The sequence below is a fragment of the Typopeltis vanoorti genome, chromosome 4 (genome assembly GCF_054136105.1).
Source record: "Typopeltis vanoorti isolate ZY-2024b chromosome 4, IOZ_Tvanoo_1.0, whole genome shotgun sequence".
Classification (NCBI taxonomy): Eukaryota; Metazoa; Arthropoda; class Arachnida; order Uropygi; family Thelyphonidae; genus Typopeltis; species Typopeltis vanoorti.
In genome coordinates this window covers 102,587,693-102,731,019 of record NC_143552.1, presented here as the reverse complement: position 1 = coordinate 102,731,019, position 143,327 = coordinate 102,587,693, and the positions used below count along the sequence as shown (strand labels likewise).

Genomic DNA, 143,327 nt, shown 5'->3' with positions numbered 1-143,327 from the left:
CTGGAGATTGTATTCTTGTAAGTTCTCAGGTCAAATATTACGAAAAGTTTCTACAAACATTCGCCTTCGAAATAATGTTCGATCTTTAATATCCACTTTTCCTATGTAAGTATAAACGTATATTTAAGCAAATATATATCCGCTAACGCCTTATATTATCTCATAGAAAGTAAGTGAGTTCGTTTTAGTCCCAACTAACTTTTGGAGATAGATGAATAGCTTCATTAAGCTGGAGTTACTTACAAAAGAAAGGTTTTTGAGGGATCATAAAAAAAAGGTGATAATCATACCCATGAGTAGTACAAGGCACAGGCAAGAAGAGTGACTTGTATGGAAAGGACGATCAAAGCTAATAAGAGAAAGCTAGCTGATGCAACCAACAGAAATCCTAATGAGTTCTTTCACTAACTGCAAGTAAAAGGAGGAATGACAGTTGAAGAATGGCTTTCAAAATGCCAATAATGAGATGGTAACAGAACCAAATCAAACAGTTGATTTGGTTCTGTTGAATTGCTGAGTGAGCGTTTTGTCAAATTGCAATATCAGATGCGATACGTACCTCAATACGAACACAGCCATGGGATCAGATGGCACATCGACCCGATTATTACGAGAATGGGCAAGAAAAAAAACAGCTTCTCTGACCAAGTTGTTTAATATAAGCGTCAGTACTGGGAATGTGACAAATAAATGGAAAGAGGGCAGGTTAACAATCAGTGATACCATATTTAAATGGTAGCACTTGTAATTGAGTCAACTACAAGTGCTACCAGCAATGGACGATCCACCACACTTACCAAATATGACCGTAGAGCTACGAAGGATAATATGTAAAATCGCTATACTCGGCCGACACGTTAATTGCGAAGTTCTCGAAATGACCGCCACACGATCTTCACAAAAACATTCATAACCGAGGCTCACAATGTGGATGTCCACGATAGACCGCAATCTGCAAATATTATCCAAACCAACATATGCAGTGATTTCAGTGATGTAATGAGTGAGTACAGTGGAAGGACATGAAACCTTGGAAAGCTCTGTTATATAGCAAAGAATCATGCTACATCCTCTATCGAACAGATAGATGGGTGTGGTGCATGCTGGTTGAATGTCTCTTACCACAGCACATAACCCAGTCTATGAAATTTGGAGGTGACGGTGTGATAGTATGGTCGTGGATTTCCTCATTTGGCTCGGACCTGTGTTTGTGGTGCCGCGAATATCGAACTCCGAGAGGTATCTGGGTCTTTCTGTACAATGCAATGCAATGCTTCCTACTTTACAGCGTTTCTATGAAATTGACCATTGTTTCTTTCAATGGTTCAGCAAGACAATGCACGTTATCATAAGGCTGCTGCTATAACTTCGTGGGTTTTTGTACATGAACCTCATCACATTGACTGGCCTCCACAAAGCGCTATATTAAACATCTGTGGGATGAACTGGGGGCTTTGGGTGAGGTCAAGAGATGTCCACCCCACAACAGTTCAGGAACTCATTTCATGCCTATAAGAAAAATGGTCGAAATTTCTCATTGATCGCTATTGTACTCTTGTGAAAAGTAGTTGCTGGCCATCGCAGCTAAAGCAGTTCCTACATCCTACATTGTATATAAGTTTAGAAAGTTATACACTGCCCCAGTATACACATTGATTAAAAATTAATGAAAAATGTTGGGATCTTCAACAGAGTAGGGTTTTCCTCTAGGAAGTTAAGTTTTTAAACCCTTGTCCCCAATAAAATTGATCATGGTTTAACATAATTACAGACATCAATAATAATATTAAGGTTTAGGGCCACGAGACTGCGGCAGTTGGCTGCTGTACTCTCTCTCTCTCTCTCTCTCCAGAAAAACCTTGAGGCATTGAAAATTTGGGCTAAATCTATTAAGTCTTCAGTGAAGACTTGATGAATTGTGTTTGTTTGTGTATATTTCAGCTTCATCCATCTTATTTTGACTAGAAATATAGTACTGTATTGTGCGGTACTGTAGTGCTCTATTGTAAATTAATTCCATTATTTCCCCACGGCAAATAATTAGACAATCAACAGTGCATTCCTTATTTTCCCTCTTACATATGCAGATGACCATTACACTGACTGCCAATAATACAATGATGCAATTTTAGAACATAGATGCTGAAGATTTGCAACATTTATTTATGTAAATATTCTAAGAGATATATTATGGACTGATATTTCATTTATAAACAGTAATAAACCAGTAACACAATTCCTCTGCATCCTTTTAACTTAATCCCATTTTACGTCTTCAGAAAACAAGGTTTTCTTTGACAGATATTCTACAGTGTGGCAAGCGACTACTGATACTTACTGTTACCAATTAGAGATCCAGTTGGGAAGCGTTCAGGTGGCAACCTCGCACCCTCAAAGTAGGCTGCGTATGAGAGGAACACTCGAATGGTTTCTCTTTCTGCAGTAACAGAACAGAAGAAATCGAACCATCACTCTGAAAAATGGCTTGAACCGCTCAACAAATATAAGCAGGACAAAAAAAAGAAAAACAATGTAGATAAATAAGAAAATCTGGGATGTTGATACTTGAAATATCAGAAGTATTCATCATAAATACCAATATCTAAATAAAATAAATATCTAAATAAAATGCTTCTTATTCATAAATTTGAGAGAAATATCACACAATATAAATATTAACGCAGGAAAATTTCAGAATTGTGATTATAAATAAGACGAACTTCCGAATTGTTGGTGTGTATTATTATTATTATTATTACTATTTTAACGGTGTCTCCATGGAGTCAAAAGACTCATCGCGGGAGACCTGACATTGACACACTAACCATTATTTACACAATACCTGTCATACCTCTCCTTAAATTCATTCACAGTTGAAGCATTCACAACCACCTCTGGAAAGCATTCCACCCATTCATAACCCTCCAAGTAAAAAATCTAGTCCTAACACCCTTGTTAACCACACTCTTACACAATTTCCAGGGATGGCCCCTCGTTCTCTCACATCCTTCACTGGTCTTAAAAATATCATCAGTATCAATCCTGTAAAATCCCTTTAACAATTTAAATACCTCTATCATATCTCCTCTCCTACTCTATCAGCTAGTTTTTGGAGCCCACAGATCATCAATCTATCCTCATAGAGAACATCCCACACACCTGCAACAATCTTTGTAACCCGCCTCTGAATCCTCTCCACCACTTCCGCATCACCAAGAAATCCTGGCGCCCAGATCTGTGCACAATAGTCCAAATGCGGCCTTATTAATGCCTTATAGAGTGGAACAATAACTTCCCTATCCCTGCTTGTTAGTATGTTCCTCAACAACCATGTAATTTGATGTGATGTTTTGGCAATCTTTGCAATATGCCTTTTAAACTTAAGTTCTCTGTCCACAATAACTCCCAAGTCTCTTGTCTCATTAACTTCCTGCAGTTCAGTTCCATTAATATAGTAAACAGCATGCGATGTCATCCTCCCGAAGTGCATCACCTTACACTTAGCCACGTTGAACTGACAGCCATTTACCTCAGTCCATACCGTCAGCCTATTTAAGTCATCCTGTAAAATATCCACATCATTTGAATTGATTATCGCTCTTCCCAATTTTGCATCATCAGCAAACAATTGGATATTTCCATTCAAGGTATTTCCAATATCATTGATGTACAAATTAAACAACAGAGGACAAAGAACTGAGCCCTGAGGTACACCACTAGTCACTTGCCTTTTCCTGGACTCAGCTCCTCCGTAAACCACTCTTTGATATCTGTCCACCAGCCATCCTTTAATCCAAATCACCATCTTCGGATCCATATCCATTTGCTCTAATTTATGTAACAGAATTCCATGTGGAATCCTGTCAAAAGCTTTTGCAAAGTCAAGCAGTATCACTGAGTAAGGATTTCCTTTATCCAACTCCACTGTTACTTTATAATAGAAAGTAAGCAAATTACTTAGGCCAGACCTACCCTTCACAAAACCATACTGCCCCTTATAAAGTATCATATTGCTGTCCACCCAGTCCTGAATTCTAATTTTAACCAATTTCTCCAAAATCTTAACCACCATTCTAAATATATTGATTGGTCTATAATTTGCAACCTCAGTCTTAGAGCCTCCCTTGTGCAATGAAACTATTTTCCAATCTTTCCACTCTATTGGCACTTTACCAGAACTGAGGCTTAAATTAAACATTCTGGTTAGAGGAGTTGCTAATTCTCTTGCACATTCTCGTGACACATGGGCCGATATGCCATCTAACCCAATGGCAGTGTTAGCATTAAGGTTCTTTAATATATTAAGTACCTCAATTTCATCTATCTCTATACTCTCATCAGTCAATGGCACATCTGACACTGTACTATCACTACAAAGATGGTACACTTTTGCGAAATGATCACTAAGAAACTTAACTATTTGATTAGCTTCAGTAATTTCCCTACCATCAACACTTTTTAAAGTAATCTTTCCATGAATATTCTTCCTTTTACTAGCCACATAGTGAAAGAACTCTTTACGGTTTCTTTTGGATTCATCAGCTAGCTTCCTCTCATAATTAGCTTTGGCTTTCCTTACCATACAGGTTACTCTCTCTGCCTGTACCTCATATTGCTCATTGGAACGTTCATCACCTTTTTCTTTATACGTCCTCCACAACATTTTCTTTATCTGCAACACCTGTTTAATAGTATTATTCATCCATTTTACTCCTACTTGATTTCTCCTTCTGACTCTGGGAATACAGTCTGATACAGCTTTCTTCAAATATTCCTTGAGAATCTCCCACGCACCATCAACATCTCTCCTCTTGAATTTCTCATGCCATAGTGCAGCTGAAAGCTGACTTCTCGTCTTGCCATAATCACCAGCCTTGTAATTCCACATATACCCATTCTTAATAGAATATTCAGCACATCTTACAATCTCCCAGGTCAAGACCACATGATCGCTTCTCCCAAGTGGAGACATTGTAACTAAATTACTTATTGATATGTTCTCCGATGTTATGACCAGATGTAACACTTTAGAATCTCTTGTCCCTTCCATCACATGCTGTCTCAGGTAATTATCTCTTAACAACTGTATAAACTCCATTTCCTTTGTTTCTTGTGACCATTCCTCCCCCCAATCTATGTCCCCAAAGTTAAAATCCCCCATAATAATTACTCGACCTTCACACATCGTGCTAGTTTGCCAATACATGCTATCTACATTCTCCCTTATTCCCCTTTGATTATAGCAACAACCAATTACATATTTCGCCTTGTTAATCTCTATCTCACACCAAACAGCCTCTAATGGACTGCCCTCTACATACCTATCACAGTGAGGTACTTCTATCTTTTTTGGCTTTAATGTTTCGTCTATCATTAATAAAACTCCTCCCCCAATTCTGTCATCTCTGTCCTGACTGAAAATACTGTACCCCTTACATTCAATCCCAATAACTATATCATTCTTGGTTAACCAAGTTTCGCTAATTCCTATAATTTTTGGCCATGTTGTACTAAGTAATGACAAAAATTCTTCACACTTATTCCTAATACTTCGAGCATTAGTATACATAAACTGCAATACTCCCTTCCTCCCATAATCTCCCTGTGTGCGAATTACCCCGCTCTGCATACTGTTAACATTCTGTGAACAATAATCCCAAATTCACAGCGATTAATGACCTTAGTACTATTTACAGCTGACTCTATCACCTGCCTCCCTAGCAAATCCCATTTCCCTGTTTATGACTCTTTACTCTGTCCTTTATCAATAAATGTTCTAAATGCAAAGCTCCTAATCCATTTAAGTGCAAACCATCTATCTTAAAATACTCCTTCCTTTTATCAAACTCATCCCAGACATTCATAAAATAAATATTCAGTTTCATTTCTTTGCAAAACCTTTTACACAATCTTGACACCATTCCATTTACTATAATTGCTCTTCTGTTCATTTCATCACTATCAAATCATGGTAGCACACTCATAATCTTTCCACTCTCACTCTTTGCATTCATTGCTATCATTAAATCCTTCAAATCCCATCTCAGAAAATCATTCACTATGTAGATCATTCGTACCTATGACTGCAATAATCTCACTCACTCTATCTTTCTGCAATTTCACAGCCCCAGTTATATCCTTAACCTTTGACCCTGGATAACACGCTTTAATTACTCTACCATCCTTCACACCCTTAATTATAAAATTCCCATACAGCACAACATCTTTTTGCTTCTTCTTAACTTGACATCGTTTACTCCTACTGATGCTTGTTTTTGTCCCTGAACCTCTCTCACATTCTTTAGTATATCACTCAGCAATATGTGTGTGTATCTATTTCTACACTATTTATTCCATGCACATATTCACTTCTGTCATTCTCATACTTTGTCATTCTTAATCCCCCCATACTTCCTATTCCATAAAAAACATTAGAACATATTGGAATTCTAAAAGATAGTTTATACAATTTGGTCTGATCAAAATTATAAAATATATTACAGTCATTTAAAAATGTCCGTTCATTTGTTTCAGGAGAACTTGCACAACACAGTCTACTCCACATGCTTCTATCAGATACATTGGGACATGGCTGTATAAATCATGTATGTTCCCTATTTTACTGATGGTAGCTAACTGTGAAGTCTTGATGATCACTTAAACTTGGGATATTAGTCAAACCAGATGTATCATCATATATTACATTAAAACTTCTGCGATCATACGAGTCAATTAATACAGGCAAAACATTTGATATATTAGAAGATGTGAAATAGGCTGCACAATCTTTTGTTTCTACCTTGACATCAGATTCAAGAGGGGATACCATAGAAACACAAGATGATAAAGATGTTAAGTAATCTGGATTGACATCCCTAGCAACTACAGAAGAAATGGTTGACTCAGATGACATACCCAAGATTGTGACTGGCACGTGACAATTAACTGTAGCATCAGAAACTGAGAATACACTGTTATGCACACATTCACCTGAATTGATGAAAGGATTGTTGCCATCACTATCCATGATCGTGACTGGTAGGTGAGAATTAACTGTAGCATCAGATACCGAATAAGACAATACACTTGTATGTACACCATACACTTGTATGTACACTATACACTTGTATGTCACAGAGTAAGGAAGAGAGGACGATAGCAATGCCTCCTATTCAGATTTACAAAGTAATATACTAAATTCGTATGACTATCACTTAATATTGAGCAATTCAACTGATGTAATTAGGAGCATTTCACTTGGTGGAAATATACTGGGTAATTCTAAATTATAGTAAGTGGAGGTTCTGTGGTTTAGAAGTTCACATGGTATATTCCGGTAATTGGACCACCTTTTTTTTAATAAGCTATATAAAATACAATAAATTAATAAAAGACCTGACAAGTTTCGTAAGTCATTTGACTCACATCTTCAGGGATAAAAGGTAATTGAAAGTTAAAACAACAAAAAAGAGATTAATAGTTCATACAATATAGTTGTAGATGTCTGACTATTCATAAAATTAAAAATCAGAATGCAGATTCAAAGCAGTGCTGGGTTTAAACAATGCTGGATGATGCCACATTCTGTTGTACAAATTCATCATGCCCGAGGTATGACTGAGGTATAGTTTTTATTAAAGCTGACCTAACTTGGTGGAGAATTAATCCTTGATTTTTATTACATTGTGGTGATATTTTATGCAAATTTACAACTTCTTTGAATTTCCTTATGTAACAGTTTTTTTTCTATGTACGACATGTTTGTACTCTGCCATAGTACATTGTGGCCGGTGGAAGTGGTATGGAAAGCTAGACCTGATTTTTGTTCTCTTCTGTTTTGTGCATCCCTTTGGTATTCGTTCATGCGAATTTCCCGATCTTCCTGTCTGTCCTACGTAGCAGATGCAGCAAGAACAATAAATTTTGTAAACACCTGGTTTTTTTAAAGGATGATGTGGAGGTTTTGAGGGATGTAGAAATCTCGAAATTTTTTCCAGCAGCAGAACAGCTACTTATGTTATATTTGTTAAGTAATTTAGCCATCTTGTCTGTAACATTTTTGATATATGGATGCATGATAGCGTTTTTGAAATCTTGTTTCTGAGAGATGCTTGCAGGGGGTGTGTGGAGGATTTTTTTCATAGTCTTAGTTTCATCACCATTCTTTTGAAAGATCTGTGTTAGAAATGCTAATTCTTCATTTCTCTGTTTTTCTGTGCTGGAAATGTTATACGCTCTGTCTCCCTTAGAGTTTTTATTAGACCTATTTTTTGCAAAGGGTGGTTGTGTGAGGCCACATTAAGAAATCTTCCTGTGTTGGTGGGTTTTCTGGGAACAAAATTTTGGGAACAAAAAGAAGGACTGGCTATATACTCTTCTCTCTCTCCACTTTAGCTAACCTATTTAAGGAAAACGTTGAAAATAATGCTTTAAACAATTATCATCAAAAACCAAAAAATATGGCTAAGCTATGTCGATGATATATTCATGATATGGCCAGGATCAACAAATGAACTAATTGCTTTCAAAGATTACCTAAATAATTTGAATAACAATATATAAAATTTACTTTAGAACAAGCAGAACTTAGAAAACTGCCTTTTCTAGACATTCTATTAGAAGTCAATGAAAAGGATAATAAACTTTGTTTCTCAATATATTGAAAACCCACCAACACAGGAAGATTTCTTAATGAGGCCTTACACCACCACCCTTCGCAAAAAATAGGTATAATAAAAACTTTAAGGGACAGAGCGTATAACATTTACAACACAGAAAAACAGAGAAACGAAGAATTAGAATATCTAACACAGATCTTTCAAAAGAATGGTGATGAAACTAAGACTATGAAAAAAATCCTCCACATACCTCCTATAAGCATTTCTTAGAAACAAGATTTCAAAAACGCTATCACGCTTCCATATATCAAAAATGTTACAGATAAGATGGCTAAATTATTTAACAAATATAATATCAAAGTAGCCTTTCTGCCACTGGAAAAAATTTCGAGATTTCTACATCCCTCAAAACCTCCACATCATCCTTTAAAAAACCAGGTGTTTACAAAATTTATTGTTCTTGTGGCATCTGCTACGTAGGACAGACAGGAAGATCTGGGGAAATTCACATGAACGAATACCAAAGGGATGTACAAAACAGAAGAGAACAAAAATCGGGTCTAGCTTTCCATGCCACTTCCACCGGCCACAATGTACTATGGCAGAATACAAACAAATAAAAAAAAACTGTTACATAAGGAAATTTAAAGAGCTGCAAACATGCTTAAAATATCAACACTATGCAATAAAAATCAAGGATCAATTCTCCACAAGTTTGGTCAGCTTTAATAAAAAATATACCTCAGTCAGACCTCGGACATTATGAACGTGAACAACAGAACATGGCACCATCCAGCATTGCTTAAACCCAGCACTGCTTTGAATCTGCATTCTGATTTTTAATTTTATGAATAGTTAGATGGCTGCAACTGCATAGTATGAACTGTTAATCTCTTTTCTGTTGTTTTAACGTTCAGTTACTTTTTACCCCTGAAGATGTAAGTCAAACAACTTATGAAACTTGTCGGGTCTTTAATTATAAAAAAAATGTGGTCCAATTACCGGAATATGCCACGCAAAATTCTAAATTATTGTTGGGGTTTCTGTTGCCTATAATTTTCAAACTGGAAACTCCAAAATAAAACTGCTTATAGAATATGAAAGTGTAACTAAAAAAGTTTTATTTAACAATGCCGTATATCATATTATATCCCAGACATCAATGTCTGGGAGATAATATGATGTCATTATTCAAAATGGTGACTGTTCAAGAGAAAGTAATGTACGTCCTTTGGTTTTATGAAACAAGGCTGTTACAGAACTCAGAATGGAAAAAATCTACCTGGATACTCGTATAATGCTATCTGAGGTTCGTTAAAGCAATTTCAAGGCTGGTAGTGTTCAGCACCAAAAAGGAGCGGATAGACCAAGCACTTCGATGGAAGATTGATCGATTCCAGGAAGCATTTTATCGAAGTCCACAAAAATCTACTAGACGAGCTTCTTTGCAGTTAGGTATATCACGAACGAATGTTTGGAGGGTTGTTCATAATCGCCTTCAACTTCGTGTCTACAAACTATAGATTGTACAAGCTTTACAGCCGAACGATAAACCCTGCCGTTTTCAATTTGCTGAAGACAGTTTTAAAAGTCAAAAAGGTGAAATTTACCTTCGAAGATAGATATTTAGTGCTAAAGCTACGTTTTTCGTATCAAGAAGGGCAAATCATAATAGCGGCAGAATATGAGCATCAGAAAATCCTCAAACCATTCAAGTATTCAAAAGCGAGTCTGATGGTGAATGTCTGGTGTGCTTTGTCGTGTTCTGTTTTGGGGCTGCTTTTTTTTGCTGACCTCAAAATACTGACAGTGGTGAACTATCTCAACTACAGCTCTATCGTTACCTCAGTAGAAAGATCATCAGCCAAATGTGGTGTTCCAGCAAGATGAAGCGCCACGACATTGGGCCCTTATTATCCAAGAATTTCTTGAAATTTCCTTGGGGCTGGGTTGGGTGTGGTGGACCGATTCCGTGGTTTTCACCCTCACTCGATATTACGCCACTTGAATTTTTCTTGTGGGGGGGATACCTGAAGGACATTGTTTATCAGACCCCCTGTGAACTCCCTGGATGAACTGAAGATCAGAATTGTTGGTGCGATAGAAACAACTAACGCCTTCAGCTAACCGATAAAGAATACTTGGAGGGGAAACTGATTATCGCTTGGAGATCTTACGTATCCCGAAAGGCATGCATATTATTTAGCATTCTGCAGTAATGATTCTGTAGGTAACAAAACGTTTTGAGTTACACATTTTTTGAGTTATATATATATATATAAAAAATCAGCTAACGCCTTTTATTCCCTTTATATCAGAGACCGAGTGGGCAGTTCAATCTCCATCGGTAGCCAATCAGAGATAACTAGCCCATATATATTTAATAAGGTTAAAACACCTTATGGCAACTTGTTCTGGTAAAATACTTATGAGCTCTGTATTACTAAATCTTGGTATTTCTAGCCTAGCTCCCACTGACGAGACCTCAATAAAGGTCGAAACCAGTCTGGGTAGTGGCCCCTTGCCTTTAATACAAAACATCATGCATCCCCTTCTTGGAGATGTGTTTTGGCATTAAGGGTAAATATTAAGATTAGTGATCAGAGCTTATCCACCTTTACCACGAGTTGCCTTGGTCTTGCACTACCTGTAGGATCAGCTAAACTTGCATCACTTGCAAGCGCAAACTTGACTTATTTGTCTGTTTGCTTACTTGGGAAATGGAGTAAAACCAGGTTTAAAATTGCTTGGTATTTTCAACACACACACACATATATATATATATATATATATATATATGTGTGTGTGTGTGTGTGTGTGTGTGTTGAATATATATATATATATATATATATATATATATATATATATTCAACTACTTTGAGGGTCAGCTAGACTTCCAATACGCGGAGGCGCGAACTTGACTTGTTTGTCTGTTTGCTTACTTGGGAAATGGAGTAAAACCAGGTTTAAAATAGCTTGGTATTTTTAACATTTATTATATCCAAGGTAAAATATCTTCTATATATAAGTTAAAGATACCAAGTTATATGTAAACGAATGATGAAACATACAATGGATACAGAGTTATCCGTGTATAACAACTTACAATTTTTGCTTTTTTTTTTTTGTTCTAAATATAACGATTGTCCACTTGGAGAATAAAAAGAACACATCTAACACAGTTCAAGTTCCTTCAGGGTGTAACTTTTTAGATGCTGAATTGATTCATCAGATGAAGAATATAATCTGTCGCTTAAAAGGTTCTCTTCAATACCAGTTATTGGCTTAAATCATCTTGGTTGAGAAATTGTATAACAACGGTAACGGAAGGGAATGACTGAAGATTGTATTTTGAGATTAGGGTATTTCTACTAAGAAAGTTTTATGCACTTATACCACACAATGCGGATGAGCTAAACGTTAGATAAACTGAGAACTGTGTTCTAAGCTTCCAAACACAATACTAGTCACATTTAGCCTTCAATAATCAAATTGAATTTCATACCAGGGATGAAAATCCACGATCACCTATACTTGGGAGTAGGTTCTATTGTTTTTTTTTTTTTTTTTCCCCAATCCGTTCAAATGAACTTTCCAAATATTATCATTTTTTCATTATTTTACCATCATAGAAGAATCAAGTAACTGTTTAATTTATCTGAGGAGTATCCATGGGCTCAGTATTCACACAAATGGCTACCAAAGTACTGAATAGTATATTCGTCTGTAATTATTACTGAGATGAAAAATATAATAAAAGAAAATACATAAATAAATAAAATGTTCTATCGTTTGCCGAAAGATGGCGACACGACTCATACGATTCCTTCTTTCACAGAAACGAACGACTTTCATACTGTTCGTTTCTGATAGACTTATACCGAATCAGCCAATTAAATAAATATTTAAATAATTTGAAAATTGACAGAATAGTATTGCGAATTATTATTATTAATTACTTTTTATTTCATTGTTAGTTTATTTATTTATTTTTATTTTTTATTTTTTTTTAAAGTAGTGAAATGCACGTTTAAAGTCGGAGTTTGAAATATTTAGTTAAAATCAGTGTTCATTATTCAGGGTATTTTCAAGTGAATTAAAAATAAAATAACTTCTCGGGAAAAACAAAAATATAAACTGATGAAAGCTACAGGCTATAAATTTTTCTTCCCAAAGTGTCGAGCGAACAGCAACAGTTAAATCCTGCTTATCGCATAGGGATAAAAGACAGCATTAGACGAGGGTTGTCTGAAAAGTTCTCGACCTCTGCCATAGATGGCAACACTATCGGCACGATTTTTTTCCCCTAAGTTGGTACATCTGTCATTAGCATTATCCATGCGAAATTGCAAATCATTCTATTAAGTAGTTTGTTTTATAAAGCTGTCTGAAGCAAAAGTGTTGTCTGTATCCCTTGAAATGGATGAAATTGAGTATCGTGCGGATATAAAATTCTTTGTAAAAGAAGGTTTAATGGCAAAAAAAAAATTCTTTCGAAGTTCATCAAAGTTTATAGGCACTCTTCTCCTTTGTTTTCGACAATTAAGAAATGGGCTGCCGAGTTTAAAAGTCACCGTACTCCTTGAAGATGATCCACGTGAAGGACGTCCAAAAACTGTAACAATACCAGAAATCATTGATCAAGTGCACGATATATTTTTTTTGGATGACCGGCGAGTCAAAGTGCGTGAAATTGCTGAGACTACAGACATTTCAAAAGAACGTGTAGGATATATTTTGCATGAAGAATTGCAAATGAAAAAATCTTTGCGCAAGATGGGTGCCATGCTTGCTCACAGAAGACCCAAAATACACTCGCATGAAAATCTCTGAACAGTGCTTGGAGCGTTTTAACAAGAATAAAACTGATTTTCTGCGTCGAGTGTTATTACTATGGATGAGATTTGGATTCACCATTACACACTAGAATCCAAACAGCAGTCAAAACAGTGGACAGAAGTCAGTTGCAAGTCATTCTATCAAGTGGTTTGTTTTATACAACTGTCTGAAGCAAAAGTGCTGTCTGTATCCCTTGAAATCGATAAAATTAAGTATTGTGCAGTTATAAAATTCTTTGTAAAAGAAGGTTTAACGTTGTTCAGGGCAAAGAAGACAAAGTCGGTTACATCAGCAGGAAAGTTCATGGCATCGGTATTTTTTGATGCTAAAGGCATTTTGTTTATTAATCATCTTGAAAAGGAGAAAACAATAACCGGAGAATATTATTCAGATCTTTTCATCAGACTACACGAAAAAATTCGTGAGAAAAGACCCGGCTTGCAGAAGAAAAAATCATCTTTCGTCAGGACAATGCTCCTGCCCACAAAGGTGTTTTGGGAATGGGAAAATTAAGGGATCTGCACTATGAATTATTGGAACATCCACCCTATTCCCCAAATTTGGCTCCTCTGACTTCTGTTCTCCCAAAACTAAATTTCCTCCTCGCTGGTCAGCGTTTATTCTTCGAATCAAGCAGCTGTAGAGGGGTATTTTGCAGATCTTACTGAGAACCACAACAGGGACGGGATAATGGCGCTGGAGCATCGCTGAAATAAATGTATTACTTTTAAGGGAGGATTATGTTGAAAAATAGAAATAATTTTGAAATTATAAATTCGTTTTTTCAATTTTTAGTCCAAGAACTTTTCAGGCCACCCTCGTAGCTTACAAGTGGTTGGAAATAAAATTTAATTAGTTCACACCGAAATTCAGGCTTGTATCTACGTTTACGTATGCGTTCTATCTACTGAGATCGCAAGTCATTCATTTAACCTGATTCCGATTTAAAAATCTATTCTACAGTTTCTCACTGTTATGCACATTGCTGTGTTGGTAAGTAGCTGCTAAAGAGAACTTATAATAATTTTGGAAACTGGTAACTGCCGCTTAAAGTACATTTAGTATATATGTTCAGCCCAAGAGATAAGTAACGGAGTATTCAAGTATTTTGAAATCCAATATTTTTCACTTTAAATACTTTACAGATTTATTTTTTCCTCTCTCTCTCTCTCTGTGTATATATGTGTGTGTGTGTGTGTGTGTGTGTGTGTGTGTGTGTGTGTGTGTGTGTGTGTGTGTGTGTGTGTGTGTGTGTGTGTGTGTGTGTGTGTGTTAAAGATACCAAGCTATTTCAAACCTGGTTTTACTTCATTTCCCAAGTAAGCAAACAGTCAAGTTTGCGCCTGCAAATATTGCAAGTCCAGGGGATCCCACACGTAGTGCAAGACCAAGGCAACTCATGGTAAAAGGTGGATAAGCTCTGATCACTATTCTTAATATTTACCCTTAATGCAAAGCACATTTCCTAGAGGAGATGTATGATGCTATGTATTAAAGGCAAGGGACCACTACCCAGATCGGTTTCGACCTTTATTGAGGTCTCATCAGTGGGAGCCAGGCTAAGAAATACTAAGTTTTAAGTAATACAGAGCTTATAAATATTTTACCAACACAAGTTACCATAAGGTGCTTTGACCTTATTAAATAAAAATCTCAGGATGAGAGATAGATGTAGAAAGTTTTTTACCTTGGGTATAATATATGCTAAAGATATAATATATGGGTATAATATATGTTAACTTGGTATCTTTAACATATATTATACCCAAGGTAAAAAACTTTCTAAATCTATCTCTCATCCTGAGAATTTTATTTAATAAGGTCAAAGCACCTTATCGTAACTTGTGTTGAAAAAAAAAAATTTATAAGTTCTGTATTACTTAAAACTTAGTATTTCTTAGCCTGGCTCCCACTGATGAGACCTCAATAAAGGTCGAAACCGGTCTGGGTAGTGGCCCCTTGCCTTTAATGCGTAGCATCATACATCTCCTCCAGGAGATGTGCTTTGCATTAAGGGTAAATATTAAGAATAGTGATCAGAGCTTATTCTACCTTTACCACGAGTTACCTTGGACTTGCACTACGTGCAGGGTCAGCTAGCCTTGTAACACTTGCAGGCGCAAACTTGACTGACTTGACTGTTTGCTTACTTGGAAAATGGAGTAAAAAACCAGATTTATTTATATTTAAAATAACTTGGTATCTTTAACATATATTATACCCAAGGTAAAAAACTTTTTACATATATATATATATATATATATATATGTAAATATATAAATAATATGTATATATATAAATATATATGTTTAATAAATACTTGTACCTACATTATTTACTCCAATTTTTTTATCAAAAGAAGTTATCAAGAGTCGTTTGAACCGTTTTAGTTTTTTTCTTATCGGCATAAATTCTACGATAACAAGCAAAATGACTCTCCAGACTTCGACAAACAAGCAGTAAAACATAAAGAAAAAACACTGCAAATATAATACATGATGGTACAAATTAAGTGGATTTTGAATCTAAAATTATTTCATAGCCGAATATAGAAAATACAAGAGTTTCGTGCCGAATATATAGAACTAAAAGTTTCGACGGATGTAAGCAAAAGCAACCTTATGGGCAACTCGTAGTAAAGGTGGAGTAAGCTCCAGATAACTTTCCTTTGTATTTTCAATAATGTAAAGCACATCTCCTAGAGGAGATGTATGATAAATAAGACTTTGGCTCTCTATTTCAGTAATACATGATGGTTTATTTATTTTCAGTTACAATCTAGAAATTATTGATGTACATACTGTATACATACACACACACACATATATATGTGTGTGTGTGTGTGTGTGTGTGTGTGTGTGTGTGTGTGCAGAAGGTTTTTTTCCTTGGGTATATATTATGTTAAAGATAACAAGCAATTTTATAAGCTAGGTTTTTTAATCCTTTTTCCCAGGTAAACAAACAGACAAGTAAGTCAAGTTTGCGGCTGCACGTAGTGCAACACTAGGCAACTCGTTGTAAAGGTGGAGTAAGCGCTGATCACTTTCCTTAGAATTTTCCTTAATGCAAAGCACATTTCCTTGCGGAGATGTATGATGTTATGCATTAAGGTAATGGTCACTACCCAGACCGGTTTCGACCTTTATTGAGGTCTCATCAGTGGGAGCCAGACCTAAAAAATGCCAAGGGTGAAGTAATACAGAGCTTATAAATTTACCTAAACAAGTTTCCATAAGGTGCTTTGACCTCATTAAATAAAAATCTCAGGATGAGAGTAAGATGTAGAAAAGAAAACTTGTTTAGGTAAATTTATCAGCTCTTGTATTACTTCACCATTGTCATTTTTTAGGTCTGGCTCCTACTGATGAGACCTCAATAAAGGTCGAAACCGGTATGGGTAGTGACCATTACCTTAATGCATAACATCATACATCTCCGCAAGGAAATGTGCTTTGCATTAGGGAAAATTCTAAGGAAAGTGATCAGCGCTTACTCCACCTTTACAACGAGTTGCCTAGTGTTGCACTACGTGCAGTCGCAAACTTGACTTACTTGTCTGTTTGCTTACCTGGGAAAAAGGATTAAAAAACCTAGCTTATAAAATTGCTTGGTATCTTTAACACACACACACATATATATATATATATATATATATATATATATATATTCACGTTTCCATTACAATAGAATCTAATTGACTTCACCACCAGCATTCTTTATTTTTAAAGGGGTAAGTGATAGTTTTGACTCCCACGAAGGCTACGATTTACGTAGTTGGAAAAATATGAAAAACCATGGTAAATGTAATCTACTAAAAACATGTGGCTACGAACAGTAAATTATCTCTGAAAAGCTATCTGTTCAAGTGGGTGAGATGGATAAAAGTTCTGACCGAATTAACTTTGAATTGGTGTTATGCTGGAAGGAGGTTGGTAAGAGTACCTCTGAAACTGCTGTCAGAAACGCCAAGTGCTCTAGTGTCTTAGATACACAAGAAAAGTGTCATAAATAGAAAACGTCGATCATGTAGTTATAGAAGAAGACGAAAGACCGAAAAAGATCATGAATTCTGATAGATATGTTTAGATTTGGAGAAATGACCAAGAGTAGAAAAAAAAATGACAACTGCAAGTGTAATCGGGTAAGATGTATGTGAGTTTATACCGGTATACCATAACAGACGCAAATAGCTAAGTGTCTTACTGACGGAAGGACATGAGTATAGTGAGAGCAACAAGAAGCCACACCCCTCATCATGCTTATTCAAAACAATGTAAAATGGAGGAATTTTTGTTTCGGAAATGTTTCCCTGGCACTCACTTTAGCCTTCTTTATAATAACAGACCAATGACTGAGTGATATGAACTGCCGAACTTTGTTGTCCATCAAGTACACTCATGTATAAGTTCACCTTTTGGCAAGCATGTCACAGGGCACATGCCATTTAGGAACGGTTAGAGTAACGTGATAATTTTAATTTCTTTCTTTGCTATTAGTGACTAGATCATAATTCGATTAAGTATACTGGAAATATGGGGATAATATATTATTGAAGAGAGGATTTTGACCAGTAAATCTGATGGAAGTGTGGGAATTCATCATGTCCGCAAGATGTAGAATACCTACTGAGTATTTCTGAACCTCAAGGCATCTATTCTCCGATGTATCGCACTTATTTTCGTAGGCTATGCTGGTTGAATGAGTATCTGTATTAAACTAACCATGTGTGTGCGTGTGTGCGCACTTGCAAACATTATCGAGTCCCTCCCATGCATTATGATCGCTGTAATGTTTCTGTTTCTGTAATCATAGTTCCATTAATTGTAATTTTCTTAATCATATTTATGGAATAGTGCGCATTAGCAACAAACAACGTGGCAGATAGATCCACCGAACTACAATATAGCCATATTAATCATCAACTTATATACATTTGCTAGTACAAGAATATCTAAGATTAAGGATGCCGCAATTTAATGATGAAAAACAGACGGCAAAAAGAAATTCGAAAAATAGAAAGTCAGATAACATTATTAACCGAAATGGATAGAAGAAACAACTGAAATGGGAAGTATTTTTCTCATGTCAGGCATGAGAGTTCACAGTGATTGGGCAGTATACTGTTGAAAAGAAGTAGCATACAGCAATAAATGACCAATGAGACTTCGTACAGTCTGGTGATGATGGTGTTGGGATGCATCTTCTGATTTGGACCAGGATCTAAATCCTAATCCAAATATTCAGGCAATTCTGTGTTGTCTAAATAATAGCAGTTTAATATCAACAAGATAATGCACATCATATCTCAAGAACTGTGGCAGTATAGCTTGACGAAATAGTAGTGCAAAGATTAGACAGAAAAAAACCACAAAGTCTCAATCTAAACTCTAGAGAGTCAAACGTACCGTGCTTTAGAACATTCTGCAGTTGTTAATTTACATTTGATAGGATTTGGGAAGTAATTGGTGTGCTTGTTTTCTGTAGAAAATATATTTTTGGACTTCAAGTACTGGGGGTTTATATTAGCTCCAGAAAGTATGCAATTTTTAAAAGATTGTGATCACAGGTTTTTTTTTTTTTTTTTTTCGGGGAGGGGTGGGTGGGAGGATTGCTTTTAGAATAATGCCAAAGAAATTTGAAAAATTCCAGAGATCAAAAAATAAAATAAAATAAAATAAATAACATGACATCATGTACTTCATAAAAATGTCTGAAAGGAGAAGATGAAATAAATTTATTTTGCTCTATTCTCAAAAAAAAAAAAAAAAAAAAAAAAAAAATCAGTAAAGCGCAAACTTATCGTTAACCTGTTCTAAACAATAATACAAAGCATAGCAAATCAGTATATTGCTTTATCGCTCGGTTTTCGAAGTTGTTATTCAGTTCAAGGTTCTTATAGAAAATAGGGTTAAAACATAGATGATCAGTAGTGATATCTTAGTTCAAGTAGAAAGTACAAAATTAATAGAGAGTTAATCGCAAAACAAAAGAGACAAATTTAAATTTACTAGAATATACGACTATAATACAGTCGTATTAAAGGCGCAAAAAACAAACAAAAAACAGTATTGCATAACTACAACGATATATGTTATGGAGAAAACAGGTTTATTAACAAATATGTATGTTTACATATGATGATATATATATATCTACAATTGTCGGTGGATCTTGGTCGAATAAAGCATTAACGACGGTAGATTACGTGCTCGAAATGGGCACCTTGTCTTTCAAAACAGGTTTCGTAACGCATGCGAAGGTTCTCTGTCATCTTTAAAAAAAAAAGGGGGTTGGGACATCTGCTAGACATATCGTGTAATTTTATCCCTTAGTTTATCAAGGTTGAAGGCGGATCATGGTGGTCACCTATTCCTTTTCGGAGACTGTAACACTTGCTCCAGCACACGCCCACGATTCTCATTTGTGTTAACAGTTCGTTCGTGATGTCCCTCGAATAACTTTTGCATTGCGGCAGAATACTTCCGCTACGTCGGAACCTCTCGATTAAGGCAATGATGGCACCATTACTTAGCCCAAACTTATGGAAGTGACGAACAAACTGCTCACAAACGTGTTGTAGGCTTGAACTATTTGCTCTACAAACTCTCCATGAACGAAAATAATGCTCAACAATAAACGTCTTTTCTTACAACGTCACCGCCATTGCTATATCTAAATGTAATGGTGTAGACTTTACACGTGCTCTTCGATTAATGTGCATGCACTCGAACGGCATATCTCACAGCGCGTGTAGGAGTCGAAATTCAGTACTGTTTTTTTTTTTTTTTTCCTTGAGCCATACCGTATGTTTGGGCTATTGTGAAATGAATTACACTCCCTAAAATCTTACAATATGAATAATCTCACATAGTGCATAACATTCAGCCATCAGCCGTTATCAAAGTACTGAACTGAAGTTCGTTGGCTATCATAAAGGTTAGTTTTGTCGTGCATTTTTTTTTACCATTCATAAATGTAATAATTATACGTTAAACAAAATATTAAAAATGCATGGATTAATAGATTATTGTCGACAGGACAAAGAGTGATTATCTTTCTCATTTTTCAGCAACTCCCCCCCCCTCCTCCCAAAAAAATCAACCGCAAAACTCACGATATTGAAACCATAATGCTACTTAGAATTAGGAACATCAAATGATGATAGTGGATGTTTTGTGTTAACTTTCGTCTATCCACATCAGCTAGAAACTCACTCATTGTGGTAATCAGAAATGGAGTAGGCATCACTCTTTTAGTCCTAACTTGAGGAAGTCAATGGTAGGAATACTTATTTATTTAATTTAACTTATTTTTTGAAGATTATATACTCTAAAAACATGCAGTATTTGACACAGTACTTTATTGATTATGTAGCAATCACGACCTGGTAAGTTACATAAAATCACAGCATGGGACTGCCTGGTGGTCAATTGCGTGAAACGAAAAATCGTCTATCCCCGGCAGAAGAACATAGGTTTCTATGAACGCACAGCCATGCACACAAGCCTAACATTAGCAAGGGCAACAGCAAACGGTCGAGTGGTGTAAAGCTTGCCGCCATTAGATTCTGGAGAAATAGAAACGCGTTCTCTGGAGTAATGAATCACACTTCGCCATCTGGAAGTCCGACAGACATGTCTGTGTTTGACGGAAGGCAAGAGGACGACGAACTATGTTATACCAACTGTGAAGTTTGGTGGAGGAGGCATCATGGCTGGGGCTATTTTTCGTGGTTCGGGCATGGCTCCCTACTTCCAGTTACGGATAATCTGAACGCTGCGGCCTATAATGATATTCAAGCACAGAATAATTTAGAATTGGGTACACAATTGTGGGCTTCCAAAGTTACAGCAACAGTTCGGCGAAGGCACTTTTCTGTATCAACACGACAAAGCACCCCCCCTTCCCGTCCACAAGCGAGGTATGTGCAGAAATAGTTTGATGATGTTGGTGTTGAAGAACTTGACTGGTTTACACAGAGTCCTGACTTTAATCTTATCGAACACCTGTGGGATGAAGTGCATTGAGCCGAAACGCTAGACATTCGTGGCTGCCTTCGTTAATGTTCTTTTGAACCAATGAAAGGGAATTACCAGAAACGTACCAAAATCTGGAGGAAAGCCTCAAAAGATTGAAGGCTGTTACAGCAGCAAAGGGTGGGCCAACACCATATTAATGTCTGAAATTAATGAAAGTTGAGATGAACAGGCATCCGGATATTTTCGATCAAATAGTGTATCTACAGACATAAACTATTCGCCCTTAGATGATGCAGCAGAGGAGTGTGGTAAACCGGCTGCATTAATTGCTTAAAACACCTAATAATGGGACTCAAACTGTCTCGACGGAGAATTCGATGGATGGATTTCTTGCCCACTTTTCTGCAAAAGTAAGTTTTGTTTAATGTTTGTATATTGATTATCAGATTTTAAAAACAATTGTATCATGTAATTGTTTAAATGGTAAGATGATTTTAGTTTTATTGATAGAATGCGTATTAGCATATTTTGTAGAGAAATTAGATATCAATGAGGAGCTAAAGGTTCCGCCACAACTTAGAGTACTGCATGAAACTTTGTATCCAGACGAATATAAACTTCTTAATAGTTACAGTTAACATTTTTTTAAAAAAGAAAACTATTGCATAAATCTTTCTACGTTGCATATTTTTAAGATGTTATTTCCAGCTGAGGCTGCTTGCAATTTTTATTCCAGAATACGTTATTGTGGCTCCGTACCTCAGTTGGTTTAGATGAACCCTTTGGTTGGAAAAACTAGAATTTGAATCCCGTCCATGGAGCGAGGAACCTTTATCAGGTGTTTTCGATCAGATGGTATGATAGCCGGTCTCATACAGAGGTAGAGGTTCCCCCCCCCTCCGAAAACTTGGGTTTTACGTCCCTCAAAACAAGCAGACTTGCCAGAAGAACACATGCAATATACAGACATAGAGCATTATAGGAATAAAGATTAACCTCCCTATTCCGTTGGATTTGGTTTCGAACGCTTAAACGGTAAATGTGGGTCTACGCCATAAATCAGGAAGGAAGGATATATGCTATAGCATCTCCAAGCAGTTGCAATTTAAGTTACTTTTACAACTCCAATTGTTTAGGAATATATGGATAAATAAATTGGTTTTACTAGTTGGATGTATTTCCAGGTTAAAAATATTACATATGGACACCAACATGGAGTCCGTAGTCTCACTAAGGTCCATTCCACGAACATTAATCCTCAATACCTATACAATACCTGTCGTACTTTGCCTTAAAATCATTCACCGACAAAGGCTACATAACTACTTTTTCAATCTATTCCACTTATTCACCACTCTCCAAGCAAAAAATACAGTTCACTCCCTTGCGACATTCTTACTCAATTTCCATGGATGACTTCTAGTTTTCCTCCTTTTATTCATGTACTGAAATATTTCCTCCACATCAGTCCTATAAACCCCCTAAGTAACTTGTATGTCTCTATCATATCTTCCCTTGCCCGCCGATCAGCCAGCCTCTGTAACCCGCAAACCTTCAATCTCTCCTCATATAGCATCGCAGAGATTTGCCACCAGGTCAGTCACTTGCCTCTGAATACGCTCCACTTTGTTCACACCTCCAAGAAAAACCATGGCGACCAGATCTGTGCGCAGTAATCCCTATATGAAGCCTTATAAATCCGATTATTTCTGCCAATAACCAGGTAATCCTAAGTGCTTTTTTTAGCCACTTTTGCAATATTCCCTATGAACTTCAACTTCTTATCCACCATTACCCCTAAATCCATGGCTTCATTAATTTCCTGGAGTGCAGTTTTCATAAATATGGTACACAGGTGATAATCATTTCATGGGATCTTTTCCAAAGCGCACGCATGACCTTACACTTTGCCACATTAAATTGAAACCCGTTTTCCTTTTGCCCATACTGAGTCTATTAAAATCATCCTGTAAAATGTCAACATCATTTTTATTGACTATTGCTCCACATAATTTTGCATCTTATGCAAACAACTGAATATTTCCTCTCAGAATCATGTGTTATATCATTAACGTACAAATTAAATAGCAGTGACTCAAGTGCAGAACCCTATGCCACGTCACTAGTCACAGGAATTCTACAGGACTCTGCTATTGAATAAACTACTATGTGGCATCTTTTTCAACAACCAATATCTTCTCATCACCAGGTTCATGTCCATACCCATTTGCTGTAATTTATGTATCAAAATTCCATGCGATATTCTGTCAACCCCTTTGAGAAGTCCAACAGTATTTACCGTGTAGCCATGACCTTTATCCAACTCAGTTGTCACTTCATTATAAAAAGTGAGTTCCTGAACCATGTCTCCTACACTTTACAAAACCCAACCCCCATACAGTATCCCATTCCTATCCACACATTCCTGAATTTTGTCTTTAACCAATTGTCTCCATATGTTCTTTAATTCTTAATATATTGTTTATCATTTATCCTTTATATGCGTTATGAATGAGCGTATTGTCACTTAAAATAAGTAAATCTTAAAATTTTGAAACTTAAAAGCTGTTGGTATTCTATTTCATTTATTATTCATAATGCAGGTTGTCCTTACCACTCTTTTGTGGTAAACAGAAATGATAACGTGCGAAAAATCACTGATCCATATAATTATCCGACAAAAATATCTATGAAAGGTGGAACAGAACAGGAGTGAATCCTGGAAGAGTGCCTTGAGTTTTCGTACAAGCATAATGCGATGATAATATCTGTTGAAATCATAGTTTATAAGCTAGAGACAAACAACAACAGAACTGCTTTCCAGTGGTTAGAAATTTCAGCGCTTCAAGAAATTTGTTAGCAGTCCGAATGCAGGGTAGTTCGATAGTTGATGTTTATATGTGTGTTCTCTGCACTACAATCAAAATTCATTCTATGAATATGCTGCTGATTTTATACTAGGAATCAATTCTATAGAGTGTTCCTTACTGCCATCTATTGAATATCAGATTATACAATTCAATCAACATGATTAATTATACAAACAGCTTTCGAACTATCAAAATAATAATGATAACTTAAATGCTTGATGAAAAGCCAAACGGCTATATTTTCTGACGAAGGTAGATTAATCTAAGTTAGTTAGATCCCCTTAATCTAACTTAAATGATTCTTAATGCGTAACATGGGAAGATTTAAATATTAGCTGGATGGGATTGGTTTACTTCTATTTAGTTATAATTACAGTACAGAGACTGTGTATGATATAATATACAGGTTAATTGTATGAATGTTCTCCTACAGTTTTGCCTACTATGCGACGAAGCATCCGAATTTCTATTCGTTGCTAATCTCATTTTAATCACTGATGAATAATCAATAGCTATTTGAAGTCTCGATTTCAGTCTTTTCTTCTTTTTTAAATTAATTAAACATTCGTTTTCATTGAACTGAGTGAATAGAAGTTTATTACTTAAGAGTGACACACGTCCAAACAACACAAAACCTTTGTCACGTGATTCATTTCTACTATTCAATTCTCCTTATATGACAGTTATAATATTAGCATATTTCAATATTCTCTTTTGTCATTCTAATAATTTCAGCTTTTTATCTGATAAGATTTTTAATTAAAGAATAATCAAGTTGGTGCAGTACTGTTTAAAACGATGGAAAATTAGATAATATGTTCACCAATTTATTATTCTTTCAGAGTATCAGACAGAAAGAATAAATTAGGACTAAAACTGAAATTGCTATTGGGAACATTAATTACGTTAACTTTGCCATTTAGCTGTTGTCTTCAGCTTTATTGATTATGAGCGCTAAGTCATCAATAAGGTTATTAAACAGGTCTATGAAGCAGCTTGAAGCGATGCTAAACAGGTCATGACTTATTTGCTTAAAGACACACTGTAATATTATTATATCCGCACATAGAAATACGAATACGAGGATTACGAAATAAAAATAGTCATGGAGGAATTAAAGGGTTCTTTTAAGGGGGAAAAATAAAAGGATTCGATTATCATAAAAGAAAAATCATCAAAACGAAGTTTTGATGATTTTTCTTTTATGATTATCTGTTTTTCCTTCTGAAAATTTAGTTCTACGCAAAATTGGCTTCGTAAGTAAGAAAAATGATCGTTTTTTCCTGTACTCCAACCAAAAGTTTTCATTTTCATAAATCATTACTAGCTTATGATGAAAAAATGATATTAAAATTCAGTCAAGTGGTATGCGAAAGATTAAACTACTGCATGTTTGTGAGTCGCTGTTGCATTAATCGTATTAAGAATTTTTTCATGCAATGAACACGTGCAAATACTTCCTCCATGAAATCTCGGAAAATTGCTAAACAGGTGCAATATGTACATAAAACACGACGCTCATGGGTGGGGGAATATTTTTGCGAGGTCTGTGATTCGTCCAAAGTTAAGTAATTGGCCTTGAAAAATTTCCACAGTTGCTCATTCTTAATCAGTGGCACAACTGCTACTTTATCGACCATTTATTATCTAGTAGACTTTTACTTTTTTATCTTATTCAATATCAATGCCTTCAATGCACACACCTCAACCTTCTGCGCACTTATATATGACACAACCGAAAGTTGGACTACGTCACTCTAATTACTGAAAATGGTTCCAAAATGTTCATTGTGTCATAGATACCAACAGAAGTTTCATTTATGGCTGCTTCCTAAATTTTACTTTAAGATGTAACAGAATTAGCAATCTTTTATAAATATCATCTAAGATCCTTATTTCACGATCGTTAAAAGAATAATTTACAATATGCAGCAAGAAGAGGCCATTGAAGCATTTATAGTTGCTAATAGTGTTTCCAAATTCCCGACATTTTGTAACCTTCGGGGATCGAGAACGGGAAATCGTATTTCCCGAGAATTCCCGAAATAATATTTTTTATTTAATTTTCGTTGATTATCTGTAATAATGGCTATAACATGTTAATAAACAGAAAAGCCGTAGAGAAGGTGGGGCAACCGGGGTTCGTGGCCCCAGCGCAGTCTTTCAGAGGTTTCGAGACACTCCTATATGTAAAAGGTTGAAGCAAAAAATGAGTAAATAAAATTTCCTAAATGGAGGGTGACCGGAATTTCATGACTAGTGCATCTCTTGCCCTGAGCGCTAAACAGGGGTCACTACGGTATCATTTTGGCTAGGTTTCTGTTATATTTCGGGTTTTCTCAAAATATAAACAATGTAATTAATGCAAACTTTATTTAACCAAACCTTATAGTATACAGTGAGTTTTTACATATATCACACAATGTATTAACATTCCCAATCTCATTTAAATATTTTATTTATTAAATTAAATTAATAGAAAACAAATGCAAATATTATTCGTTTGAAAATTAAAAAATACTTCAAATAGTTTTTATTCGAAATTTTTAAAATGAAACTTTAAGAAACACAGACCATTAATTGCCCGATCAGACAATCGTGATCTTCGCTTTGTAACAAATATACTTAATGTGGAAAAATTTCTTTCATTTTCTGTAGACGTTGGTCGAATTGTTAAGAGTGCGTCTAAAAGCATCTTCAAGTTGGGAGTGAGAAAATGCGTTGCTTCATATAAGCTCATTTCCTTCCTTAGAAGAGCAAATATTTTGTCTAGACTTTGATGTCGAAATTGATATTGCTTTAGTCAATTCACTCTTCAGATCAGATTCTGATTTAATGTCAGAACTCTCTGTAAGGATATCCTTTATTTCTTTTACTGGAACTTCTGCTGTAAATGTTCCTTTAAAAAGTCTTTCCATTAATGACTTCGCTAATCGTGCAATTTCATTCACATAAACAACTAACGTTGCTCAAGTACTTTGTGAGAGACACAAGATCTCTATTTCTACGTTTAACCAATTCAAATTTTATTTCCTTTAAAAGCATTTGGCTTATTGAAGAATTCTGTTTTTCTAAATTACTGAACAGGAACTTAAAAATTCCTTCACTTGTGAGAATATTACCTTCTGTATTGCTTAAGGCTTCAACTGCTAATCTTACAGGTTGTAAGAAATTCAACATACCTCTCAATATTTCACAATACTCTTCTTTCCATAAGTGATCGAGTTTCAGCTCTCGTAAAACAGTCTTAATCGGATTTACGATCTTTAGAAATCTCTCTATCATTCTATCCAGTGTGTTCCAGCGTGTTTTACAGTCCAAAATGACTTCTAGTTCCCTCGTTTCACTCTTGGTTATTTCTTGCTGCAAACGAGAATTTTTTACTGGAGAATATTTAAATATTTTCATAATTCTTCGTACGCTGCTAATTGTCGAAGATAGATCATCTCGCAAATCATACTGATCAGCTTGGGCCACACCATCTAACTCAGAATCACTGTTATTATCTTTATCGTATTCAAAATCTGTATTGAATTCATTATCACTGCTACAAGTCACTGATGCTTCACCTTTCAACTTTTTAACATAAAATACTTTTGTTGATGTAGTGCATGGTTGTAGCAGTACTGTTGAATAGTCGGTGATAATTTTCTGAATTTTTCCATAACAGCTGCACCGTCACTTGTAATTGCAACCACATCACTTTCAAGTTTTAACTGAAAGTTTTCTAACCTTTCCTGAAGCAAGGATAACACTTTTTCCGCAGGACAGTTCCCATGCATTCTTATTAAACCAAGGCTCATAGAGGTCTAATTGTAGTATACGTGAACATTCATGTATCTGCGATTCTTGCAACTGGTCCACTCGTCTATTGAAATACTCGGTTTTTTTATTATCACATTTGAATACGTCCAATTTCTGGATGTACAGTTGTTTCACTTTACTATAATAATTATGTATTATTGTCATAACTGAAGATGGACTTCTTGTCAACTGCATTCCTTTGCTTGTGAAACTTTCCGTAATAAACTCACTTTTTGTGATGGTGTTGACTGATATCCCATCCAAAGATGCTAATTTGCTTACGGTTTCTTCTAAATCCAGTCCCTTGATATAATGTAAAATTGTCGTTTGTCTCTTAGAAGATGAATGCATTGGCTCATCATTATTCAATTCGGACTGTTTTTCCCTTTTCATTCCATGAATGTATACTGGGTGCCTATGTAGACCGCTGGTTGATGATGCTTTGCATTGCAAAGTTTTGGAGCATATCTGGCAACGAGCTGATTCGTTATCTTTATCTTTTCTAAAATATTCCCAACACTCTTTATTCTCTTTACTCATTGTGACGGCAATCTATAAAAAATATTAAAATATGGTTTATGATTTAATAAAAAATAATTTATTAAACTTTTTCCCGACCAAATTTTCTCGGGATTCGGGAACGGGAAAACGAAAAAAATTCCTGAGAACGGGCGGGAAGGAATTCCCGCCCGGAAACCCTAGTTGCTAATAACCACAGCTGCCGTTCTTTCTCTCTCTCTCTCTCTCTCTCTCTCTCTCTCACATTAGCCTCTCATAGGTCCTAAGTGATGAAATTTAATGTCATTTTCGCCTTTCTTTAATTCTAAGCGTACGGCAGCACTAAAGACATAAAAGATAGAAGTAGATAGCGTTTCTCACATTCATAACAGAAGCAATGTTGAAAATGAAATATTATTAAACAAGGCGTAGTATTCTAACAACTAACTAATCAATCGGTTGAATATCATGAAAAAAGAAAATACGTGTCAAGATTAGATTTTTATTATTTTTTTATATATATTTGGTAAAGCAACATGTTATTGAATAAATTAGTGTTCCAACCTAATTTGATTGGATAAATTATAAATTGTATAGTGCTATATTTATAATTTGCTAGGCTGTCACAGCATGTCTAATCCACGTAATCACAGACCGGTTTGACTACTTTTAGAAGGGAGGGAAAATCAGAGTTTATGGTAGGATATTTGTGTTGTCTAAGTATATGACCGTCTCTCTAAGTATATGACAAACATCCATGTAAGATTCTAAACTCCCACCCAGGTGTAAACTGGATACACTAAAGGTACACTCAGTTAACTAGGAGTAATTGTAAACTTGTAATCTTTTAGAAAATATACATAAATTGTTCCAAAGTGTAAAAAGGATGAGTGAAGATGGGGAAAAATGTTAGTTCAGCAATACACCTTGAAATAAAGGAGATGGTGAAGTTACAGATGTAAGTTTAGTTATCAAATTGCCACCACAGATAGAGAGAGAGAAGATCATTGGATTACATAAATGTTTTCTTTAGAACAGAGGATTCTTATGAAGAATTTTTGAAATATCTATCATTATGGCAAGTAGTACTGTTTGTTTCATGCATTTATATTTCTACATGGTTAAGAGCTGTGGGTAAGACATAATATCAAGAACGAAAGATCAACTTAATTTTTTAGGACGATGATGAAGTGATAAATGTTTATAATGAAATTCCATCTGAAGTTATTTCAATTAGAACAGTTGTCCCAGAATTATCAATGCAAACATCGGTAAAAAGAAGTTTATTTATTTATTTATTTATTAATGAGAACTGAACTAAGATAACCGTTCACGTTGTCCTTCGTACTCTTCTTTGACGACTGGTGTGCTTTTCTTGAAATTTTGCGCATTTCTGTGTTAGGCTCACTAAATGAGATAGAGAATTTCAGTGTACTATCTTAGCAACATGATTAGGATTTACAATTAATGGAAATTGATGTTATACAACAGTCACAAAATAAATAAATAAATAAAATAAAATAAAATAAACCTGAAGTTTCAAAAAAGAAAAAAAAACTGAAGTTTCAAAACAGAGTAGTGTAAATGTTGATTTTACTCAAATAAATCACTGACATTTATTAGTGGAAATCGTTTATTTTATGAAAGATGAAAGAAAGCTAAAAGCAAAAGGATGACACTTAGATTTAAAAAAAGTTGTTACTTTTTTGCGATGCTGATGAATAATGATCCTAGAAGAGTTTAAGAACGACTAAAGAAATGCCATAATAAGCAGAAGACTACTAGCATTGACTAAGAATACCTGTACTCTTTCAGGATATACAGGAAATGGAAGACAATTGATCACATTTTCTTTAGCTAATGTCACTACTGAGTGACATTACAAATAGTGTTTGGTTCACATCACATCAGATTTAATCTTAAAACCTTTTTTGTTAAATCGTCGGAATAGTCATATTATAACTGCTCAGCAAAATGAACTGAAAAATGTGTTTCCATGAATATTTTACTTTTAACAGCTCCAAAGGCGAATATTGATATAATAGGCATTCTGGCATGCAAATTCCAAATATCCAATAGAAATTGATCTACCATTTAACATGTCCATATACAATGCAAATTACTCATACTTATAAAAACATGGATTGCCACGACATCAATTCATTCCCATTTTTTGGCTTGCTCAGAGGATAATTCACATTTCAGCACTTTCAAGATACAAGTCATTATCTTTTAGATGATTATTTGAGGTGGATTTGAAGACTGTTTGACACTGTTGGACAACTTGAAGCTGGCAGTCGCAGCTAAGGTATGTATCACGAAGTATCGTCCCACCACTGTCAGGCGATAGGAACCATTACAAGAAGAAATGGCAAAGGTACCCGAGGGCTACATCAACCAAAACAAACTGCTGTCTGGCTCTGGCAGCAAGATGGAATCTTACGTTCTTTTACAAACTGTCTGTTGAAATTGTTGCGGCCACAGGTGAAACATTTCCAAATGGACAATGAGACAGGTAAAAATTCTAGACATTGTTTGACCTGGAGAGAAAGAGGAATGCGATACCATCTCTCCAGTATTAGAGACAAGAACCAAGCAGTGTGCTTGTGTAGAGCGGGATAATGATCAACGGCCGTGTCCCTCTTCATATTTTTATAGGGATACAGTAACTGCACAGCAATACCAAGAACAGATCCTTGAACCCTATGTGCAATTCTGTAGGGTTGCAGTTGGTCCAGATTTTCTTTTCATACACGACAATGCTACTGTGTCTATAGAGCTCAAGTGGTGGAGATGTATCTTTGAACTAAAGATATCGAATTACTGCATTGGCGAATACGATCATCAGACTTAAATCCGACTGTACAAGTGTGAGTTAGTCTTGAGCCTCACATTGCACTGAGCGACCAAGGTTGCTTAGTGAGCTAAAGTCGATCTGGTTTAAGAATGAAATTTTTTGACAGAGAATCTTACAGACACCCTTATATCAATCATGGTCCCCCGTTAAGGGATAAAACGCCATACTGATGTTATGTGACCATATTTTCGAGCATATTGTGCCTACTTCTGTAATGTGATATTTTTTTTTTTTTAGTAATTGTTATATACCCGTATGTAGTTCCCCTTATACCTGGCGTTGCTCTCGGGATTTTTTTAAATAGTTTAATTGAACCAGTTTTGTGAGATTAATTCAGAAAGCTGGACGAAAGTCAGTGATAAGTTCAAGCCGACTTATATGAAGTGATGATAAGAGAGAATCTTGAATTACATATATTAGTTTTCTAAGACCACATTGGAGATAATATACGACTCAGTGGCTGCCGATATTTTTTCTTTTTCTCAAGAAGTGTGTGTACGAGTTAAATGGTCTAGAACTGTAGTCTTTAGGTTGCTTTTATCCATATTTTGAAACATAAGACTTGCTACAACATAGTTTTGGAGCATTAACTTAGGGAGACAGGGAAATGCGCAATTTCTAATACAACATACAACAGATGTTCTATTGTCTCCTGATAAAAAAAACGAAACAATAATAGTCTAATATTTAAACGTTTTAAAAATATAAAATGTTAAAATTGAAGTAAAACACATTTCTACTAATCTGTACTGGGAAGGAGACATTACTTTGTCATATAATTTAATTACTTTATAATAATTTAATATAATTTATACTTCAATTTTTTACAGGGTATGTGAAACTGATGGTAACACTTAAATGGAGGAAAAGATTTATTGCAAAATTTATTGTAATCAATAATGTCAAAATTATGTTTTAACACTTATATACAATGAATGTTTTACATTTTCTTTTCTTTTTTTTTTTACCCTCTAAATATTACAATAAATGTGTCTTCCATTTAAGTGTTAACATAATTTTGACATACTCTGTATTTGGAATGATATTTATCCAAACTTTATTATTAATGATTCAAAATTCTGAAGATACTATCTATAATTTGCTTCCTGTATATCTACACTTTTAATTTCCAAGTAATGCTTATGGATTTTATTATTAGCTAAAAAAAAGGTAGTATTCATTTTAAATTTATTTAAAACTTTAAACTGAAAAAGTAAAAATTTAAATTAAAAGCTCCTGTTATTTTTCTAGAAAAATGCGCACAATTAATGCAGCAACTGCGTGGCTTGTATCTTTTAATCTACTTTGTGGTTCACAAGGCAATGTGTCTGAGTGCCCTTGACATCAATTTCTTTAACCTTAAAAATATCAGCAGAGAATTAAAGGGAGAGTTCGATGGTGACATTGTGACGTGTCGCTTTTATTATGACATTTGCTATCAAAGCGACCAATAGCAGCGAGTAATGGACTTCGAACAAGACGTCATAGCGATAGTCAAATAGTAACTGTTACACCGCTCTGAGTCGAGAGTAGCTGGTCGTTGACATACATCATATATATAATCACTAAGTCCTCCTCAACATTGCTTCCTTGACAACGGGATGCTGGTAAGAAGACTGCTTAACTACAGGAGCTTAGGTAGAGACGTAATGGTAATTTGTCTTATCAGAAAGGTCAGAGCTTATAATAATAACGGACTTGGATCGTTTGAGATGTTGTGACCAGAAGAGTGTCTTTTTTATAATTTGTAATAATTCTGTCAGATATTCTAAGAGAAGAGGGAAAGAACTCGGCAGGCTTTGATCGGAAAGATTCTTTAATTTCAGAGAAAGAGGTAAGTTAAAAGATCGAAGTTTGGATTGTGGAAACTTCCTCTATTGTTAAATATGCTTACACGTCATCATACTTATATATATTTATATTTGAGAATATTACATACGCCCATTCTCTTGTTTTTAATATTGTTTATTTGCCATGATAAAATAGAATGAAAAAATTGAGCTACATAGTGTTCAAAATTCATACTGTAATAAAACAAAGATTGAAAAAAGAAGAGAGTATTATAACGTCTTGTTTCTTATATCGAAATTTCCATAGCTAGTAATTATAGTAAGGATTATACCAAATTTCATCAAAATCCATTATCCATTTACCAGAGGTGCAAGAACTATAAATGTAGGTAATACGAACATGCTTAAAAGGAACGAAAAGAGATGTTGTGAGGTCTGCTGAGATTTCTAAAAGCTTCTTTATTTTTGCTTGTTTGTTTAAAAATTTTCTCTTACAGTTTTTTGTTGCGTTAAATTTATTTTATACCTAGTATTTTTTTTAACCTATGTATATGAGATGGTTTCAAATAAAACAGGAAAAGGTTCATTTGACTATCGTCCCTTCTTAAAATTAATAGTGTTTACGTGGTAATGATATCTCTTTAGGTATATGAAGCCATTTGCTATAAATTCCAGATAATCAACGAAATCTCAAACACTGTGCAAAAATGGTAATTTAATATTACATAAAGTTCATGATGCATGCAACATAGAAATTGAAGCCTCTATCTCACTATTATCTGCAATATGGCCAAGTGGATTAAGTTTCTGGCATGAGTTTTATGAATACCTTTAAGTAGAAGGCAAATTACATCTTCTAGTGTGAAACCTTACTTATTGGAGACCGGAAGTGGTTTTTAAAAAATGTTTCATTATTGGTATCCAAAGAATAATTTTTAGATTATTTAGTCCTTAGCCTATTCATAGTACTAAGGCAATTCGTGCACATCCAATGCTTACAGTCTTTCTTATAGGATGCATATAAAATGAGTTCCATTTTCATTATTATTTAACTTTAAGGCTCAGATACATGCATATATGCGGAGAACATGACTCCAGAACGAAACAGAATATTAAAAAAATTTGTTCTAGTAAATGCACTAAGTATTTGCATTGAATTTTGCTTTTTATTTTATTTCTAAAGAAAGAAGAAAAATTAAAACCACAAAAAATGCCCCTGTAATGGATGCTTTACCACCATACAAATAGTTGACACACTAGCTACATAGCAAACATGTTCTTGTATTGCGTCAGCTAAAACAGGTGCTAGGATAGTACTGGTAATTAGAATACATCTTAATGATTTTCCTGTTTTTTTTTTTTTTTTTTTAATGGTGGATATCCTTGCTCATTTCGTAATCGACGTTTATGCTGACTGTTATTCAGTGTACGTTTAGGAAAATTATTTTGTACATGAAGTTTCCATACAAATTATAAACATTCTTTATTATTAGAGATTACGATACTTGGATTTAATAAATTCATTATATATATATATATATATATATATATATATATATTGGGAGATACACTCTCCATATTGGGAGAGTGTATCTATGCTTGGATGAATGAATGTATGAAGGTGGAAGACAATCACAAGCATCCATGCCTACGCGGGATTCGAACCTGCAGCCTCTTGGCTTGAGAGCGGATACGCTAACCACTCAGCGTAAACGAACCTGGCAAAAGAAAAACGAAAGTTGTTCCCATAATAATAGGTTCTTTAGGCGCCATCCCTAAAACATTGAAAAAACATCTAGAAGCACTCGAGTTAGATGGATTAAAAATTGGCAGCTGCAAAAGGCCGCTTTGTTCTGCACAGCTTTCATTTTCAGAAAGTATTTCCACAACTCATGGTCCCTTGGGTAAGGCTCGAATTAGTGGAATATAACCAGCCTTTTCTTAAGACCGAGGAAGCAAATCAAGCTTTGATTAATATTATATATATATATATATATATATATATATATATATATATATATATATATATATATATATATATATGTTGGTTATCCTAATATATATATATATATATATATTAGGTATATGTTGGTTATCCTAATATATATATATATATATATATATATATATATATATATATATATATATATATATATATATATATATATATATATATATATATATATATATATATATTAGGATAACCAACTTATTTTAACTCCTAATCCCAAGTATGCAAACAATTAAGTTTGCGCCTGAAACAAAGTTCAATCTAAAGATGATACAACACCAGGGAAACTCATTGTAAAGATGGGTAAAGCTCTGATCACTATTCTTAGTATTTTCCCATAATGTAAAGTTGATATAGGTTGATATATATATATATATATATATATATATATATATATATATATATATATATATATATATATATATATATATATATATATATATATATATATATATATATATATATATATATATATATATATATACTAGGGAGCTCTGCCCCCCCCCTAAAAATATATCTTTATATATATATATATATATATAGATATATATATAAAGTGAGCGAGATTAGGTAATGAGATAACATAGGTAATTAAAACACATAATCAAAATCTGAAAATATGTTATCAATTTCCAAATTGTCTTGTTAAAAATCTGATTCAAACTGAGAGTACAACATATCCAGTAACAAGACGAAGTCTCAATCAACGCAGACCTCTGTATGGATGGCGGAGTGATTTTCCACTTATCAAGAGTCTAGCAAAGAGAGTTGAGTATAAATCCTATTTGTAAGAAGAAATTAAGTTATTTTGCTAAAGAATGGGCTCAGTTTTAGAAAGTACGATTTTTCTTCCCTGAAAGAACTCCTCAGTTTTTTGCCTCTCCAAATATATAAACGCTTCGGCAAACATACACATCCAACAGACGTTGATAATCTGAGCTTAACAGTGACCGCCTTAAGATCAGATTCTAGGTCAAACAACTCCTCAACACCTGGAATAGGGTTACGTGGATTTGAAGAAGGAGATGACGACATCGCCCAATATATGACAGGCTATAGATATTTGTTCCCCTACAAAAAAAGTTCCAAATGTGTCAATAATTAGTGATACAAGATAGAGTATTCACTGCATAGGGCTGGATTTAATGTGCATTTTTTCTGCTGTTCCAAATAAGTTTTGCCAAGTTCAGATTTTCCCTCAATTAAATAACAGCTCTCAGGTTATGAAGCCAGTTTATCATGCCTGTTAACTGAGTGCGTTTTTCTGTTTCGTGGACTGTTAGAAACATCCTGTCACCTTCGTATGAGGTCATATAACTCCCATTCAGTTGAAAATCCTTTCAAAAGATTCTTTGCAACCTACACGGGATTGGACCAACTGAAGTCGGCTTAACCAAACGACATCATCGTTATCTACTGACTGAGTCTGATCACGATTTACAGATTAAGGATGTAAAAAAATTCCTTTTTGGGACTTATGACCAAGACATTTGATATTGTGTCCTAATTTTTCTTTGCATCAGTATTGAGAGTGATCATACCTTTATATATAATACGTATTATGTATAAAAGTTTGATTACTCCTAGTCAATGCTTTCGTTGCACCCTAGATCTTATAATAAAATAACATGGAAACGTTGGAGAGGCAGTGTTGACTTAATATATCTCTGTATTGATTCCTTAAGTAAAAAACTTTGTGTTAGAGCATTGAAAACGGCATTGCTTTTTATTTAGTAATAATCATTCTGGTCGTAAAAATGAGTGTTGAATATCTGAAAGGGAAAATCTTGTCTTATTTCAGTGAAAGTCGAGGAAAATATCTTCTAGAGAAATGCTCAGTTATATTTATGAAGTTGACATTAGGCTTCATGTTTATGAATGCGTGAACAACAAACTATTTATTTATTTATTTTTTAAACGAAGAGACGCTGTTGATGGTGATAAATAATTTGGATCCAGAACAATGATGTTGTTAAAAAAAAAGATTTCGTAAGAATGTTAAAAATGTTTCATGTGAGCGTTGATGACTACTAAAATAATGGCGGAAGTACCATATTTGGACAACAAAGTTTATGTAAAGAGGGCTACAAAAATTTCATTGAGAAATAATTTTCGCAATCACTAAAGCGTGATATATACCTCCCCCCCCCCCACACACACACAGACAAAAAAAAAAAAATCCTAGTCCTAGAAGACTACATATTCACAGTGTATGTTCGCGTAAGATTTCATTCTGTGTTCAAAATTAAAAAAAAAAAAAAAGCATCAAATATTTTCTGAGATGTGGAAAATAAACGATATAGAATATTCTCAATATAGTAATATCTGATTTATGTATAAATATCTGAATTTTCATTGCATATAAAAGAAGCAAAATTGAATCACGCAAGCCTAGAATAATGTCCTATAATAAAGAATGGCTATGAATTAGTTGATCTGAAAACATAGCGTATAAAACACCATTTAATAATTTATTATTTGAAGTATTATAATTATTATCAATTATAAATAAATACATTTCGAAGTATGACAGTTATTTTAGAAGTCAAATCCATATGGGAAGTTTATTTTGGACGTTCCAGAATTAGTTATATGTATATGCACGGAGTTTGTGTTCATTAAACTGCTCTAGAAACAGGTTAATGCAGACCTCAAACCAGTTCTTGCAAGAGTTTTACCTCTCATTGACCCTTTAGGCGAAGTACCTGCTGAAAAAAAACAAATAAAACGTTCGTAAACAGCGCTTTAAGTTGCATCATTCGACATGTTAGAATTTTTTTCTGTCAGAACGATAGTAGGAAGTTTCTAAGAAACATTTATAAAATTAATTGACTGTAGATGTTTAAAAATCTTATTAAAATGAAGAAATTCGAACTGAAACTATCCTTAACGTGTATGTGTACTATAAAAGTGAAGTACTATATTTTGGTATATTTTTGGTGACTCATATTTGCTTCAAATAATTTAAACTCCAGGGAGAAAGCAATATATATATTCTAATTCCGTGTGTTTCTATTTACACTCATGTTTCTGCTTACTCTGTTCCATGATTCATATAACCGTGAACTCTGTTAGATATCATGCAAACTTCAAACTTCGAGCGATGTTCTTCATAATGGTGTAAGATTCACTGTGCATCTCTTTCTTTGTTTTTTCTTTTCTTCTTCTTTTTTTGTGTGGGCGCAATAAATGATTTTAAATGTAATGATCATTTTTAACAACTCTGAAGATTGACCGCTTACACATTCTCATGTGTGATAATAACGATGTCAAATATTTTCATAATATCTCCATATCAATGTCGTTTTTAATATGGTTCTACTACTGACAGCATCTGCTCGATTTCCTAATTTTATTCAAACTCCTATATCCACGGTCTCCATTCTTTTATCAGCTGCTGTGGTTTTAACCTCACTCTCTTAGATCAATGAGTTGAGTTTGTTTTTCAAAATATTTTGTATTATGCCTTGTAGCCACTGTAAATAATGACTGTAAACTATCACTCCATATTTAAGTATTAGATAGAATATAATTTATTCTACTTGCTTTTTCATATTTCATGACAGTCTCTGAAGTTTTTTCTAGTTTCAGGTACTGAAATGTGCGCATGATTTTTGATGTCGATACGACTTACGAAAATTGTAAAATCTTGGTATCAAGAGCCCTAATCCTTGGACCCTTGATACTTTAATACTCTAGAAACGAAACATGGTGTTTTATCAGATCAATTCAGGCCATAAATAAGCATTATAGTGATTTTACATGGGCGATAATGTCCATATAAAATCCATGCTACAATGGAATTCCAGTCCAGAGCCAATAAATTGAAGAATAGAAATTTATTCAGATTGCATTTCTGCTGGATACTTTCTATGGTGATTCTTTCTCTGGCTACTTAATTTAATAACTTTTCAATTTAATTGTCCCATTTTGTATTCTCTTTATAATCTCTGATTCATTTTGTGATACTCATTCTACATTTAAAATTTTTCTTAGTAACTTCCAATATATTTTGTCAACTTCATCATATGTAATAATTTACGAAGCTGAGAAGAAAAAAAAAATCAGCTAACGCCTTTTTATTCCCGTATATACAGGGAGTAGGCGAGGCCGTTTTTAGCCCTATCTACGAAGCTGAGTTATAGGTAAAATTAGCCGCCGTGCTGATTGGGTAGATAGCAACGAGCTTTCTATATGATTTATTCTTCTTTCTTCCTTTCCCTTTTTTCTTTTGTTTTCCTTTCTTTTTCTTTAACTTTCTGTATTATTTATCACTCTGCCTATATTTATCTTTTCAGATAAGTTTACCAATATACTTCTTTGGAAAAGTCGATGAAATCAAATCAAAATTTTTTTTTAAATTGTTCATTCAATTTCAAAAGTTAAAAATAATGAAAAAGAAATTCTTCAACGCCTTTTGTTAACAAAGAGAGTAGGTGAGACTCTTTTAGCTTTACTTATATGTTAATATATGATGAAATTATATGATAATATAAAATAAATCATTATTCTACTGACTTCTAACTTCATTAATCTGAAGTTAGCAACTTGTCTCCATCCCTCACTGAAGTTCCAAGGTTATCAGTTATTCATAGATCAGAGAAGAGAGTATGGCAGATAGTAGCTGCCATCTTGTGATCTCTAAACACCACACTATATATTATTGTCTAAAATAGCGCGCGTTCTACAGGTAGATTTTTCTTGACTTAAGTACTGTAGTTAAAAACAGAATTTCTGGAAGAAATATCCTATTTGCCTTGTGCTAAAGATCTATAATTGAAGAACCTGTTGAAAAGAGGTCTAGAAAATGTCTTTATAGTCGACTATTAGACTTCAGCTTATAACGATCTTTCCTATATCGGTCTCCTATGTTATGAAAGCAAATTGCACAAGAAATACCCAGGAACGAAAGGTTTCATTTGGTTCTTGTTTTCAAAATCTTTTACCTAATTTCAAAACAATTTCGTATACACTTTTCCCTTAACTGTGCTATTCATTTTTTATCATACTCAACACTAAAGGGTGATCACTTACTATTTAGAGAAATCACTCGCTATTTATACGCAAAATATTTCATTTCTCTGTACATTTTTTTTTTACTTTGGAATAATGTGAAGATGATAATATGATGTGTTTTCATCATGTGAATTTGCAAATGTTTATGTTGGATTACAGCGTTAGCAATGACAAGTCCGAATTCTCGTTGGTACTTATTATTATTATTGCTACTTATTATTTTAAATATTTATTTATTAGGTACTTATTATTATTATTATTATGATTACTGCAGGAAAAACAGACGAATGAAGAAAGACAACTCCGCAGAGTAGCGGTGTTGAAAATACCTATGAAAAAGGCATGAGAGAGAGAGAGAGAATAGGGTGTGTGTGTGTGTGTGTGTGAAGAGAGGAAGAGGGAGAGAGAGGGGGGGACATGGGTTATCTATTATTTATTGTTTTCTGCATAGGTTTTAGGGAAATTTTGGCACAGCCACTATAAATCTAAAGAACGGTATTTTAAAGTTAAGAAAAATTGGATTTTTATGAGATTAGTTGTGGTAGACTAAGAGAACTATGGAAGTTATGTATTTGGGCCCTGAAAGGCTAGAGATGGAATACTGCCCACAAATATCACATTTTTCACCAAGAAGAAAATGTTATCATAGGTGGATATTATTGAATGTAAGAAGAGGAGAAGAGAGTTCTTATTTCTGAGATATAAGAACTCTGTTTTGGTAGTATTGAAGTTCAATAAGTTGTCCTTATCTCTGGTGAATGGCAGGGCTATAAATATTTAAGAAACTGATTATAGAACATTTTTGATCACTAGAAGATCATACTTAGTATTTAAAGCCATAATTACTTCTTTCTATTATCCTTACTGCCTGAGAAAATAACTTTATATGTACTCTTTAGAAGGAACTAGAAATACACTTAGGAGCCTCCATAGCTCAGTCGGTACCCTTAGTTTGGAAAGACCTGGGTTCGATTCCCGTCTAAGACGTGAGGAAACCTTATCTGGTCTCTTTTGATTAAGGTGAGTTAGCCGGTTTCATACGGATGTAGGGTTTTTATCACTAGGAAACTCTGATTTTTCGTCCCCCAGAACAGGCAAACCGGCCCAGTGAACACAGGCATCTATAGATATAGGACAACACACCGGGAGACATAGGGCTAACCACCTTATCCTCGAAACGGCCGCTGTTTCAAATCGTAGTAGGCCATGCTTAATACGAACGTAACGGACCACTAGGTCTAATATATGTAAGAGGAGGAGGAGAACTACATTTTACAAATCACTCTGTATCTCTAAATGCTTTTGTTTGAGTCAGATAGGATGTTATAGATACCTTATACGATTTGCCAATATAATTTATTTTATTTGTTGCTTATAACTCAATATCTTAAATTGTTTGAAATATTTTCTAAACTTCTAAAAAGTATCATAGATATTTGAATATCTCATACTATAGTATTAGATACTGATACTGATCTCTCACCATTGCCTCAAATATTAGCACTCTATACGTACCGAAAAGAATAGTCTATACATAAAACAAATAAAATAAAATAAAAATTAAATAAATAAGGCTTTGTTGTATAATGAAACCTGTAGAGCATTCATGACTAAAAATACACACTAAGAGAAGGTAACAAATTGTAAATCTGGTTGATCGGTTTTTAGGTAGCAGCAAATTTATATTTCTTTATAAGTTTTGAAAGAAGTTCGGAAATGCCTTGATATAAGGAACTACCTGGCGTGTACGAGGTCCCATGTTTCTGTAAATTGTCCTACTATGGACAGACAGGTAAATCCATTAGCAAACGCATTGCTGAACATCAGGATCATATCCGGCTTATCAAACCTCTGAAATCTGGCCTCGCACAACACGGAATTGAAAACCCAAACCATTCTACATAGATCTTTATATAAGCATGAACACTTATGTAAAGAAAGTGCTGAAGTCCTGCGTCACAGATCCAATTTGAACCGTAATGATTTTCTTACTATCCCTAAAGTCTGGGAAACTGTCATCCTAAATTGTAAAATAATTTTATATATGTTATATAATTTTAATGTAACTTTTTTTTTTCAGATATATTTTAATTTAATTCTATAATACGCTACTTCACGCGTAGAGGGATTCCATTGTAAGCATGCGCCCTAACTGTATGTGATTCCTAGTATTGTTGAATTAACTGTACTGAAGATGTCCTATGATAATTAGGACGAAATATTTATTTATTAAAAAGTCTTATTACTGTGGTTATGTGTGTAGTTTTAGTCATAAATAAATAAGAGGTTTTTAAAGGCGATACTCTCTAGTCTTGTTATGCAGATGGGCAGGAGACAACAGTAAATACTTTTATATTCTTCTTGTGTTTTTTTTTTTTTTTCTTGGTCTATGTACACAATGACGTTAGTTCCCAAACTTCTGTGAATATGTAAGTTGGTCATTCAGTTCATTGTACAACATAATGCAAATAGAACTCCAAAGAATCGTACATACTTTACGTAAAGATGTAGACAAAGAAGTTGATTTTATCTATCTACCTATCCAAAATACTCGCAGCAGTTACTCAATCATTTAACCCTTTGGAACAAAATAGATAGGAAAAGTGGAGTGGTCGATTTAAAATTTATGCCTTTTGATGATATCAGTGAGATGATACCATTGGTGTATATGCTAACATCACGTGAGATATTTGAGGCATGATGCTTGATGCATGTGTCGTTCACATGTCTACCTCAAATTCAATTGCTCTTCTCTTTGTTCTGTTTACAAAGATAACGGAACCTATCTGGAGTTCATGATAATTTCATGAAGGCGGTGAGTGTCCGCTATCTCTTTGGCACCAGAGTCTGACATATACAAACAACCTGTGTACATCCGTGAACATTGATTCAGTCCAGCATGGCCATGATCTTTACACTGTTTTTTTGATACTACTTTGGCTGTAGCTTATTGGTTAGTTCCGATTTGTTCTATTATGACACTGATCTGCCTTTGTGTCGTGTAACTATACATGGCACACATTCAGAGACATGATGTAAACAAAAACATGTTAGAATATTTTTTACTCCATTAAGTAGTTATGAAATATTTTATTTTTTTAAATTTTTATAGTGTTTTACTTTGATGCATCTCATAAAGTTAGTTTTCCAAATATCATGAGATATAATGAAAATATCTTCCTGAAAAATCAGCTAAGTGGAATGAACATTATGAAAATTACATTTAAAAAATTACATAATAATTAAAACTGGTGCATTTTTGAAATTTTCACTTTTGGTACTCAAAACCTTATTCCATCTTAGATTAATTACTCTGAACAAATATATTTAATACAATTCGTGTTATTTTTAGACTGTTTTCAACTAATGAGACGGATTATCGAAATACTTTCTTAGTATAATAAAATTCAGCCCAAGTGAGCTGTCTTCAAATCTCACCGCGGACATGAATGTTTGTGAATGTCTTTAAGAAGTAGATGTATAGTAGTATGTAAAGTAGTAGTCTGTGATAGTAGTAGATGTATTTTATTTCCGGCTTAAGACCGTCATCCCACTTACTAAACGTCTGAAGTAGAGTAGGCATGAAGTTTATGCCAGTTCAGACTTTAAAACCCATATTTTTTACTACCATTTTTTGCCTTGAAAATAAGGTGCATAAAACATAAATATTATTCTCGGTATATATTCAGTTCCAGATATGTCAGCGGAGAGAATCTCCGCTCTGGATACCCAGAATAAGTACAATGAATACTTAGAAGAATCACAACCAACCAATCAGTTGGTGGTGGTTCTTCACCAAGTGAGAAAGTCATCTAACCCCTAGATATCTAATTAGCATTTATACAGCTAGGAAAGGTACACCTTTAGAAAGACAATTCTTGTCAGTGTCTTGTAAATAAGTGGGAGAATGGCTTGACTGAAAAGATAATCATACATCATTACTATTCACCTATTATATAGTAGACAAGGAAGCTTAATTTTTCATTTATTTCCCACTGTTTTCAAAAATGCAAAAGTTCAAGTAATAAAATCTCGGTTTCATTAAAGTGATTTGTTTCTGTAGAAAGTTTTTTTCTCTTATTTAGAGAGTAAATTATACCTCAAAAGATATTTTATTCTTGTTTTTATCTTTTATCCCAGAGTGAGCAAACGTAAATTCGCACGTGAGTTATCTACATTATTAGGCTACATACATATGGAAGTAGGTCCGAAGGGAAGAGTATTCGGTATAGGATTATGGGATACTAAGGCAGTTTGATGTAAAGTCATCTGCCTTCATATAAAAGTGTTCTAGTTTTGTGAAGTGTGTGTTTGTTCGCGCATGGGGTGAAGGATTAAAATAAGAATATAATCTCTTGTCAACAATAATTTCGATTTATTTCTCTTCTTAGGAGTAAGTTAAATATGGATTAACTTCCAGTCTACAGGATAAATTCTTGTGAAACAGCAGAGTATGAAATAACAACACAATATAGCAGTTAAACTCTGCAGAACAAAAAACCGTTATGGGCGAGAGAGAGAGAGCGTCTATTCAGGTTGGTCAAGTTCTGCTCTTTCTGTCAAAGAAATCAAAGGAGGTGATAAATGTAATGTGTGCTTGGTAGCTATTCATGTGGTATTTGAAGCAAGATTTATTGATTTCTCTATTTATCATACCACTTCAAGCCTCCAATAAGCGCGTGGTGGTCTCACATCAGATTAAAAAAAGACCTTATAAAGGTTCGCTTACTACACGAGATTCGAAATGCGGTCTTTTGAAATAAAGACCATGTCGATACTGACAGAGTAATGAAGACTCCCAAGCAAAGAACCAGCAAGGACCACCACCAATTGGGAATTACACAAGTTTCTATTTTCACCATTATTTAAAAATTTCATACCTGTTTTAAAATAACTCTCAGTAGAACAGATTTTCTTTTCTTTAATTCCTTTTTTTTTTATTAATTCTCTTTTTTTCTTAGTGTTCTATATTATAAACCAAGTCTAATACGATACATTGACACATACCGTAATCATTTTGATAATAGCAAACAAAGCTTCTTCATTTTGTGAAAGCAATCATTAAAATTAGCAGAAGTTTCTATATATGTATATATATTGTTTGATTATTTTGATAATTAAAACTTTCAGTTATCTATTTAAGTACTGTATTCAAAACGGCAATGGTCTGATTATACAATAGATGGCGTTAAAGTGCTGACTGATTAAAATTTCTATGATTATTTTTTTTTTCTCCAAAGTAATAACACGGGTAGTTTTCACGTGCACAACGTCTGCTACGCAATGGAGCTGATAGAACAAGAGACAATTAAAATAGTAATCAGAGAGATCAAAGTTTTCTTTCTGTTTAGGCCTTCACGATTCAAAGAAATGTTGTCTGTTGCATAAGGTGACCGCAAAAATCATTCTTGAATGAAAAGGGCGGAGTGCACGGGATCACAGTGCAAATTATATTTACTTGACTCTCTAATGTTTCTATCAGAGTTTGATTGTTCATGACAATGTGCCATCAAGGTACAGGTAGGATGGCGCGTGTATTGGGAAGCAGTGGCCTTACAATATTCATCTGATAATGATAAAGACAACTTATTTTGAAACGTTCCACCATTGTAAACTTGACCTTTGAGATGAATCGATAAGAATTTTTGTCTTTCACAGGGTAATGTTCAAATACATTTAGATGGTTAAAAGTCTAAAAAAAAAATCATATTCATTTGCCATTTCTTTTATTTCTGCATGAAAAAGAGGATCAGGGTTGAGTGGTTATTCTGGTTAATTCCTCGTTTTTTGTATATATATGAAATCCAAGCTAACAACGGAAAAAAGTAGTTCTTGTTTATAAGGCTTGACACTATTTTCGGTATTGGTTTCATTATTTTTTTCAGATTCCACGCAATTTTTAGTATTCTTTTCATTAAGGTAAGGGTAATACATATAAATATTTAATAAGCCGAAAGGCTATTTTACCGGCGAACATGTTAATAGAAAGGGGAATGGAAAATCCCTTTATGTTTTTAATAGCCAGGTACGAAACTCGGATCGAAATCCATAGAGTTTCATGCCGAAAAAAAAACTATCTGCAAGCCCAAGTATAAATGATCACTTGGATAGTACAACACCAGGGCAACTCCATGCAAAGGTGGAGCAAGATCCCTCGAAACTTTATGGATTTCGATCCGAGTTTCGTACCTGGCTATTAAAAACATAAAGGGATTTTCCATCCCCCTTTCTATTAACATATAAATATAAATATTACTAATATTTATTTGCATGTAAAATAGACGGATGCATAAAAATATTAGTAATATTTATTTGTGCCCATCTGCTTTTATTTTTAAGGAACAGAAATCTCCATTTGTCCCAGCCAAAGATCGACTTAACAAAAGCCTAGATAAAACTGCATAAAGTTCCTATTTATTTAACTTAAGGATAGCAGAAGATACTTCAGTTTGCTTAGAAATATAGCAAGGAAGAAGTCATTCCTATTTTCTATGAGAGTTTCTCCCATGAAAGATTGAAAACTTGTAACACATTAATACCGTGGGTGGACTAAGGGGTTTATCCGGAATCCATCTCTAGAGACCTACTAAATTCGAATTATGAAACTCCTTGCATCCTACATTCGATTTGAAAACTTTTTTTCAACAGAAGGACATATGTCGCTCTTGCTACCGCGCTAAAGGTAGGATGGTTGTAATTTCTCATAAACATCTTTTGATTAATTTCATAAAAAATATGAAATGAATGAAAGTTACTCGAGCAACGGATTTTTTCGTAGTTTTTTTATTTGTTTCTCCATCTTCGACATTCAATAAAATATTAATGGCAGCTCCATGATCTTTGAATGATTTATCTTTAAAAAAAATTAATTTCTCTTTATTGATTATCATGTGCATCAGATATAATTATCTTAAATTAAATTTTTTGTGTGACTATCCATTATGTCTACTTTGGTAGCGGTTTTTCCCTTTCAGTCGTTTCCGACCGTAGGTGAAGTTGTAGCAGGGGCGACTCGTGCATTGGCACTGCGGAACTGCAGCACCCCCGATTTTTCTCAATATATAGATATATTTATTTATATTTGCTTGTAATATTTAATTTTATCATCAACAATCCTATACAATTCTCTTATTTTGCATAAAAAATAATAAAAATCCATCTTGTAGCACTTAGGAGGGCGAAGGACGCTAGCAGCACTGTGTTTACCACAGTATCATGTTGCTACGCGCGCAAGCATATGCATGTCATAGTGAGATGCGAGCTATTAGCGTAATGCGGCACTGTCCGTCGCGCAGTTCCACTGTTGTTTACATTCAGTTTGCGGCAGTAGTAGAGTGTTCGTAGTGCTTATCGTTTTACTCCGTCTCTTTAAATATTTGGACATTACAATTAAAGGATTTAATTGTAATGTCTAAAAATTGTAAATCCATTCCTTTAATAACAATTAAAGGGATGGATTTCATTTATAAGTAATTTTGAAGTATACTAAACTGTATAATTTTATCGATAATAAACAATATTTTTTCATGAAACAAAACAAGAAGAACATATTTTATTTTTACGTAATTTTGAATTATACCAAACAGTATAATTTTATCGATAATAAACAATATTTTTTCATGGTTAATTTTTAAAAAAATTTTTACCATAGTTTTGATATTTTATACACGTATACCTACAGCGTGTGTATGTCTATTTCGAAAGTTGCAATATCCCCACGATTTCAAGCCACGAGCCGCCACTGCTTTGTAGGGATTGCCCACAAAGTGTTCTTGGTGAGATTTTTTACAGGGTAGTTCATCATTGCTTTTCCTAACCCCCAAATTTATCCTGGCTGGGGACTGGCATATGGCTGAGTCATATTCATGGCTGTAATCCATGTGTGTTCAGGAGGCTGGTTTGCCTGTTCTGGGGAACGAAAAACTCGAGTTTCCGGGTGAAAAAAAAAACTCTAACACTGTATGAGACCGGCTATCTCACCTTTCGTCGAAAGAGACCAGAAAAAATTCGATTCCTCATGTCATAGATGGGAATCGAATCTAGATCTTTCCGACCAAAGAGGGCTTCGTCTGTATTGATGTATTGACTGAGCTACGGAAGCCACGTCTACTTTACGTCACTAAAAACAAACAATAAAGAGAAAACCGTACATTTTAATGAATGTACTATTTTCTCTTTTGGAAATATTTTAAATTAAACACTACACTGTGATATGATGAATTTGTATACTTAGATGCTTTGTATTCGTTTTAAAAAGTTTGTCTTCCTTTTTCTCCATCACGGAGCAAGGCTTTTTATTTATTTATTGGAAACTCGGTTTTTCGCTTCACAAAACACTCACGGCCGGCCAGAGTCCCAATTAACATGCGTAATACACTTGCCACAGAGACGTAGTTATTTCGGCTGGTATTCCCAAAACCTAACTCATCAGAGAACCAATCGAATTCTTCTAAGCATCACCAGTGTTGCGAACAAAAAAAAAAGGGTAAAGATTTTTTATTCTACCCAAGAAACCACATTTCTGTATGTAATTACTCTATAATAATCTCTATATTATTCTATAATTATAATTACTCTATAATAACCCCATCTATGGATAGCGCAGCGAATTCTCGTGCAAATAAAATAAGTACTATACATCATTCTAGACTAAAAATAAGCCACCTATGCACTTAAAAATCTCCCTATGTCTAAATATTAAACATTTTGAGCTATAATATGAAAAGGCAGAAAAGTACATGAAAAAAGGAGATGGGGGATCGCATAGTTAATGAACCTGGGTTGGAGAGTCAAGGGCAGAGTTTTCTGATTAAGATATTTTTAAAAATTATAAAAATAAATTTAATAAAATTATTTGGGAATTTAACATTAAGATAGTTTATTAATTCTCAAAATTCAGTCCCTGCAGAGTACTGTTGAGAGGATCGATTTAGTGCAATTTTCTCGGGAAAAAAACTTGGATACTATAGAAAACGTTTTGGTGCATGAAGTAGAATCAAGCCGTTAGCCTTGTTTTAGTTTTTATGACAACACTTGTTACTCAAATGTGCAATCTCTGTCACTTCAATCATGGTGAAAGCGACCTGTTGGGAAATCTAGAAAAAGTTTATTTCAGACCGAATTCTCTGATTTATCTTATTTTTTATTGACATTACCAAAAAAAGATAACGTGGTTTAATTTTGGCTCAAACATAGCATGTTATCACTTTTTGTGTGTGTGTATGTGTTGTTATCTTAGATTCTAACATTTAATGGAATATTTCCACTGCTCTTGAATGAACCTCATGAAGACAACAACAAGCTGCTGAAAAATTTTAAAAGAAGTTTTTATTAGCATTATATTTAGCTGCAACCTGTTTTTCTTTTGTATAAGTTTACCACCTTCTTTTGGATAAGAAAATTAAGCGCATCATATTTTTTCTTATAAACGAAATACCAGTGTTTCCGTGAGAAAAAAAACTTTACCTCCGTTTGTGAGTTGCTAATTCATCGTGTGATTGAAAAGACCGACTAAAGATTCTTCACTTCATAGACGTGAAGCTACGCAAACTGATTGTCTGGATCAGATCTTAGAGAGGTAGCTGGCTAGTAGGAATTACGGCTGAAGTAACTAAGGCTATGAGGCGAGTGTATTATACCTGTCAACTACCTGTGTTTTCATGGCCGGTTTGCCTGCTTTGCGGGACCTCAGAGGAGCCAATAAAATTGCATAATAACATATCCTCTTATATCTAGAGCAGTAGCGTCTTCACTATCATACTGCAACGGATGGGAGGGGTGGAGATCAAAATCATAACTCTGTCTGATATGTATAGTAATACACAAATATGGCCGAGATGAACAGAAACTAGAGTTGAACTCATAAAGAACTTAAAATTACAACTTATTTGTAATTTCAAATTATTCGCATATTCATTAGAAAATTCTGCGACTTTATTTCCGATTTTTATTTTTATACTATTTCTTATTTATTTATTTTTTGCGTGTGGTGGTAAACGAAGGGGTCCACAAAACTAATAATATATTTTCAGTTAATCCATGACATCATCATGAGTCTCCTTAGCTCAGTCGGTTCGACGATGTCCTTCGACTGGAAAGACTTGCGTTTCAATCCCTTAGAACTTTTATCAGAGCTTTTTAAGTGGAGGATGGTGGTGGCAGGATGTTTTCTTTCATAAATTCGAGCATTGTGCTAAAAACCTTATTCTAAAATCATGACTGCGAAATCCAAGGATGGGTATGAGAGCTTGGATGGGTATGAGCACTTAAGAACCCATTAAGAACTGTATGGGGGGAAAGAAGCATGGCTTCATCATCATACTTATGTAAAGCAGCCGTGGGGTGAGGTGGCATAAAAACGATGTTCAGTTAATCCCCTGTGGCATTAGCTTTCTTGCCTTTTGTATGAAGTTGACATCAAAATAATAATAATAATAACAATCCAATCTTTGAAAAGAGAATTTTCAGTTAAAGCAGAGCTAAATTAACTGGTTAAATTAAAGTAACTGAATTAATTAGCTTGAAATGGGGGTACAAGGGTAGTGAGCGTTAGTGGATAGAATAATAAAGTGAAAGAACAACTGCGTATACATCCATGTATACTAGAGTTTAATTTCAGGCATCTACTTAATGCACCCTTCTTAGAGATACCATTTAATAAAGTTCACTTCGTGTTCTGCCGAGCATCTCTAAATTCTATTTTTCCCTTGTGAATCACCCTCCTGAGAAAGCATAACCTTAAGTTAAACTTCTCCAAGTTTTACAGTTTTCGGCATGCATCTCTCCCTACTTTCTACACCCCCTTAATTTCCGGTGTGTTGAATGATAATCTCAGGACACAATGTTTACCACGTCATCGATGAACTGTTATCTTCACGTGGAAGAACTCCTCCCTTCAATATTTCCATTGAAAAACACGCGGAGTTTCCACTGACAATGCAAGAACCGTCAAAAATGTTTGTTTTCAGTTACCCCTACCCCCCAGGTAAACAGTATGCTCAGATTACTATCCCCCCCCCTCGCTTTCCAGTAATATTCCATTGGAAGGTTTCTGCAGCAAAACAATACGTGTTCAGCAATATAAAGAAAGAGAACGACGTCTATTTTATTTACACGTCGATGTAGTCGTTGTATGCATTATGCAAGTAGTGATTCTATGGTAGGATATTATGCTTGACTTTAATGTTATTAACTGTTAATAAGCTAATTAAGGATATGATTACTAATTGTTATTTTTAATATTAATTAATTAATATTAATAGTTGGAATGACTTCATGAGTAGTGGTATATGGATATTAAAACGATCGCGATATCTGATTCTTTTTCTGATCGTTACCGACAATTTGGTCTTATAATTATACTGTACATATATATTGTGCTATCGTGTTTATTACTGTTCGTTGATACAAAAATACAAAAATTTAATATAAAAAAAACTTTTTATTATATTAAATTTAATATAATAAAAAGTTTTGCTATAAATTAAAATTAATAATAAATTAAAAAGTTTAATTTAATTTTAATAAACTTAATAATAAATTAAAGATATTAAAACACCTTTAATTTTTTAATATATGATTATATGTACCATTACTTTCTGTAATATTTGTAATGTTTCTGAAATATTTGCCAAAATGTTTCGCCTATATTTGTAGAAAAAAAATATATCGCCTATATTTGTAGGGGAAAAAAAAAAAAAAAATATATATATATATATATATATATATATATATATATATATCGCCTATATTTGTAGAAAATAATTTCGGTTTACTTCACATGGGAAATTTGCTGCATTCACTGTAGTTTGGGTTTCACTTATCTCACAGATTTACTGAAGCACATCTACTTAATGATAATGAGTTTACATATAGATTTTTATGATCGAAGTTATTCAATAAACACCCAAATAATATATGTTTGACTATTAGTATGCAAATGAAGAGAAGAGGGGGGGCACTATTGTAATGTATTTTCATTACGTTCTTCACCCCTCACTGTGCAAACACCGGACTCTGATCGGTAACAGCACTCACTGAAATTTTCCATTCTCTTTCCTCTCTTTGCAGGTTATCGCCTGGGTCCTATTACTTTATCGGACAAAGTCCTTGCCACTCATCGCTGTTTGTTATTGTGCACTTGAACCACCATGCAGATGACTGGATCTGCCCTTCGTCTCGGAGAGACTTATCACAAATCTTTTCACTTGCTAAACTTGCAGCACGAGCTTCATCTGTCACGTTCTCAGACCACCGCTGCAACCGCAACCAGACGGAGCGTTTGGAGCCTTCTCAACAGTAAGAAAAACAGCCTGTCCTGTTGTCAGCGGACTACTATGGGATGGATCGGAGGAGTTGGACTTCGTTTTGTACAAAGTGGAAGGAAAGGACTTTCAGTTATTCGGGACAGTATCACCCGCGAATTGCAAACCACTGGAAAAAGAAAGATGGCCTATGCGTATAGAAACGAGCTTCGAGATGCAAGAAGAATTGTTGTGAAACTCGGATCAGCTGTAGTAACTCGCGAAGATGAATATGGTTTGGCTTTGGGACGACTCGCTTCCATTATTGAACAGGTAAGTAGCTAGACATATCATTAGATGATGCGCAGGCATACATGATTTATTTATTCGGATAAGCGGATCAATGAATACGTACAAGCCAGTGATAGTTCAATTTATTTAACTATCACTGGGCTGCAGAAAACCCGTAAATTATAGCAACCTTTGTCATTATTGTTCTGAAATTGTTCTAAATCTTGTGAAATAAATATGAATAAGTAAATTGAACTTATTAATTTTATCTAGGTATCCCAACTACAGAACGATGGCAAAGAAATGCTTATGGTAACCAGTGGTGCTGTGGCATTCGGTTTTCAGAAGTTACGTGCTGAAATGAGAATGTCTATGTCCATGAGGGAAACTTTGTCCCCAAAAGAATCAGTCCGACACGTAAGATAACTGCATTTCAATTATATCAGTTATTTATATCCAAAACATTAGCATATTTGGTTAATAACAAAATTAATAAGTTTGAGATAAAACATTCTATAAATTTATTCATCATCATAGTTTATTCAGACATGAGTGTATATACAGAAATTTTCGAATAATAACTCATGGAGATAAAATCTATTATTAAATGAAGGTGAGCTGATCTGTGTTATGCGCCAACTGATAAATGTTAAATGGCTCGTCAATCTCATGTTAAAAAGCATTTTACTTTGTATATTGACAAAACCGATTTCTTGGTCTGATCCCTTTGTCTCCATTACTTGGTCTGTAGAGAAGAACGGCACTGAACGTAAGTTAGGCTAGATATCCAAGTTGGTGTCCCAACCATCTCATTTAACTTTTCTAAATTGTTTCTAATAGGGATTTTTACTGGCTTTCTTACCATGGATATCCTAATATGCCTTTACTAGATGTTATATATAGACGAATTTTTATAGTGATGAGCTTGGATTTCCAGTAATTAGGCTTTTATGGAATTAAAGAACACTGTGCTTTATTTTTAAATAAATTTATTAGGTATATTTAATTTCATAGTGATTTTCATATTTAGGAATTATCTCAATATCTATGTAATTGTTTGTCTCATGCATGTGATATTATTCATATTGAGTTTGATTACAATATCTATTTCCGATTTTCATTAGAACTTTTAATGTAAATTATATTTTAATCCAAAATTTAAAATATATTTCTTATAGTTTTGAAATTTTTAAAAATATTTTAAATATTTAAAATACACCTTTTTAAATATTTCATGAAAAAATATTACAACCAAATTACATAAATAAAATTTTGTTTTACCTTTAACCTTTGCGGCTTGGATGGATATCAAGCCCTTGGACTTGTATTATAATATCTTCATCTCTATGAAAAATGGTTTAAATTAATGAGAATTTATCGAGCACTTGGCTCACCCGTTTTAGGGCAGTGTAGGAGCGTCTGTACCTATGAACAGAGCCGCTTTCGGACGCTTGTGTTTCCACCTATCGTTTTCATCGTAGTTAGATGACTCTCGAATGAGTTGATTGGGATGACTAGCTGCTTTGGTGAAATATGTAATGGCAGTATCACGGAGAAACATGTGAATATCAGGAATGTCAGCGTTTTATAAGGACTATCTTAAAGGGGCGAAGCAAGAAAGCTTTTCATCTTCCCCGTTATATGTAAAGGATAGTGTAGGGATAAGGTGTTATTGAGCTATTAAAGCTCTGATCATGGCAGGAGGGTAACAGCAATAGCCGAGCCTCAGTTAGAACTTCATTGGCTACAGCATTGCCATCCATTACCCTGCAAGGGTATTCATCAGTTGCTACTGCACTAATTTTCTCAGAGCAAGTTAATTTAGTTAACTAAGCTTCAAATAACCTAGCCAATCTTTCTGAAAAGAACCACCATTGCTATAGGATTATCGATAACAGTACATTACATACGTAATTTTAGATACCCATTGTAAAAATGTATGCGTCTCGTGCAGAACCCAATACCCTAGTTAAGGGACTTTTAGTTGAAATCGATTTCATGGAATACTGTTTTTTTTTTTTTTTTTTAAAGTGAAATATTTTGAGAGCTTTAGAGTAAGTTAGCTCTCCAATTAATAATAATAATGATTACCTTCCGAACAGATGATTACTATGAATACGATTCTGAATATTAATTGCATTTTTGAAACGCTAATCACTTGTTGTAATATTTGCAATATTAGAATGTATGTAACATATGTATGACACTGAACTCACATTTCTAGAAATCAAGTTCGGAACAGTTTATTTAACTGATAAGCTAATTTTGATAATATAGACGTGTTTTATTAAATAGTCTGTGGATATTAACGAATAGACCCATAATTTTCTTGTTGCTATTTGTTTTCGCAGGGGGAAATGTCAGGAAGATTACCAGAACCCCGAGCAGCTGCGGCCGTGGGCCAAAGTGGACTCATGTCTCTTTACGAAGCCATGTTTTCCCAGTACGGTGTTAATATAGCTCAGGTAAAAGTCATCTGAGTATCGATAACACAAACTGCATACTTTAATTTAGTAAACTACATTATCAGTTATCTAAACTAATTATATGGCTATTTAAGCTTTAACTAAACACATCATTATCGTTTTTATTAGATACGTTGATTACTATTATAATTATTAGTTTGTTTTTGAGATTGTTTCCTATATTGAGTGTTAATTATGTGGTCATTACAGGTTTTAGTAACTAAACCAGATTTCTACAATCCCGAAAGTAGATTCAATTTGAAAAGTACTGTACTGGAATTACTTGGTCTAAATATCATTCCAATTGTAAACACTAACGATACTGTAGTTCCTCCCATGTATCCAGACATCGAAAGATTAAACCGACAGTGTCAAGTAAGTAGGTCAAATTTCGCTGCTCTTTGAGATTATGCATAGATATTCAGAAAATGAAATAAATTAAGTAGAGTACAAGTTATATTATTATACCGTTCTCGTGAAAGAAACGGAAGTTTTCAATAGCGCCATCTGACGGAAAGTAACTGAATCACGATTTGACAATGTTACATAATGCAATTTGAATTTTACATAATTCAAATAAAGCCATAATTGTTTAATACATCACAGTATAATTTACCATTTATTATATAATAATTATCTAAAGAAGAAATGTGAATAATTTGTAAACAAATGTGATATAATACTGTTACTGAGAGCAGTTTGGATTACATCGTAGTGACCAATAACAGTGTTGAAACATGAAATACAAAACCCGTGAAACTTGGCTGGGTTTTAGTCGCATCTATTCAAAATGACAGGTCATTTGATTCATTTAATTTGCATTCTGTAGACATGTGTACATTTCATTGCTGTTAATTTTAATAGAACTTAAATTTTGAATTTTAAGTTCAAATTTTGAATGCGTTTTTCGAAGTGTTTTAGATTCCAATATCATCTTTTCAAGGTTATCACTATCAAAGACAATGATAGTCTGGCTGCCCACTTAGCTGTTGAAGTCGGTGCCGATCTCTTGATTCTGATGACCGATGTTGATGGCATCTACACCCTTCCACCAGGTCAAGATGGAGCAAGATTAATTCATTCTTACTGTCCTGCTCTGAATGGCAATGTCACTTTTGGAGAAAAGTCAAGAGTGGGACTTGGAGGAATGGAGTCAAAGGTTAAACCTTTTTTCTTTTTACCGTATTTTTTTTTTTTTTCAAATATAGGTTATCATATAATTAATATTTCATAAACAAAAACATGAAATATGATAAATGAAGAAATGAAACATTGTTAATTTTGAATAAAAGCAAGTTATAAATTTGTTAACTGTATTTTTAGAATAATTCTTTTTTTCAGTAAATTGATAGGACGGGAATTACTTTTAAAACTGAACGAAACTTTTTCAATCTCATTTTTATGTAAAAATATTAACCTGTCTAGAAGGATATTGAGATTGCCGAATCCAATTAAATTTCTCAACGGCTTGTCCTCGAGTATTTTACCGATTGATAAGCTGATTTTTTAAAACTAGAACAGCAGTGATTCTCTTAGGAAATAAACATTTGAAAATTGATTAAATTAATGATATGAGACTTAACATGAAAATATTTTACATCGCAGACTTAAATATAATCGCCGGAAGTACATCGAAAACACATTCTTCTGCCTCAGCAAAAAACAATAAAATAAAATAAACCGTTCTTGTCACTTTCTCAATTGGATAGGGTTCCATCATTTTATGTAGGACGGTATTTCATATTAGAGCTGTTTGTGTGACTTAAAAAGCAAATGAATTTTATGTAGATTCATTGACTTTAATTCGTTGATTCATTGGTTATCTTGCTTTTAATAAATCAAATATACTATAAATAAACTGCCGGAAAAAAAAGTTAATATTTTTTTTATTTGTTTATCCCACATTTATTTATGAAGATTCTATAGAATAATAAAAACTAGTAATATCGTAAAAAGTCTGACGATTTCATGGGGAAGGTGTACTTTGGAGTTAATACTACGGGACATTGTTAACCCCAAGCTTCTACTTTAATATGTGATATTTTTGACACAGTTAAGTATAACTATAATCCTTTAATTATCAGAAAATATGATAATGTATTGAAATGGAGAATAATGGATCCATTCATATTTTATAACAATTATAGAAAGAAATTTAAAATTCGAAATTCACCAGAGAACTTATAAGAATATAACTTTCGGTATCGGAGGTCCGTAGGTTATATTCTTAAAGAAATTTTTTATATATTTGGCTATGAAGTATATTTATATATTTGGCTATGGGTGGATACATAATATCCTCCATTTAAATATCTTATTTATGCCAAAATTGAAGCCTTTTGATTGTATACTTTAGTATTTGAAAATGTATTTTAGTGATTTTTTCCACACTAAGTGCAAAACCTGATTATAAAAAAAAAAAAAATTAGTGCAATAAACCTAGAATATTACTTTTTTTTTGTACATTTGAAAACTTTAAGTACAAAAACGATTACTTTACTAATTCACTTTTATTTTATTTTGTAAATAGGTGCGAGCAGCAAGTTGGGCATTGGAACGCGGAATTTCGGTTGTGATTTGTAATGGTAAATCGGAATTAGCTGTCACCAGAATTGTCCAGGGGAAACGTTTGGGCACCTTCTTCACTGATCATAAAAGCTTAGCCCTTCCAGTAGAGACTCTAGCGTCAAATGGTATGTGTGAAATATAGAAATGTCATATTTATTATTCAGAAACTATATTTCGAACCACACACACACACACACACACACACACACACACACACACACACACACACACACACACACACACACACACACACACACACACACACACACACACACACACACACACACACACACACACACAGAGAGAGAGAGAGTCACCTCAATATTAGATTACACTAAGTAATTTGAGAAGGCCTTCAAAATTTAGTGAGTGTCTGAAAACGTTGTTACATCATTAATATGGTAAACAAAGTCATATTTTACTCTAAATGTGGAGTATTTTACAATAATTTTCTTAATGTACTGTTAGATGGCGCCACTTCACACAGGACTTTTTTTGTAAGATTGTAGAAAAAAACAGTGTTCATATATCAGCATTTGTGCCCCTTCTGGGACAAGATCGGAGCTTTAGACATTTATTTTCTAACCCATGTCAGTTTTTGAAGGGTACATTCTGTTTTTCTTGGAGTAGATTAATGTCCAACAGGAGAGATTAATGACATGCTACCTCAGTCAGATAAACTCTACATACAAATCTCATGCTGTATAGTCTAAATCTTAAAAACAAAACCAAAAAAGACCATGTGTAGCTTTCATATTTAAAGCCAAGATTAAAATAAGGCTCAGCTCTTACTATTTTACAGTTTTTACTATTCGATTACAGAAATGAATGTTATTCCTGTTTGAAGGAAACCCAAGTAAATGCATCTTGTCCAAATGATTTTCATAATGCTAATAAATCTTTAATTTTTGACAGGTGATCAGATTTTTATGCAAATACTCCGAACAATAAATGTAGGAATGCAGTATCGTGTGTTTATTATAGATAAAGTATCACACACTATAATAATATCACATCATACAAACATTCTCACGTTTCTCTCCTCGGCTAATAATAATAATGCATTTTTTCTTTCTTTCTTGAGCATAATAGATACAAAAACAGAAAATATTTTCGATAACTTATCATTTACTTTTAAATATATTTCTATTACATAATTTAGTGAATAACCCTCTAACGCTTTTTATCTCCCAAAGGAAGAACATATTTGTCCTAATTTCAGAAATCATTTGATAGCCAGGATAGCCCTTAATTCGCAAAGCAAATTTTTTTAACAACTCATAACAATTAATTAATAACGTTTTACATTTATTATGTTCATTTATAAAGTACCTGCCTAAACCTTTCGGTAACTTCTATTATCTCTAGAAGAAAGATTGCTCGTTTCTAGACTGATCAGAGGAACTTTTTCAGCATGTTTAAGTTAGACAATCTTCGGTCACACAAGTAAAGCTTTACTTTCGAAAACTCAAAAAAAAAATAATAATAAAATAAAAAATTAATAGAACTCACATTATCTCGCACAACATTATAACATGTTTGGAACATTACATGGTAGCAGTTATCTTCCGCACTCTCTCCGAAGTTTTCTCATCCATAAATTCGGAAGCCATGATCGCAACTACAAGTTACGATTAAAGGTTACGATTACTGGCTCCTTACCGATTTCCAAAAGTTGGTTACAGATAAAGAGAATCACTATCCCCTTTAGGGTATAAAATATATTAAAAGATTTATTTATTTTTAGCATAAATAAAAGTAATAAAAATATACAACTAAAAAATTCCAATAACTGTACAAAATGGAATATATATATGCAGGATTTCGCTGCTGAACATTCTCAGATTGTTGGAATAACGGATATGTATATTGCGTATCTGTAATATTTGTACCATCAACAATTAAATAAGAAATGCTTATAGAATCACTAAACAGTAACTAAGCAATGCAGATTACTTTGACAGAAGCTGAAGGTTACATGTTGACGCAAGTCTAAACAATATTATAACTCCTTTAAAGACAACTTTGTCCTTAAAGTTAAAAAAGGTATTCTGTTTATTTTATAAACATCGCATACATAGTATATAAGCAACATTTAGTATAGCGATTTAACCAGAATTATAATTTTATGTAAATTATCATTGTACACATGTCCAATATCATAACTTCATTAAATTGTTATTGCACATATCTATATGCATGCGAGCATTGAGACATTGCTATATTTCCTATTTCCTATCAAAGTTTATGGTATTTTGAATGTCCTTTATTATAGCATAAATATTTTTTATAATTATTTCTGTTTTTAATTTTTGGAAAAATAATTTTATATAATTAAAATTATATACTTTTTTATTTTAAAATTATTATTATTATATATCCATTATTTTTATTAATTAAATATTAATATTATGGTAATATTAATATATATATATATATATATATATATATATATATATATATATATATATATATATATATATATATATATATATATATATATATATATACACACACACACGCATAGAAAGAAAACTTCCATTTCACTTTCTGTGCTTTACAAGTCCCTACAAAACTAAATCACAATTAATTTGAAATCATATCAAAAATTAAAATAATCAACGCAGAAAAATTGTTGGTTATTACAAACAAATCTAATAATAAATTACGCTAGGCTATCTTAAATATCTTTTTAAAATATCTGTAATTAATTTTCAGGGAGAGATTTGAAAAGCTGCGATTTTTGTGATTTTTAGTGCATTTATATTAACATTTATTATTTACGATGTTTTTCCTGGAAGATGTAAAATTTGCTCTGTAAACTGAGAAACGCTATAATGAAATTTTGCTATTGTTTTATTTTATAAGCATTCAAGGATTATGAAGCAAGTGTTTTTTATTATTGTTTTTTTATTGCAGCTATTAATTTGCCATTACTTCATGAGGAAATTAAAACTTTATTCTTCCTTATCTTTTTTCTCTTTTAATAATGTCAGGACAGGGTGTTGAAGAAGTTTTCTAATTCCTTTCTACCTGTTCAGCTTAGTTTAGTTTGAATTGATTGATTGGAAATACAATCAATTTAGTGTAAAATAAGTTCAAATTTTATTTTTGGAAAAACCGAAAACCTTAGAGAATTTATTCAATTATAATCATTATTTTTTAAATTTCTAATAGTTATTGTACTATAAAAGAATTTTGTTTTACATTTTTAAACCAATACTTTTCTATAAAGTACCATGTGATTTATTTCTTAGCTCGCAAAGGTAGCCGAGTATTGCAATCACTCACAGCAGACCAAAGAGCTGACATGATCTACAGCTTAGCTGAAGTACTAAGAAGTAGAAAGGAAGACATTTTACACTCAAACAGCCAAGATTTGAAGTGTGCGGAAGAATCCGGTAAGTTCATGAAAAATTAAAATACAATTGTCACTATTCTTAAAAATATACTTTTACCATTTTTATCAAATAATTTAAATTGATTTTTAATGTCTACTTTTTCTGTAAGATGGCAGCACAGGTATACTATTAGATTGTTTGGTGATTTATTTACTTATTTCTAAAGCGAATATTTAGTAATAAATTACTCCGGTTATATAATCACTCGAACCCGTTGACATTAATTAATGTTGAGTTATAAAGTAATGTAGTTATATTTCGTCGATGTGCAAACTTTACTCTTATTTATGATAAATAATGTGGTTAACATTCTGCTGGTGTTGTCATGCATGCATAATAAATGATTGCATTAGAAAAACCATTGTTGAACGCCAACACGTGAGTTGTCGGGGTTACAATATTAACACACTTAAATAGCGTGCAGGAATATTAAATATGAAGTAATTAAGTATAATTAATTTGCACATCATCGGGCTTATTCACAATTTATAAAATGAACTTTGATGTCTATATTTAGATGATAATTCATGTTTAATAATAATATTTGTCAAACTTCCTTTCTCTATATTATATTAGGCCTTTCCAAGCCCCTTCTTTCGCGATTATCGTTGACGCCCTCTAAACTGAACAGCTTATCGGATGGCTTAAGGCAGATTGCCGAAGGATCTCACAGCATTCTTGGCCAGGTGCTAAGGCGTACTCGAGTAGCTGATGGGATGGAGTTACAACAAATTACCGTGCCTATTGGAGTTTTGTTGGTGATATTCGAGTCTCGTCCAGACTGTCTGCCACAGGTAAGTTTATCACGTAGAAGATAGTTTTCTTACTTATTACCAAAAATATAAATAAATAAATAAAATAAAACAAAATATAAATAAAATATAATATAAATAAAGTAAAACAGAATATATATATAATAAAACAGAATGCAGTATATAAAACATTTTGTCTCTTGATAAGATCTCACTTGGACTCTTGTGCGCAGGTCTGGTTTCCGTTGTAATTCTCATATATTGGAGAGAGTGCAAAGAAGAGTGTTAAAGTGATATCAGGATTGTGGAATACTGATTATGAAGACAGATTGAGAATTTGTAGACTGCAGGCACTAGCAAACAGGAGAAAGATACTTACTACGTATGATTGAGACTTCTGAAAGGATCATACAGGATTTCAAATGATGTAATTTTTTAATTTATAGAGGGTGGGGAAAGGACAAGAGGGGCATCCTTGAAAGCTGAGAATGAAGGCCGCCAAGTAGGGTGTGAGGGCAAGATTTTTCTCTGAGAGGGTAGTGCGTGATTGGAGTGGATTGTCTTTGGATGTTGTGGATGCAAGCAGTGTGAATGAATTTAAGAATAAGTATGATAGCTGGTGTGTGTGTGTGTGTGTGTGTGTAGTAAGTGGCCTCCCTCGATGAGTCTCTGACTCCCTGGAGGTCTCTCTTAATAATAATAATAATAAAATAAAAAGAAAGAAATTGAGCATAATTGGATAATTAATTCAGAAGATAATTTTAAACATTATTAATTATTTCGTGATTGTGTCATTATATATTTAGTTGCGAGTTGTAGCATCAGATCTGAATCCTTCTTGGGTTATAAGTCATTCACTCAGACTTCCATTTTGAATCCTCTGAGGATTTCGACTAAATAGCTCTGAAAATAAATATTGCGGGAAATTTGTGTGTGTGGGTGGGTAAATAACGACGCTTTTTAATCGCGATAGACCGGCAAGTCACGAAGTTTTCTGGTATATTTCTTCGGAAGAATTCTTATTTCGTATTTTGATATCACTTAAATGGAGATTTAACGAAGAATAAAATAAACGTAAAGGCGAGAGAGAATTTGCTGTTAACCGGTTAACTGATAATAATTTAAAAGTTAAATTTATGGTAAGAAACAAGATCAAAACATTATTTCAGTAATGCTGCCGTTATTATCCGCATCACTGTCGAACGCAGGTTATCAATCGTCGGCTGAATTTAATTTTAGTGGATGTAATTATAGCATAACAATTTCGATAGAATCATTTGAAACTGAGTACTTAAAAAGTTTCCAAGTCTGGTCATTCATTGGTTATATGCTGAAAAATATTTATGACAAAAACATCTCTAATAATCTAATCTTAATTTAGAATAAACAAATTTTAAACTCGTTATGATTACTCAAAAGGTACTTCCTCTTTCTGGTATAGGTGGCGTCTTTGGCAATTAGTACAGGAAATGGGTTGCTACTCAAAGGTGGGAAGGAAGCTACTCATACTAATAATTACCTTTATGAGTTGGTGAAGGAAGTTTTAGCTGGCTATGGAGCTGAAGATGCAATTGCTCTGGTAAGAAAGATGTTTAATCATTAAAAACATTACCAAAGTTAACAGCGCTTAAAACAGACAACACACATGTAAGAGAAGTGATAATGTCGCACATTATAACTGTCTTTTCGTGCTTAAATTTTCTAACACGAACCAGATCAACTCGCGTTATGATCTGTAGGATAAATAATGCATTTTTAATCATCATTATTCATATTTTACTAATTTCAGGAAACAGAAATTCATAGAATACTGATCATCTTATGAATATTTGTAAACTTAATCAGTATGTAAAACTTTCCACATAATTAGATGAACTAAGTTGTATTGCTACGAATCAGTCTCATATAAGTTGTTGGAACACTCGCATGATTACCCCTGACTATTATTTTTGTTTTCTGTTGAATGGCCAGAGAAAATGTGCTTATAAATCTTCCGGTATTCCCTCATGCTTCCTCTAATAGTTTCACAATGTCTGATTTGTGGGATAATGACTTGATCACTTATTTATTTGTCTTTATTAGGTTTCTTTTGATTTATGATTCTTCTGAGACTCGAAATTATTTTCTCCTATACATTCTGAACTTACTATTAAACTGAAGTTTGTTATTTTTACTACTTTATTGAGATGTAGTTTATTAATTTAACCGATCTCCAACAAACAGGATTCGGGTTCGAATTCTGCCATGGGAATGGATGTTTGCGATTGTCTTTAGGTGGAGTTGAATTTCATCGGATGGCCTGAGACAAAGCCCCTTTTATTGAAGGTCTGAAGTGGCTTGAAAAAAAAGTTCCGCGTTTGTTTCTAGAGCAATGTTTCAGGACTAGGTAAAGATGAATAAAAATAAAAATAAAAAATAATGAATCCATCCTTATCTTATCTAAGTACTATAGGTTTACAAACTTTTGGGAATGGATTCACATAAAAATCATACGCTAATTCGAATTTAATAAATTATTGCTAATTGCAAAAAATAATTGCTATTATCATTATTAAATGTATCCGTTGTATTAAAGTAAGCATTATGCTACACAAAGAGGGTTTTATGTTTCTGAGGAGAAAATCGGAGGGCTCAAAGGAATATCACTGCTAGTGGTGGGACCCGGTGAACCGCATGCTAACTGTCATCGCTATGTTCTGACAAAACGGTATGTAATACGAAATCCTACTCTACTCTACTTTACATATGTTGGCTTGCATTTATTTTTAAGTTCAACCTAACCTCTTTTCTCTCATCCTTTATTTTATTTATTTTTTAAAATTCATCCCTTCGCACTTATTTTATTTTTTAAATTTAATTTCTTCTCCTTTTTTTTATTTTATGAATATTTGTATGATTCATTCAAAATAAGTATCTTCTTTAAGGTATTATTCTTTTCATTGTCTGTACCGATCCTCCCGTCTAGGAGGATGGTTCTAAAAAAAAAAAAAAAAACAGCCCACTTCATAATATGGCATTTGGGAAGAAGTTCCTAATAAACTAGCAAGTTTTCGTCAAAGATCAGCATCACTCTGACATTTTGTCCTAGCTTCGTTTTATAACGTTTTTGGTCGACTTACCGTTGTTCTCTGAATACTTGTAACGCTTATAGTTTTTTTTTTTTTTTTTTAAATTAGACAAATTGCTTCTTCAATACATATCTTTCACAATATGAGAGATGTTGCAATTCCCCCCCCCCTCTATCATACCGACATGGTTACCACTTCTATGATGAATTAATGCGTTTCCTTTAAATTTTTCTTTAGGTGAATAATCGAGAAGAGGTTGGAGAACTGCTGGAACTCGAAGACTATATAGATCTCGTAGTTCCTCGAGGATCTAGTCAATTGGTTCGTAGCATTCAGCAGCAGAGTAGAGGGATACCAGTTTTGGGTCATAGCGAAGGAGTTTGTCACGTTTATCTCGATGAAGATGCCGACCTTATTACAGCTATTAAGATAGGTAAGTAAAATAACCAATAAAAATTAATAAAATAAATATTTAATAAGAAATAGAACATTTGGAAATGAACTTCTAAGAAAAGAGTAGTTATATAAGGTGGAAATTCTAATTGACTGATAGCGCAAATCAATTTCGTATTAAACTGAATAAGAGATGAGAGACAAGACAAGCTAACAGATAAATAAGCAAATTTTCGCTTAAGCCAAAGATTGTGTAGTTCCGCTGGATAAGAATACCTAAAAATAATACATGGAATATACCGCGATAGACGTTATGTAAAATCTCGGTGCTTCCTGGGAATTTTTAGAATATCTTAGCTCTCTTCACCAGAAGGATAACGTATTCGTTGATCTAAGAAATTCTTCTCTCGAGATCAACAAATGGCTTCTACTACAAAGTTAATAATTATTTAAGAGCTTATGATTCAAATGTTTTTAGTCCTTGTATATTTTTCCGATGTTTAGAATATGTTCAACGTTTAAGACTTCAAAATGAAGCTTATTGTATGAATGACAATGAACAATACATTTGGTTTAAATTGACACAAAAAAAAAAGTGACAACGTTAGGACAATTAATTCGAAACGGTACTGTTATAAATGACAATGAATAAATTACCTACAGTTCATAAGCTAAATAGATTCAATTGCTGTTATACAAGTTAAGTACTATAATGCTACTGCGAAACTCACCTTTATATGATCGTTTGTCTGTAATTATTTCTATGCTTATTGGATACTGGAAACGCTTTATTGTATATTATCAATATGTAATGATTACCGACAAACGAATTACATATTAATAATAAGAAATAAAAGGAAACAAAAAAAATTATATATTATTTTTCAAAGCAATTTTTTTTATGAAACACTTCATTCACTGGTAAATATAATGTCAAAATATGATATAATACAATAGCAAAATAGTATAAACTCCTCAGTCCTTATAAGGACTGGCTTAAAGGGGCGAAACAAGAATGCTTTTCATCTTCCCCGTTATCTGTAGAAGACAGTATAGGGATAAGGTGTTATTGAGCTATTAAAGCTGTGATCATGGCAAGATGGTAACAGCAATAGCCGAGCCTCAGTGAGAACTTCATAGGCTACAGCATTGCCATCTATTACCCTCCAAGGGTATTGGATTGAATGAATCAATCACCGCATCTCACTTCATACCCAGTATAAACTCAACAAAATAACCTTTCTATTATATTTAATAGAAACAAAAAATATTTGGGTGTATAAGAATAAGCTTATGTTACTATAAAATATTCAGGTTTTTCACAACAGAAATGTAATTAGAAACATAAACATTTTACGTTTACTTAAGGGTTATAGCAATTTTCATTTTTCTTCTGGTTTGGTGAGGTCATTTCACTATTGAAATTACAAAGACAGTACTGTACTTCTTTCGCATATAAAAACGAATGGCTTGTCATAGAAAATAAAAACGACATTTTTTTGCAGTAGGGAAAAACAAGATGTAGTTGCTGATAGCGAGCTAAAAACATTCTTCCCGATTTTCTGCAGGAAATTTTAGAAAAAATCTTTTGCTTCGAGGAGACTGGCGTCTACTTTAGAGCTTTGTCTGACTACACAATGACTTTTAAAAATTCACCAGGGAGAATCTACAAAGACAAAGTCAATTTTAGTGGGTTGTAACGTGACAGAGTTATTAAAGAAGACTTTAGTGACCGAAAAAAAATTAATCCTTGCTGTTTTCATGGAATAAAGAATCTGACAGTTGACTACCGGAACAAAAGAATGTTCGGAGGGAAAGTTTATGTTTTTTTTATGGATTTTACTCCGAGAGTTTTCAGAATAAAAATTATGAGATCTCTCCCTCTTTTATCGGGAATCCTGGAAAGGCATGAGGTTAAAAAGTCAACACTGCCGCCGTCGATCAAGACGAAAATTCAGCTGAAGATATCGTTAATAAATCAATATCTTAAAGGCTCTTCGTGTGGCACATAATGCTGGATAAACCATAACATTCAATAGAATTGTTAGCATGAGCTTACTAACAATATGAAGAGCTCATGTTTGTATGCAAGCCATTATGGCTGAATATATTATTCAATGCTAATCCAGAAACTGAAATTTTTGAAGGTTGAAGATGAAGATGAACCACAGCAAATCAGGATCGCAGAATAAGTATTAAAATTCTGTTATTATTAATAATTTTTCTTGCATATTGCTACAAAATATTTTAAAATAGCCTGATAAAATGCTTTTATGGAATTCAACGTATGATTAACGATATAAACTGTTGTCTTTGTTTATCGAGCCTCAGTAGCTCACTCGCAAAGACCATGCGATATATTCGCTTCATGGAAAAATTTGGATTTGAATCCTGTTCGGAAGGACTGGAGGAAACATTTCAGAAATTAATAAGCCGTGTACTTGCAGCTCTTTGCTTCGGCCATAGTTCTAAGTAAACTAAATCCAACCAAACTTATCGCTTATTAATGATGAGCAATACCTCCTACTTTCTGGAGACATAAAAATCTCCAGCTTAACAAACAAACATAATGTAACTCAAAATTTGCTTACTCATGATGTTTACTCTCTTTTTATAGGTAATTATATATACAGTATATATTTTTAAATTATATCACTGGAGGATTTCATTTTCCATTTTTTTGCGAGAAGAATTTCAGTTGTCCTCTCCTTACACCATTAAAACATTCAATAATAGTAGGAAATATTCTTTTGTTAATAATGTAAATATTATATGCTAATTATTTCTTTCTCTTGTCTATCATAGTACGAGATTCGAAGTGTGATTATCCAGCTGCTTGCAACGCTATGGAAACCTTATTGTTACATCGAAGTTTAGTGGAGAAAGAATTTTTTGTGGAACTCTGCAATTCACTCAAAGAAGAAGGGGTAAAGTCAAAATTATCTATACGATACAGTATAGTCTGTAAGGTTTAAAATTTCTGATGATGATGATTATTATTATTATTGTGAACCATAATAATAATAACCATAATTACACCAGAATACATCAGCAACTGTACTTTGGACTCGTTTGATTTATTATTATTATCATTTTAAGTACACTTAAAATCATAAGGAAATAACTTCACTCAGTAAGTTTTAACAATCTAATTCCAAGCTGCAACTGTTAAACAGACGAAGATCAATTTATTATTTAGTTTATTGTAAATTATTATTTATTCAGTGATTGTTATTTGTTATTATTGATTATTTATGAGCTGATTATTTAAATTATTAGTGTTATTTAGTATTCTTTTTTTATAATATATTCCATATTTTATTTATCTAGTTTCTTAATATAATTAATTAAATAGATGAACTATTTTTATTTATTTAATTTATTTTTAGTTACTTTATATATATATATATATTTTATTTATTTTTGTTTGTTTTTATTTTTTTTTTTAAGTATCTACTTATTATTTATAATTATTTATGCATTTTGTTAAATTAATTTATTAGTTTAAATAATTATTTGTATTTCATTATTCGGATGTTCTATTCTACGCCGAATCAGATAGATATTCATTATTTTGTCTATCCTTTTATAGGTAACCATATACTCAGGTCCCCGGCTTTCCAAGTTGCTAACTTTCGGCCCTCCTCCAGCTAAGTCTATGAAGATTGAATACGGAGACGTCGAATGTGCCATTGAAGTAGTGGATGGTGTGGAATCAGCCGTGGACCACATTAACACATACGGTAGTGGTCATACGGACGTCATCGTAACAGAAAATGGTAAGATAACAAAGTGTGGATATAAATCTGATATTTTATTTTTTTAAATTAAAATCTCTCAAAATATTATGTTTTAGATAGTTTTTTTAAATTTAAAAAACGAAATTAGTAAGAATAACAAAAATTGAAATAAATATTTTGACGATTATGCATGTTACATGTTTTTTTTTTTTTTTTTTTTTTTCAAGACGATGCCGCCAAATATTTCTTACAAGCAGTGGATAGCGCATGCGTCTTCCATAATGCCAGTACTCGTTTCTCTGACGGTTATAGATTTGGCTTAGGTAAGTATTTCCTCGTTTTCATCCACCATATTGCTAAAAGAAAGTACACTATGTATGCATTAGAATGGGCTTCCAAGTCTCTAACGATTCTGGATAACTCGTTTGATGCGTTTCAGACAGGTGGTCCACCCAAGGGCGTGTCATTGTCAGAATTCTGTGTGTTTAAATATTCACATCTAATTTGTGCTGAGTTCTACAGTAACTTTTACAAAACAGTGGACGACCAAATTTTCCTTTTATCTTTATTGAATGCTGCAGTTTACCGGAATGTATTTCGTTTATGCATTTTTTATGATTATCGCATATTTTCCCTTGCTCATATAATAAACGGAAAAAAAAAACCCATCTTTGTTATCCGGTGTCGTCTTGGATAAATTCCTATTCCATGAATAGTCACAAATCATATGGGATAAGAATCTATTGTTTTCAACCGGCTTCAATATATTTTATGAACACAAACTCGTTTCTGAATATTTAAATAAAGCCTCTTGATCACATTTGTGCAATACTCCAAGAATATTGGTTGCAGTTCTTTACTTTTTATCTCCACGAGGCTCACAGTAACTTTAGAGTTCTTCTATCATAGTCTTGTTACCTACTGACTGATAAACTCTTCGTTTCTATATTACGAGAGTTTTCGGTGCACTATTTTATTTCGGTTTAACTGAAATTTAAGGTGCGTATCCTTTACATCTTTTATGTTTATTTTTTTAGTTTAATTTTAAATCATTTAAATTTTTTTGTTGTTTTATTTTATTAAAATTAATGTTTGTTTCAAAAATAGTGTCTCAAACTCATTACTTTTGTTCTTCCAAAATTACAATCAAAGACGAATATAATTAAATATGATTTTCATTTTTTGTGAGGAGGCATGCATTTTGTTAAGCGATATTGCCGACATGGTGTCAGCGGCGTAGATAGTATATCTTCTCTACGACCCATATACTCGTACTGTGAGTTCGAATCCAACTCTCGCATGGATAGAAATATCTTACGTGATCAAGGTCATCATCCCCCAGTGCGAAATCAAACCACCCTGCTTATTGTAGTCTGTCTTTTATCTGTGCATTGAATTTCTAATTAATTCTAATGCACCGTCGTGAAAGAGTTGCCACATACGTTCTTAATTTTTTATTTTATTTCACTTTCCTACACATTCCTTTTTTGTTGATCTTAATCTGTATAAGTAATTCAGTATATTATCTTCTCCTTAAAGATTTTCTCTTACTCGCGTATCTACATTATTCTAATTTCACCAGAGCACTTCATTGTTTATAATGTTTTTGTAATCCATACTTCATCTACTTATTTTTTTTTTTACTTCTCTCCATACTTTTGTAGGTGCTGAAGTTGGAATTAGTACTTCTAGAATACACGCTAGGGGGCCTGTTGGAGTTCAGGGTTTACTTACAACGAAGTGGATTCTGCATGGCTCAGGAAATGTGGTCACCGACTTCAGAGAAGGTGGACCAATGAAATATGCTCATGAACCCCTTCCCGTATGTGCTTCAGAATAAAATGTATCTTCCGATATATGATCTACACAATCCTTGACAGATTGTTTTTCCAGAAAATAACGAAAATTTGTTGAATTCATCAGTAAAAGACTGTTAAGTAATCTTTTACAGAGTCTGCAACTAACTGAGTATTGTATTTATTTGTATTCTAGTTCGATGTTTTGGTGTATTTTGTGTAATTTTTTTTTTCTCGGTCAACGTTTATGTGTTCTGAATAGCGTATTAATTTATGAAACTTTCTGTATATATTCCGTATGTACACTTAACAATTTAATAGCAAAAAATTGTTAAGTGTATATGCTGTTCTGTGTATCTGTGATATCTCTTTGTATAAAGTTAGTAATATGTATTTGGTGTAACAATGATAAGCAAAATTTTGATGAATTCAAATTGTGTATTTATTTTTTCATAATAAGAAATTGATTTAATAAAAGTAAGTTTTAATTCTTTATAAAAAGCAATCTTATTATATCATTCACACGTACGTCTATAACAAGTACAACAGTATTCGATAAAATAATATATATATATATATATATATATATATATATATATATTGATTCACCAACATACAACTTTTCAAAATATCTCGTAAAATACCTTAAATGTTTTTCTGGCAATCTTTGTCTTTTATTAACAACTCTGAAGATTTTGTATCATACATTAAGGATATTACTGTTCAAGAAAATGAAATCATGGCTAGCTTTGACATAATATCCCTGTTTACAAATGTTCCTACAGACGAAGTCCTGACACTATTCAAAGATAAGTTATCTAAAAACAAGTTACCTTATTTACACATTGCATCAAGTCTGGATACTTTAAATTTCAAGACACCATCTACAGTATAAGTAAAATCATGGTCTAGCAATGGATAATCCTTTATCTCCTGTACTTGCCAACAATTATCTGGAAGATTTTGAAGTTAAAGCTATCTCTTCCTATTCCTTAGCACCTAGAATTTGGAAACGATATGTGGACGACATTTTTCTCATTTGGAGCCATGGACATGATTCTCTCCTGGATTTCCTTGAACATCTCAATAGTAAACACCTGAATATCCAATTCACGGCTGAGTTTGAAACTAATGGTTCCCTGCCTTTCCTGGACGTGAAACTGACCCGTTCTTCTGAAAAACTTAAAATTTCGATGTACAGAAAACCTATACACACCAATAGGTATCTCCATAGTCAATCCCATCATTTTCCTCCTCAGAAACTTGGAATGATTTTTACTTTGGGACATAAAGCTCGCTCTCTTCTTGATGACCCAGATGAACTTTGTAAAGAAATCAATTTTCTTAGATCTACTTTCAGACTGAATGGTTATTCTCAAAATATTACTAAAAATACCTTTTTAATCCTCCTAATCGCTATACTGAAGAAATTAATAATGTTAAAGGCAATATATCTATACCATAAATAAGCTCAGTCTCTCAAAAATTAGCCAAGGTTCTCCAAAAATATAACAGAACTTTATTCACTCCGCTTCCTAAGATCCGCTCTCTAGTGAGCCGTCCAAAGCCTAGCCATCATAATCTATAATATCCCGGTGTGTACAAGATATGGTGTGACTACGACATTCCTTACTTTGGCCAAACAGATAAGTCTATTGAATTGCGGATGGAGGAGCACAGGAGGGACATAACTTACAAGAGAACACGTACCAGTGCTTTATCCAGCCATATCCTTTTTTTCGGCTGATTCTGATGATATTGCTTACAAGAAAACCAGAGCTACTGCCCTATCAGGCCATGTCCTGTTTTCAATAAACACGAACAACGAAAGCCGCCAACATGAAGTAAATTGGACAACAACTTCAACTCTACACATTTGCCACGATGAGGTAGAACGCCGCATTGTCGAGTCAAAAGAAATCACCTTGGACCCTCTTCATATGAACAATAATCTCAGCTATAATTTGCCTAACTCTTTCAGCTCTACTATCAGATACTGGAGATCGCGTGGTTCTACACACGCACAAGTGTACAACAATAGAACTTTAACACGGACTATGGCTCAAGTTCATAATAACTGTAATTTAGAGTCGAATATTATAGCTTTATAATTGTATAGCTTTAGAGTGTCTCAATGTTTTTTTTCAGTGTCTTTTAATATCTTTCTATGTTCTTAACGCCTGATGAAGTCAATCCCGACGAAACATGTTGCATTTTCAAATAAATCTCGATTTGTTATAATTCTCGGATTTTTAGTCAGTTTATATTAAAATGAACATATCCAACCTCCGAGTTAATAGTAGTAATAGTCATGTTAAAGATACCAAGTAATTTTATAACCTTGGTTTTAATCCTCTTTCCCCAAGTAAGTCAAGTTTTCGCCTGAACGTGGTTCAAGACTTATGGTGGAGGTGCAACACCAAGGCAACTCGTTGTAAAGATGGATTAAGTTCTGATCACTTTCCTTAGTATTTCCCATAAATGTAAAATACATCTCCTAGGAGATGTATGATGTTATACATTATGGGTGGGAGTCACTACCCAAACCGGTTTCAACCTTTATTGAGGTCTCATAATATATACATGTTAAAAAACTTTTCACACACACACACACATATATTAATTTATAAATATATTTCACGCGCAAAACATTGTTTTGCTTCCTCGGTAAAGGATTAAAACCAAGTATATAATTTCTTGATATCTTTAATATATACATATATTAAAGCATTATTAGTAAACAAATCGTCCGCCTGGTTGGCCGAGTGGTTAACATATCGGCTCTCCAGCCACAAAGCTGCGGGTTCGAATCCGCTGTGGACATTGATGTTTGTGATTGTCTGTGAAAATACTAGTGGTGGTGTTGGTCGGCGGTAGATGGCGTTGGTGTAGTTGCGTTTCGTTGTAGTTGGTGGATACACTAGAGTTTTAGACTAAGCCCTCCCTCGATGAGTCTTTAGACTTCCTGGAGGTCCAATAATAAGAATTATGTAATATCTTTGAAATGATGTAATATTCACTCAGCTTATTTTGAGCAATTTAATATATATATTGATACAATCGAATCAGCGACATCCGATTCTTCTCTAGGATGCGGAAAAAAACCCTGAAGGACCAGATTAAAGTTAATGGGTTACAAACAAAGGTGAAGACTTCTCTGAGTGTCCTCTCTTCTGGAGATTCCAACTTCTTATCCTTTAAACAAACAAAAACAGGCCTAGGAACTTACGCTGCTCGAATGTCCTCAGTTGTTCGAAACTAATCCCAAACAACAAACCAGAAAACTGCTTCAGCACAACACACATACAGCTGTGTCCTTTCTATTTTACTGATACCATTGTAATAGAAAACTAGCTCTAAGACAAAAAAACCTTCGTCTGCGAAAGTTACCAAGAAGGAAATAGATTTGAACTGAATTGCTATCGGCCTTTGTAGAAACTTGAATTGTTCCTTAGTTCTACACCTCCAAGGAATAGTTGTTATTACTTGCAGCTATAATTTAAGAATATAATTTTTTTCTTATTTTAAACGCAAAGCAAGTGTGGTACTAGGTAAAACGAAACCAACTACCCTACTTCGCCGAATTACTGCTAGATATTCAGTCTCTACTACTAAACCAATCATCAGGGTCTTGTTATGAATGAGGAAAGAGAGAGAGAAAAAGATCCAAGTTTTCTGAAAAGCAAAACTATTTTTGTAAGCAACACACGGTTGAAAATTCTCTGGAGTCATTCTCAATTTCTTCAAATAGCCGTAGGGACGTCTGCACATCTTTCATCTTATTTTATATACGTCACCTCGTGCTTGGGATTTTCCAGGAAAACTTCATTACTTTTTAAAGAATGACAAACGATTTCGAGTGCGTGCATATCACACTTTCAACACAACTTTTTCGAAATGATGGAGCATTAAATTTTTATCCTTGTTCCTACATTAAATAAAATAGTTCTTATTTGGTTCGCAAATATTTACTTTAGCAGATGGTAGGCGGAATATTTTTTTGACCCAGTTATAATAAAGGTGTTTACTGATGTTCAAATAATGTTGTGGAAAGTGGAGAATAGAAAGAATTACAGAAAATGGTTTCAGGTTTTTTTAAGACATTACGTTGGCTTTATTTTTAAACCCTTCTATTAATATATTGAATTGAAAAGTTGTATTAAATAAACATTTGCAGAAATAAAAATTACATCTTAATAAAACAATTTATTTTTACATTTTGACGTAATTTACATGTATATAGTTCATAGAAGCATGAAACACATATGTTAAGTTGATTTAGTTTAATACTGCATAGAAGTATAGTCAAATATCTGTTAGTCAACAAAGACCACTAATAAAAAACGCAACAAAAAATATCAAGGGAGGCAGTCGAGACACCAACTGAAACACCCATATTCACCTATGTCTAGTGTTCTTGCTCTCTCTACAAGCGAACTAAGATCTCAGTGCAACAGTTTATCTCCGTAACTCAATGAGTATCGACGTTGCATTTTAGTTAAAAAGATACCAGACGTGATGTTTAGCATCCGAAGAAACTTTATCAGGGCTTTTCAACTGAAAATGAGTCAGACAGTCTCATATTTGGGTGGAAGGGTTTTTCCTCGCGGAGACTCGAGTTTTTCATCCAGCAAAGTAAGCAAACCTTCACGATCACACACAGTTTACAGACATCGTTAACTGTCAACAGGCCATGGAGCCTAACAGTTTGTTAATCGATCACTTGTTGCACGCTAGCCAACAATACATAATACTTACATACACTAAATAAATATTATAAAATAAACGATCTTTAGAAACAAGTATGGAAATGATGCGAAGAATCATAAAAATGTGAGTTTCTGAGAAAGTAGAATTTCAATATCTGTTTTCTCAGACAAGAAACAGATTTTCTCAGGTGCAAAGTATTCCTTTTTATTATTCTCTCGAATAAGCTCCATACTTATTGGCCAATATTCTACGCTACCAGGTTATTATTGTTATTTGCGACACAAATTTATCACCTTTAATTGCTTAGCCTAATTTGGGAAATAAAATGCTAAAATTAATTCAAAGTTAAGGATGGCACAACTAATTTTATTAAAATTTTCAAACACCAAATTTCATCAAAATCTGTCCGGCTTTATCACAGTTGTTATTGAAGTGTTTACTAATTATTGCCAACGTACCGAAAAAGGAAGAAATATTTAAAAAAAAAAAAAGTGAAAATTATCTTAACAAGAAAAGCTTATTAAATCGTTAAGTAACTTAAATCAATGTGCAAGTAGGCTAACAACACTCTTTAAATAACTAAAGTTAATTACCTAAGGGTTCAGTTTTATAAAGAAAGTATACAAATTTCTATGTTATTTCGACGATGTACTTAGAATATTAAGAGAAATAAAGACAGCGAGAAAGATTCCAACCGCTTTGATGCCTTGTTTATTCATAATAAAAGGCTTTTGTTAACACTGCTTATCAACTGTTGTTCAGAAAAGTTTTAAAATTTTCAGTCTTTTCTTTCCATCGTGGAGTGTTTTCACACTTAAACTCCATAATGGAATAACTTCATGGCTCACCTTCTCCAAATAGCTACGAAAGTAATCTGCTAGCAACCTACTTCTTCCTCGCTTAGTTAACTCCAACTATCTGTTCAATCCACGTGCTTCTATCATTTTCATTCTTGATGCAAACACATTTTCAGGACTGTAGTCCACAAGACGATAAAGAAAACCCAAAATAAAAATAAAGTTCTCAAAGCTTAGCAGTAAATCCTATTTTTCCACCGTTGATTAATTAAACAATGATTATTCTACATCAATTTGGTTCGTTATCAGATATGTATTCTCTCCAAGAAAAAAAAACTTATTAAATCATTCAGCAGATGAGTAATCAAGTGAATTGCGCGCGTGAAAAACTGTAGATGTTTTTATAGAAGACCGATGCATAATTTACACATTTATCGATCAATGTTCGAGTTTAAAAAATTCAAACTTCTCGCATATTTCACTAGGGCTTAATGATATCTTTGATGTCAAGAAGGAACTCCTCCTAACACAAAGGAAGATAAAATAAAAACTGCAGTAAACTCTAGTAAAGTAATTATAATGAAGTTTAACTTTTTTTTTTTCATTAACGAGCTAAGTTATATTTTTAGACTGTTGCCCTTGGTTCCAACAAGGCACACTATTTCCAGTCTTTTTTAAAAACTATATTCTTTTTTAAGGAATAAAATTTCGGTAGCATTCAGGTTCTTTAAAAGCACATTAGAAATCATTTCGAAGAATCGTAATAATCAATCTAAGACTTGCACGTATTTATTGAAATGTTTTTCATTGCAGTTTCAGTTTTTTATTTAAATATTTTTATAAGAACATAGCACATAAGTCGATTACTCAGACACCTGTACTGGTTCACATTGAAAGAGAAAAAACACGGAAACCGCACGCCATTTATTAGTAAATTCACTATCAGGTGTCGTTCAATCTGTTATGTCGAAAGATGTGATTAGCTCATTAGCTGTGTGATGTCTTCATGAAGTGATGAAGAGCTCCTTCTCCGGGAGAATAAAAAAATACTGGCTATCTGAGCGGAGGCTTTATTACCGTGGAGAGAGAGAGAGAGAGAGAGAGTATGGGACATAAAGACTGACAGGAAAATAATAAATTAAAGAGTAAAGGGGAAAAAAAGAGTGAATATGAAAAAAAAGTGAAGGAAAAAATTGGCGATGCAAAGAATTATCAAGACATAGAACAAAGGGAGATATATAAAAATTAAGTTAGATAAAGGAATTTTATCGAAAAAATGGTATATACAGAGAGAGAGATATAGCTTTTACCAATTCATTTCCATCTAATCGCATTTACATAAAAGGAAATAAATTAGGTAACTGATTCAATAATAAGAGTCCAAAAGTATTATACAGCACAGCCTGAAGGGAAATGTAATGTTTAGTCTCTGCATTAGATAAAATAAGAGGAATATAAAGTTCTATCAAATAACAAAAATAATGAATATTAAGCATTTCAGTAAAGCTTTTCACCTGAATGTGAGTTTTTCGGTTTCGTTTGGAAGGGACATTGTTTTTCGTCCTGAAAAATAAAATTTTCCTTCCAGAGAACACGTGCTATTACAGACTTAGCAGATTATGGAGGAGATATTAATTTATTATCTTAAAAAAATTTTTATTATTAGAATATTAATTTTTTATTACAGATCACTAAGTTTATAGGCAGCCAGGTTATTTGGTCATGAAAAGCCACTGGATATGGGAAAATGAAGATAAATTGGAATCAGAGAGTTAAAAAGAGAAGAAAGGAAAATAACTGGCAAGATGTAATCTGTTTATACTTCTTTGTGGAATAAACAGGTATTAAAGGGTTTTTTTTTTATTAAAAATTAATCATAGGGTCGAAATATATTACACATCAATACAAAATTTTTTTCCTTGCAGAATAAAAAAAAAGTTAACGCTTTCGTTGTCTCATTAGCGACATCATATTGGTAATATAAACATCTTTCAAAACATGTTATCAGTTAAGGATAACATCAGATTTCTTTAATTATTATTTTTGTTTTTTTCTTAATCATGTATATTTGTGCGTTTATCAGGAAAAATAAACTGATCCTTAAGATTAGAATATCTTTAATTTTAAGAAATTCCAAGGTTAAAAAATATTGGACAACATCATTGAAAAACATGATTATTTAAAAATCTACGAAGTAAATCTGTTTCCCAATTTAATCAATAAAGGTGATGTATAACATGCTGTAAAGCATAAGAATTGAATCAACGTTTTTTTTTTTTTTTTTTTTTTTCTGGCAAATAATGTAAATCGCCGATTTTAACACTTGCTAACTGAAATATATAACAAACTATAGACAACTGCTTTTTTATATATAATATGAGCCTAAATCTATATGTAGCATGATAAATCACTCCATACAATCAGAGAAAAAAATTAAAATCTTAGGTTATATATTAAGGATGACTTATGGTGACTACACTAAGCATTTTTGTTAGTATTTAGCTTCTTTTGTAAATAATTCCTAAACTGTATACATTATTAGCGATCAATTAGCAGACTTTAATTTCCATACATTAAAAATAAATCTTCGATGTTAGGTTATACCAAAGTTATGACCGAAAATTCAGACTGCTGTTTGGTGATGAAAGAAAAAAAAAACGATGGTGGTTAGAAACATTTTATTTTAATAATAATTTTATTTTTATAAATAAAAATAAAAAAATGGGGGAAGCTGTTACCAAAGATTTATTTTAAATATTGGGCAAACTACAAGATCCTCACTTGCAGTTATATTAAAAACCCAAGTGAAATAATAGTCAAATAAGAAAGAAAGAGAGATATAAGAGGAAATCTAATACAAATATTGGATAAAAGGAACAAGACAAAGCTTAGTATATACAACAAACCACTCAGAGAGATAAGAAGATGAAATATTGCGTCAATGAGAAAAGATATTAGATAACATTACAAAAAAGCAAAAGTGAGAGATACCAGAAATGAATAAATGCATATCAATATGAAATTGAATAATCTTTTATAAGAACTAAATTTGAATATATCACAATAATAACTAGAATGTCATAAAATAATAATATATGCAAATTCAGAATACTTAATAACAAAAAGAAAAAAAAACATTTCAAACATTGACTTACATGAGAGTGAGTGCGATAAATAATCTAATGAAAAAAAATCTCTTTAAATAGGATTTCTTTAAATACACAACAGGTAAACATGAAAGAATATTATTGAAATTCTTTATTAAAGTTTAGAAAAAGCTTATTTACAGTTTCTCAGGCAGGAATGTTAAAAACACAACTGAATCATTCTATAATAGCAGTTATGCAATGAATGGATATGATATCATACATGCTCAACTAATCCTTGTGTTATTTGCTGAATCATGAGTTTTAAACTGACAACAGAAATATAGCAAGTCGTTAATTTCTGATGTTTCTGCCTCAGTATTCATAGCAGATTCAGCAACGAGGCCATATCCAACTGTGCCACGGAATTCACAAACATACATTAATCTAACTTATTTTGCTCAGCTGAAGACATTTCTAATTACATATACTGATAGAATTTATTAATAAACGTATAATGACGTAGATGTTGTAGACATGTAAAATACACAGGATATTAAAATAAGACCTCAATTTCTACCGTTCTCGAGGTCCTTCCACTCAGAAGGAAATTTGGTTTGGTTTGGACTGAATTGTCGGGAGCGTCTAAGAATGTGAGGCGATTTTATTAAGTGTATTAATTGCGCGTATTCTAATCTGTTGATCTTTTTTTTCGGGGGGGGGGGGATTAAAAATTCAAACTTTTGGAAAGTGATCTTTGTAATTATTTCAGAATTTTACCAGACTTCTTGGTCTTCTATAAGAAGATGTTTTCTCTCCCTTCTTCTTTCCTACAAATAGGAAGAAAATACATTTTAAATAACTACTTTTAAAATCACACGAAGGTAGTTTCATTGTGCTTTCTTTTAGTCGTTTATTACCTTTAAATGTCAGTTGCGCCTACGAAATGTTGCAAAACCAGCATATTAGTAATTTTGATTGTTAATTTTAGAAATTCTGAAATCCTGCTCTGGAGAAGAACTATAAATCTTTCCGAAGCTCATTATTAATACAACAATTATTACTTAATTTATTTATTCATACGGAGTTTCCTCCCTTTTCTCTCCCGTCCTTAATGGGGCGAGTTGAGCCTCCTCATGGGGGGTGGGGTTAAGTATTTTATGGCTGTAGATTCGTGTGTGTGTTCACGGGGCCGGTTTGCCTGCTTGCGGAGTGAAAAAACCCCAGATAAACTGGGGAGAAAAACCCTGCTGTCCACGTCCGGCTAACTTGGCTATGGCTGAGGAAGATCCTTAAGCTCCTCACGTCGGCGACGGGAATCGAACCCAGGACACTCCTTCCCCAGGCATACGGTTGCGAAGCGCAAAGCCACTAGGCTAACCGCGCGGACATTACTTAATGAAAGTGTGCGATACACTGTTCATTTTGAGTTGTTTATATAACAGCATGGGTAAAGGGATTTAATCCTACGGACATCGAAAAAGTCATGATTAAAGCGGACCAGTTGATGGGTAGCAGTATTAAGAAATTGGTAATATTGTAGGTTGCTCTCGAAGAGCTGCATTTAATATGTTTCAAGAGCAGAAGGAGATTGGGCAAACGAGCAGTCGTTTGCCCAATCCAGTGTTACATGCACTCACTTCACTGGTGCTTGTCGTGAACGCAGGTTGCCTCGCTTTGCTCAAGGCTATCGACGAAAACCTGTGCTACGAATGACCATGGAATTTAACCAGGAAGTTAAATCCTTACCTCAACTTACCTTTCTTCGTATGGATCTCCAAAGTCGGCGTCTGTGTAGTCATAGTAGCAATGCTTACGCCAAATCTTTCAAGACTACCATTAAGAGTGGAAAAAAGAGTTTCCCTTGCAGATGAATCTTCTTTCCAGCTGTGCCATGTGGTAATGGAGAATTAGACGAAAATCTGAGGAGGAGACTCATCCCGTTGTCCTGGTCCTCAGAAACAGCCAGCTGACTGAGCATTATGGGATAGGGATGTTTTCCTGGGAATTTCTTGAAACTCTGATACTTAGAATGTACTATGAATGCTCCAAAGTACCTATCCGTTCTATCTAATTAGGTTATACCATAACGAATGACTATCTTCTTTCCAGGCGGCACAGGTATGTGTTCTAGTAGGATAATTCACATTGACAAGATGGGGTATCATTCGAAAGTGATCCACTGAACACAACAACAATTTCCAGCTGTTGTGTTCAGTGGATCACTTTCCATAGCTGCTGAATTCTCCAGATTGATTAAATAGAAGAGCTACAGGAGATGAAGTTTTCCAGCGTTTGTATCTTTTGCCTAGAAAGCTCACAGATCTATACAGGAGGTAATCCGACGACATAGTACAGAATACCTCCTGCAACATTCAAATATTTTATACAGTCCATAAAAACTTACATAAGAAGAGGTTTTGAGAAGAGAGTACATAATTATCTCTAGTAGCCGGATTGGTGTTCCTTCACAGATGATATTTAACTGATGTGATGTCAATTTCCTAAACAATTGACACTTCAAGATCATTAGGGGAAAATCTATTCAAAAGCAAATTGTAATATACAAGAAAATGCATTTCGGTGTTATAGGATGACTACGATATGAAACAGAAATCAGAATTAAAATTTCATGCCTTCATTAAAGCAATGAAATGTCCCTATAAATAATTTGAATCATCGCTAATTTGAAAAATTAGAGAGAGAGAGAGAGAGAGAGAGAGAGAATAAATGAAATTAATTAAAAAATAGTCATATGTTTCTTAGAGAATTACACAATAAATTTTACAAATCATAAATGTTCAGCCAATGAATCACCAGATTCAGAGCCATAGACATAAAGAGACAGAACATTTAAATCAAATGAATGCCGAAAAATTTCAAATCGATGGGAAGAGAAAAGTAGGACGACCAGGGATAAGTTAAAATAAGACCCAAACAAATCATGCTACTTGTACGAAATACTGATGTTTATCAAAGAGAGTAAAGAATATATATATATATATATATATTATTTTTTAAAATTTCGACTTCGTTAAAATATTCATTCTGATTATGTATAACAACAAAATCTACATTTAAAATAAAACATATACACAAAAATACATACTGTATTTGTTTTATATATTACTTTTTAAATTACAGGTTTAATTACAACTTCCATTGGTTTAAAAGCACTTTCCATAAATAGTGTTTTCGTAGAAAACTGCTAAATTTTGCTGTTGTGCTAAGGTGGTGGAGAATTTTCACTGCTTTCGTCGCAAGGTTTGGAGTGACTTAGTAGCTAAGTGAGAATATTCATATCGTCTTCTTCGATGGCAAAAAAAAAGATACTGGCTGGATATGTTCTTTGGAAAATTGAGCAAATTCAGATAGCCTTCCTCGTTCTCTCTCTCTCTCTCTCTCTGATGATGATACTCAATGAAAAGTCTGTTGTACATGTGCTCCACTTACGAATTCCTTAGATTGAATAACTGAGGAGTAATCAGTTTCTTGATTAAGGGGAAAACTGCAGATGATGACTTTCAAGATGAAGAGGTAGTTACATATTTTGTGTCTTGCGATTCGTTTAGAGTAGATGCTAATAGTAATGTAGGCTATGTGTGAACGCGGGTAGTACAGGTAGCGTTTAGAGTGCAAATTTGCGCAGCTTTGTTGGCAAGATGTATTGCGAGAGAGTAGTCACTGGATGTCTATATTTGATTTGGTACTTTTGTTCTCATAGAGGATCTGGAAGTTGGATGGTATACATGCTGTAAATAAATGGATACAATGGCATCAGCGAGTGATTTATTTTTCTGTAGTTTGCGGTCAGTAGAGGTAAAGAGGTGTCTGGAAATATGGAATGGAAAGCAGGTGTTGATACTTGTGAATTTCTCGTCAGGATTTGGATGCCTTACATCGTTGCAAGGTTGGCTACTAATTTTTAATTACTTATTCTGTGCTTTTTTCTTTTTTACTTGCAGATCTTCTTTGGTGTTCCAGTTTAGGTTCGTAGTCAGTATACATGCAATGGCTCTGATTCCTGCCCAGTTCTATGTAAAGAAGATTAGATGTTGTCCATCTGCGGAAGTCTATCATGTGTTCTTTTGTGAACATGAACTCAATGACAGCACACCTATAAGGATGATCCTTTTGGCGTATAAAGCAGTTCTTGCCTTGCAACGCTGAATTGCATTTTGATAAAAGGATTGGCATATTGACCATTCTCCTGCTATCCGAGGACTGTAGATAGCAGGAGATCACAGGTAGCTTTTTTTAGGAATATTTATGGAGTAGGTGAAAATGTTTCCCCTACAGAGTCTTACGAAAGAAAAAAGGAATGATTCTGAAAGAATCTTCGTTTCAAGGGAGAGGAAGATAAACCCTGAACGTTTCTTCTACGTGGGTTGTAAAGTGCTGAGTAGGATTTCCGGTTTGTTTCGTTCTATAAGAAAAATGCAATTGCGGATTTCATGTGGTGGAGGAAGTCTTCCGATTGGATAGGTATTGGAAGTCTTCTCCAGTTACCAAGAAGTAATTTATCAAAATCCTATTAATTTATGTCGACATATTATTAAAGCGGGGGTCTTCTATTAACTATTAATGCCTGGTTTATTCAAAAAAGGTGAACATTTTTACATAACGAAAACTGAAGAAGAACAAAAAAAAATATAAAAACAGAAATCTAAACAGAATGTATGCATCCTCAGTTAAAAATACTGCATGGAGTTGCTATTTTATTTTTGTCATTTTGATCAATGCAAGTTCAAAATAAACTTTATTTGCACGAAAATATATATCGGAAATGTTTTCAATATCGGTGTTAGAAAATAAGGTGATCTTTCAGCAAAGCATTAAACAGAGAATATTACTTGAAAGTTTCTGATCTACAATAACGCTATTGTAAACCCCTAGAGGAAGAAGCAGAAGAAAGAGGACTTTCTGAATAACAGAGAACAGTGTGTGTGTGTGTGTGTGCTGGGGTGGGTGGGATATTGTTATTCTGGTGACAATAGAGAGAAAAGATTCTATTCTATTCTAATGTAATAACTTGATCGATATGAAATACTTTTCACACCTCCCAAAACTTATCGCTATTTCCTATCGAAATATCGAAACGGTTCTCTAAATATTCTAAGAAAAGAGGATCGGAGGGAACGTGATATTTATAAGATAATATCCCTGACGGCTGTTATGAAGTTGAATATCATCTCAGTATGCGGTCGGCTAACTACGATTTCATGCATGGGTAATTTCTGTAGTTTTATTTTATCTGTGAATTTTGATGTCGTCAGCAGTAGGATGTCTTTGTTTTGTTTTGTTTTCTACAGGCAGAACTCAATGAATCGAGGTTTACTTCGATTCATTGAGTGCTGCCTGTAAAAGTATTCGATGCAAAATAGTTACTTGGAGCGATGCGGAAATGTCTGAAAGGAATTTTAGTCTTAACAACAAGGATACAGATGCTCGAAATAATTTCGGATTGTCTTCCGAAATCAAAATCAGTAACAAATTTTATGCGGGTTTTCAGCCCTAAAAATGATATGCAATACGTCCTAGCATTAGGAATCTCCATATCACAAAAGTTATTTGGCTGCCGGAAATATGATACAAGAAATCTACTAGGAATCGGAGAATAACATTCATTTATTCATGATCATTGGAAATTTTTGTCAATTTATGTTGAACAAGAAAAAGTTTAGTATTTTTTATCCGTCACTTTAACATTGGAATAACTTTAACTTTAACTTTAACGTCACTTTAACTTTAAGCATTTGTATGCCTAATTCCAATATTACATTTGTATGCATCGAAATCAAATAAAGACAATGTTCGTATGAAAACCAAAAAAGCTTATTAGAACATACACGAGGTTATCGCACATACCGTATAGATAAAAACATCCAAATCTGTCTTCAAATTTACTTGTACAGCTCCTTGCGTCTGATACAGACTAGAGGATAAACATATGAGCTTCTTTATCCGATTAGTTCTTTAGTGACCAATGTACTATCGTCAAATTTTGGGGATCGCAAGGAGTCAAATCATTCAATATACAATATATAGAAGAACCTTATAATGTTGGAAGTCAAAGAAAAATGTAAGAATGGGTGGAAAGCAACTAATATTCAGATGCTTCCCTCCATTCGTACATAGAAGGCCACATAGAAAGAACATTTTAATCATATCGCAACTAAAGAGAATAATTCTAGTAATTAATTTCCTAGTATGCTGTTGAATAATTGCCACTCTTCTTGCTAATAATTTTTATGGTTGATTGTACGTTTTCAATACTAGTTCATTATTCAATTAGTAATGAACTAATAAGGAATGTGTTGTGGTTATTATTGTTTGTTTTTGTAATGCATTCTGAATGAGAGTTAAATACAGTAGGTGTAATTCATATGGACATTCAAGGAAGATAGTGATTGATAAAACATTTGTTTATAATTAGGCGTTTAAGCTTTTGCGATAATAAAGCAGATCCTACCAGGAGTCTTTCGCTTCATTCAATGAAATGTGTCCACATGACGAAATTGCGAGGAACTAAAAAAGAATCATATTTTGAGATGAAGACAACTCGGTCAACTGAGGCGATGCGTAAGACAATCACAGAGCGATACATCAAGAGACAAAATAACAACAAGATAATAACTTTTTATTTTCATTTTGTAATATTCATATTCTTATAAATTTAAGGTAGATTTATGTAATCAGAATTAATTAACCCAGTTAATTAGAAAATAGTATATGCTCAAGATTTTTGATTATATATTTTTATATAATTATAGATAACTAAATATATAATATTTAGTTTATATTTTAGTTTAGTTATCATATAAATATATGACATTTATACGATAACTAAAACGAATCCACTTTGCTGATGGCTGTCTTCACAGTCGACATTATTTCATAACATATGAGTTAAGTTTCTATGAATCCAAGTCATTTGGGCCTTGACAGGCCATTGAGCCCAACCCGTTAAACGAAGGTGAGAATCAAAATGTAGATTTATACTTCGTGTAAAAGCAGCGATCATAGCTTCCGCCACTTAGAGTTGCACGCAATATTTGCTAAATTTCAATTAATAATTCTTTCATGCAATGAAATAAGTTGTTAATATAAAACAACTTATTTTTTATATTAAATATAAAATATTTAAACAAAACGCACAAAACGTTGTTAATATAAACTATCCTTGAAAAACTATGACGTTAATGCTAATATCAAAATATATGCCGCAAAGAAGAGAAATTAATAATAAGTGCTTTTCAGTGTCAGGTATTCACCTTGATCGGAGAGCTTTCAGAGTTCGCTTAAAATTGCTTATTATCTCTTTCACTTCGACTGTGACCCCGATCTGTCAATGATATTCAAAGATTTACTTAAAAAAAAAACTAATGCATTTGAAAGTGAGGTTACGACAACCACTTTTTAAAAACATTTTAATTTTCATGAACTTCAACAAACTCTTCTGAATTATTCTTACAATCATGCAGTAAAAATTAATTAGATTTTGCTCTTAAACATAACAATTATTAACATTGTTCTAGGAGATCTATTCTGAATGCTTAAGACCAGCTATGGAATTTTAAGAATTCTTGTTTATTTATTATTATTTATTTATTGTTAGTTGTCCACAAGAGGGCGGTGTGGGCGGAAAACACCAATACGCCCTGAACAGAAAAGCGCTTATCACAAAAGAAAGCCGGGGATTCTCTGAGGAATGTCCCAGGAGTATCGGAAACTGCGGTCGTTAGCCTGTCCGCCAGTAAATAGATAATGGAGACACATTGCGTTGCCTCTAGATGTATTTCGTTCCTGTTCCGAAAAGTCAACGATCCGCCCAAGACAAAGAGGCAATATCATCGGCTGAGATTTTTGTTTTATCTTTCGTCATTCAATGAGACGATAAAAAAGGGCTGTCGACATCTCAGAGGAGAACAGGCAGTTTAAAAGTCATCTGTGTTTCGTTCCTTATTGCCATTGTACCATCTCTGTGTTTCCACAGGGAAAAATAATTACGCTAATTAATTAGGTTTATTGTATAGCTGGTGGCTTGACAAGGCTGCTCGACATAATCGTATAAGACTTTAAGGATGTTATCGGAGATTTGAACAGAAAAGTTCGGTTGAAAGATTTGTACAGCTTAACTTCATAAATAAATATTAGCGATTTTCTAACTTGTGCAACAAATTAGCGACAGAGGTCGTGCGTAAGAACAACAAAATAAATAAACATAAATTTTAAGGTTGTTTTTTATGTCATAAGGTGTTACTTACTCTTTCTGATATTAGATTTCGAAGCTTTTTTTTTCCCCTAACTTATTCAGTGAGGATGTTTAGAAGGCGAAACTCTGTGGTTGGATAAGATCAGGGTTCGAATCCTGTTTGTAATGCATAGATATTTTATATGGATTATTTTTTCTACCGAAGATGAGTTAACTGGTCTATTACTGAAGTGGAAAGTTTTTTTCCGGAAACCAGAGTTTTTCTTTCCTCAATCAAGAAGGCAAACCAATCCACATATCTACGCCCCATTACTTGAGGATTCAGAAGAGGAACAGCAAGCCAGCTGCTTTTAAAATGACTCTAAACCTCTAATCAGGTGACCCAACCCATCTTTGGATTGGAAAAAATGACATGACAGAGAGAGAAAGAGAGAGAGAGAGAGAGAGAGAGAGAGGACCCTTTGGCCAATTAGAGATAATGACCGAACAAATAAAGGATAAAATTTCTGAAAACTGAATCGCAGTTTTTCATTTTTTATACGAACTATTCGTTAGCGATATATCTCACATTTCAAAGAAATCAGACTCACTACCATTTATTAGTTTTTTTTTTTTTTGCAATTTCTCTTTCTATTTCTCTTTGCAAATTCTCTTTCTATCTCTCTGTCTGTCTGTCTAATTCACTTGCTCTTCTTATATCGTCTTGCTTCATTAAATAACAAACCACCCACATTTACCATATGTGACTTGTTAAAAAAGAGGTCTTAATATATAAGAAATATCGTATGTGTTTTTTATTAATACTACATACTACTCAGAAATTGGAACGGAAGCCTAAGAAATGCTAAATATGAAATAACAAACAAAATCTAGCATAACAGAAATCTGTTCATTATTTAGTACATTAGTACAGTTTGTGGGAGGTTAGATAATCAGGAAATCATGATCTAGAGCCCAAACATGAAAGTTTTTAAAGCCACTTGAGACCTCTATTAAGCAAGTTAGTGGTCGCACATCGAGTGATGAACTTCCTTTGTCGCCTAAAATAATTCTTCTACCACATAAAATTTGTTTAGTATCATCCCATAAGTATCTTATAGACGTGTGATTTATCAAACGGATGGTAGGATATTTCAAATAAAACTATAATCTGTTGTGTTTTATCGTCTTTCAGAGTTACATCTTTTTGTTTATCTCATCATCATTGACAGTCACTTGAGAACGAGTATAATTATCTTTCCCAATATCTGTAAGATGCCTGTACATGAATTATTTTAATAAGGGAATGTTGGCTTCCATAAAAAACACTGTTGTGTTTGTTATAGGGAACCAACTTGGCAGTCCAAAGATCTCTTCCTAGTGGCAGGAGATCAAGACGATTAGGGATTCCCGTTCTGCTAAAGCCTTCTTATGCCATTCTGACCAGCCAAATATAGAAATATTTTCTTCTTATGACGGCCAACTACTAGAGTTCTGGGATTGCATAATTTTGAGGCGTAATGGGGCTACTAGGGTTTTAGACTACACAATTGCTCTTAGATCATGTAAGCCTTTCCACTCCTCTCGGCAGCAGTCGATAGGAGGGGGGGGGTCATACTAAAATCGTTTTTATAAATCAAGTGTATTCTCTTTGCTGGTTTTGTATAAAGGAAGAAGCACACGCATTCAGCATTATTCCAACTTATTTTCTAGTCTTTATTTGTGATATTTCCAGAAATATCACAAACTGAGAATCTGTCCATTATATACCCTTCAGAGATGGATTCTTGTCCTCTCTCTCTCTCTCTCTCTCTCTCTCTCTCTCTCTCTCTCTCTCTCTCTCTCTCTTTCTATTTCCATTCTGTGGAAAATAGAGAGAGAGAGAGAGAGAGAGAGAGATTGCATATTAATCAGATAAAAAAACCTCTCACAACTTACATGTCTCCATTACATCTCATACCAGAGCAAATCTTATTATTCCATAAAAACAGAACCGATGCCTTAAAGGGAATAGAATAATGGCAACATAATTTACACTCCTGAAAAAGATAGAATTCTAAGAAATCAGTAATAATATGCATAATATATATATAAACACATATCATACTTACCCAATATTGCATTAAACAATTTTTAGAAATTTAGAAGAAAAAAGGTTTATGCAGTACATAAAATCTATTACTTAAGTATGCTTTAAAATGCTTTTTTTATTCACAGAAGAACACAATACAAAAGAATTTTAATTTTTAAACTTCATCCTTACAGGTGGTTCCCATGATCACAACAGTAACTGTTTTTAGACTTGTTTTAGGTGAAGCAGTATGGGACGATGTCTTCTTAAGACTGCTATGAGAGGTTCCAGTAATGGAGGTGGCAGCTGTAGAGGTGACCTGTCGGTTGAAAAAGAAAGGTTTATAATGGCACAGCAGGCAAACAAAACCTTGACGGAATTTTGAAGAAATAAGATTATAGAGAAGAGGATTGGAAGCAGAGTTCATGTACAGCATCACTCTACAGAGATAGAGGATGTTGTAGTACATCTCCATTCCAATCTCCCTTATTTTTTCGGGCTGGACGAAAATGATCCACAACACAAACAGACGAAAGGGCATCAAACACAAGAAGAAGCACACCACAACGGCACTCAGCATCATAACAACTTGTTTTCTAGCTTTCATCTGCGACCTTTCTGTAGCGGAACGTAAAATCTGTCTATCGGTGACCAGAGTCTGTGTGATGATTCCATAAACTAGAATCAACACGCCCAGAGGGAGCCAGAAGAAGAGCAACGTAATCATTACGAAATATATTTTTTGCCATGCTGTATGGGCCACTGTTAAACATACCGGAACAGTGGTACCGTCTACGTGAGAGGCGTAAGTAAATTCAGTGATTAAAAACACCGGGAAGGTCACGGATGCTGCAATTATCCATACGGCTCCAATAATGGCCAAGGCTCGCATTTTAGTACAGACGTAGCTGGCCTTCAGGGGCTTGCAGATGGCGTAATAGCGCTCGAAGCTGATCGCTAGGATGGTAAGTATCGAACAATGAGCAACGGTCATCTCCAGAAAAGGAACAATTTTGCCTAAAGACAGAAAAACATCAAATTAATCAACTGGTAAAGAAAGAATGCATATAATATACGTTTAATGAAAATGAATGCTTTACATATGAGCTCAAGAGTCTTATCTGTTCGTTCTATTCGCGCAAAACGGTAACTTTATCCTATAATTAAATAAATCGAAGTGCCTGAAACGTTTTCTAAAGAAAAAAAAAAGTTGAAGGAAAGGTCATGACCTGTTAGCTAATCACGCTCGATTGTCGCGTATCGACTCCCACCAGACCTATCATTAATCATGATTACATAGGACAAACTTCAACTCTTAATTTAGTAATTTTTAGAACACGGATGGTGTACTCTGGGACGCTTTTGTAATGAAGCTTTATTTGCCTTAGCGATTGATCTAGGATAGGGGAAAAAATAAATTTAATTTCCTTGATCTGCGTAGTTGATTCATTGAATTGTAGACTCGTGTGTTTGTGAACGTGCCCTACTAAATTTCCCTTTATTATTGCTTATTTAATGAAAGTAAATTGCGATTTATTTATTTATTTTAAAGAGAATTGATTATTTCTAATTTACTGTGCTTATCAAGAACAAGTTTCTAAAAATCACGTCAAATTAATCGACAAATGCTCGTGCGGCTTGAATTACATCGGCCAAACGTCAAGGAGCCTTGAAATTAGGCAAAAAGAACACATAGGTAACGTCAATAATAACAGAGAAGAAAAATCGGGTTAGCTTTTCATTTCTCAAGAACGAACCATGCCATAGAGTGGGATAGAAGCACAATTCCTTACATGGAGGAGGACTTCTGCTCCCGAATTTTTAAGGAGGCCACAACAGTTGCCCGCTGTATACAAAGCCTTAACAGGAACCAAAGACTAATCTTGCCCGTGATCTGGAAGACCTTTATCAGATCCTTCAACTTGCCAGAACTGAATTACAGTGCCAACTACAGTACGTTCCTAAATAACAACAAGTGATATCATCCACGCTCTATGAATGTATTGTAAGTGCTCTGTTCTTTGTTTAATATAATTGGAATCGGTTGATTATAGTTTGTAACAGTTTTTTACTTTTTAGTGCCTTACATCAGTTATGTACCCTGAAGATGCCAACAGCCTCAGTTGGTGAAACTAGTTGGTATAACTTAATTGCTTATTATATACACTTGATCAATATAATCCCAATAAAAGTCTTTCCAGAGCTTTTTGGTCAAGAAAATTAAACGTTTTATAAAATGTTATTTAAAATATTAACCAGTCTAAATATACCCAACTTACTTTTACAGTCTGTTCAAGAAATATACGCATAAAATAAAATAGCAGTCAAATTGGAAAAAAAAAACATCAGAATGGAAAGACATATCAAGACATTTCAAAGGAACAAACCCAATAAGAAGTAAAATTGTGATAGATGTTAGAACATGTAAATAATTTCAAATATCTGGGATGCGACTTATCATATGAAGATGAAAAAGATATAGGCATTAAAATATCAAATTTTGTTAAAGTAAACAGCATAATAAATAATATATCTAAGCCATTCCTGGCACAAAAACACAACAGAATCAGACTATATAACGTCGTGTGTAAACAAACTTTCTCATATGGAGAAAAACGGATTCAAATATGAAATTTCTTCGAAAAACAGCTGGATATACCAATGGGACCATAAAACCAATAAATAAATTTTACAATCCCTGAATATAAAATTAACTACTATGTAAGTAAATCTAAACAAGAACGGTTAGAACATCTAAAACGAACAGACAATAGCTGAATGCGAAAAATACTACACGAACATAAAATAAATGAAAAACGAAGAATTGGAAAAACAAGTGGCATGAAACAGGAAAAGGCCACTTGACCTAAAATCCATGAGAGGAAGAAGATGAAGTCAAAATACTATTTTGTATTTTAAACAAATGAACGCTTATATTCATTAAAATTAACAAATAAAATGTTAAATAACAAATTGTAGTAATAAAACTACAATACTAAAATACAGTAAGTATCAGAATGAATAAAAATTAATTCATAACAATACTTGAATACTACAAACACCGGTTTTCTGGCAAAATAGGCTCAGTGTTGCTTTGAAATGAATACAAAATCGTGCCGAAATAGTTTTATAAAACGTTGAAAAATATTGCCCAAAGGCTTCATGGTCAGTAAATCTGAAGATTTAAATACGAGGGTGGTCTGAAAAGTTCTCGGCCTAACAATGCAAAAAAGAATTTATAATTTCAAAATTATTTTTATTTATCAACATAATCTACTTTAAGACATAATACATTTATTCCAGTGATGCTCCAGCGCAATTATCCCGTCCCTGCAGTGGTTCTCAGTAAGATGCAATCCCTCTACAGTTGCAATCACCTCTTCATTCGAAGAAAACTGATGATTAGCGAGGAAGAGTTTTAGTTTTGGGAAGAGATAGAAGTCATAGGGAGCCAAATCTGGGGAATAGGGTGGATGCTCCAACAATTCATAGTGCAGATCCCTTAATTTTCCCATTGCCAAAACACCTTTGTAGGCAAGTGCATTGTCCTGATGAAAGATGATTTTTTTCTTTTGCAAACCGGGTCTTTTCTCACGAATTTTTTCGTCTAGTCTGGTTAAAAGATCGGAATAATATTTTCCAGTTATTGTTTTATCATTTTCAAGATAATTAATAAATAAAATGCCTTTAGCATCCCGAAACACCGACGCCATGACCTTTCCTGTTGATGGAACCGACTTTGTCTTCTGTGGCACTGAACAACTGGCTTCTGTCCACTGTTTTTGACTGCTGTTTGAATTCTGGTGTGTAATGGTGAATCCAAGTTTCATCCATAGTAATAACTCGATGCACAAAATCAATTTTATTCTTGTTAAAACGCTCCAAGCACTGTTCAGAGATTTTCATGCCAGTGAGTTTTTGATCTTCTGTGAGCAGGCGTTCTTTTGAAATGCCTATAGTCTCAGCAATTTCACGCACTTTGACTCGCCTGTCATCCAATAACATATCGCGCCTTTGATCAATTATTTCTGGTGTTACACTTTTTGGACGTCCTTCACGTGGATCATCTCAAGGCTGGTACGAGCCGTGCCAGCATTGAAGTTGATTGAGGTTGAAACCGGTCTGGATAGTGACCTCTCCTCATAATGTAAGGCAGTATTACATCTCCTAGGAGCTGTGTTTTACATTATGAGAAAATAAAGTATAGTGAGAGAACTTGCTTCAGCTTTGCTTCGAGTTGCCTTGGTGTTGTACTCCAGGTGTTCACTTAAGCTTGGATTCGTCGATAGTTCTTCGGCATGAAACTTTTAGATCATAGCTTTCGATTTCAGAGTTTCGCATAGTGGCTATAAAATAATAAGGGATTTTTATCCCCTTAATTTAGTTAACTTCGCCAGAAAAAATAGCCGTTCGGCTTTTTATCTTAATTATAATATATGGGCACACCTTTCTGTCATTCGTATAGTGAAGGTATGTAAGTTCTTTTAAAAATTTAAAATGTTGAAGGATCGGAATCAATCGACCGTGAGATGCGGTGATTGATTCATCAATCCAATACCCTTGGACGGTAATGGATAGCAATGCTGTAGCTAATGAAGCACTAACTGAGGCTCGGCTATTGCTGTTACCCTCCTGCCATGATCAGAGCTTTAATAATAGCTCAATAACCTTATCCCTACACTGTCCGCTACAGATAACGGGGAATATGAAAAGCATTCTTGCTTCGCCCCTTTAAGCCAGTCCTTATAAGGACTATATAAAATGTTGAAGGATGGAGGAGATCCTAGTCCTTTTTAGGACTTCCAGGGTAACAAATGGCAATGCTGTAGCCCATGAAGTTTTAACTGAGGCTCGGCTATCGGCTATTGCCGTTACCCAGCCATGACTAGAGCTTTTAGCTCAATACCACCCAATCCACACAGATTTTCTTCATTCAGATGACGGGATAAAGAGTCAAGGACTCAGTCCATCGCCCAGTTCTTTTAAGAACTTAAAATGTTGAATTCGGTTAGGATTGTTTCATTCAATCCAATACCCTTGGAGGGTAATGGATAGCAATGCTGTAGCTAATGAAGCTCTAACTGAGGCTCGGCTATTGCTGATACCCTCCTGCCATGATCAGAGCTTTAATAATAGCTCAATAACCTTATCCCTACACTGTCCGCTACAGATAACGGGGAATATGAAAAGCATTCTTGCTTCGCCCCTTTAAGCCAGTCCTTATAAGGATAAGGAAAATGTTGAATTCGGTTAGGATTGTTTCATACAATCCAATACCCTTGGAGGGTAATGGATGGCAATGCTATAGTCAATGAAGTTCTAACTGAGGCTCAGCTATTGCTGTTACCCTCCTGCCATGATCAGAGTTTTAATTGCTCAATAACACCTTACCCTTACACTGTCCTCTACAGATAACGGGGAAGATGAAAAATATTCTTGCTTCGCCCCTTTAAGCCCAGTCCTTATAAGGATATAAGAATAGCGGTTAGAGGATCGACCGTGAGATGCGGAATACCCTTGGAGGGTAATGGATGGCAATGCTGTAGCCAATGAAGTTCTAACTGAGGCTTGGCTGTTGCTGTTACCCTCCTGCCATGATCAGAGCTTTAAAAAATGTTGAATTCGAATCCTTAAATAATTGGATAGATAATTTTTGTTCAAATTCTGAACTCACCATAATACACACAGACATAAGAAGCATAAAGAAATAACTTACACTATGAACCCAGACTGGCAGAAATAAATATATTTAATGCCCAACTATAGATAAATATTCCCAACATTCCATCGAATAATAACTCCGCCCTCTGAGATTTTTTTAAAATCATTACTCTTATATACTTAATTTATTGTTGTATTAATTTCCTTTCTGTAATGGTGTATCCTGTGTGGAAGGGGGGGGGGGAATAGTATCCCTAACCCAGCTCATGAACAAGAGATAAACGATATTTACAGTATCCTATACTGATTCTCAGATCCACCAAATAAGGAGAAAATAATCTGTAAACATTCTTGACAAGTAATGGTCATATATGTAAGTTTGTGTAGATGGTAAAAACAAAGCGAATCACCTTTTTCCCCCATTAATGATATTGTTTATCAAACAGTAAAATCAGTTATGCAGCACTCCTGGAGTCACCATTATGATTACAGAGGCAGAGATAGTGGCGGGATAGAATGATCAAAGTCGGTGAAGTGATTTAGCACTGTTACTGAATGAAGTACTCTCATAACATCAGTTCATAGTGGATATAAGAAGTTATCATCTGAGAAGATACATCATCTTCAAATTCCTGACGTGTACAGGAGGTGATAGTACTACATGAAAAAATTACATCATCGCTAACTTTATCCACAATTTTCTTCCAAATCAACCTGTTTACCTGTGAAGACGCCAACACTATCAGATCTTATATTTCTCTCATCGAAGACACGTTTTACTGTATCAATCCACAAATATCTTGGTCTTCCTCTGGATCTTTTTCCTGCCAACTTGGCAGAGAACACTTCTTTTACTAATCTTTCCTCTCCCATTCTGTTTAAGTGACTAGACCACCTGAGATTAGCTCTGCTAACACATTCCTGGACACTAATGTCAAGTAATTTCCTAATATCCTCGTTTTTAATAGGATTTTTCCATTGATGCCATCTGCTCACTCCCCCAATCTTTCTCAAGACTCTCATATCTAGAGTCTCTAGTTTTCGATCAAGAGTTTTATTTCTAACAGAGTTCTCAAATTCACAAGTTAAAATTGGTTTGAACATCGTCATGTATACAGCTAATTTAGTGTTGTGACTAATTTTTCTCTTATTTCATATAAATTTATCCAGTTGACTTCCTAGAGTACCAACTTTGTAGATTCTGTTGTCTATTTTCTAGGGTCGCATTTACCATTAGGCGCATGAAGCGCAAGATGAGGGCCTCATTTTAAAACCTTACTCCTCACAAAGAACAATAAAAAAACACTGTAGTTATAGTTGCTAAATAAAATACTTATTTTTAAATATTAAATTCATAATATAAAAACTAGAGGCCACTGAAAAATTTGTGAGGCTTCCCGCTTCCATTTGAAATACATTGTTCTTTCCTTAGAATATAAAAATAACAGGAACTCTGTATTCCATAAAATTCATGTATGTAAGCATACCATTTCTTTGCTGGACATATATACAAGTCCAGCAAACCTGGATTTATGTCCAACTGCTGAAAGAACATGGATAAGAACTGTAGTTTGACCATCATGTCCATTAGAAGGTACGATAATACTTCACGCTGAAAAGAACACTTAACTACATTACCTGCCATACGTAGTAGCTACGTTCTGCGGCCTACAAAAAGAAACGCAGTTGCTTGCCGTTTGATCGGTAACCGGAATCTAAGTTATATCAGACTAAATACCTATGAGTTATATTCATTTTGCCGCTTGTTTTTACGTATAATTATAGTTTTTAATGCCAGCGTAAAATAAGAAATTCTTTCATACTTTCTTCACTTCATATTGTATCACTTTGTAAGATCAATGTCACTATCAATTTTTTTGCTAATTATTTTAATCGCCAATACCTTTTAAAATTCTCCAAGAACTTGATTGAAGATAATTATTTTTGTCCAACAATTATTTTATAAATTCATGAAAATCCGAATCTAAAAATGAATACAGCCTCCATCTGTTCCAAATTAAGTTTCCTATTTTATTCATAATCTTAGTTCGAAGGTTAGTTATCATACTCGAAGGTTAGTAATCATATCATGTAATGCATAATTTTTATAACGTAATCGGTTGATTTTTGCATTTCAACTTTCTTGGTTTCCCCAATCACCCACTACAATTCAAAATAAACGGCAGTTATGAAGTCAACTGTTATGAACATATTTTCGGCTAATTTCGATATTATGCTGAAGTTTTGAAGTAGCGATATTTTCCCTACAGTTTATCTTTTGAAACGTGTAGGTGCTTGCGTCAGAATGAAATTTTATTTCCAAAATTTTCATAACAGAATTAATTCGCCTTTATTGGCTAACTTCCCCCCTCCCAAATTATCACCACACACACACACACACACACACACACACACACACACACACACACACACACACACACACACACACACACACACACACACACACACACACACACACACACACACAAAATACTGCTAGATAACATGTGCACACTTTCTTTTTGTTTGAATTCGTTATTTTTCCAAAGTAATTGTACTGTTGCAGTTTTAAGCAAAAGACAAAGGCGTAGAATCCCAGAAAAAATACCATTGGATATAAATTAAAAAGACTCACAATCGGAAACCTCGAGTAATGCAGTTTAATGCCATTTGTTGTTCATAAAAAAAATAAAAATAAAATAAAAAAATTCTTCCTAAAATTGAAATGTGCGACCCATGCAATCTTATTTTGCAAGGAAAGAAAGCAAAATGTCATATTTATTGCAATAAATGTTATTAAAAAATATAAATATTTGACATAATATTTCCAATGCAAACAAAGATTTTGATTACTTAAGTATAAAGAGCTAATAAGCTTCATTTCGGCAATGAAAACATTACTTAAATTAAGGGGATATTAAAACCCGCATAGTTTTAAAACCGAATAAGAAACTCAAAGATTGGAATCAGAGAGTTTCTTGCCGAATATAGTAAACTATAAAGTATCGGCGACACTAGCGTTAGCCAATGCAAGTGATCCTAGTACGTAGTACAATACCGGACGACTCGTTGCAAAGGTGGGGGAAGTTCAGATCGCTATTCTTAGGTATTTTCCATAATGTAAAAACACATTTCCTAGGAAATGTATGCTGTTATTACATTATGGAGAGAGGTCACTACCCAAACCGGTTTCAGCCTCTCTCCATAATGTAATAACAGCATACATTTCCTAGGAAATGTATTTTTACATTATGGAAAATACCTAAGAATAGCGATCTGAACTTCCCCCACCTTTGCAACGAGTCGTTGCATTAGATTAAATTGATTTTTCAGTTCATTTTTGTGCATCAAGATTCTAGTCATTTTAGGGTAAAATGTCGAGTAAAAAAGTTGATGCTAGCGAGCATAGCAAGTTATCATTACTATTTATTGGCTCTACGTTTTAACTAAAGCTGGAATTATTATACTTATTACTGCAACTTAAAAAAAATCAAAGCTGGATTTCAATAAACCTTGTAATAAATAAATGTTGTAATTCCATAAATATGACGATTTTTGCTATAATTTTTATTACCGTAAATTCAAAATTTTTATTTTTAATGAGAATATCTGAACTTTACAGTTCATGAAGTTCAATTTTTACCTTGATTAGCAAGCTTAATTTGATTGCATTTAAATTATTATTTTTTTAAAAAACACTTTTATCCTTATACTAAATTATTACTATACCTTTTCATATTTTTTCGGTATTCAGAATTTTTGTAGCAACTATGATGCTTGTCAAACAAAATTAACGTTCTAAAATCAATAATCAACACTGCAATTGAAATCTTTAACAGAAAGATTTTAATTACATCTTTATTTAAATTAATTATAATTCAATTACATGGAATATTGAAAAGTGTAAATAATATATATATTTAGAATTACATTAAAAGATTTTAAACTATTTAGAAAATTTAATATTAAATATAAAGTATCGCAAAAGTTGCATAATTATTTATAATCCATCGATATAAGTTAGTCATTTATTTATACAAAATGACTTACAAGGTTGCTAGTTTAATATTACCAAGATTTTTTAATATTAATATTTATTGTATACATGTGAAATTCGTTTATATTTTTGGGAAGAGACACAATAAATAAATTGTGCACCAAAAAGGGTCAAATATCGTAGAACAGTAAAGGAAATTCCAAAAAACGGTAAATAAACGGATAGTTTAGTTACCGTTATTTGGCTAGTACGTACTTGTAAAGCAGTATACTGTATACAAATGTATATACCTAATTATATGGTTAAAGTAGTTGTCGCAGTCGGTAAGAATATATTATTCAATTAATTATTATTCTTATTTTACTGTTACTCGTTTATTTTAACAAAACCAAGATACTACTGTTTCTATTTTTTGTATTTTTAAGCTTTAAACGTAATTGTTTATTTTATTTATATGTTTATTTTGGATTTAATAAATATTTATTTCGCTTTTGATAATTTAATACACATAATGATGCCAAGAAAATTTGAATCCGGAGCTAGTAAAAGAAAACGACTTAGAGAAAATGAAAAACAGCTAAATAGTTAAAAGGGAGCAATTTTGTCTTTCTTGCGTTCTGAAAATGAAGAATTTCGTAGAACTGAAGTTGTACTTCACAGTTCTCGGAATGAAAACGAAACATTAGTATCATTATCAGGAGGAGGTGAAAGTGAAAATGAAGAATCAAAATGATGTGGAAAACATAGGAGAGAGAAAGAAGTAAATGAAACAAATCAAGAGGATTCTAAGAAAATTTTCAATCGGAGTCTGTACTTACCAGCAAGCAAGCAATCTCTTATCCTACCGATATAGCAGTGTGGCCACTTACTATTAATGAACAGTTTATCGAGCATATTTTAATAAATATGCCCCAGAATGTTGGTAAAATCGAAAATTAAAAAAAAAAGAATACACAGAACGCAATAGAATATATGTCAGAAATGTAAATATATCACATTTTTACTGTAAAAAGGCGAATGGAACAAAGGAGAAACGAGAGTGGCTAATTTTTTCAGAAACCAGCAAAGCAATTTACTGCTTTGTTTGTAAATCGTTTTCTAAGTCAAATAATAGTAATGAAGGGTTTTAATAACTGGGGAAATATAACACGAACCTTATGTGATTACGAGCATTCTACAGAGCATATACGAGCGATGTGCACATATCGCAAAAGAAAATCAAGTTCTATCAATCTGAAGAAAATTATTTCAGAGAGGTTTTAAAAAGAATAATAGCTACCATTAAGTTACTCGGTAAACTAGGGCTAGCATTTAGAGGAAATACAAATGATATTTTTTCTGATTCTTGCGGAAATTATTTATCGTGTTTACATTATTTAAGTGAATTTGATGATTTTTTAAAACATCACATGAAAATGTACGCCAACTGTGGTTCTGGCAGATCAAATTATCTTTCTTACCATACTTGTGATGAATTCATAGCGTTAATAGCTAAAAAACAAGAGAAATATTAATATCAGATATTAAGGAAGCTGCTTATTTTGCAATAATACTCGATTCAACGCCAGACATTGCCCATAATGACCAACTAGCTATGATATTTAGGCATGTTGCCGAAAATTCTGACATTAGAGAAACATTTATCGGGTTCATCAGAATTACACAACATAATTCCTTATATTTAGAAGAGATAGTATTAATAAAATTAGAAGAATTATCTTTAGATATAAAAATGTGCAGAGGGCAAAGCTATGATAACGCTGCCAATATGCAAGGTTTACAAGGTAGGCTGAAAAAACGTAGTCCCTCTGCACATTATATACCATGCTCTAGTCATTCCTTAAATTTAATTGGCAACTATGCCGCGGAATCTTGTCCGGAAGCAGTGCAATATTTTTGTTTTATTCAAAATGTATATAATTACTTTTCATCTTCAACAAGAAGATGGGGTATACTCCTTAAACATTTAGAAAAAAAATCTTTAACAGTTAAAAGACTAAGTGAAACGAGGTGGTCCGCAAGAACTGACGCTATATTGGCTTTGAAACGTGGATATAAACAAATTAAAGACGCATTACTTAAACTATCCATTTCTCCTCATGAAAAACTTATTTCTAAATTAGAGAGCTCATCATTGGTTGAACATTTTGACAAACCAGAAACAGCATTTTAACAGTTATGTGAGACAAAATTTTACAACGAATAAATGCTACTAGTAAATCTCTAACAAGATCCCGATATGAATTTGTTTTTAGCTAATAATTTGTTACACTCTTTAGTTGGTTTTATTTTAGATATAAGAAAGAGTTTTGCTGCTGTAAATGAAGAAGCGAATTTATTAAGAGATGAGACAAAATTTAAAGATGAAAAGGAAAGAGTTAAAAAACGAAAAAAAATGAGTGACGACGTTTCACAATCTAACAATGAGATTATATTACATGGGAAAGAAAATTTCGCTGTGAACACTTTTAATGTCATTTGCGATAAGCTAATTTTGGAAATTAATGAAAGAATAAAAAGCTATTTCGACATATTAGATATGCTTGACATTTTTTATTGAAGGAAGATATAGATCAAGACTAGTATTGATAAAATTTTACAAATTTATGGGACTGATATTGATCCAGAAAAATTTACTAATGAAGTTACGCAATTTTTAATAATTATAAAGGAAGAAAATTCTTCAATTAAAAATATGTACAAATTTATAAACGATGGGTTAAGGTCTACTTTTCCGAACGTAGAAACAATTTTAAAAATATTTTTGACGATGCCTATTTCAAATGCAAGTGCTGAACGCTCATTTTCAGTGTTGAAACGAATAAAAAATTATTTAAGAAGCAACTTGCACCAAAATAAAACAAGTGACCTGTCGTTATTATGCATTGAATCAGATGTAATGGACTCGATCAATTATGATGACATTATAGATATATTTGCTAAAACCAAAGCCAGAAAAGAAACTTTTGGTTATTAATTTTTTTATTTAAATTTGAACTGATTTATTTTTATACTTTTTTTTTAAATGCAAATATATGTATACCAATGTTGTATTGTGTTATTGAAATTAGTTATCATGGAAATGTTGACTTTTATTTTCAATAAACAAAAAAAAATGCTTATTTTTGAGGGCCTCATAATGATGTTGCTCTTTGGGCCTCTGAAAGTATAAATGCGACCCTGGGTACGGCCACGTTTAAACTCGGCAGCCCATTTCTTAATTGTCGAAAACGAAGGAGAAGAGTGCTCATAAACTTTTATGAACTTCGAATGAATTTCTCTTGGCGTTAAATCTTCTTTTACAAAGAATTTTATAACCGCACGATACTCAATTTTATCCATTTCAAGTGATATAGACAACAATTTTGCTTCAGAAACCTGCATAAAACAAACTACTTCATAGAATGACTTGCAATTTCACATGGACGCTTATGATAAATGTATCAACTTAGAAAAAAATTCTTGCCATATTGTTGCCATTTATGGTCGAGACCGAGAACTTTTCAGACCACCCTCGTACGTAAAAGCACGAGTAAATACAAGCACACAACTTTCATACGATGAAACAGCAGACAGCACTGAACACCAAAGTTAAATAACGCAATCATTTTAGGGGAGTAAATAATAAAGAAATATGAAGATACTCATGCATAAGATAACTCTAGTTCTCGTATTTTGTCTCAAACGTTTTCTTAATTATAAGACAGATATGGGCAAGTTTTTGATTATCCATTTTGTTTACTATCACCCTAGTCAAGTCTGAATTTATCAAGCTATTTAGAAAAGATTAATATTTTTTTTGTAATATTTATTCTTTATTATTTATTTATACCCCCCCGACACATATATGAAAATAATTTAAGCTTCTAATTAATTTCTGAATAGAAGAATATTTGATCTTGAAATCATAACAATTTTAATTAATAAATTGATAACAACGAGTAATCATTAATGCAACAAAATAGTAAAATAAAGAGAAGTTTATAATTTAAAATTTATAAAAATGAAATAAATAAAGTTATACACCAACATTTATGAAACTGATAGCGTTTCTTAAATTAATAAATAAATATAAATAACATTTATAGGAAGATAATGAAAACCTACTTACACATGCTTTGGCCTAACATCCACACTTCTGGAGAGTGTAGTTCAATGAGCGTAGGGGGCATGCACACCAAGAGAACCAACAAGTCTGCAACACTCAAATTAATGAGAAAAATATTAGTGGAGTTTCTCAGTTCTTTGGTTCGACACACCACCACAGGTACCAGCAAGTTTCCGACTGTACCAATAATAAACACGACCGAGCAGAACGCAGATACAGTGATGCGAATATACTGGGGTAACTCCCGCTGTTCCGTATATTCTGAATCATATATTCCTGTGGTTTCTCCTTGATCTTCCAACCTCGAAGTATTGCGCCAGATGTCGCTGCTATTCATGACACCGTTTGGTCGTTTACATGGTTGAAGCTACCTTGTGCATGCCACTTTGAAGTAAGTGGTGATGAACCTGGATGCTTTGATGATGTAGAAAGGCTGAATGCTGAGTTGATCTTATCCATAGCTGAAGTTGGAACTATCCGTGATGTACAACAGTTACATGACTATCCAGTAAATTCCTTTTCCGAGTAAATAGTGGGTATTGTTGTCTCCAGAGCACAGTTTTAGTCCAGAAGTTTTTCGTATCCATTATTCAGTATTAATATATGTTGAGTACTGATGCGGCTATCCACAAACCATCAAATTTTAAAATTTCATTTTCAAGCACGGTTACTGTTGCTACATAATCATTTTCTTCTTCGTTTGCGAATATCATTTAGGACTCATGTCAATTTGAAAACATTACAGAACTTTTTTTTTTTCCAGAAGTGGTTTGACATGAGTAATTTTAGACAACGCTAGAGGTACTTTGCGCAAAAATACACCGTTTGCTGTCGTAAGAAAATTTTCCTCTTGTGTGTTTTTCTCTAGTTAACAGATGTACTGAAATATCTTTCAGCTCTGATGCAGAAGTGAAGGGAGAAATGTGTGAACCTGAAAAGGGAATAACGATGCTTAATTTTTTTTTTTTTTTTTGGTTGCAGATATGAAAAGAATAATCCTAATGAAATAAGGATTGAAAGGAGGATGCAAAAAAAAAGGAGAAAATCAGAGAAAGTAAAATACAAATTACACATAGATATAGATAAATAAAGAAAATAAAGTATAAAGAAAATATAAAATCGCAATAAAATTTCAAAATATAAAAATATAACAAAATAGAGAAACAGGATGGGGGATGTGAGGAACGAAAAATAGAGTTAAAAGTAGACGATGAAAGGTAAGGAGAGAGAGATTTTAATACAGACTACTCGTAAAATACACTTGAGTTATATCCTTGGTAAATAATTCTAGTTAATATTTTCACATATAACAGAATAGAGCCAAGCGGTGGCCAAGAATGAGACTATCGGCAATTTGAAAGTAGCTATTTTGCGCATCATTATAATTATTATTTTTCTCTCGTGAATGAGAGTGTTGTTGTAAACTCTCCAGCAACTTCTAACTTGTAGTCAATCTCCTACATCGTAGTGTGAAAAAATGGATTGAACCTATTAGATTCGTTTAGTTATTCATCATCTCTGAGCATGTTTTAATCCCCTCCAAGCCCTTAACTAGACGGAATTTCTTTAAGTTCATTATTTGCAATTCTTTCTAAAATTTGTTGAGGCATGTCAGAATGATTATGATTTTTATGATAATTTTAAAGTGAAAATTAAGCAAACCGTATCCAGATTATTTCTATACTTATTCATAAAAGATTCTAGATATTTTTAAGAAAGATAATTTTTTTTTAAAATTATAAAACTCTACTTTCTATAGTTTTGATTCAATCAACTTGGGTGAATAAAATCGACGACTGTTTTTGCACACTTGTTTCTTCTCTCTTTTATTATGAAATTGGATTATCAACAATATTTATTCATATCATTTTTTTAGCGAATCATAGCTTTATGTACAGAATAGTATTATTTTCCTAGTTTAGATGTATCCGCATTTCCTGGTTTATTAGCTATTTCATTGCTGATTTACTTCAATAATAAAATAAATTTATCACAAATGGTTAAAGATTTATTTATTTTTCCATTTTTGGCCATCTTATGCTGAAAGGTTATTAAAAATAGAATTACTCAAAGTTTTGGGGTCATTCCCATAGTGCTAGAGATCAGCTTTCTGAATTTTCGCTCTATATCCAAGAAAATGAGTATCTATTCCTGTCACCGACAGTAGATAACGTGGCGAAACGTGTCGCATTTCCGATGAGAACTCTGAAATGGTTAAAGCACAGCAACATCGATGTTATCCTATAACTAAGTGGAACAAGCTGTTGGGAGATGTGCCAACTTCATCTGTCCACTTTTAAGTCTACAAGAAATGTTAAATATTCGTTGGAGTGTGGTAGCTGCATTAACCACTTTGCCTCACATGGTGGCAGTTGTTTGGCACACCCTCCTGCAAAGTGTCATGCGCATCATCATCAAGCTCATCCTTGAGATGCTTTCATACACCGTGGTTTCGCAGGACGAAATGCATTTTCTGATCCTTAAGCTTACATGTGGAAAATTTCACCTCCTTGTGTTTTTTGAAATAACACGACGTACCCGTGGAACCCCAATTCCTCCTAGTTTAAAGAAAAATTTTTAAATACAGACGTAATATATGGTATTCCCCTCCCCCTTTATCATCACTGTTGCCGAGGTAAGTGAGTGCAGCGATTGCCTGTAGTAAAGTAAAACCAAGAAATACGGATATAATGCTCGTGAAACATTGTAGACTAAAGGAAAAAAAAACATTTGGCTCTTGTTAAACCATAGACAGAATGTTTTAAGCATTGAGTGAAATATGATGAATTAGTTGACGATCTAATAATGGTAAAAATCGTTAAAGGAGCATGCTACATTCATTTCAACTATGTTTGCGGTGAATTGTGGTTATTTGGAGTCTAGAGGCATTGATACTTATTTGAGACTCTTTTTCGGGCCTCAACAGAAATGACAGGCCCTTTAATCACGTTTATTGGGTAATCGGGCAAAGTATTATGCCTACATGTAATTCAGAAAAGAAAAATAAACTACTAACCGCAAGTGTAAAGTGGCCTCCCACCCTCTGGCTTGGCAAAGAGGACCTGCTGGAGGAGCCTCTCTTGTGGCATTCTGACCAGGTGCCCGTATCAACGTAACTGTGATCTCTCAACACGGAGAAGCAACGGTTGAGCACTGAGGGTTTCCCGAATTACAGAGCTTCTGACTCTGTCGAGTCTTGTCAGCCCCGCCACCCCTCGAAGGAATCTCATTTCAGCCGCTTGGATTTGCGTCCGCATTCTTTCGGTCATTACTCAACTCTCATGACAATAGGTGAGGATGGGGACATAGACTGTATTGAAGACAGCCAGCTTTGCCTTCTGGCTTAACTCACGCTTCAATACTATCGAACGGCCAAGCACCCGCAATATTGCGCTTGCTGAGCTAATCCGAGTATCTAGCTCTACTTCCCACTTTCCATCACTCGTGAATATGGACCCAAGGTATTTAAACTTCTCCACCTGCCTCAGTGGGACTCCACTCACATGTAGAGTGCACTGAGATAGTTGTCTTGAGACACAAATGTTTCAGTTTTGGCCATACTGATCTTCATTCCGGCTTCTGTACAAACAGCTACAAACCTATCCAGGGTCCGCTGGAGGTCATCTGTGGAAGAGCTAAGCAGAAGTAGGTCATCTGCAAGAAGCAGACGTCCAATGCTACATCTTCCAATTCTTACACACACACACTGCATCGGTTGTGCCTATCAATCCAGTCCATAAATATTATGAAAAGGAGGGGTGACAGAACGTATCCTTGGCGGAGGCCAACGGAGACTGGGAAAGGTTCAGACTTCGTACTGTTTACCCTGACACAAAATTCCGGGCATTCATACAGGGACTTCATGGCAGCTAATAGTTAGTCATTCACTCCATGCTCCTGTGCTACTTGCCAAAGCTTACCCCGAGGAACCCTGTCATATGAATTCTTCAAGTCCACAAAACATGTGTAGACATTCTTGGCATATTCCCAAGATTTCTCAAAGACTTGCTTTAAAGTGAAGATTTGTCAGTTGTGCTTCTACCAGGACGAAAGCCACATTGTTCTTCCTGGAACTTTGACTCAACTATGCTCCTGCACCTTGTTTCCAAGCACCTAGCATATACTTTCCCAGGCAGGCTGAGCAGAGAGATGCCACGATAGTTGCTGCAATCTCACTGGTCTCCCTTCTTGAAGGCTGGTATTATTATGCCTGTCTGCCATTGCTTTGGTGCTCGCCCAGATATCCAAGCAGCCTGACACACTCGAGTCAGCAGATAACACCGTCTCGATTTAAGGCTTTTAGCATTTCGGGTCGAATTTCATCATCACCAGCAGCCTTGCCCGATTTTAGCGATTTTATTGCTAAATGGACCTCTTCTGCTGTGAGACTAGTCATCGCTCCTATCTGCACCTATTGGATGTCCACAACTTCTGGGCCACCCGGGTTAAAAAGGCTCTCAAAGTATTCCCTCCATCTGTGGAGGATATCCTTCTCGGTTGTTAAAAGTGCACCATCAGATGCCTTAATTGTCCTTGCTGTGCACGATTTCCTTCCTCGAAGGCGGCGGATAAACCATGCATGTAAAAAATCTTTTCAGCAGAAACTTTTTTTTTTTGAAGTTTCATTTGTGAGTCAATTACTTTTAAAGAAAGATGAACAATAAAATACAATAATTACCAGATTAAAATTTTATTTCATATTTAAGTAAATCATAGAAAGGAAATAGCATTCAGTTACTTTAAAAAGTAATTTATTGAATCAAATTTCAAATAAAATTAATTTTATGCCTATATTTATGAAGTTGGAGAAAATGACAGCTTTCAAACTTTTTTTTGGATAATTCAAAAGCAATAGAGAAGCAAGATATATTATGAAAAATATACCATTAAACATATCACATATACGCTTTCAAGAATAGTAATGTGTATTTAATAATATGAGTATGACAATAAAAAGCATTCCATACTATTATAAGAAAGGTGCATTATTGTATAGCGACATCGTTTTGTTTTGCGTATATTTACTATGTACATAATTTTGTTTCAAGTATGTCAGTTACATGCATGAAAATTGCAGCTTTCAAGCTTGAATAACAGCCACATGCAATTACCAAGTTTGAGAAAAGTAGATTCTGAAAAAAAAGGAGACTTTCCTCACAAATTTGTTTCCAGTCATAAAAGAACTTACCTACTGCAGAAGTTGTTACTTCTTTTTACTTTTCTTTAAGCTTGATGAAGAAGGAAAGAATGAGAAGTTGATATTTGAGAAGTTTTTCAGGTCTGTCAGTAACGTTATCTAGTCACGTGGCTCTGATTCCTTGGAATCTGATCTCTTCACTAATCCAAGGATGAAGGATTACTCCGGGTCGAATCTGCAGACGTTTGATCCTCCTTTATTCTCCCATCCAAGTTTCTGCACATTTTCCTCCTCTTTCGCAAGGCACTATTTGTAATTCTTTGCTATAACCCACTTAAGTATTCAGTAGATGGCCAGTCCCGATGTAGACAGACAGTAAAGCGGTAACTTTTCCTTATTTGTTTTCGGTTACTTCTAGGCTAGTTGTTTTTCAATCAATCCTGGAGTTTATTTCACTTCTCTTTAGCTTGTCAGACATTTTGAGTACCTTTCTGTAATTTTAACGATGTCACTATTTCAGATCGTTTTTCTTTGATGTTGGTTTGTTTAATCTTTGAAGAGTGACCAATCTGTATTCATAGCAACAAAAGGATTGTACACAAGCGCTATTATTGCTTGATAATCTTTCGAAACGTGTTATTTCACATTTGAAAAGGACAACACCAGAATTTCCATGAAATGTTTGTGATAGATAGATAAATAGGTCCTATTTGTTTCACGGCAATCCTTTTATCTTAAAAGACTTTAAGCGCTTCCCCATTGTAATGTGCAGAAAAGTCTTAAAACCTAAGTTGCATTATTGAGTTTCTTGATTACCTCAGGCTTCTTAGTGTCGAGAATTTTCAGGGAGTTAGCTCAATTCAGGGAAGAAGTTGTTTATCATATTAGTGTCTCTAATTTAATTTAGTGCAGAAGCACATTTTTCCCCAGGATGTAACTTTGTTCTATGAGGAGAAGAGTGCTCTATGAGGTTGGCGTCACTGCTATTAAATGTTTTAGCTACAATAATTTATTATCACATCATAATTTATTCTCACATCATGATGACATAAATGTCATCATGATGTGAGAATAAATGAATATATAATGTGATATACTTTAAATTTCATTACGAAATGAATTAGCATATAGCCTAGCAAATTCGGGGCAAAGTGGGATTATTTTGGTGGGCCCCTAATTTAAGATTGAATTATCTTAAATTAGGGGCCCATCAAATTGTACCGGGATTGTATGCTATTAAACTAGATTAAGCATTAATTAATATATTTATTGCTTATAAATTTACAAAACAATAAGCTAATTATGAAGATTTCTTACCTTGTATTCAGCAGAATTTTCCAAAAGTTTATGAAATTTTAAATTTCTTAATTTATCACACAGCACACAGCCGCTTGACTTAAGGCCATCCTTGGATATAATTTATTATGCAATGAATACAATGAAGGATTATACAAAAAGGCGTGGTATCCTTGTGTTAGAAACGTCATCAGCTTCTCTTTAAATACTAACTTCGAACGGAAATCCAAATTTAATTAAAGCTATCATTGCAATATTTCGAAAAGAAACGTTTTTTCGATTCCAGTACTATAAATATTATATTAAAATTATATAAATAAATAAAATATGTATTTCTAAATTTCATTTTTTATTTTAAAATAATAGGAAAAATTAAAGAAATAGTTGGAATATAACGTTTATTCTAATTTTATTTTAAATAAAACTATATATTTTTTAAAACTGAATTCTCAAATCTCTTTACACAATTCATTGAAGGGTCTTCTTATATCATGTAAGAAGATATATTCTCCAGTTCTTGAATTCAGGTATTCTATTTATTTTAGTGAAAATAGAACAGAAGCTATATATGAACTAGTCAGTCTGAGGATATTCTAGTGAAGTTCTGCTTGGAATTCTAAACTTTTTTTCTCCATAAACAAAACTTCTCGGCTATATACACACATAAGTAGCCCACACCTCCCAATATAATAAAATAGCGCGGTTGTTTGGACAATTAATCAACTATCAAGCTTTATTTGATGGGTGACTAAGGTGAGCATGATATTATTCTGTTATGTCCAACAATAAAATGCCTAATTCAAACGTCATACTTGAGATTTACGTTGTCAACAATGAAATAGGCGATTCTCAGTAATTGTAAGATCACTACTTCAAAACGCTCTGCATTAGAATTCGACTTATGAAACAAATATATACGGAGAGAGCTTTTTAAGAATAAAATAGTCCTTATTCCCTCATGTCACGCGCGCCGAAGCTCTAGCATACGTATATCGATCTTATGTTTGTTTTGTGTCCCTAAAAATGCAGATTTTCTATTATGATTAGACGTTGCAGTTATAATTTTATCGGCTTTCGTCATAATTCCTTTTGAGCAGTACTATTATCTACATAAAGCAACCCCATAATACAGCCCTTAATTGTTTATTTCAGCATCTTTAAGTTAAATTCCGTTGTCCGGAAAGCAAGATTTGCGATGTTAATTTAATCACGTTTATGACCACTATAGTTCTTATTCGTACTAAAACGAACAATAATTCTTCGAAATAGATTCCGTGCAACTGTTCTGTCCTTTTGGGAGTGAAAACCTTAATATCAGAAGGCTTTTCACGTATTGAATAAATCCATTCAGAAAATAGACTAATCGATTTTATGATAGGAGTGAACTACACTCGAGTTGTGCCTTAATGTTAAAGATGATTTACTTAAGACATGGTAAATTATGATAAAATGATTCTCTCACTGTTAGACAAAGAAATAGTTCGATATTGTTAGAAACCTTTAGAGGTGGTGATTGATGATTATAGTTCGACGATGCCAGACAGCGATCGTAAATGTTGAAGTAGTTAATATCTAGATATCTCAAAGGATTATTTAAACATGGCAAACATAACTGTAATGATGTATACGGCATACTTCCTTTACTCAAGATAATTGAGTGAATTATCTTCTTATTTTTGCATATAATTGGTACAATATACTTTGCTCTCATTGATTGTTGTAAAGTATTTTAAGTACAACTCATAGAAATGTTTTACTTTATTTTTACCCTTCTCTCTCTGTCTTTCATTCCAATTGCTCATCCTTTTATGGTTCATTTGTGCTGTGTGTTCAGGTCTATTCGTTAATGGACAACTGAGTGCCCGAACATCTTTCGTTCAGTTTGACAGGCACAAATTAGTAGATGGACTTTCCAGACAGTTCTTTTCTTGCTCTACTTGTTCCAGCAGAAAGGTGGTTAAATAATATTTTTTTTTTCGATTATCGATTTAGCGACAAATACAGAACTTCTTTTGATGTTGATGAAAAATGAGCATCGGATGAGAGACGATATAGGATAACACATTAAGCCAATTATATATATATATATAATTTACTATACCGAGTCGTATATATCGGATAAACAAGAAGAAATAGTTAAGTACTTTAACACTTTTAGATAGCTATATTCATAATATAAAATAATAATAAATATATTTAAACATTCCTATGTTTAGTTCAAAACTGAATATTTCATGGAAAAGTCTTCCCTGTAGTAGAAAACATTGCAGTTCACAAGATAAAATGACTTTTAAGAGTGAATCACTCTTAAGATGCACTTGAACTCATACCAAACGCGTCAAGTCGACAGCAAAAAGAAGCAATTAACGAATGCAAATGTGAGAATGTTGTAATAGAAAGAGCGATAAAATGGGTACAGGTAAAAAAAATGGGTACAGATATAAATGAATTGACAGAGAGAGAGAGAGAGAGAGAGAGAGAGAGAGAGAGATAGACTATGAGCATTAAACTTATCCATATAATACTTCTGCAACATTAAATATTAGTATACAGCATTCCGTTGATTAACAGTATGTAAGCAGTGCTAAATAATGGGATATTTCATGTGGATAAATCACTGAAATTTATTGTTTGCTGTCTTCATTCACTCAAGCGCTGTTCTATAGAAGTTGCCTTCTGACCTTTACTGTGAGTTCAGCATGTGGAAGTAAAGAAAAATCAGCGCCTAACTGAATACAGTACATGCAATAAACTCCACTTTATGTTAGTCAAAAGTGCTCGAAGACTGTGCTTAAGCATTATTTTTCTAAGCAATAAAATTATTAAAGGAAACACACTGTTTTCTATTTCTCTTATTATGAATGGCCCTACTAAGTTATCTTTAGAAAACTGTTTCTTTGAAGATTGGAGAATAAATTTTAATAACACCGGTATTTTCTTGAAAAAGAAGGATCAAATTATAATCACAAATGTGAGAAGGATACATCAATTTTAGTCAAGGTTCAAATTTGATATTTAATTAGCACAAATTTTCAAGATAAATATCAAGACAAAGTTTCATCTATCGGTTTAACGAGCAAGAGGATCCGAACATCAATTAGTCTGTTGAAGGGCAAACAGAAGGAAAAAGAACTCTCAAAAGAAACTGGCTAAAGAGTAACCCGTCGAACTCCGCCAACAAAAACATTGCCACACACACACACACACACACGAGTATTTGCCAACCAAAAGCATTATAAGATTAATAATAATCCCACAGAAGGTACTCATAAACGATATATTAGATCATACGGATTATCTAGACCTCTGTCATGGATTAACATGAGATCGAGACCTAATCCTACCATAAGCTGACATTAGCCGAGTTGTTGCGTTATTTTCATCCTTCACAGTGTTTCACAAGAGTTCCTTTTTTTTTTTTTAACAAAAAAAAAAAAAAAAAGAAACTAAATTCTTCAACCCACCTAGCAGAAAGATGAATCACAGAGAAACGATTTAAGTTTAGTAAACAAGAGATTTACAGAAATCAGACGTACGTGCAAGCGAAAACACGGTGTCGAAATTTGGCGAAGAACGAGTAATGGAAAAATTTAAAACAAACCGCAGATGGAATCGTAGTCTGGTTGATGGGCATCACTTAAGGAATAAAGTAGCTGCCAGGTGTTAAGTGCAACTGCCAGGTGGAAAAGGAAAACACTTACACCTCGCTACTGTTGCTAAGAGACAGTGCAAAAGACTCCTGTTGACACGTATGAAGATCTGTTATTCCAGCTGCTGCGTCAATGTTTGCGATTAATGCTACACTATGGTGTGATTGAAGTCATCCATCTCGTGGCCGTAACTTTCCGCTGTTTATAGGAAATTCGACGTGGGTTCTCTCTCTGGAATGTTATCTATGGGGTTCGTTGCTATACATGCAATTAAGATAGGAGTAACGGACACAGGGAAACAGTGCTGTGTTCCTGTTTCGTGACTAATTTTATCACCGTCAGTGATTCTAATGGACCGCCAGAAACTGTGGGCGATTTCGTATGATTAGTGAGCTCGGAATGCGACTGCAATTGCGAATGAAGAACGAAACGTACTGATTTCAAGTGATCAATTCTTTAAAAAGGTCAAGAGAACATGCTACGTTTGTACAGGAAGTATGCATTAAAAATGGGAATGATAAAGGTATAAATGAAAGACACAGATTGTGTAAATACACCTACAAAGATTCTCTCTCTCTCTCTCTCTCGCACGCACACACACACACACACACACATGGTTTCACATCGTCCATTTCCTCAGGAATCAATTTTGCCTGTTGTGGCATCCTCAAAGACCGCATAGCAGATGATAATATTATGCATCGCCGTTGACAGTCGCAAGTTGACAAGGGACAAATTGCTACGGTACAATCTACTAGTGACCACACACAGTGAATAATTACTAGCAAGTTCTAATCACTTCCAAAAGCCGCATTAATAAGTACACATTGACTGCACAAAGAGACTGTGTAAAGGATCAGTTAATTGATTTAACATGTTCATTGCTCTGTCTCTCTCTTTCTCTTAACTGCGGTAAAAGAAAAAAGAAAAGAAAAAACGGATCATAGTATCCTTTCCTCAAAAGCCTACCTCGGAATGTGGTTAGGATCATCGTTTAATTGTCGAAAAATGTCATCATAACCTTTTTTCCCCTGTACCTTTAGTATATCTTAAAAGATGTCAGCAGATATTTCCTTCGAAATCTACGATTTTTATTTCAAAATAGACAAACTGCTAAAAGTGCAGCTTATAAGCGTCACATATCGATAAAACATGATCGTAGCTATCTCGATTAGAATTCAAGTTATCACAGCTTCCTTTACCAGTAAAGATCCACTATTTATTGTGTTCTACTTCGATTTTAAGTATGCAATTACTATGGATTTCTATGATAAATTGTCCCAGAGTTTTCCCAATTTTTTGAATGTATTTATTTCCTTATTTCACTTCTCTTAATACGAACCTAAATAATGCTGTGATATTAAGGTTAATTCCATTTCCATCGTCTGCTATTGTCGGCGCTGATTTCTTTTCACAGAGATCCTTCTCAGTGTTTCTCTGAAGAAACCGTACCATCATCATATTGAGAATGACTAACTTACCGTAATTAAAAAGCTTTTATAATTTTTCGTATCCCAGCTGGGATTGGAATTCAAGTCTTTCCAGCTAAAAGAATATTCATGGTACTAGTATTATCTTTGCGATCAGCTAGTACATTTTATCTTCAGTTAGGATTTATCGGGTCCGAATAACCAGACTGGGAGATTCTTTTAATTTTTTACTCGAATTCGATCTTAAAAACTGAAGAGTCCTAAGATTGCAATGGTTCTAAAAATAAATTCAAACCATTGACAGTTATTTCGTGAAGAAAACCTGTAATGCACACTGAATTTATGAACTGGTCGATGATGATATTACATCGGTAAGAGCGCTCATAAAATTAAATTTTATTCTAGATAGCATAACCAGGTCAGCTTCCTAAAGCTGTGTGATGAAGATGATTAACGTTATGAGAAGCAGAAAACAATGATGATAGTGTCATTCCAAGCAAAATTGAGAGGAAAGTCAGAGATTTAGTCTTTTCCTTGATGAATGGACTAATACAAAGATGACACATTATGTCAAATTTAAAACAAAGATCCATTCTCATAGTTAAATTTGCAATATAGGTTTGGCGCTAATTTCTAATTTGAATTCAGTATCTCAACTGGTAGAAATAGTCAGAAATCATTTGAGAACATTCAATATCAATTTTGAGAAGAATATAATTGGATCAACTAGAAACTGTTTTAGCACCACGGCCAATTATGGTGTTAACCACCCAGTAGTGTATCATTTATGCCTTAGTCATACAATACATTTAGCCTTTTTAACGTTTTCTTCAGGTAAAGAAAAATTTTGATGAAATTTAAAATTAAGGCTTTGAAAATAGCTTTGATAATTTAGAAAATAATTTCTTAGATGATGAGAAAGAATAAATCGAAAGTGACAATTTTCAACTAGCAAAGTCTCATGATTTAAAGGAATATATTGAAATTGTTAGTGGATGTTGTTAAGTATTTTAAAACTTCAACTGTACTTGGTAGTCTTTTAGAAAGAAATTAAAAGTGAATTGGCAGATAAGTTGGTATTAGCCATGAATATTAAAACAGGTTAGAACTCGCTACTTGTTGCAGTTTCAATATTTTTAAGCCTCTTTAAATATATTGAAGAAGTTCTTAAAGATATTGGTAGTGAAAATTTAATCAAATACCGTCGCGTTCAATTGCTGCACGATGTGAATACTTCACTAAAACCGATTAAATTGACTGTCGAAAGACTTAATAGACACGATGCCACTTTTGTATTTTGCAGATTTAAGCAGTTAAGTTCATGTTGACAAAATTGAGGAAAACTCAAGGGTGACTTAGACTGAGAATTGTATTAGTTTAAAATGGAAAAGCCTCATAAAAGAATGCAGAAATATCGACTCAGAAGATCTTTTAAGATCTTAGAAGGGTCCTACAAATGCTGATGTGCCAACAAAACGAATCTTCGATTTGCAACAGAAACAATAAAAAGACTTTTTCCCCAGTGAAAGTACCAAATGTAAACCAAATTTATCTTATTTAAAAATACAAAGAAAAGAACAGAACGCTTGAAAAATTACATTAGGCTTTTCTAACATTCAACATAAACAAATTCTGAAAAAAAAAACTTTTTAATTGCAACATGTGTTTTTTCAAAATTGTCAGACAAATCTCTAATCGTTGGTTAGTCAAAAAAGTTTATTTTTTGGATAAAAATAAAACGTGAATAATTATAAATATTAAACAAAATGTAAAAAGAAAACTGATTAGCTATTTTTATACTCCGTTTTTATTGAATAAAATATAAAAACACATTCCCGTTTACTCATTTAAACTCCAAAAATTATATCGACGTAAACATAAATACTTGAGATAATCCAGATATCTATATAATCGCCAAGGATAATCCTGGGAGATTTGGTTCTAAATTTTTGTGAGACATTTAAGTAACACCAGGGTTTATATAATATATTTTAATAATGTAATTTTTTAAACTCGGATTCGACATCTAGGCCAGACTTGGCCTGAGACTCGTCGAGTTTCAATATCCTGAGTCCTCCTAAACGCTAGTTTTTCAGTAACTATGAGGATGATCTATAGTTCGAAAGAGAACAAAAATAATACGATTCATTGTTCATAAATTTCTCTTTCACTTAACTATTGCAATAAGACATACGAATAGTTAAAATAAAAGCAACGGTCAAGCCTTTCCTCTTACTTACATTTTAAAATCAATATATATCTTATCAGTATCACATGCAATCTGATAAATATCTTTTTCTTACATATACTGGCAGCGAACAGTGAAATAGATATATATTTATAGAGGACAAAAAGATTTTCATCTGGATTTATTTTACAGAACAAAATCAGTTATGGCTAATGCTAATATTCCGCATATTGGCATCATGCCAATCTAATTCTTGTCCAACTTCACCAAAGTTGGCATTGAGCTTTCTGAATGAAAAAAAAAGTGCTTTTTGAGATGCTCCCTGGAGCACTGCGACATATGAAATATAGAGCGCAGGTTAATTTGTCATCTTCACTGGAAATTTATTACTCGCATGATAATTCAAAATAGAAATAGTTAAATAGGAACGTTAGTTTCCTGAAAAAAAGAAATAGATTTTAGATAATACTGTACAATATTCAAAGGGCACCGAGAAGAGTGAATGCTTTTAGTGGGAAACATGAAAGCGAAAGAGAGACGTAGGTCCATACGTCTGAAATGACTGAATGCTTTTTGATTGCTTTGATGAATTTTATTTATTGCTTTACAAAGAATAACTAGATATTATTTATTAACGACAAATGAAAGGTTATAGAAAAATCAAATCTCACTAAAAGGATTCCAGAAAGTCTATTTTGTCACATATAAATTTAGGTGTACATTTTTCAATTTTTGCCTAATAAGAAACCATCATTAATGACAGCTGAAATGATCTTTCAATTGGGGCACTTAAAGACAGATTCTGCGAGAAATCTCTAGTTAAAGCAAACGTCAAAAACTTCGTTCTTCACCCATTAGCACATTAGATAATAAAAAAAAAAATCTCGAGCATGGCAACCATTTGTGTTTTATAGTTAGATTTGAACTCGCACAAAATCAATGCTACGAAATCAGCGAGTTCCATGATCTTTTCTATTCTATTTCATTAAAAAAAATGTTGGTCGCGATGAACTAAATTGATTTCGCGACTCACTAACGGGTCGCGACACACTATTTGGAAAACACTGCAAAGGAAGTTTTCTTTTTCCCTATTGTAACAATCTTTTAAGGCGTATCACAGAAAGCTTCATATGAGTCCTTTAACAGTTTCGTAGGTCTTCTTACTGAGCGCTTTTATAAATTCTCTCTCTATACACTCTGCCCCCCCCCCCCCGACATCGTTACATTTCATAATAGTAATAGTAACGTCCAAGTGTAATATTCCCTTAGTGATAGATGATTTCCATCAATGGTGAGCTGTTTCAAAAATTTCCCAAATTCTATCTTTGTTTTTCTGTCTATCCGAAGAATTAAAGACATAAATCACGGTTGCTCCGATTTGTGTCCTTAATTCGTGAACTTTATGTGAGTTTATTCCGTTACACTTTCTCCTTGAAGAATCCCCCACACAAAAGTAATCGCATTGAAAGATTTGGGACGTACATACGGTAAGCAAGACGACCATTCCCATCGGAAACGGCCGGAATATCGATTTGACATGACCCTATCATGAAAATGTTCTTGGAGGTAATCCAAAACCGTGTATGCGCTGGTGCGATTTGGTTGCGTCTTGCTGGGAAAATGCTTCAGCCGAATTAATTCCAATACCCTGAAGCAGGTTATCTCGTGAAGGAAGGGGAAGGTTGTTTGAAGGGGTCACGCAAAGAGTGACATTCGCTGTTTCGTCAAGAAACCGAAAACGAAACATTTTAGAAGACACTAAATATTATTCCGTGATTTCAGACATTTGTTTTCGCAAACCTTGCTTATTTTTGCGTGTTTTAAAATGTGTTTCAAAGCAGCAAATACTTGTTACGAATCAAATTTATTCAATAAAATCCACAAAAAGGCCCCACAAGTCGAATCATCTATCTTTATCAACATAAGTACAAAAATAATAATAAATAAAAATTCATTTGATGATTTTTCTCAAATTCGAATTTTTGATAGATCTGTCCTATAGATGTCTGCATTGGGGCGGAAGTCAACCAAAGATATTTCACTTAACTTAAAAATATCCTTATGTTAAAAATACTAAAAATGTCAGCTGTGGACTGGACATGTTCCAGAACTATTAAGTTTATACAAGGATTATGCTAGTAATAAAACCAATGCGTATACTGAAGCTACGTCAAAGTTATATTACACTTAAAATGATATTAAAGTTATATTAAACTGTGTAGTTGGAAATACGCCTATTACAGTTTAGCATTCTTTAAATATATTAATGTTGGATCATATTTCTGTCACAGTTAATCGGTTATCAAGATGTTACATTAATAAAATAAATACAAAGTCCTATAAGCAGAAGTAGTCAAAAAATGAATAAATACGTTCAGAAAAATGTTTGATAAATAACAATAGGAAAAACTTTTAATCATCATATTTAGCTTTCTCATCGATAATAATGGTTTATATTAGAGCGGTTTGTATTATTACGTTAACGCTCGAGTCTTCTGCGTACGTCTTATTTCGCTTCAGTTCGTAGTTCTCTGTGTTGCCGTTTCGTGGCGCTACGTATGCGAATTCCTTGACCCACTACGGTGGTATGATAAGAAGAGATTGCAGGAAGAATATTTGGCGAATGAAGTTAAAATATCTACATATGCATTATGACACACACACACACACACACACACACACACACACACACACACACACACACACACACACACACACACACACAGTTGTTGTTTCGAATCCACTATGTCCAGACCAATATTGCACATGCCCACATTATTTTTTCCAAATGTGTCATAATAATACTTATAATTTTCCCACCCATGTTATGTACATCCCGGATTAATTATCTACAGATATTAACAATTCTTTGTTGAATACCTATTACAACGAAATAACGAAAAAATTACAAAATACATTTCTGCATATTATAGCATTATTGTGTCCAATCATTAAAGACAAAGTAAGTAGGAAGAGATAAAACGCCACCTCGCCATCTATCGACAGTTTAGAGAAATACGATGCCAAATAATAAAATCTAAAATAATGTAGGCCAAACAACATAAATCAATTAGCATTACAACTAGTTCCTTCAAACAAACAGATTTTTTGATTATCTATTTTATCTACACTCTATCTGCCTAGTTGCTTTTTTTATATATAAATAGAAGGGCGTATATGTCCTTTGATTCTAATATTCTTGACTATCTAACTGCAGTGAGCTATTTACAATCAAAATATTCCAAGCGAATCTAGCGCGTGCTGTCTGCTGCAACTGTCTAGCGAAAAGAAATATGATCGCCACTCCAATTAAGATATTTATTTAGATAGGATATACGTGTCCAATAACTTAATCTATTATCGTCTGGATAATTATGGTCTTGAACACGAGATCTTGGAAAATCCTATTCGAAAACAGGCATCAAAGTAGAATAATAATAATAATAATAATAATAAAAACAGATAGAAGTGTTTTAGTTATCTTTTTGCTATTACTACAGGCACAATGACGTCACAGCCATATTTGTGACGTCATTAAAAGGTTTCGTTTTGATATCTGGTCTGCATTCTCTACTTAGTCGTATAACTGAAAGCTATCCATAACAACTGCATGCAGATAAAAAAAATAAAAAATAAAAGTCTCCCCTTCCCCTCTTGTAGGATCATTTTGCAGTAAAATTTAGCCATTTTGTCAGAAGAAAATGACATGAATTTTGTAATAAAATTGATTGGCATCCAAGACACCTATTTAGCAGTGTCCTCTATACTTATCTTGACTAATGTAGAGTTCGAAAAGTTTTGACGGCAGAGTGATATAAATTACACCAAAAGCAACTTATATTGATATTTGAAACGTCTTAGTAAGATGCTTGGTAGGCAGGTAATCAATTTCTTTTCTTTGTGAAAAACTCACTTTTTTTGTTTTCAAATGTCAAACTTGAGAATGTATTATCAGTCAGAAATGTTCGACGTTCTTGTCTGGTGCTGACATAGGTCATAGGTTAATGATGTTCACCATTAACTCTTACTGTAATTTATATATCGTTAAAGACTTTTCATTCTATCCGAAAAAGCCACCATTTTAACTTAGCAAATAATGAAAAGAGAAAGAATAAACTTAAAGACACTTTAAGAGGAAAAAAAAACTCATTAAGAAATCCTTTTTCTTGTTTCAATACTAATCATAGGAAGCTATTTAAACATCAAACATTCCCAGGGTATGCGAATGCCATTTATCTTTTTTAATGATAAAGAGTGAACAGTCCCGATTTTCTCTATAGAGTTGAGTTGATCCAGAGTTTTTCCAATTGTTATCTACACGAAAAACATAATTAGTTTACTTACATTTTTAAAGCAATACTAAAGAACTTCATTCTATAAAAAAATAAAGCATTGAAAAGGCAACCAATATGCATAATTTAGAAGTTCCAGACTCCTCATTGTTTACCGTAGCATCTTAGAGACATCTCTAGAGGATTCTCTAGACAGCGACACAAATTGCTCTAAGGTTAAACCAGTCGTTGTATATAGAGAGAAAGAGAGTAGGTGTATGTCATGCACAGGTAATAAATAAAGTGCTAATTGGCGATAGTGTTCATGCAGGTAATTTATGTATAATAAATGCAATTTTGAAAATCGACATCCCACGTTTTATTTACTCTAGAGGCAGGCGTACGCCTACATCTTTATATTACGCTCGCTAGACTTTAAGGAAGATATTAGCATTTAAGTTGCGCCCATAAAATAAACAGGTTTCTGATAAAGTTATTGGGAACCTGTGAGAAAATGGATTTTGTTAACAGCTGGTGTTTATTTACCCTAGCATTTTGGGTAAATGTTTTAAAAATGAGACTTTCTTTCTTTTATGCGGCTCATGTCATTTTAATTTTGAAATAAAAGATTTTAAGTATTTAGCGCATAACATTACTGCTTCTCGACGTGTGTGTTTTTCTTCCAAGGACAAAAGTTAATTAACCAAATAAAATAAAACAAATAATTAAGTACACATTTCAGAATTCTCTACTACTTCAGTATCCCTCTAAACTGACTTGAATATCTTCCTATAGACCACCGATGATAAATCATTCCCAATCTAACACTATTACGATAGAATGAGGTACTCATAATTAACTATTCAATTGTAATTACACGATGAATTGGCCTCTCCGGTAACAAGTGGTTTCTCCCAGTGTCGTCTGGGAGAAAAAGAAGCCGGTGTTCAAATCACACCAGTGGGGTAAAGATATTTATTAAGCTGTTTTCAGGCAGGGCTAAATTAGCTGAAAGGAAAAGTGCTTATGAGAAGTAGAGAGAGCAGATTTGGTTTTTGTAATTGGGATTTTTCTTTTCCTCGTACCATACTGAATTAAAAATACATGTAATTGAAAAGACGTAGTTAAGAACGAATTAACGATTCTGTACCTTTCAGGAAAACAGTTACCGAGACTACTGGGTTAAAAGCGTAAAGTTATTGTTGATGATGATGATCACATCATCATCAAGAACTGATTAAATAACTTTAATAAAGATAATAAGTGAGTTAAACTGAGAGAAACGTTTTTTTTTTGCCAAAAGACAGCTGATCGGACATGCACTGCTTAGAAAGAAGTCAACAGATACCTCATAGGCAAGGGACATCGTATCATAATGAGGCATCGTTTCCATGTAACGTTTGTAGCCGGTATAAATTGGAAGAATATGACTCTTAAATGCCATGTCGCAGGCCTATCTGTTCGGCAAATTGTTGACAAATTGAAACAGTCAGGTCAACCATCAGTGACACCATACTGAGATGGAAGCACAGGAAGTCGACTGCAAATGATATCTGCAGTGGACGAACCACCACACTTACCGAAAATGACAATAAGGTGCTACGAAAGATAATATGGCATTCGTCAGCTGATATACGTTGAATGCTGAATTCTGAGCACTGCTGGAATACGAACCAACTGGCGTCGTCTTCAGTGGTGCAAAGAGCGTGCACAGTGGGAGGTGGAAGCGTGGAAAACTGTGTTAGAGCGAGGAATCACGCTACACTATCTACTGAGCATATAAGCAAGTGTTGGTGTGGTGGATATCCTGTGAACGTCTCTTACCAGAGTGCGTAACCCCAAAGATGAAATTCAGAGGTGACAGTATGATGATATGGTCCTGTTCTTTTCTGGTATGGCCTGGAACGTCTGTTTGTAGTGTCACGAACACTGAACTCCGAGAGGTATGTGCACATTCTGGACAATGCAATGCTTCATACTTGCTGAAAGAGACAGTGGAACTGACCGCTGTCTCTTTCAGAGAAAAAAATGCAACATGTCATGAGGCTGCTGCTGGCCTCTACAGAGCCCTGATTCCAACCCCCGAACTAGAACCGAAAGGACAGGTTATTAAGGTGTTTGTTCCTCACGTATGGTGTCCGTTGACTTCTTTCCAAGCAGTATAGTAAATAGTTAATATAATAAGAAACTGCAGTTTTGTATTTGTAATAATTATGCAATAAAAACATTGCATTATATCTCTTATGTTTTATGTTCAATGGACTGTTATATAAATGCACTCTTATATAAATCTAACATTTAGAAAATGACGGATAATTAAGCCCATATCCATAGTCTACAAGGTCTGTCAATGCGTGAGTTTTCTGATGTCCGGATTTTCTGTCAGCTACCGTTATATGAGATATAACCAATTAATTGGCATTCCTTTGAGAAGCCTTTATTGAAATTCCTCGCTTCCTAGACTGATGCGAATTTAGGTCTTCCTAATCAATCATCATCATATAGTCGCTGTGGACTGTGTTAAGAAGGAATAAAGACGTGATACATAAACGAAAACCTCACCGATAAAACTAAATTACTCAAAAGCATTGATTAGCAAAGTTGAGAAAAATTGATTTGTAATAACCCCATTTTTGGTAGAGAGATACTATTCCCTTGCCTATTTGGAGAGCCCTACAGGAGCATTTTTAAACTAGAGAATATTATACATTTAGACGAACGGAAGTTAAAATTGGATGTACATTTGATGCCATACATAATGACTGCATTCTGCAAGAAAAACGCGGTCTTTCGAAGGAAGATTTAAATTGTGCAATTCTCGGTCTCAGAAAAATATTTGCAAATTTTGCAAAGATATAATACAATTTTACAAGCTTTTCTCTATTTTTCAGAAAACTTGAGCATCTTCACTCACAAAGCAGACAAACAAGTCAAAACACATGCACACAACGGACTTGGTATCATAAAACGTTTCTTGGCAGTACGTCTCCATTAAGCCTAATGGAAAGAGAAGGTAAGGTTGCCAAAGAACAAGATGAGAGGTGAACTGTAATGGTTTGGTATTAGATGGTGCACATTGGCTAAAGACAGACAGAACTGAAAAGTTAAGGGGGGGGGGAGGGCTATATCCAGCAGTAGATGGAAAGAATATTAAATGGAAAGATGGAAAAAAGAAGTATTAAAAATGGGACATAAACAGACTGCGTTATTTGTGCGCTACCACAATGAGAGGCATTGGATCCAAGTAAAAATATGTTTTATTAGAACATAAATGTTTCTAATAAAACATATTAGAAACATTTATAAATGATTTGACATAGATACATGGAAAATAAATGATTTGACATAGATATATGGAGTGTACTTACGTTTTCAGCTCAATTTTTATTCGTCGTGAATAATTCCCTTGTAATAAGGCATATAAAGAGGTCATACCCATTTTTGTATTACGCTAACTTTCTTTTCTTGAGGTTTGCCTTGTAAATTCTGCATTTATTGTCTTGTTGCAATAATTTTTAATTTTTCAGAAGAAACTTTGAGTATTAAAAAATTAGAATCATATAAAAATTATAGCATAAGTGAAAATCTTAAAAGTATAAAGTTATTAAAAAAATAAATAAACAAAAATTAAAATACTGAACTGTGCTCGACGTACAAAAATTGTTTAAAAACAAACTTGAATTTTTAGAGACTTATTCCTTTTAATAATTTAAAATGCAACAGAAATGCAAATTCAAGTAAATTAAATGTAAATGAAATTTTAAAAATAAAAATATAATTTAAAAAAATAAATAAAAATATAATATAAATTTAAAAATAAAAAATTACATTTAAATTAAATTTTATAAGTTAAATAGAATTCAAGTTTAAATTAATTGAATTTAATTAAAAACCGAATTAAATTAAACTAAAATAACTTTATTCAAAAATAAAATGTTGCTCAATAAACTGTGTTAATTAAATTATTATTATTATTTATTTATTTATTCTTTATTATTATTATTATTATTATTATTATTATTATTATTATTTGACACCTACAGGGAGTCCATAGACTCATCGAGGGAGGACACCTGCTCTACGTTTTATTCGAATTTAATTTTTTTCTATTTTAATTAGAATTTTTCTTCTTGATAGTGTTGTTTTACTTACCACAAGAACGAAACTTTTTTATTTTTTTTTTTATTTTTTAGGCGGATTGCTTCAATGGAAAGTGGAGAATAAAACATATAAAATGAAGATGAATTAAAGGATCAAGATTTCGAAGTGGTAAACAAAAAAGGGAAAAAAATGAACATGGCCTTGAAATAAAAGTGGAAAAAACTGTTGTTGAAGCTTAATTATTTGCGTCAAACACCTAAAAGTTTCCGCTATAAGGAACATAAAAGATTAAACGTGCTTGGTGAGCTGATACTTAATTCACGATGACACCAGAAGATTCTTTGAAATATTTTTTTTTGAGATTTTAATCGACTTGATCAACTTTTCTTTTCTTCGAAAACCACAAGACGCCAAGGCTTCTTAAGAAGTCATATCTTGCCTTGTGGGACAAACAAACTTCAAGAGTTTTTCCAAAAGTACTTTTTCGACACCACTTCCACATGACCGCACTGAAAAGTGCACATCTAATGAACGTACTATGGAAGAGGGTTCTCCATTCATCCATTATCGCTCGTGGTACGTCGAAGAGGACTTTCTTTTATCTAGGAGATGAACAATCGGAGCGTAAAGGAAGCCATTGATCGATCGAAATTTCTAACCCTGCAATGCAATTTGAAATAAGCGAAATTCCTAGGAGGTGTGGGAGTTTAAGATGTTGCAGAAACAACAGTGGGTTGCTAATGATCCCTTAGCAGTAGAACGAAAATAATTTAATTATCCTTACGTTAGTTAAGGTTCTAGCTTGGCTGAGCTTTAAAGCACTAAATTGAGGGTTGTTCCAATGTGTTTGGAGGCGTTTTTGCTTTAAAGAGAATTAAAACTGTTGATTGCGTGAATATTGGGGACAGAGAGGTTCCCTTATTATCATTCTTGATTGTCCTGAAATGAACGTGACCGAGGAAATCTCTGCTTAGCTGTTAATAGTCCGTAAATAGCTATGGTTAAAGGTTAGTTAGAAATGCTAATAGCACAGCTTGAATTTTTTTATGAATGCATTTGCTATCAGAATCATTTTTAAGTCCAAAGGGGGAATTATTTGCAGTCAATGAATGATTGGCTTTCAATAAATACCTAATACTATCTTAAAATTCATTTATTTTTTTTACAAAACTCTTTTAAAACACCCACGCTAAACACACTCACAGTCAACATAGGACCACATGGGAATCAATTTACTTACGAAATAGGCGAGATGTATTAAACAAACATACCTATATTTGATTCTAGTGGGTGAAGTTACATAGATTTTTTTAATTAGTTAGATCGAGTGTGATTAATTTGCATCTTATAAATCCTTAAGTTTCAATTTTTCCAATTATATTGTTTTAATTAGTCTTGTTCAAGTAAGTGAAGGTGTTTTTCGAACCTGTATTCGAATAAGTTCCTTCTTTTAATTTTAATCCTTCATAATTCATTTTCTCACTAATTAATCCCTTAATTTGTCAATTTTTAATTAAATTCGTTCTTTCTTTTGTCATTCTACTCTATTTTTTTATTTTTGCATAACCCACTAACGCTATATGATTCTCACCGCAATAAATATTCCTTCTCTCTTTTTTCCCTTTTGATCCATAGGGTAATCCACATTATACGTAATTATCCTGTAATAAAGAATTATTACTTGTCTCCTCTATCTGTGATATTTTGTTTTTCTCTTTTCTATTTGACACCCGTGTATGTGTCAATAGGATGCACGTATCGAACAGAAAGCCTTAATCAAAATCTGTCAAAGATGTAAATGAATTATTCGTCGATTATTGCTTACAACAACAAAAAATATTTCGGTACCTATTCTAGCGTAATGGGCAGAGTGGGGGGGAAAAGGACACCATTTAAAAGCTGTGGCAAATCCAAAGACCATTCTATGGATGGACCGTTGTATAGTAGGGTGAGCGACAGTAGGATTATTCACCAGCTGATCGGCAAGCCTCCTAATGGTTATCTTCACTCCTACTCCAGAATGAAGAAGGTTCTAAATCTTTACGGTATGTTTGATATGTCCTTGAAGGTCATATCGCCTGTCACGTGGAAGAGAGAAAAGAGGAAGTCTTTTCTCTAGCCTAAACGCGGCATCGACCACTTCAAGCCTCTTTTAAGCAAAATAAGCACTATAAACTGAGTGGACAACTGACCCGGAGAGGCTGATATTGTGTTTTTCCTGTTCACTAGTGGTTAACTATGTGATGATATTTAGTATTTGTTAGTATCGTAACCCATAGGAATTAAATGGAGGCGTCATTCGCTTTGTGTTGGGTATGTGACAATTTTGTATAAACACTTACGGCTATGGATTCATTACTAAGAAATATCGGAAGAATTTCTTTAAAAAATGGAGAAAGGCAATAGAAATTTGATACAAATAGCGCCCTATTTAATCCCAGATGCTGCTCGCATTAGTAGACCTAGGATAAACATCTGATAAACAGCAGTTTACTATGATACGATAACCTACTTTGCAAGTAAATAGTTCGCAATGCATTTTATTTTCTTATTTTGAAGATACAACGAAATTAGCAAAAAAAAAAAATAAATAAATAAATAAATAAATTCCATCAAGCCAAGGATGAATTATTATTTCGAATCATTTTGTCGACAAAAAGAACTATAACGAGGGGGGTAGAATATTTTATCAAACAGTCTTGAACCCAGGACTGGTTTAACAATGGAAATAATGCATTTTACCATACGTTGCATCTAAAATATCAACAGGAAACAATAAATCAACTAGCGAAATAATAATATGTAAAGGTTCAATGCATAGGGCCTGTTTTATTTTTAAGTTATGTCAATCATCTCTTTGGATGCAACTTATTGGATGGAATTATAAATCAGTAATTTGTCTTCATTAAATGATATCTTCTGATTACATCACAGTTTTAATTTATCGTGAAATAAACTGTGAGGCTTAAAGAACGACTTTAATTAAAACATAATGAAACTAAGTAAGCGGTGCATCGATAATACTGTTAATAAAATTAACGTAAATATAAAACACATATTGCATTTGGGCTTAACAGATAAGCGATGTTCTCTATTTATCAATAAAAAAATTATGATAAAATTGCAACTTCCGACTGAAAACGGAAACTTAATGAAATTTGGTATTCAGGATCGATACTAAATTGTCGGTTGTACTCCAATGATGGATTAAATGAGATGGGACAAACTTTTCGAGATGATACAATGCCCAATCCTCCTGACTGCAAGGAAATTAAAGAACTCTTTGTACTTGAGACTTTAATCGAGTATTTTTTAGTGCACAAATTTGGGAAATGATATATGAGATAACTCTCTCTCTCTCTCTCTCTATCAGAGATTTCCGCAGTACTTATCTACAAATACACAAACACTGAATGCTTTTGCATGTTTGAGAAGAAAACTATGAACAAAAAAGCAGTTGACAGTGTGCCAGAACCACCCATTAGGTTTGCATCTACAGTTTTATGAAGATAAAATATTAAATTTTCTCCTACAATTTTCATATCTTTTGAAGTTCTACAGTTTTTTCCCCTCCCTATATAACATTTCTAGTTGGCTCATATGACTAATGTACAGTATAAATTTTCGAGGTTTCCATCATTATTAGGCACATTCACGCTAAAAAAGGGTGTTATAGCAGACAAATGAAAAATGACTATTCAATTTCAAGGAAGTAACAATTTCATGTGTATCAGGATAATAATATCGCACTAACTTTACTAGTCTTATTCGAATACGTAAATTGAAAAGATTAAATTTTAAAAAATTGTGAAAAATACTTTTTAATATTCGACTGAATATACAGACTATAATGATAAAAAAGAGAATTTATTTATTTATTCGTGTGAGGTTCCCCTTCCTCGATCGCCCTTTAGGACTGGTTGAGCCCTCTTAATGAGGGATTAAGTACTGTATCTTATGACTGTAGCCTGTGTGCACCGGAGCCAGTTTGCCTGCTTGCGGGATGAAAAACCCGAGATAAACTGGTGGAAAAAACCCTGCTGTCCACGCCCAAGACCGGTTAACTTGGCTATGGCGGAGGAAGACCCTTGAGCTCCACACGTCGTCGACGGGAATCGAGCCTAGAACACTCCTTCCCCAAGCATATAGGGGAAGATTTGGCGATTTGTTTGTTTCGGAGAGAAAATGCCTTCCACGTTCTGTTCGATAATTTACACAACTGAAAAAAAAAAAATCTACGCAACCGTGATGGAACTCAAATTTTGATCTTTCCAACAAAATACGAGTATTGATCTTAAGTTTTTTTTTTTTTTTTTGTTGTTGTTGTTGTTATCGTACTATATGTCAGGATCAGAATTTCCGTCAAACATTACTGGTTTGTCTGTTCTAATAATAAAGAATTACCAAAAAAAAAAAAAAAATCACGTTATTGCAAGATAAAAAATGAACACCAATTATTGGTGTCCAAATATTTGAACACCAATTAAAAATTAACACAAAGACTCTGTTATCTTAAATATTACTGAAATTTTCCATGGATTTACAAGATTGGTTATGTGGTTTAAAATTAATGGCAGGAAGTGAAGAATGAAACTAATGCATCTCACGTTAGTGTGTACGTTGGTGTTTGTTTCTGGGAAAGAAAACGCCTTCCATGTTCGTTTGATAATTCACACAACTGAAAAAAAAATCTACATAACCATGATAGAACTCAAATTCCGATCTTTCCAACGAAATACGAGTATTGATCTTCAAACCACATTTGATTTAAGGATATTTTAGGCACTTTCAATTCAGCTTTAGGAATACCAAGAGTAATGCTGACTGCAGTGTATACCTTTTTTCAGCAAATTAGATCCTTTTGTAGCATAAAGATAAATATTTAAAAAATACTCATTTAGAACTGGACGTGTTGCTATGGCGATTGCAGGGTGCATGCCATTTAACATCTAACTCATATAATATATATATATATATATATATATATATATATATAAGATCTACATGGTTCAGCTTGGGGATTCCGTGCTGACTATTCTAATCTTTATAGTTTACTATTCATTTCACAGTAGGTCACGGCAAGAGGTCTTAGTTCAAAACACGGAAGCATCTCCACGTTATAATACCAAGCAAGCACAAGAAAATCGAATAATAGTTACTATACTGAGATATGCCACTGCGTACTACAGCATTCCAACGTTTTGGAACACATGTAAGTCGAACTAGAGAATAGTTGGCTCATGGTAGCAATTTTTCTCTCTCTCTCTCAAAAAAAAAAAAAAAAAAAACCCTTGATATATAGATTTAGCTGAATTCACTTTACTGAAAAAAAAAAAGCGAACATAGCTAGGCTGTAATCGATGGACACAAAAGGAAAAGGAAATTTTACATAATCACTACGTATTTGCTTACAAGATGTCACGGAGTTCATTCAGCGAGACGTGTTCAGACTAGCGGAAGGCTTCGACGAACGCATTCAAAGGAATGTTTATATAAATTGCGAGATCAGTGGGAGCCAAAGAAACGTTTTCTGTTGAATGGAACTGAAAGTAATTAAATCAAAAATAATGTTAAGTAACTAATTAATAACGTTAATTAATTAATATATTAAGACAATATTGACCATAATAGATTCTTGATATCTGCTTGACACAGAATTGTATTACTTTCATCCATTTCTTTTTTTTTTTTTTATTATTCTAAACATGAGCAGACCAATATTTGTACATAAATTATCCTCAAGACTTAGTAAGTTATCGCCGGAAATTTCTTCGGTTCGAAGAGTTTCCAAAGACGTTTTTAGATCGAAGAAAATACACAGAAGCCGCTTGATTCCGAAAGGGAATTTAGTCCGTAACGGAAAAGAGCATTTCCTTGTAGCCCAGCTAATATACTTGCATTAATTTAGCCAAAATTTGAGTAAATTAAGAGAGAGAGAGAGAGAGAGAGATTAAGATTGCGAAGTCAACTTCGCAAAATGACTAAGTATAACACTGATCCAAAAATTTTCAGGAATTATATTTTATTTTAATATTTGTAAAATTACAACTGCAAAACGTCATCCAACAGAATATGAACCATTGTGTTTTTGGTTCATCACTACACAGAAACGATCCTTGGCAGTGAAAATTCAAGAGACGCAGTCTCCCCTTTCTCAGTAGAGTGAAGCACCGCCTACCCAGGAAGTAAGCTATCGATAGAAACAAATGATATTAAATGGTCAGGTACGAAACGTATGCTGACGAAGAAACTCTGTTCTCAGCTCTTTGATTTTTCTTACTTTGTAATAACTTTCCCCGCCTTCGGAGAGGGTGACATTGAGCCCTTACTCTAAAGAGTATACATTCGCTCTAGTTGTCGACAGCAGAGGTCGTCGTCTTTTTGGAATCAACTCAAAGTGACTTAAAAATTTCAACCAAACTGACCTTGCCGAGCAAGTTAAAATGACGTAGAGTTTACCGTTGGAGTATCGAGTTCAAACAATACTCTGCTCTTGTAGGTGAGAATAGGTTTCGATGGATTGACAATTTCGGAACGAGTAACGGAATTAACAGAGGATTTCAAAGCGATGTCACCGGCCTTGAACGCTTGATGCATTAAACGCAGTATCGATCTTCTTCTTAACATTCTAGCATTTCACTAAGCTGATATTTCGGATACGGTTCCGAACAATGAAAGTAAAAATATTCTGAACGACTTCGGTAATTCATTTTAAGCAGTTAAATACTTAAACTTATTAGGACATACAATATAAATAAAAATAAAAACAGAAATTCCAAAAACTTTTGGGTCGATCTGGTCAGTACTCTTAGTACTTGGGGGAGAGAGAGAGAGAGAGAGAGCAGCTGCTGAAGAGATTTCTTAAGAATTTATCTCTTACTGAACAGTATCGTATTTTCTCTTGTAATCCCTTTGTAGCATCCATTATGTTAACTTGACTGTGCATTGTAGATCATGCGAACAGAGAGAGAGAGAGAGAGAGAGAGAGAGAGAGAGATGTATAAGCAGTAAAGTAAGATCGACAATGTTTAATTTTCTCAGACAGGAGACAGACAACTCAGAGAATTTTGAACCATTTAGGTCACACGGTTCACGTCCAACACGCTGTTTCCATTTAGCGTTCAAACATGCTTAAGTAACTTTCCTTTACTTATCGAAAACTTTCCCATCTATCTCATTGTTGACAACTTTGCAAAATGGGATCTCATTTTTCCCCCTTATTTTATTGATTTTGAAAAACTTAAACAGCTAACACTGATAAATCACTAATGCATAGACAAATCTCCAGCTTCTATTGTAAGACATCAAAAAAGAATGAATAAATTACTAATTATAATTGCAATCTATTATGCATTATAATCCGAAAAATAATTAAAATAATTCTGTTATAATTACTATAATCACTCAATTACTAATATGGTTAAAACAATAATTAACTGATAAACTGAGATCAACTTTAGGCGAAGAATCTTAGCGAAATTTTAGGAATATAAAAGAACACTTCAAAACGTTATTATTCTAAGGGATAGATGCAGGAAATGACTCTTCAACAGCATCGATATCGCAACACAAATGGCAAATTCAAGAGTTAAATAATTGATCGTCTCTTACGGGCATTAGCAATTAAAACATTGCACCTAGAAGAAATCACAAGATATATGAATGATGCTAAATTAATATTCAAGTACTTATCAGGGCTGTCTTAAATTTGTTTAGGGTATCTGCTACAACAAGACCTTTCCGGAAATTTATTCCAATGAATTCACCAAGAAAATACAATATTCTTGTAATTCACCTCATTTGGTCACTCTTTTTTAAGGTTCTCCAGTTTGCCATAGTGAAGTCTTGCTTTATAAAAGGGGAACCAATTACATCTTCTTTGTCTACTAACAAAAATCCTGGAAAGCAAAGAAAGAATTCTGTTCATTGCCTTTATAAATTATTTCGAGTATTTCACATTATTTTGAGGTCCATTTCATCTTCCACAGTTTTGAGTTTATCATTAAAAAAATAATAAGATAGCCCCAATGGCTTTTGTTACTCAAATGAAAGAGTTGACATTTTAAGCCGTTTAATATTAATTAACTTCTTTTCTTTTTTACAACCAACGAAATATCCTATTTAATTCTGCACGAAGCAAAGGAACTGCTCTTACTTTTTCACTACTCTGGTGAAACTCTAGTAGTTGGAAAAATACCGATCAGTGGTGTGACCATTCATTACTACTTTCGTCTTCTCCCTTTAACAATTCTTCTGATTGCACCATACGTTTAATGCTGTATTTCCTTCATTTGTGCATAAGACAACTTGGGGTACAGTATTGAATGCCTTTCTAAGATCGAACCTACATAATAGAAATTATTACCAGGATGTAATTCCTTTCGTAGGACTCAGTATCCAAGCAACTAAGTTCGATAAGTAGAAGTGGTCCCTAACAAAGGCATATTCAATGCGTAATGATCGACAAATAATCCCATTTCAATAAATAAATACAGATTTGTGTATTTTATTCAAATATCATTATTTATTTTATTTATTTATTAAATATTATCTAATGAATTTATTTAATTATTATAAATAAAACTTTTAAAATAACGTTACAGATGCAAACTGTTTGGTTTTAAACATTAATGAATAATTAGTATCATTTTCATGTGACTCTCATCTGAAAACCTATAGTGGATTATTACTATGAATGAGCTAAGACGTTTTTTATGTTTTTATTATTAATTACGTGTATTTTTGTATTTTTATTTATTTTTTATATAATTTGGAAAACCTGCTCTAGAGACCACACTTTTTCCAGTTATTTTAGACCTCTAATAAGCGGGAAGGGGATCGCATACTGGGAGATGAAATTCATCTACTATTAAAGACATTCACAAAGATCTGTTCCCAAAGCGGAATTCCAACCCACGACCTGTTGGTTGGAGAGTGGATACACTAATCACTCGGCCAACCAGCAAGGATGAAGCTTTCGCCTGAAATCAATTTTTTTTCTGACTATCATTCATTAATGATACAAATACTAAAGTTCTTGATAAATGTACAAACATCTAATGATTAGTAAGTCTGTGATTTTTATTTATTTATTTATTTTATTTTTTTATTAATTACTCACTAATAAGAGAATCAGGGAATAGTCTTTGTCAAGAATGGAATTCTCTCAAAATTTTTTTCACGTAGTACTAAAATCATTTCACATTATTCTAATTCCTATGAATGTACTGTATCGAATTGGAAAATAAATACCGCTAATCACATGACAAGAAATGAACATTCATTAAATACTAAGCTGCTAGCATGCTTTGTTTATCTCTAGCCTACTCTAATCCTTGTTGTCATTTAAACGTAACTTTCATGAAGTTATTCCCACATTTCCTACCCCCCCCTCACCAAAAGGAAGAGATCCCTTTAATCTTTACCGAACCTCAGCGTCCCGTAACTTACCTTCCGCTGATGAGGGAATATCCACACTTCGAACGATGTCGCACGTGAAAGCTCCGGACAACACACACGGTGGATCGCTGGTTATCGTATCACTTTGTTTTAGTCCGATGCGGAAGTCGCGAGCCTTTTATAAACCCCACTACAACAATGTTTGATCGAAGCAGAGGCAGTTGCTATGGTAACGGCAGCGGTCGTCTTTTGCGGAAGTGACGTGCAACAGAGAGAAATATTGATGGCGGGAAAGTTGAAAGGCAAAGGGAGGCGGAGATATTAGTGAAATACTGCTCGCTAGAGAATAACCTCTAACATCTAATTAGGGTTACGTGAAAGGTCATGGTTCAATCCGGTGAGTGGAAAGTTGTAAAACGGTCTCCTAAGTCAATTTTCCTCGCAGCTTGAAAGAAGAATATTAGTTGTTTGAAATCTCTTTATTCAAGTCAACAGCTGAATGTGGCTTCAACGTATTCTTTAATTGTTAACAGATAACTAAGACTCCCATTTGATTATATTAATGATGATTAAAGAAATAACAGCGTCTTTGATATGGACACTGCATTTAATTATTATTATTATTATTATTATTATTATTATTATTATTATTATTATTATTAAGTTGCTGAACTCCTCTCTAACAAAGCAAAACAGATGTGTTCAGCATACATTCTCTCTAGAAATCTCGTTATCTTCAATTTATAAGAAAAAAAAATTCTTCGGCATTGAGTTTTTAACGGATTAGTGGGCCTGCAGATTGAAATCTAACCACGTGCTTTTTTTTTTTTTTTTGAGTCCTAAATTAATGATAAGATTTCTGAATTGTCAAACTCTTTATTCATCCTCTGTTTGGTGTATTATAAGCAATCGGCATTTGGCAGGATGACAAAAATAAAAGAGTAGGACTGAAAATCATCAGAAAACAATGCGGGATTATATATCCCCTTAATTTAAATAATGTTTATATCGCCAAAATGAAGCCTATTAACTCTTTATATTTAAGTAACTTAATGGAGCACCTTTTTGACAACTCATATAGCAGAGTATATAAGTTCTTTTCGCTATACCCTTTGGTATTAATTTGGTCTAGCTACTCATTGATGAAGCCACAATAAAAGCTGAAATCGGTCTGGGTAGTGACCTCCCACCATAATGTAATAACAGCATACATTTCCTAGGAAATGTGTTTTTACATTATGGAAAATACCAAGAATAGCGATCAGAACTTTACCACCTTTGCTGCGAGTTGTCCGAGTTTGTACTACGTACTAGGACTACTTGCATTAGCTCACGCTAGTAATCGCCGATACTTTTATAGTTTATTACACTATATTCGGCATGAAACTCTCTGATTCCAATCTTTGAGTTTCTTATTCGGCTTTAAAATTTTAAAACAATGTGGGATTTAATATCCCCTTAATTTAAATAATGTTTATATCGCCGAAATGAAGCCTATTGGCTCTTTATATTTAAGTATCAGAACCAATTTATTTATTCATATGGAGTTTCCTCCCTTTTTCTCCTCCGTCCCTATTGGGGAGAGTTGAGCCTCCTCATGGGGGGTTAAATAGTTTATGGCTGTAGATCCGTGTGTTCACGGGGCCGGTTTGAAAAACTGGGAGTAAAACCCTGCTGTCCACGCCCAAGACCGGCTAACTTGGCTATGGCAGATCCTTAACTTCTCACGTCGGCAACGGGAATCGAACCCAGGACACTCCTTCCCCAGGCATATGATTGCGAAGCGCAAAGCCACTAGGCTAACCGCGCAGACATCAGAAACAATAACACTTATTAAGTGTGATAGTCAAATTAAATATTTAAGTTCTCTATTAAAACTTATCAAATCGTTTCAATTTAGGTTTCCAGTGAAGCATTTTAGAGGCAATACTAGTCAAAACAAAATTACATCTCTGGAAAGAATAAGCTAAAAAAATAAGTTGACATATAAATATAAATAATAGAGGCTATGATTTCAACATACTGTTCTTGGAGTTTCACCAAAGTTATACTACTCAGTAAGGTGCTTGAATACTGTAATTTTGTTGGAAAACATCATGATAGTTCTCTTCAAAAAACAATGAAAAAAATCTATTGCGAACACTTTCAACCTGGATTGTATGTTGATCGTTATAGATAGCACAGCACACTAATTTTTGTTGTCCGGTCCTAATTTCACGAACGATTTTTTTAAATTTTATTATTATTATTTTCATAACTAAGTTTAGCAGACTTCAAGTACCACAGCCAATCTGAGTGCAGTTATTATATGCATACGAAACCATTTTTATGCTTCGATTTGTAACTTGCCTAAAAAAAGGAACGCGGAAAAAATGAAAAAAAAAATGTATTGACTGTATTTCAGAAATAACACATTTTATCCTTAATCAAGTTTCTAATTTTATTTATTCCTACGCGTTTTATTTTAATAAAAAAATTCATTTTTAGTGAAATATAAATGATGCTGACATATTACAGAACTGGATACTTTTACTGAAAAAAAAGCTTTCCCTAGATATCAAACTAAAGACTAAACGAATTAAATATTCTAATATAGATGATATAGATTTCATAATTTAATTTACAGAAATTTAATATTTAAACAAGCCCTCATGCATATTGCTAAAATAACATATATTTCGTTTAATGTACTTCCATTTGCAACAAAAATTATAATTTTATTTTCGATAAAAATATTGATAAAAGTATTAATTATTGCGAGTGAATTATTATTTAATTCCGGTTTAATATTTCCTCCTGTTACTGATTCTCATCTAATTATTAAGCTTATATAGAGGAGAATTCGTCTGCTTCTTCGAACAATGTATCACCATCATTACTTTCCATGCAATTAACATTTTTAGAGTCTTTGTTATTACTTAGGTGATGTGTTCAGAAGATTTTATACTTTATTGTTCAGAGTGATATTTTCCCAGACATTTTTTCTTTCTTTCGAAATAATATTTTCCTATATTTAAGTTTTGATTTATAGAAAAACGAGGAATATTGGGTAACGATAAAGGTATTTCTCCTTCTTTGATAAACAGAAATTTTGTATGACTCTTCTTGTACTAAGTTTTCCTTTGATTTCTAAACATCATCCAGGAAGTCTTGCCTTTCATATCTTTTCTCAGAATGCCTCAGTGGAAGGCAAAATTGGTCCGATTGCCTGAGTATATTGTTATTGGCCTAGGGTATGTTTTTAAAATAAATTATTCATCACAGTAAACGTCTGACGACTTGCATCATGTTGTGGTTTCCTTCAAAGAGCCTGCAATGACTTGGGGGAAAATGAGAAACGATCTGGTGACAGTTTAATCAAAGCCAGGTTGCAAAAGGAAGGTTCGGTAGTTTTAATAAATAAAACCGTACCTATTCACGGATGAATTTAAATGATGTGTCGTATTGGATTTCTGTGACGAATTGCTTCCTATTTAATCGATTTTCCTAACGATGTTTCTGTGTGGGTAGAAGCAGAGCTCACTTTTCTTTGGGAATGATTCTCGTTTCTTAGATTATAAGAAAACTATTGATGCCTTACTAAAGAACCGATCCAAGCAAATAAAGATCTTGTTAAGTAGTTGTCAGAAATATTCTAATATTAACAAACTTATTTAGAAATTTCTCAGTTTTCTTCTTATTATTTTAATGAACAGTTTTTAAGTTGGAAAAGTAGTGCTAGAAGAATGATTTCTCAAATTAAAAAAAAATCAAATTAAAGGATTAAAAAAAAAAGAAATTTAATTTAATTTAATATTTAAATTTTCTGTTCTCATGTTTCGAAACGCATATTCAATTTATTTTGACCGTTTAGAAAGAGTTTATTTAAACCATTTTAAAAGATATTCTCTATTCTGTTTATTCTATAATTTTACGAAATAATTTAGAATAAGATTTTAAAAACTGCAATATATATTATGCACGGTAAAGATTTCTTTCTTTCTTTAATTCTTTTCCTAAACTTGATATCCTTCGGTTCATATTCCTGATGAAGGATTGTGTTTCGTGTTTATCGCATGGGAACAGTACGAGAAGAAAAACACCGATATACGTCCTAACATGATTAATCATGTTATCATTAGGAAAAAATCTCGAATTTAATAGAATCTACAACAACAAGAAATAACTTACAACAATATTCATAACACAAACGCTGGCAATTGTAAACGATAAAGATGATAATGTGAGATATTCTGGCTCGTATTATCTACTTTTACCGTATTTTCTTAGAACCAAAAGAATGGGATAATATTAATATCTATATCTATATTAATATCTATAATCTTACTGGCAGATATCTACTTTTACCGTATTTTCTTAGAGCCAAACGAATGGGATAATATTAATATCTACATCTATAATCTTACTTGCAGATGTGTTAGTTATTAGCTGTACAAAAACGAATGGGATAATATTGATATCTATACCCTTACCGGAATATTATTATTATTATTATTTTCGGGCTACTCCAGGGAGTCCTTAGACTCATCGAGGGAGGCCCTAAACATCATGTCCACACAACTATACGACATTCACACAGTATCTATCATACCTTGCCTTGAACTCGCTCCCTGTCATAGCACCCACAACAGACTCTGGCAGCTTATTCCACTCATTTACCACTCTAAAAGTATAGAACCCAGCTCTAACACCCCTGCTAACCACACTCTTGCCCAGCTTCCATAGGTGTCCCCTAGTTCTCCCACCACCAGTCCTGATCTCAAAAATATCCTCTGAATTAATCTTATAGAATCCTTTTAGCAATTTTAATGTCTCAATCATATCTCCCCTTTTCCGCCTATCAACCAGTTTCTGCAACCCACAAATCTTCAACCTGTTCTCATATGGTTCATTCCATAGACCTGCTATCATCTTAGTCACTCGCCTCTGGATCCTCTCCACCTCCTCCCCATCAAGAAGGAACCGAGGTGCCCAAATCTGGGCACAGTAGTCAAGATGAGGTCTTATCAAGGCTCGGTAGAGAGGTACAATAACTTGTTTGTTTCTGCTCGTTAAGGTTTTTTTCAACAACCAAGTGAGTTGATAAGCTGATTTAGCTACTTTCGCAATGTGCCCCCTAAACTTCATCTCCCTATCCACCAACACTCTCAAGTTCCTGGCCTCATCAATCTCTTGGAGTACAGTTCCACCCATGTGGTATACTGCTGCTAATCTTTTCACCCCAAAATGCAAAACCTTACATTTTGTCACATTAAATTGACACCCATTCTCCTTAGCCCAGAACTCCAATCTATCTAAGTCATCCTGCAAGACTTTGACATCTTCTGCATTCACTATCGCCCTCCCCAACTTTGCATCATCAGCGAACAAATGAACTGTTCCACTTAGATTCTTCCCTATATCGTTAATGAACAGATTAAACAGCAGTGGTTCAAGAACAGAACCCTGCGGCACCCCACTAGTCACAGGCCGTCTTTTGGACTCCACTCCTGAATAAACCACTCTTTGATATCTCTCCATCAACCACCTACCTATTCATCTCACCAACCCTATATCCATTCCCATATGTTGTAGTTTACGGATTAAAATTCCATGTGGTATCCTGTCAAACGCCTTTGCCAGGTCCAGCGGTATCACTGTAAACCCATTTCCCTTATCCAGTTCAGCCGTCACCTTGTTATAAAAACTCGAGAAAGTTACTCAGGCATGATCTACCCTTTACAAAGCCATGCTGTCCCCTGTACAGTATCTCATTTTCATCAATCCATTCCTGTATTTTTCTCTTGACTAGTTTCACCAAGACCTTGACAACAACTCCTGATATGCTGATCGGTAGGTAATTTGCAACCATAGTCTTGGATCCTCCTTTATGTAGTGAAACTATTTTCCCCCTCTTTCCACGCCTTCGGGACTAAACCAGACCCGAGACTCAGGTTAAACAACATGGTCAAGGGCACTGATAATTCCTTAGCCGCTTCACGCAAGACCCGTGCCGGTATACCATCCAATCCCACAGATGTATTCACATTAAGGTTCTGTAATAGACTATTCACCTCCACTTCATTCATCAAAATTCCCGTATAAACTAATGGCTCCTTCATTTTTTCAATGTCTCCACTTGGATGATATACTTTTGCAAAGTGCGTGCTCAGTAACTCCACTATATCGACTGGTTCAGCGACCTCCTTACCATCGTCATTCCTTAAAATCATTTTGCCATGTACAGTTTTTTTCTTGCTTGCAGCATATTGAAAGAACTGTTTGGGATTCTCTTTTGCTTTCATAGCTAGTTTCCTTTCATAATCGGCTTTTGCTGTTTTTACCACACTCGTTACCCTTCTGGCCTGCACTTCATACCATTCGTGTGCCTGCAGGTCACCCCTTTCTTTAAATTCCCTCCACAATTGTTTCTTTTTTTGCAGCTCAAGCTTAATAGTGTTATTCATCCATTTAACCCCTACTTGTTTTACTGTTTGGATCCTAGGTATACAATCAGCCATAACCTCCTGTAAATGCTCCTTGACCACTTCCCATGCTCTATCGACGTCCAGCCCTTGCAGTTGTACATGCCATGGCACTGATCCAAGCAATCTCCCAAGCTTGTCATACTCTCCAGCACGGTAATTCCACATATACCCTGTCTTAATCAAAAATTCCACACCTTTAGCCACCTCCCAGGTCAAAACCTTATGATCACTCTCACCAATAGGTGGCAACATGGTCATATTCATTACAGTCAAATTGTGAGATGCTATTACCAGGCCAAGCACTCTCACACCCCTAGTATTTTCAATTACATGCTGTCTCAGATAGTTATCCCTTAATAATTGAATAAAATCCATTTCCTTCCTCACATGTGTCCTCTCCTCCTTCCAATCAATGTTACCATAATTAAAATCCCCCATAATAATTACCCTCCTTCCACTCATTTCATCAATTTGTTTATGCATACTATCTCCACCATCTATTCCATCACCTGGTCTATAGCATCCAACTGTATATTTTATTCTGCCAGTCTCAATCTCACACCAAATAACCTCAAATAAGCTCCTTTCACTATCCTGCAATACAACTTCAATTCTCCTTGGTTGCACTTCATCAGCTATCATCAATAACACCCCACCCCCATTTTATTCTCTCTGTCCTTCCTAAACACACTATAATCTACACATTCTATCCCACTAACTATAACATCTTTCGTCAGCCATGTTTCACTAATGCCAATAACCTGTGGCCAGGAAGAGCCAATCAAGGCCAAAAATTCTTCCTTCTTGTTCCTAATACTCCTGGCATTAGTATACATGAAATGCAGTGATCCCTTTTTTCCACCCCTATCTTGATGCGTTATTCTAAATGTCCCATTCTCATTTTTTGTCCTTAGTACTGGCTCAGGTACATTATATACATTTTTACACTCAACTGTCTCACTGATGTCTGCATATCCCCCCCCCCCCCCCATCCTTGGTAGTTCTAGTTTCCCTGGTTCTGCACATCCATTTTCACTTCATTCAGCAACACTTTTTCCAGTCTTCGCACACCAAGCCCATTCAAACGAGGCCATCCATCTTGTATAAGTCCTTTCGCCCATCAAACTCATTCCACACGTCCACGAATTCCACACCACAATGTTTGCATAACCTGCGCATAATGTCATTTGCGATTATGGCCCTCCTTCTAAACTCCTCTCTGTCATACCGCGGCAACAGACTCACCATTCTAACTGTCACTCTTTTCTTTCGCTACCTTTAACAATACTTTCAAGTCCTCTCTCATAAAAAATTTATCACCTTTCAATTCATTCGTACCCGCCACAATTATTAATTCTTTCACCCTCTATTTTTGCACTCTAATACTCTCACTTACATCCCTAAATTTCGCACCCGGTAAGTACGATTTAGTTACACTCCCACCTATCACTCCTCTTAATAACGAGTCACCATACAACACTCTTTCCTTCATTTCAGAAACTCGCCCACTCTTACGCTGGTTATTTACGTTAGCCGAATCACTCTGGAAAGAGTTTTGCAGGTGCTCTAATTGCCGCTGCGCATTTTGTATCACTGCGCGCGATCTCACTTCCTACAAATAATTCCTCATTTTTTTTTTATCATTCAAACCACTTTCTCTCTCTGTATAGTTGCTCTCACTCTTTCTTAGATCACCGCTCTCATTGCCATCTTGTACATCGCAATTCCCTATCAAGCCACTATTTTCACTCACATTCTGGCTTTCT

The 143,327-nt window shown here is 33.8% G+C and overlaps 2 protein-coding genes across 2 annotated transcripts; one reads left to right on the top strand and one right to left on the bottom strand.

Moving 5' to 3' along the window:
- Positions 1-33,054: 33,054 nt before the first annotated feature.
- P5CS (Delta[1]-pyrroline-5-carboxylate synthase) lies at positions 33,055-71,493 on the top strand. Its single transcript, XM_090391385.1, has 15 exons — positions 33,055-33,299; positions 52,352-52,857; positions 53,089-53,232; positions 55,167-55,280; positions 55,491-55,655; positions 56,224-56,439; positions 57,811-57,973; positions 61,106-61,249; positions 61,826-62,043; positions 63,443-63,580; positions 65,307-65,502; positions 68,268-68,389; positions 69,055-69,241; positions 69,430-69,525; positions 70,867-71,493. Exons 2-15 carry the CDS (start codon positions 52,432-52,434, stop codon positions 71,040-71,042), a joined length of 2,505 nt encoding a protein of 834 aa, XP_090247511.1. The 5' UTR covers positions 33,055-33,299; positions 52,352-52,431; the 3' UTR covers positions 71,043-71,493.
- An 18,538-nt stretch (positions 71,494-90,031) lies between these two features.
- On the bottom strand, positions 90,032-103,959 carry LOC150107560 (growth hormone secretagogue receptor type 1-like). The gene is made up of 2 exons (XM_090392129.1): positions 103,626-103,959; positions 90,032-90,873 (listed from the first exon to the last, which is right to left on the bottom strand). Exons 1-2 carry the CDS (start codon positions 103,957-103,959, stop codon positions 90,032-90,034), a joined length of 1,176 nt encoding a protein of 391 aa, XP_090248255.1.
- Positions 103,960-143,327: the final 39,368 nt, after the last annotated feature.

What these genes read in the sequence shown, in the direction of transcription:
- P5CS (XM_090391385.1), top strand. Translation starts at nt 52,432, where the DNA reads ATGCAGATGACTGGATCTGCCCTTCGTCTCGGAGAGACTTATCACAAA. An exon ending in ACGGTGTTAATATAGCTCAG is followed by an intron (nt 55,281 to 55,490) that starts GTAAAAGTCATC and finishes TGGTCATTACAG; the next exon opens with GTTTTAGTAACTAAACCAGA. An exon ending in GATTAAACCGACAGTGTCAA is followed by an intron (nt 55,656 to 56,223) that starts GTAAGTAGGTCA and finishes CATCTTTTCAAG; the next exon opens with GTTATCACTATCAAAGACAA.
- LOC150107560 (XM_090392129.1), bottom strand. Translation starts at nt 103,959, where the DNA reads ATGAATAGCAGCGACATCTGGCGCAATACTTCGAGGTTGGAAGATCAA. An exon ending in GATGTTAGGCCAAAGCATGT is followed by an intron (nt 90,874 to 103,625) that starts GTAAGTAGGTTT and finishes TTCTGTCTTTAG; the next exon opens with GCAAAATTGTTCCTTTTCTG.